Source organism: Loxodonta africana, chromosome 14 (assembly GCF_030014295.1).
Source record: "Loxodonta africana isolate mLoxAfr1 chromosome 14, mLoxAfr1.hap2, whole genome shotgun sequence".
NCBI classification, from domain to species: Eukaryota; Metazoa; Chordata; class Mammalia; order Proboscidea; family Elephantidae; genus Loxodonta; species Loxodonta africana.
The window spans coordinates 58,507,421-58,651,599 of NC_087355.1; the positions used below are offsets into that span (position 1 = coordinate 58,507,421).

Genomic DNA, 144,179 nt, shown 5'->3' on the forward strand with positions numbered 1-144,179 from the left:
TGCCTTGTAGATTTTCCCAATTTTGAAAAAAATATTTTAGATTTAGTCAGATTTCTGGAAAGAGCAAAATTAGAGGCATGAGAGTCTGTTTATTGCTATTTGTCTTCATTTGTTTCTCTTCTATTCATTCAGTTAATATTTATTGAAGTCCTATGTATTTATACCATTCTGGATGCTGAAGATACAACAGTGAACAAGGAAGGCAAGATCTTTGGCCTTATGGAGATTACATTCCAGTCAGGAAGGGATAAACAATAAAAAGTAAATAAACAAGAGATTATCTTTTGTTTCCCCCAAGTGTTTATTTTTTATACTCTTTATTTTGATATACTTTCAAAAAACTCTCAAATGCTTTTTTCCAATTACCACAAATTACTTAAATTTTACTGCATTTGCGTTACCATTCATTCTGTCTCTACTGCTATGCATACTTTCTTCTGAGTCATTGACTAGTAAGTTTTAGACATAATCTGTTACTCTTAAGTACTTCAGTGTATACTTCCTGAGAACAACAACATTCACTTACACAATTCCAATACGATCAATATTAAGAAATTTAACATTGATACAATATTATCTAATCTATAGTCCATATTCAGATGTTCTGTATTATCCGATATGTCCTTTGTAGATACTTGTTCCCAAGACCAGGATTAAAGCCTGAATCACATACTGCATTTAGTAGTCACATCTCTTTGTCCCCTCTTAACCTGGAACTGTTCTTCAGCCTTTCTTTGTCTTTCATGACCTGAACATGTTTGAAGAATACAGGCTATTTTGTTGAATTTCCTGCAGTTTGGATTTGTCAGATGTTTCCTCATAATTTGGAAGTTACTTTTTTTAGGAGAAATACTATAGAAGTGATGCTGTAGCCTTCTCAGGGCATCATATCAAGAGGAACATGATGTCGGTTTGTCCCATTACTTGGTTAATGTGTTGTCTGTCAGGTTTCCCTTTGAAATTAGTAATTAATTTGTGGGAAACCCTTTTAAACTATATAAATAGTCTTTTCCTCATCAAACATTTACCCGCTAGTTTTGGCATGCATTGATGATACTTGTCTAATCAATTTATACTCTGTTGGTTGCCAAATGGTGATTTTCTAACTCCATTATTTCTTCTACATTTACTGTCATTCAACTGTACAGATGAGATTTCTCTTCTTTATTTATTTATATGTGTATAATCCCATGGACTCTTATTTTGTTGAATGGATTGTATTCTATTACTGCATTTATTTTGAGGCTCAATGTGTTCCAGATCTGGCCAATGGGAGCTCTTACGCTGGCTTCTATGTCCTTTTGGCGTGTTCTCAGAATCCTTTGAGTATATTTTTACTTTATGCCACAACCTCCAGATTCATCTTGTATATCCCGTTTCTGCCCTAGAATCAGTTATTTCTCCAAGGAGCTTTGGATTCTTTTAGTGGAGAATCCTACCTAGAAACCAACATCTAATTGCTCCTTGCTATTAGATTGTCAGGAGCCCAGGTAGCGCAATGGTTAAGCACTAGGCTGCTAAACAAAACGTTGCTGTTTGAGCCCACCAGCCACTCCACATTAGAAAGATGCAGCAGTCTGCTCCTGTAAAGATTTTACATCTTCAGAAACCCTATAAGGAGGTTCTACTCTGTCCTATAGGGTTGCTATGAGTTGGAATCGACTCGGCGGCAGTAGTTTGGTTTTGGGTTGGTATGTAGTAGACAAGGAGCCCTGGTGGTGCAATGGTTAAGCACTCAGCTGCTAACCGAAAGGTCAGCTGTTTGAACCTGACAGCAGCTCTATGGAAGAAAAGGCCTGGGGATCTGCTCCAGTAAAGATTACAGTTTAGGAAACCCTGTGAGGCCAGTTTTACTCTGTCATATAGGGTCACTAGAAGTCAGAATCAACTCAACAGCACATAACAACAACATGTAGCAAATATCTGCTGTTTTTTTCATGTGCATTTTCTATGCCCCCTTCCTCTGAGACAGCACTCTTATTTTTGTTGTTTTCTTCCACTCTGTCCGTCTAGTTCTGGTAAGACTTACTTTCCTCCAGGGTCATGATCCTAGCCTGACCAACTGGTACATTCCATTTCCCTGGTCACTGAGATAGATTCAGGAGTAGGATTGTGTCCCAGGACAGGCCAATGAAAGTCTTTTGCTAGAACCAATGAAAGAAGGGAACTGCTAATGTTGCTAAACTGATAGGCTGTAGGTCTGGAGCTACTGGTAGCTCTCTTGTAACCGTGAGTAAAGATTCTGCCTGTGAATGAAGCCGCCACCCAGAAAAGCAAAGCCAAGAAGAGAAACAGATTCCTAATGACATCCTTTAACTACCTAGATTCTATACCTAAAGGCCTGAGACATTTCCATTTAATGAACCAGTGCATTCCTTTTTTCTGCTTAAGCCAGTTTGAGCTGGGTTTCTGTAACTTGCAGACAAAAGAGTGCTGATTTATAAAAACTATATTCAGAGCCTTGGGCTAGCTACAAAAATAAAAATATCTGAAAGAGAGAGAACGTGTCAGTCAACGAAGGAGAGGGGAAATTAAAAAAAAGGAAATGGCAAGAAGATTCAGATAATTAAGCTGGTTAATTGCCAACCCACTCTAAAATAATCTCCCACTACTGAATTTTTATAGCACTTTATTAATTACCCTTTCCTGGCACTTCAAACATTTTACCTTGTAGTGTGGCTAACTTTGTATATTTTTCTCACTTACAAACCAGCAAACCCTTGGGAGCAAATAATCATAGGATTTCAGAGCTATAAACAGCCTTGGACAGATTTAGAAGGATGTTCTCATTTCATAAATTGAGGTAGGAGCCATGTCTGATTAATCTTGATATCCTAGATTTACTTAGAAGATAATATTGAGTGAAAGAAAGAGTTAATGAAAAGAAAAAAGACTAGGAAAGAAGAGAAATAATGAAAAAGTGAGAGATATAATAATGAAAAATTTATGCATGGGGGAAGGAAAAGGAAGAGAGGATGGATGACACAGAAAGGAAGAGAAAAAGAATGAAAGTGGAAGAAATTAACGACACTAAACAGTTGGGCGATAGTGTGTGTCCAGTTGTGGGCTACATTATCATGTTCTTCTTTTAGAATACTGACCCTTCTAATTTTTCTCTGCTCAGGCAAATAATAACATTTGTTTTTAATGACTTAAGTACACACCAAAAAACAGGAGGAAGGAACTTTGGATGTGCTCTGCATGGCAGGGGGAGTCCTGTGTTAAATCATGGAGCTAGGATGGAGACTGAAAGCACCTTATATTGACTGGTGATGGTATTGAAGCTCCTGTTGATATCCTCCTAGATTGTACTATGCTTCCCAACTACTTGTCCCCCTTTGCCGTCAACCTGCAGTGGTTCCCTGCCTCATTAACATCAGGCTTGGCCACATGCCTTGCTTTGATCTGTTGACCCATGCCACATCCACACAGAAGTGTTAAGAGTCATGGTACGTTTCTGCCAACTTTCTTGCTCTTACTTTTTGATGCAAGAATGGCATGTCCCAAATAAGGGCTGCTCCTTTATTCTGGATCCTGGAATAAGAGGACATGTGCATCAGCGCCATGACTGACCGTCAGACACAAACACTGAAATGAGTCACTGAGATTTGGCGGGGGTGGCGAAGAGGTAGTTTGTTACCACAGCAAAGCTGACTTATACATCATTAAATTGCCTTTGAGATACAAACACCAACATATTTTTAAGTGAGCTCCTGAGTTACTTTGGTCCCTGGACTACATACTCTGAGATAGAACTGATTCAGGGGGAAAAAAAAAAAAATGCAATATTTAAAAGATGTTTAACAATGTTATAGTAGTAAAACATATATAATAAAACATCTGCCATTTTAGCCATTTTTAAGCATACAATTCAGTAGCATTAATTATACTCACCGTGTTATACAGCTAGCACCACACCCATTTCCAAAAGTTTTTCATCACCCTAAACAAAAAGTCAGTATCCCTTAAGCAGTAACTCTCAATTCTCCCGTCTCCCAGGCCCTGGTAACCACTCATCTACTTTCTGTGCATTTGCATGTTCTTATAAGTAGGATCATAGAATATTTGTCCTTTTGAATCTGACTTATTTCACTCAGCATAATGTTTTCAAGGTCCATCCATGTTGTAGCATGTGTCAGAACTTCATTTCACTTTATGACTGAATAGTACTCTGAAAGATAATTCTGCCTCTATTTATTCATCTTTTTATCTTAACAATGCCTATGTTGTACAAGAAATAGAACCACAAAAATCAATCCATAATCTTCATAATTCAGAGATACACAGTGTCTGAGAATGCAATCAAAGGAACCTCCATAACTTCTCCCAGCAGAGAGTGAGATTGCTTTGCCCTGATTGCAGGAAAAAGAGACTTACTTTCAAATGTTAAAAAAAAAAAAATCATAAGGCAGTCTGTGTGTATGGGGAAGACCACCCCTTTCTTCACCACTACCACCATAAAAATATTTACAGACCATAAATATCTTGGTTTCAGGACCCAACTGGTCATCTGATAGTTCAGTAATAGCCTTAGTGCAGAAAGAAAAATATGTTTCTTGGTTTTAGAGGGAGGAAAAGGAAAACAACTCTAGTAGTTGCATTTTTTAACTCCAAGCTGCAAAGGAAATGTTTTCTTTTATGAAAAACCAGTGAATCAAGACTCCCCTGAAATTTTCTATATATCTCCAAAAAATAAATGAATAAAAATCAATGGACTATAAGGTGGATTTTCACAAAAAGGTGATAATAATGAGCAAGAGTACCACCAGTAATACAGGATGTATGAGAGTGTGTCTATCATCAGTTGCCAAGGAGTCCATTCTGAATCACGGTGACTCCATGGGTTTCAGAGCAGAATTGCGCTCCATAGGGGTTTCAATGCCTGTGACCTTGAAGGAATAGATTGCCAGGCATTTCTTCCAAGGCATCTGTGGATGGATTTGAATCGCCAACCTTTTGGTTAGTAGCCCAGTGCTTGTTTATGCTACTCAGGGACTCCTGGATATGTGTATAGACATATCCAACCTGCTACACAACCCTGCTCCTGAAAAAAATCAAAATTATTTTTCTTCTAAGTCTAATAAACAGTAGCATTACATTTCTCTCCCCCTTCCCCCCTTTGTTCCAAATCACAGAAAAAAGAAAGGGAAAATTAGAGAAAGTATGAAGGGAGGGCTCTTATAAATCATTTGAAAGTTTTTCTATTTTTTCCCTCCCAAAGGCTAAATGCACATTTAAAAAACCATAAGAAAAATATGCTGCTCACTGCATCCTGAATCCTCATCTTTCAAACTGGACCTGTTCATGACTGTCAGTTCAAGCCTGCCAGCTGCAGAAGGTGTATTCCTGTTGGCAAGTCTGAGTGCATGAATCTCACATTTCTTCTGGAAAGGACCCATTGCAATTTTCTAATATTCCTGAGGCGAGGGGGCAAATGCCAGTTCGCCAGCTGTACCCAATAAGTCGGTTTTGGAAAATGATGACTCTTGGGTACTCAATTAGGATTTTTTAGATTCTGAATGTTTAATTTTTTTTTTTAAATTTGTTTATGTTTTTTAAAAAATCCTCATCCACAAAATGACTGGGTTAGATTTCCTTGCTTGGGAAAGAATTTTTTCTTCTCCCCTCTTTGGTAGCAATTCATTATTTATATAAGATTAATCACTGGCCATAAATCTCATGTGTCTAAGGTACTTGGCCTGCTCTTTGCTGCATCACAGTAAAATAATGGCAAATCTAATATAGCAGATTGTGTCATCCGATGTATGTGTTTCTGAAAGTAGAAGCCAAATGTAAGTAAATTGAATTGGCTGACTTCTAAGAACCAGAGAGCTGTATGAGGTAGTTAGTTTGGACTGAGTACAATCTCAGACCTCCTCCATTCTGCTCTTCCCCCTTCAGTAACCATGCTCTTTAATAGCAAGTCCCTGGCTATGGAAAGACTGGTATTCTTTGTTTACCACAAAGGACAGTTCTGGAGCCAATGGTATGGAATTTGGAATCCTCCCATGCCCACCCCCACTTCAGTGAAGAAACAGGAGCTTTGCCCCCAAATACAGTTGCTCTACAGGTATGTGTTCGCTCCAAGTCTAACCACAACAACTGCCCACTAGGTCCAATTAGGTTTCTCCCAGTATTTCTGAAAAAGGAGAAGGTATCCCTTTCTTTCTCACTTGCCCTTTTTTTTTTTTTTACCAGGATATCATCGGGTGCTGGGGTCACAAACTCAACCAGCTATTAGGGGCCACAGGTGCAATATAAATGAGTAAAGTGAGTAGGCAGGGACTATGGTAAATTGCAGATTGCATGCCATATCTAAAGAGGACAGCCACTACTTAGTTCCGACCAAATTTTTCACTTGAGAATTTCACCTACTGAAGCCATATCTTTCCAGTTTTTAATAGAAATGGTATCTCAGACAAGGTTGCCATCAAGAACACCATGCAAATCCAAAACTTTAGGATGGCTCCCAATTTTCACAGGAAGGCAATTGATTTAAAATTTTAAAACGTACATGCGTACACACATTGCTTACCAAATTAAGCCTGTGGGCCTCCAGGTTGTGATAGTGAGATTTCTTTAGACCTGTGAGTGATAGGGTTAGCCTCTTAAAATATTTTAGCGCAACCTGAAGTTACAATGGCCTTGTTTTACACAAAGTCTCACCCTTTTCAGAATTGCAAGACACATTCAGCTCCAAAAACTTAGACTACTTAACCTACGAATATTCATTTAATTGTTCGTTCATCCATTAAACTTTATGGAGTGCCTGTGCTGTTGTTGTTAGGTGCTGTCTAGTTGATTTTGACTCATAGCTCCCCAATGTGAGACAGCAGAACTTCCCTGTAGGGTTTCCTAGGCTGTAATCTTTACAGAAGCAGATCAGCAGAGCTGCTGGGTGGGTTTGAATCACCAACCTTTTGGTTTGCAGCCAAGTGCTTAGCCACCAGGTCTCCTTATGCCTATGTTAGGGACTGGGTATTCAAAGAAAAATAAGACATTGTACCTGCCTTCAGGAAGCTTACAAACTACAGAAGTAGTCTGACATATAAACTAAATGAAGTGCAATGGCATGTAATAGCTGTCTTTTTTCATAATACGAGTATGAACAGCCCTATCCTAGGAACTTGATGAATGCAGAGACAAACTGTTACTGAGTTGTTTTGAAAATCCCTCAGAACTTCACTGCTGCCCAACCTTTCCCCAGTCTACCATGCCTAGCTCCCCCTACCCCACCCACTATTTGTATCATATACAGTAATTAGTGCATATACTGAAGGAGTTGGATAAGTCCATTGGGCAAGAGTAGAGCCCCGCAGTCCTTTGCCAGTGTCTGAGCCAGTTCCCAACTCAAGCTTCTTTCCCAGATCCCAAACCTTTTTCATTCAGGGTTTACTTTGCTCCTGTCCTCTGAGATATATCCACTGACTTGCATTATTTCTAATAAATCCAGGTACATGAGGTTTCTTTGATAGTCTCCTTCCTGAAGGAACCCATGGTGATGGGAGAAGCTGCTTCCTACCTAGTGTGACTATGTTTGCCTTTGGGCATTGTCCGTTCAGACTTTGTTGATCTGTGGTGGTTAAAGAGATCCTACATGAGATATTCCTCTGATCCATTCCAGGGCCCCCCATCTTTTGCCTTCAGCCCTGGTCCCCCAAAATTAGGAGATATTGGTGGTATTTTTACAGGGTATTTTTCAGTTTGCTTCTATGAAACCATGCCACTTTCTTAAAAGGGAGAGTTGTGGACCCCTTGGTGTCTTCCTTTAATTTGGTCCCACCTGCAATAGATCTAGCAAAAATTTATTAGAGATTATAGGATATGGACGGTCCTCTTCCAAATTTTATGTATGGCTTTTCTGTTTTTTTATATTCCTTTATTCATTTTAGTTGAGGGTGGGAGGTTTTTAAGATATATGTGTTCATGCTGCCATTTCCCCTTGAAGTCCTTTACTTAGATTTCTTCCATGTTTCTGTTTTTAGAAAATCATACCCACCCATCCCCCTTTCTGGAATTTTGATCAAAATACCACTTTTATCAATGAGAGTTTTCTAAGGCTAAAGGAGGGCTTTTGTATCCAGAAAAAAACTATTTAGAATAACATGGGTTTTAAATATTCAGTATAAAAAGTCCCAATTTCAAATCCAAATTTTCCTTAAGGCTTTAAATCCATCTTAAAGATATCTAGTGAATTTTACATAAAATAAGAATAATGATTTTCAGGAGACTCTTTAATTATGTAATGTCTGGTCACCTAATGTAGAAGGAAATTCCACTTAAATGGTTCTCTTTAGGACTTGATTAATTTCCCTAAGCATTTTAAACTGCATTTGTAGATTAGTATATTTTATTTTTTTGAAGAACTTCAACTCATTTGTCTAATAAACTGTTGTGTGTGTGGGTGGGGGAGAGAGAGTTAATTTCAAATTCTCATATGTATTCCAATCATCTTTTAAAATGTTGGCAAAGTCTCTTACAACTTTCAGCTTAAAATCACAAACCTAGTATCAATTACTTTTTAAAAGCTGAGATCACAGGGTTAGTCTCTCAAGTTCTCTAAAATGTCGAAATTCTTTCCAACATTACAAACTATTTGTATAACAAACAATCACAGATTATTCTGAATTGAACAAAAATTATTTAAGCTATGGGTTTCATTTCTTCATCATCTGAATAATATAATTAACAAATTTAACTCAAGAGCTACATATCAAAGCCTGGGCCACCAAAACCAGGAATGGACATTCTTTTCAAACACTAGTGGAACACTGACAAAAATTTAATGTATCTTAGACCACAAAGAAAACTTTAATAAACTCAACAAAGCAGAATTAAATAGACCATGTTATATAGACAAAATATAATAATGAAATATCATCATTTTAAATGAATAAGAAAAAATAAATACAAGAAATCCATGTATTTGTAAAAAAAAAAAAAAACTTTTCTCAATAATTCCTGGGTGAGAAAAATCAAAACTGTAATAAAAAAATGTTTTAATAACAATACTGATGCCAACACAAAATCCTGTCAATACCTGTTACTGAATCTCTTTGGTGCAGTCATCTACCTCTTGATCAATCTTCCTTGTTCATCAATCATTTTGGCCTTTATCTCACTGCTTTCCTCTCTATCACTTATCCTCATCATTATTGGTGAATTTAATTTCATATAGATAATTCATCCAACATCTCGTACTTTCAATTCCTCAACTTCTTAATTGCAGGGATGGCTTCTTCCACAGCTAATGATAGAATATTCCTATCTAATTTGCATTAGAAATCAATTACTAGAGTATCCTCATAGTGTTATTCATTTCATCCCATAATAAATTCTATACTAAGATATAGTTTAAGTCCTATAAGGTTGCCTGATTCAATCATCTATCTAATTATTTTAACAATGACCTCTGAAATTATAAGTATTCTTTAATAGAAAAATTAAATTAAATACTGAAATGTAACTGAAAGAAGTCTCAACAACTATTTTAAAACACATGGAAAACCCATAGGCCAGAATCGGATTTGTAGTGCTACAAGAAAACTACTCTAAAACTCAAACTCCCCCAGCGAGTACTCTGTCTACTATACTGGACATATAATTTACATTGTTATATACTTATTGGCTGATTGACATGATCTACACTAACATTTATTTATTAGCCACCTAGAATGGCATCTAAGAAGATAAGTGATGAAATATTGATAAACACATATAAGAACACATCCATCCACAAAAAGATTACTACCTCGTTGGAGAGAGAAAATGAACAAAGTCAAAAGGGCAAGAGAACAAATAATTGATTTATGGTATGATATTGACTCTAAATGTATGCAGATATTAGATAGGAATTGTATAAAGCTGCATACATCATCTGCTTATATATTATGAATCACCTAAACAGGGGTTAATTTTTCTCATATAACAAAAAATGTCTGAATAGGCAGTGCAGGGCAGGTACAGTAGCTCCATGATGTTATCAATATTCCAAGTGCCTTCTCTTTCACTTTGCCATCCTTAGCATTTAGCTTTCATTCCTTTGGTCACTTGATACACACAAGATGGCTGTTCCACCTGCAGCTCTGGTCAAGGATCCAGGAAGAAGATGAAAAAATTACTCAGGAGGAAAAGGTGTTATCATGTCTGTATCAGGGAAGCAATTCCTATAAGTTATTTCCTTTTGATCAGAATATGATCACTCAAATACTTCAAAAGAGCTGCCCAGAACAAAACCGGTGTTCTACAAAGAAGGAAGAAGGAAAGAGTGGATATTTGGTAGATGACCATTTGTGTCTGCAATATTGAAAGTTGAAAGAAAAAAGTCTTGGCAAATGTTATTGGAAAAGGTTTCATGGAGGAAGAGGGACGAGAGCTAGATCTTGAAAGATATCAGGAGTTAGCTATTCAGAGAGAGCCAGGAACCAAAATGAAACCCATTGCCATGAGTCAATTCCAACTCATAGCAACCCTGCAAGGGTAAAGTAGAACTGCCCTGTAGAGTTTTCAAGGCTGTAAATCCTTATGGAAGCAGACTGCCATATCTTTCTCCCGCGGAGCAGCTGATGGGTTCAAAACGCTGACCTTTGGGTGAGCAGCCCAGCTCTTTAACCACTGTACCACGAGGGCTCCTGCCAGAGAGAACAGTGCAGTTTATTCCAGTGGCATGGATAGCATGAACAAAAGTGACAGATTCAAAAGATTAGCCTGACATATTCAGAAAACAGGTTAAAGTGGAGAATTGGTAGAGTACAAGTTGTGGTAACATTTGACAGAAGAGTTTGGACTTGACATGGAGCACATTAGGGATCTACTGGAAGTTTTGAAGCAAAAGGAAGAATGTATTTAACTAATAGCTTAAGAAAGCTTGCTGCGGTTGTAGGATGTGGTATAGATTAAAGTGGAAAGAGATTGAATCATTTTGCCTATGAAGTCACTGAATAACGTTCAAGTACTTTCACTACAATTATGATTGTTGCCCAAATGAAGATCTTAGAGTTACCCTAACACAGTGTTTCTGACTAATGGTTCACAAACTGGCAATTGTCCATGGCGTGCTCTCTGATCCTCCCCAAAAATGTGCTATCAGTTCTTGAGACTTCACTAACCGTCATCATTGAAACAATTGTGTCACTGTACTTTTCAACATATGAGATATTCTCTACCCTGGATTGTGGCAATTGAGCTTTTGAGAAGGCTATATAAGTGGTGATTTTTAAAAAGCAGGCCATTTTTATTTGGGTCAACATGTTGGAAGTGTTGACAGCATCCATGTGTGGAGAAATGTGTGAAGACAATTTTTTATGCCAGTGTTCTTTTCAAACTATGTGTATCCAAAACCTGGTGTAATAGCCTGTCTAACTCTCCACTCCTTCCCCCATTCCTCTACACCCCATCCCTGGGGCTACTCAGATTTCTGCTGCAAGCTGGAGCTCCGCCCCCAACTTAGAGACCAATCTTCCTCCCTCCTATTAGAGAAGAAATTCTGGAACCGTAATCGGGTAGCTCAGGGACTGAGCACCCCAGCATGAAGTCAGTCAACCTTGCCTCTGGATATGGTTAACCTTTGAATCCTTTCTGGTGATTAGGTCCTCATAGTCTTTTTCCTCATTGAAAATCCTAATTGTGATGCCTGATCCAAAGCTTCATCCCTCTAGAGCTGAAATCCTACCTGGAACTCATCGGTCCTCCTAGGGAACAATGTCGTTTCCTTGCATCCCAATCCTCTCTACCCTTTGTCAGGCCTTTCTGATGCCACCTTCTTTGTCGCTGGCATTTCTAGCTATTGCTTGCTGCCAAATTCCCAGGAGCTCACCTGCCAATATTTACTTCCTCCTATTATCTCCTATGGCTTTGGGTTGTTTGGTCTCTTGAGTCAAGCCCACTGAACAGCCTGACTACAACCCTGACTCAGACTTGCACTTTATTTTTATGCAAGTTCACATCTCAGGGACTGTCTGTCTGCTAGGCTCAGCCTTTTGTTCGTGGAGGCGTTTTTTTCCCCCTAATACCCAAAATGGGTAGAATAGAGAAACATGTGGTCTATGAAGAGTAAGAGGTGGAATTCAGGCCCTTCTCAGGAGAGTGCCCCTGAGAGTTGACAAGACTTCAGAGGGATTACGTTATGAGTTACCAAGAAACTCAGGCCCAGGAACCCCAAATGCCTAAGCTTCCTATACCCCACAAGTGGTACAGATGTCGCAGGCAGAGCTGCAGAAACTGAAACAGCCATTCCAGCTGGGTTGAAGATGTTGTAGCAGCGAGTGGTGTCAACTGATGATAGGAGAGGAGCAATAAGCAATGAAACTGATCTTCCCTCCAGCCCACTGAGATAGGGTTCAAAGAGGGATTCTAATACCTAGAGAAGTAACTATAAGTAAGACATGTTCCCTACTTTTAAGGCATTTCAAGATAAGTAAGGAGGTAAGATACAGATATAGATATTGATATACATGTAGATATCGATACCAATAGATATGTTGTTGGGTGCCATCGAGTTGGTTCTGACTTATAGCAACCCTATGTACAACAGAACGAAACACTGGTCCTTTGCCATCCTCACAACGGTTGCTGTGTTTGAGCCTACTTTTGCAGCCACTGTGTCAATCTGTCTCATTGAGGGTCTTCCTCTTTTTCCCTGACCCTCTACTTTACCAAGCATGATGTCCTTCTCCAGGGACTGGTCCCTCCTGATAACATGTACAAAGTATGTGAGATGTAGTCTCGCCATTCTTATTTAAGGAGCATTCTGGCTGTACTTCTTCCAAGATGGATTTGTTCATTCTTCTGGCAGTCCATGGTATATTCAGTATTCTTCACCAACACCATAATTCAAAGGCATCAATTCTTTTTCAGTCTTCTTTATTCATTCATTGTTCAGCTTTCATGTGCATATGAGGTGATCAAAAACATCATGGCTTCTGAGAGAGATCACAATAGAGGGTCCCGAACAGAGCTGGAGAAAAATGTAGAAAAAAATTCAAACTCACAAAAAAAGACCAGACTTATTGGCCTGACAGAGACTGGAGAAATCCTGAGGATACGGCCCCAAAACCATTTTAACTCAGTACCAAAGTCACTCCTGATGTTAACCTTTCAGCCAAAGATTAGACAGACCCATAAAACAAATAGTAATACACACAGCTCAACCACATATACAGGACTAAAGGGCATACCAGCCCAGGGGCAAGGATGAGAAGTCAGGAGGGGACAGGAAAGCTGAACGAATGGAAATGGGGAACCCAAGATGGAGAAGGAGAGAGTGTTGACACCTTGCAGGGTTGGCAACCACTGTTAATAAACAATATGTATATTATTTAATGAGAAACTAATTTGCTCTGTAAACTTTAAAGCACAATAAAATACATATATATTAAAAAAAAATTCCTAGAAAATACCATGGCTTGGATCAGGTGCACCTTAGTCTTCAAGGTGTCATCTTTGCTTTTGAACACTTTAAAGAGGTCTTTTGCAGAAGATTTGCCCAGTGTAATATATCATTTGATTTAACTGCTGCTTCCATGGATGTTGATTGTGAATCCAAGTAAAATGAAATCCTTGGCAATTTTAATATTCTCTCCATTCATCATAATGTTGCTTATTGGTCCCATTGTGAGGATTTTTGTTTTCCTTATGTTGAGGTATAATCCATACAGAAGGCTGTGGTCTCCGATCTTCATCAGTAGATGCTCCAAGTCCTCTTCACTTTCAGCAAGAAAGGTTGTATAATTGGCACATCACAGGTTGTTGAGTCTTCCTCCAATCATGATGCCACATTTTTCTTCATATAGTCCAGCTTCTCAGATTATTTGCTCAGCATACAGATTGAATAAGCATGGTGAAATGATACAGCCCTGACACACATCCTTCCTGATTTTAAACCATTCAATGTCCCTTTTGTTCTGTTCGAACAGTGCCTCTTGGTCCATGTACAGGTTCTGTGCGAGCACAACTAAGTGTTCTGGAATTCCCATTCTTCACAATGTTATCCATAATTTGTTACCATTCAGAGTCGAATGCCTTTGCATAGTCAATAAAACACAAGTAAACATCTTTCTGGTATTTTCTAATGTCAGCCAAGATCCATCTGACATCTGCAGTGATGTCTCTGGTTCCATGTCCTTTTCTGAATCCAGCTTGAATTTCTGGAAGTTCCCTGTTAATGTATTGCTGCAACCACTTTTGAATGATCCTCAGCAAAATTTTACTTGCATGTGATATGATATTGTTTGATAATTTCTGCATTCCATTGGATCACCTTTCTTTGAAATGGGCTCTAATATGGATCTCTTCCAGTCTATTGGCCAGCTAGCTAGCTTCCAAATTTCTTGGCATAGACAAGTGAGTGCTTCCAGCATTGCATCCGTTTGATGAAATCTCATTTGGTATCCCATCAATTCCTGCAGCCTTGTTTTTCACCAATGCCTTCAGTACAGTTTGGACTTCTCCCTTCTCCCTTATCCTATCAGTTCTCAATCATATGCAACCTCCTGAAATGATTGAAAGTCACCAGTTCTTTTTGGTACAGTGACTCTGTGTATTCCTTCCATCTTATTTTGATGCTTCCTGCGTCAATATTTTGTCCATAGAATTCTTCAATATTGCAACTTGAAGCTTGAATTTATATATATACATATACGCATGTACATACACTTACCTATATGTATATCCATGTATGTATGAATATATATGTGTATACATAGATATGTATATATATGCACATATATATATATCATAATACATAAAGCCCATTGCCATCGAGTTGATTCCAACTCATAGCAACTCTGTAGGACAGAGTAGAACTGTCCCACAGGTTTTCCAAGGCCGTAATCTTTATGGAAGTAAACTGGTACATTTTTCTCTTGTGGAATGGCTGGTGGGTTTGAACTACCAACCTTTCAGTTAGTGTTATGCTATGTATTATTATATATATCATATAATATATAATAATATACAGTATATATAAATTTTATATATCATCATCATACATTAATAATAATCTGTAGCATAACATATATCATAATATATAATGTATATCATAACATATAAATATATAATACACATAATATAACACACACATAACATAATATCATATCTGTGCCTTGAAAGATATCTTTAAAAATACCTCTGATTGGAAGAATCAAAAACATCTTCTCAGAGTAAAAAATCTCAAATTGGGAAAGAACAAAAAAGATGTTTAAGCAGCTTTCAGTGAGAAGTCCATTTTGCTGGAGCCTGCGATGCTTGAAGTATCATGGTAGGTGGTGATACAGTTGGAGATGAAACAGGACATGTCACTTTGTTCTGCCAACAGGGTGAACAGAGTATGCACAGTGATCAGAACCACGTTGCAATGTAGGAGATGAATTCCAGACAGTATAGCCATCCTTCACTGTCTCAAGAATTAGCTAGGACATAAATACAAACTCACAATCCTTTATCCCATTTATAACTAACAGTAGGCTCAATCAAAATAAAATAAGATTGACAACAGGTAAACTTATGAGATCTTCAAATTGACCTGGGAAAGTTAGACTTGGTGGAAATAGAGGCCAAAAGGGGTCAAAAAATTTAAATTGAAGAAGCCATAATGGTAATACTCTATATGGACAAAAAACTAATCAATGAATCACTAAATCAGATTTCATTGCAAATTTTATATGGGAAAAAGATCTCAATAAAAATAGTAAATGTAATTGATAAAACAAAAATGGAAATATTAGAAATGGTTTAACGGTGCTTTATAGAAAATTGATGAAGGAATTAAATTGATGTAGTGCAATTCCCTCAAGAAAAATATTTTCTTAACAAAGATTGCTCTGTGGAACAATTCTGATGGATTCTCCACATTAGCACTATAGTGTGAGGTGGGAACATCATCGGAGTAGGCACTAGGTTTTATTTTTTGCTGAATCCTCAGTGCTTAACCCAATACAGGTGCCTCAACTTACTTTTCCATTTTATTTCATTTGGCCTGCTCGTTTTTTACTGAGAACTTACTGGATAACAAGTCTTCATTAGGCCCTATGGTCTGTGGATAGAGCTCTGAACAAGAGAGATGTTGCCTTTGACCTCAGAGATCTTACAGTGTCTCACAATCTAACCAGGAATTCTTCCAAGCATGTTTTACTGTCTAAAGAAATCCACTAGGATTCTGAGTCTACTCCATGTTTTTCTAAGTCAAGTTGTGTTAAAGCTCAAGCATTAAGATAAGCAGTGTGACACAAGTCTTCATAATTGACTTGGTCTATTTCAGATTCTTTTTTTTTTTTTTTCAACCTGGCAGCATTTTCATCATTATTTTCTCCTTGTGAAGGAATTTAGGTAGAGCCGTGTGTCAAATTATTCTGATCTCTGACTTAGTAAAAGTTTGAAAAATGACCCTCTGCCACAGGGAACTTAGAATTCAGGAGTTAAGTCCAGCCCCACTAAGAATGTATATGACTACTCCACACATTTAGAAATTATTGGTCTGGCTGCTTATAATTTTGTACTTTGTCATTTAAGAGTAATTGAATTATTTGTGTAATTAAAATCAAAGTAATCCTTGTTTTATCTTCCCCATATACCTTTATCAGAAATACCCTTTCCTTTATGACCACGAAAATGTAGTTTCTAGACCTGAAAAATAATAAAAAGCCTTTCTCTCCAAACCCTTGGGGGCAGTTATAAAAAGAAACTTGTCCTGGTGTCATTGCTAACAAGTAGTGAACTATATGATTACGTCACAAAAGAGAAAATGGCATTGAGTTTGGTTTCCTGTCGGAACGCCAAAGTAAAAAACATTTAAATTCTACTAAAAATATTCCCCAATCATTTTAGCACAGAGAAAGGTCCTCCTCAATGAGGAAATATTGAGCATTTCTACTATACCTGGTTTCTCAGGCCAGGATTGCAAAGAATTTTGGTTGTAGAGAGAGCAGCGTAGGTTATGTTGCCAGCTTTGTCTTCCCAAGAATGGAGCGGGATTCTCTTCCTCACTCTGTCCCAGCCCTTTGCCTCTGTTTCCACCATCACCCAATGTTTCCTCAAATCCCAACTCATCTACTTAACACACATTCACCCAGCACCTACATCACCAAGAGTGTTTGTCACTGAAGGAAAAACACGTTGATTCCTCTTCTCTTCTACCTTGTCAAGGACCTCTTGCCATTATGCACCTATGTGTTTGTGGTGGGAGTAGAGGGGGGGCAGGAATGTAAGCATGATAACTATGTTCAGGGAAGGACCTGAGACAGCCTGGAAACTCTGAACTTGACCATCATCATGCACCGGGGTAGTATTTAAAAGTCCATAAGAATAGCAAAGCAATCCCTTCTCTGTTCTCCTTAAGAAGTTGCCACATCACAGTGCTTTGAGGGGCCAGAACATGCCTTTTATTAATCCCATTACCAAGACTCAGTCCCCTTAGAGCAAGACCAAAATCCCACCCCAGTTTTGACACAATAGAATTCCCAAAAGCAAAAAGTTCTCAGGGTAAGAGCAATAAATCAGGATGCAGCTCCTCCCTGAGTCTTCTCCAGCAAATGTCATGTTTTCCAGGCAAACAGGAGCAGGCAGCAAAAAACAAGGGAGCTCAGGTTTCCCTGTGATGTGATTACTACTTTGGGGAAGGGAGAAGGAGGTGGAAGGAGAGAAAACCTGACCCTACCTCGGATAAAATTTAAAAAAAAAACAAGCTAGCATTTTGGCAGTCAATCTACAAGTGCTTTCTGAATGCCAAGTCCACTGTAGAACACAGCCAGAAACAGACCTCCGGTGCCTTGTGATAAGCCACTGTTTCACTCGCTCCTTTTTTCAATAGTGTCAGGTGAACAGAGCCTTGGGCTGCAACCTTAGAACAGAGAGAACAGAGGCTACAAAGCAACTGAACACCCCCTTCCACCACAGTGCCCGTGCTGCATCGCCAAGCTGGGGGAGGAGGAGGTGGTCTTTCTTTTCTTTAAAGAAAGATGTTGCTATTTGGCCCTTTTTCTTAACCTTTCCTTTTCTGCAGTATACTCCAGCCAGGCCTATCAGTCAGGGGGCTAAGTTAGACAAGCTCACGCTGCACCTTTGCCTGGGCAATCGCACCCTCAAGGTTTTTCAAGGACAGAGAGCTTGACTTCTACATCATCCTCGCTCCCTTTATGCTTAGGGTACTAGGAGCACTGGCTTGGGAGTCCAACAAACCAGGCTTGAACTTTGGCCATGTGCCCATAGGCAACATACTTAACCTCTCTGAATCTCAGTTTCCTTATTTGTAAAATGAGGATAATTCTTGTTGCTGTTGTTAGCTATCTAGTTAAAACGCTGTCCAGTCCTGTGCCATCCCCATGATCAGTTTAGGTTTGGACAGTTATAATCCAGAGGTTTTTCATTGGCAGATTTTCAGAAGTAGATTGCCAGGCCCTTTTTCTCTCGTCTGTATTAGTCTGGAAACTGCACTGAAACCTGTTCAGCATCATAGCAACATGCAAGCTTCCACTGACAGACAGGTGATACCTGACAGATGCCAGGCGCTCCTTGGAAACTCTATGGGGCAGTTCTACTGTGGCCTATAGGGTCACTATGAGTAGGAATCGACTCGACAGCACTGGGTTTTTTTTTTTTTTTTTGGTTTACCCATCGTCAGAATTCAAACCAAACTTCTCTGTGTCTAGAAAAATCTTCCCAACTTCAAAGAGTTCAGTGCTTCTTGTTCTGTGTTCCCAAAGCCAGCTGTTTGAGCATCCACACTCAAGCAATTCCCAGACTGTTAAATATAGTCATTTTCTTGTTTGTCAGCCCCATCCTACCTTAACACTGGGAAGGCAAAGGAAAGATTGTTCAGTGTGGTGGTTACGAGCACAGGCTCTGGAGCCAGTCTTTGCCTGGGACCAAATCCCTTCTCCTTTTGACAGTTAACTCTGTGTCTCAGTACTCTCCCTGCAACTAGGAAGGTAATAATTGCACCTACCTCCCAAGGATAGCTTTAAAAAGTGCCTGGCACATACTAGGCACCATTGAAGGTTGTTGTTGTTGTTGTTAGGTGCCGTCAAATCAGTTTCGACTCATAGCGACCTTATGCACAACAGAATGAAACACTGCCCGGTCCTGAGCCATCCTTACAATTGTTATGCTTGAGCTCGTTGTTGCAGCCACTGTGTCAATCCATCTCGTTGAGGGTCTTCCTCTTTTCCGCTGACCCTGTACTCTGCCAAACATGATGTCCTTCTCCAGGGACTGATCCTTCCTGACAACATATCCAAAGTGTGTAAGACACAGTCTCGCCATCCTTGCTTCTAAGGAGCATTCTGGTTGTACTTCTTCTAAGACAGATTTGTTAGCTTTTATTATTATTCTTCTTTCCTTCCCCAGAGCCTGGGAGATAGCAGGTGCTTGACACATGGACGTTAGGAGAACAAGAAAAGCTCTGCAAAATCCAAGGAAAATGATCCATGTGTTTCACCAGGGGCACCACATAATACAGTTGTTCAAGAGTCACTAAACTGGTTAGCTAAATTAGTAAGGAATGTCTGCCTTGGGTATTGTCCTCTTTTAAAGAACTATCTATATTGGATCAAGTCAACAACAGCAACTTGAAAGGTTAGATAGGAAGCTTAAAAAAAAAAACCCGTTGCTGTCAAGTCAATTCCGACTCATAGTGACCCTATAGGACAGAGGAGAACTGCTCCATACAGTTTCCAAGGAGTGACTGATGGAATTGAAGTGCCAACCTTTTGGTTAGCAGCCATAGCTCTTAACCACTACGCCACCAGTGTTTCCAATAGGAAGCTTAGGGGGCAGTGAATTTATGATAATGGAGGAGGAACAATCTGGAAAAGAATGGTGAGAATGGTTGCACAAATTGAAGAAGGTAACCAATGTCACTGAATTGTACATGTGCAAATTGTTGAATTGTATGTTCTGCTGTGTATATTTTCAACAACAACAGTTTTTTTTTTTTTTGATCACTAAACTGGGTATGTCAAGCTCAACATGACAAGCTTGCTTCTACTCAGCCTTACCTCTGAGATGAGTGCTCGTCTGCATGGGGAACTCAGTCAAATTCAACACTAAATCACAGTTCCTTCTTTATGACATATGTATACATATGTATGTGTGTCTGCATGATAATGTTTATTTTTGATAAGCACCCACTAACACCATTTGAGAGTCCTGAGGCATTCAACTTGGGAAAAACTGTACAGAATGAATGATAGTGAGGTACCTAGGCTTTATTTTCTCTCTACCCAAGGAAAAGTTTACTTTCCACCAAGTCTTGTGCTAGATCACCTGTTTTATTTTTCATCATAACACTTGTCTCGTCTGGCACTATATAATGTATTCCTTGTTTTGTTGGCCTATTACCTACCGCTATTGTTGTTAGGTGCCATTGAGTTGGTTCCAACTCATAGTGACCCTATGTGCAACAGACTGAAACACTGCCTGGTCCTGGGTCTTCCTCACAGTCACTGCTATGTTTGAGCCTATTGTTACGCCCAGTATGTCAATTCATCTCATTGATGGTCTTCCTCTTTTTCACTGACCCTCTACTTTACCAAGCATGATGTCCTTCACCAGGGACTAGTCCCTCCTAACAGCATGTCCAAAGTACATGAGATGAAGTTTTGTCATCCTTGCTTCTGAGGAGTGTTCTGGCTGTACTCCTTCCAAGACAGATTTGTTTGTTCTTCTGGCAGTCCATGATATATTCGATATTCTTCACCAACACTATAATTCAAAGGTATCAGTTCTTCTTTGGCCTTTCTTTTTCAATGTCCAGCTTTCGCATGCATATGAGATGACTGAAAATACCATGGCTTGGTTCAGACACACCTCAGTCCTGAATATGACATCTTTGCTTTTTAACACTTTGAAGAGGTCTTATGAGGCAGATCTGCCCATTGTAATACGTTGTTTGATTTCTTGACTGCTGTTTCCGTAGGTGTTGATTGGGGATCCAAGTAAAATGACCTTGACAACTTCAGTATCTTGTCAATTTTATCATGATATTGCTTATTGGTCCTGTTGTGAGGATTTTTGTTTTCTTTATGTTGAGGTGTAATCCATACTGAAGGATGTGGCCTATGATCTTCATCAGTAAGTGCTTCAAGTCCTCTTCACTTTCAGCAAACAAGGTTGTATCATCTGCATATCGCAGGTTGTTAATGAGTCTTCCTGCAATCCTGATGCCATGCTGTTCTTCATATGGTCCAGCTTCTCAGATTATTTGCTCAGCATACAGATTGGATAAGTACAGTGAAAGGATACAACCTGGATAGACACCTTTCTTAACTTTGAACCACACAGTATCCCATTGTTCTGTTCAAACAACTGCCTCTTGGTCTAAGTACAGGTTCCTCATGAGCAGAATTAAGTGTTCTGGAATTCCTCTTCTTTGCAACGTTATTGATAATTTGTTATGATTCACACAGTCAAATGCCTTTGCATAGGCAATAAAACACAGGAAAACATCTTTCTGGTATTCTCTACATTTAGCCAAGATCCATCTAACATCAGCAATGATATCCCTCATTCCACGTCCTCTTCTGAATCCGGCTTGAATTTCTGGCAGTTTCGTGTCGATGAACTGCTGCAACTGTATTTGAATGATCTTCAGCAAAATTTTACTTATGTGTGATATTAATGATATTGTACCTGCTAGTAGAATATAATTTCATGAGAGCATGGACTTGTTTTGTTTACTACTGTATTCCCAGCACCTGGAAGAGTTTCTAGCACAAGGTAGGTTCTCAATAAGCATGTGTTGAATGAATGAATTAATCCCCTGTTGTGGGAAAGAAAGGAAAAAAAATAGATTGCTTAAGATGAAGAGGAATTGTCTTTGAAAGGATGGAACTCCATAATCTCTCTGCATGCTTTTATACCTTCAGATTAGATGACGCAGCTCTCAGCGCCACCCTTTTAAAACACAGCAAATATGGATTTAGTTATGATTCCTTAACTAGATGTCCAGAGCACACTGAACTTCATAGACTTTTTAACAGCCTGATAATTCCAGGAATTGAACTTAGTGACAAAAACTCATTTGATGTGGATGGGCGGAGAGCAAATCAATCAGGAAGGGCCAAGAAGACAAGCATAATTATATCCTGAGCCGTTTTAATACACTCTCAGATAACGTCACTTGAAACTATACCCAGAGCAAAAAAAGAGGGGTGTGTGAAACACACAGACTTGGGGTACCACTGCTGTGGTGGCTGATCACCCTGAGTTAACACCCTCCCTCTTTCTTTACTTCCTTTTAAAGCTAACCAGATTGTCCATCTAAAACGTCTGCTAGCTTTGTAAGGCTTAGAATCCTGGGATTGCAGAGTCACTCTTTATATTTATGTTGACGCTTCCTTATGTGCTTATTGAAAGGATGAACAAAATTCTCGTCATTCTGACCTGTGAAGTTCTTGTGTCTACAACCATCAAAAGGGTCCTGTTCATACCAAAGCTTCAGTTCCGTTGAGCCAGTATTTCAGTCTGTAGCATCTAATGTCACCTCCTGTTGGCCAACAGAGGATTATTTTTACATGCTTCATTTGGGCTTTCTTATGAAATACTGGGTCAGACAGGCCCCTTTCCGAAATGATACTTGGAACAGCTACCAAAACTTCAGAGGGAGAAGATACCAGTGACATTTTTCATCTTTACTTTTCTTTGAAACAATTCTGGGGAGGAGGTTTTGGGGAAACTGGGTTGGATTTCTGATCCCCCTGCATCAACAAACTGCAATGGAAACAGTGTCAGTAGCTGACATTACACGGCAGTTTCAAAACCAGAAACCAAAATAAACTGCCAATAAGAGCCTACTGACTGCAGGATTTCACTGTGTTTTTCTCTGTTGTGTAATCCAGCCTTCATTCCATGGGGAGGGATCATTTCCCTTTTCCCGCCCCTAGCAAGTGCCCCATGAATGCATCTGTAGTTTGTAAGATTCCTCGGCTAGATTGGATGTGGCAGAAAAGACTTTGGAGGGATCAGAGCAGGAGACAAAGATCTGAGACTGTGGGTTCTCTCCCTACCTCACTCCTGATCAAGGTGACCCAGGAAGAGCTCAGGGTCAAGGAAATATCACAAAGAATGAACACTTGAATACAATTAAAATCCAGATTACAAACAAAATCAGTTGCAGTATTCAAAGGGGAAATACAGTTAAGAAAGGCCAACAGGAAACTGCCAGATGTGAGTGAAAAAGGACTTAATCCTAGTGGTGGCAGCAGGCACACCCAATGGAGAGTGCTGTATATGACTTTAATGTTCGTGATAATAATGGTAGAATAACAGCCACATTATGTTGAGTTTTTTCCACACATTAACTCGTTCAGGAACAATGCAGTCTGTGCATTTGCCTTTAACTCTGTCTCTCCGATGATGGCCCCAAGGCTTAAAGAAGGTAACAGTGTGAGCATGGCCAGTCAGCTGCAAACGAGAAGAGCTGAGATCTCCACTTCAGGTCCTCCTGACTCCAGTTTAGCTGTCCTCGCTCCTGTGAAGGGCTGCTGTACTGGAAGCTTTGCAATGGCCTTTGGATGAAATATCCAAGTTCTGATTCGTGTCCTCCTTCTTCCCAGCCATCTGCCAACCAAGCTAATGCATAGGAGGAAGGGAGGGTAAACCAAGAGGCAATGTGTCCTTTATTCCTCCCCTAGGGGGTGGCTCTGGAGTCCCTGAGTAGTGCAAACAGTTACTGCACTTGGCTACTAATCCAAAGGTTAGAGGTTCAAGTCCACTCAGGGGTGTCTCAGAAGAAAGGCCTGGTGATCTACTTCCAAAAAATCAGCCGTTAAAAACTCTGTGGATCACGGTTCTACTCTGATACACATGGACTTGGCATGAGTTGGAGTCAGCTCCACAACAGCTGTTTTTGTTTTTTTCCCGAGGGGAGGCTCTGCGCCGTTCCTAGAGAAGGGGCAGACTGACCCCCGTGATGGGACAACAGGGAGGAGAGAGAAGCCCACAGAAGGGCTGTTTTGTCACATCCTCTGTACAATATATCTGCCTCAAGGCCCCTGGGCCTGCAAGATGCCCCTCTAGACTCCATCTAGATTGCTTCCTTATTTTCACCTCTGCAAGCTCAATTTGTCAGTGACTCTTCTGTTTCTAAAAACATTTTAGCCCAGCTCAGCTTTTGCTGACTCTTCAACATGGCTCCCCATGAACACCGTTTCCTTCCGCCATCAACATGCAGAGTAGTTGAATGGGGGCTGAAGGGAAGCCAGTCAGTCCCAGGGCACTCACTCGCTTGGCAGTGGCTTTTTGATTTGGAGGAGCCCTAGTGCCTCATATGCATGAGAAAGCTGGGCAATGAATAAAGAAGACTGAAGAAGAATCGATGCCTTTGAATTATGGCATTGGGAAATAATATTGAATACATGGACTGCCAGAAGAACAAACAAATCTGTCTTGGAAGAAGTACAGCCAGAATGTCCCTTAGAAGCAAGGATGGCAAGACATTGTCTCACATCCTTTGGACATGTTATTAGGAGGAACCAGTCCCTGGAGAAAAACATCATGCTTGGTAAAGTAGAGGGTCAGTGAAAAAGAGGAAGACCCTCGATTAGATGGAGTGACACAGTGGGTGCAACAAGGGCCTGAAGCATAACAATGATGATGATGGCTCATGACCAAGCAGTGTTTCGTTCTGTTGTGCATAGGGTCACTGTGAGTCAGTACCCACTTGACAGCACCTAACAACAACTAGTGGTGCAGAGCTTAAGCGCTTGCCTGCTAACCGAAAGGTTGGAGGTTCGAGCCCACCAGCAGATCCACAGGAGAAAGATGTGGCAGTCTGCTTCCATACAGATTTACAGCCTTGGAAACCCTATGAGGCAGCTCTACTCTGTCCTATAGGGTCACTACGAGTTGGAATTGATTCAACACCATTTGGGGTTGGGTTTTGATTTGGTAATGGGCATGCAAGGGCTCCAAGAAACATAAATACACCCCTTTTTATTTTTGGCAGAATTGATGGATAAGAGCTTTAACAAGTACAGGAAGGTGACAAAGAGAGGCAGGGAAGAAAAGGGAAAGAGAAAGGGCTTCTAACTAAATAAGAACTCCACATTGGAGCTCCCCTTCTATCTGCTAAGATGATTTGTACTGTATATTTTAAACTCACCAGACAAGAGTCTTGTCTTCGAGGTTCTCAGCAGTGGCTACCACGTTGTTGGAATTCCACTCATTTTCTTTTTCTGTGGTGATAACAAAAACACTTCTCCCCAAAGCTGAGTATAATAATGACAATGGTGATAATAGCTATGATGTATTAAGTACTTCTTTATATATGCTATCCTGTGCTAAATACTTTATATGATAATAATGACGATAGCTCACACTTTTGCAGTCCTACTACGTACCAAGAGATGTTCTAAGTGCTTCACATATATTACGTTGTTGTTTGTTGCTGGCCAGTTGATTCTAACTTAGGGCAACCCCATGTGTGCAGAGTAGAGCTGCTTAATAGGGTTTTCAAGGCTGTGGCCCTTTGGGAGCAGATCCCCAGAACTGTCTTCCAAGGCATGTCTAGGTGGGCTTGGACTGCCAACCTTTCTGCTAATAGTCGAGCACTTAACCATTTGCGCCACCCAGGGACTCTTCATATATACTAACTCATCTGAATATACGAGTGGATATATAATTTCTTACAGAAAAACTTTGAGATGGGTACCGTGTTTACTGTTCCATCTTACAGATGAGGAAACTGAAAAAGAGATTAAGTGACTTGCCCAAGGTCATGGCCCTGAAAGTGGTTATCTATTTATCCCCCAGGAAACTAAGGTTCAGAGGGGTTAAGTAACCTGCTCCAGGCCACACAGTTAGAAAGTGGTGAAGCTGAGTTTCAAATCCAATCTAATCTGCCTGAACTGAAGACACACTTGCTATTAACCATTATGCTAGTAGATTAACTAACTCTCTCTCTCTACACATGCAGATACACACACCACCACTAGCACCATCACCGCCAAAACCTATTGTCTTTGATTTGATTCCAACTCGTAGCAACCCTAATAGGACAGAGCAGAACTGCCCCATAGGGTTTCCAAGGCTGTAATCTTTACAGAAGCAGATTGCCACATATTTCTGCCCTAGAGTGGCTGGTGGGTGGGTTCAAACAACCATCCTTTCAGTTAGTGCAGAGCACTTAACCACTGTGCCACCAGGGCACCTTACACACAACACACATCCTATAAAACTAGAAGCTAGGTAAGTTCAAACAGCCATCTTGTTTCTGTCCAAGAATTTGAGACTCTTAGTTTCTAAGATAGCATTTCTTGGAGTAGGACCTCCAAAAATTTCATATCTTTGTATTCACAAAAAAGGATAATATTTTATGGAACTCTGGCTACATGGAAAACGCAGCTTAAGACCCCCCTTGACCCTGCTCGGGGCAAAAGGGATGAATATTTTGGCCCCCATGAAATCACACTGGCTGGGAAGTTCTGCCTTGTTTAGGCAGATATTCCAGGCAGGTAAGCGAGAAGTGGACTGAGAACTTGCACCTCTTCTCCCCTTTTCACCTCTTCCATTTCTTGGCTCCTTCACTCGCTCTGAATTTCAGTGTCCCGAAGAATAAAAAGAAACATGTTGAACAAAATCAGGTTCACCACTAAAAAACAAATATGCTGCCGCACCACCTGAAAGATCCCAGTTTCAACTTGCCTTTTTCTTTCTTCCTCCAGGAAAAGAAAACAATAGCAAGAAAAATGGAAACATTAGGAGGCCCAGAGTATAGAGTGAGCACCATTGCCCTAAAAGATGGCCAAGCTGCAGAGTCCACTTTTTCCTGCCCCAAATGAACAGCAACTACCATCTTGCAATGCCGTCATCAAAACCTGCCTCCCGGATTTGGAGCGGAAACGGTGGCTGCACTTGGTTTCCTCTAAGCTAAGCAGTGTGAATTGTACCCCCTGGGGCTTTTTTTTCCCCCAGAACAGAAAAAACATTGGCATACACATGATCAAGGCAGACATGCCCCGGCAGAAGGGCACACTGTGTGACTGGCAGCCAGGTCCTCTCTGGCTTTCAGTTTTGTATTTCTCAAATTCTAATTGACTTGCAACCACATCAGGAGTTCTGCTTCACTTGTGTCTTACAGAAGGCTGGCTGGCCCGCCCTAGGGGACACAGGCTGCCGGAGTTCTCTGTACCTCAGGCTTGGACTGAGTGGGCCCAAAGCTGCCATTACCAATGAGAAGGAGGGCAACTGTAGCTCTTCTTCTTGGCCTTTTCACTGCAGAGGTGGCGCAGTAATAGATGGTCTGCAGACCCTGTTGCCCCTAATGCCAGATGCAGCATGCATGTGTTGTCAAACTAGGATTAGTTTATTTCTCCTTTAAGTAGGTTAAGCTTTTTTAAGCAGGAGTAATTAAGATTATGACTAGACAATGAATGAAATCACAGGGTTTAATGAGGGTACCAGAATGATCCTCAAATTAAAAGGATAACAAGTTTGATTTTATTCCTATGAGAGAAGAAAAAACAGAGAAACCATGAAAGAAGCTGAAATACACAGCTCCATCTATCATTTCCTGGTGGAACTGAGAGCACACCTGGCCACTATTATGTAACTCGACCATCATTTTTCAACTGGTTTTTAAGAGGGTTTTCTCTCCACTTCTCCCCATTGCTTATTGGCTACCTAAACTCTCTGTGGTTACTAATTTCAACATACCAAAAATATACATTCTTACCCTCAGAGGTAAAGGTGGTCACGTGGGCGCATACACTTTGTCATCACAGGTCCTGCTGAAAAGAACTAAGTAGAAAACAGAAAGGCACACGAAGAGAAGCAAGAGCAGTCAGAAAGGTTATGCAAACCCTTTTACACTTGATTCTGTTCATAAACTGTTTCTCCAATCTGTCCTTTACCCACAGCACCCACTGCTTGCTCTCACCTGAAGAAATCCAAGAGACTCTTGACTGATCCCCTTGCTTCCAGTTGTTCCCCACACTATTCTGTCCTCCAGACATCTGCCAGAGTGATAACTCTAAAATGCTTCCTAGGGGCACAGAAATTCCACCTCTCGGAGTACCTCCTGGTGGTAATACTTGCACATGGGTTCAAAACAAGACTATTCAAATCAGCACTGTTTATTAACTGACAACACATGTAATGCTCATCATTAATGGACTGGTTAAATAAATCAAGATACCCAACCAAAACCCACTGCCACTGAGTCGATTCCGACTCATAGCGACCCTATAGGACGGAGTAGAACTGCCCCATAGAGTTTCCAAGGAGCGCCTGGTGGATTTGAACTGCTGACCCTTTGGTTAGCAGCCGTAGCACTTAACTGCTACGCCACCAGGGTTTCCAAATCAAGATACAGCTACCTAATTAGGAAACATGGAGCTGTGGACAAGAATGAGATCGATCTAAACATGCCAAATGTGCTGATGTGGAACAATTTCAAGATACAGGAAGCAAAAAAGCAAGGTTTGTATACTTCGCTCCCATGCATACAACAAAGGATGAAGAAAGACGGTATTTATACAAAGAAACATTTCTGCAAAGATACACAAGAAGTTAGTAGCCATGGTTGCCTCCCAGGAAGGAGACTGTGAAACTGGGAAGCAAGGAGGCTTTTTATTGTATGCTCTCTGTAGATTTTTAAATCATGTGTAGATAGCACTTCTTAAATAAGAAACACTAATTTTAAAAAATAAAACCCTCCATGGGATGAAAGCACTTCATCACCATGTAATGAAGGTACTTTATCACCTGCCCCCAACTTGTTTTGATGCCTCCCTGCTTGACTCAGGTCGCATGATGCCAATTGCTACCACCTGACCTGCTCCTGCTACCCAAGAGTATGCCACACAAATGGGTCTCCTCATCTATAGACTGGGGATAATAGCAGTACCCATCACAGAGTTTTTTGTGGGTTAAATGAGATAACCGATAACAAGTGCTAAGGATCAAAACTCACTGCTGTCAAGTCGATTCCAACTCATAGCAACCCCATAAGGTTCCTAAGGCTACAAACCTCTCTATGGAAACAGACAGCTACATCTTTCTCCTGAGGAGCTGCTGGTGGTTTAGAACCACCAACCTTTTGGTTAGCCATCAATCATTTTAACCACTGCACCACCAGGACTCCTTTGTGCTAAGGACAGTGCTTAGCAAATAATAAGTTCCAATAAATGTTAACTGTTACCATTAGGCCGTCCTTTCTAGAAAGTCTTTGCTCCTTTGCTCTGTTATCTGTCTGGTAAAAAGCTACTTACACTTTAAGTCCTAGTTCAAATGTCATCTTCTCTGTGCTCTTCACAACCTCTGAGCTCTGAATATTTTGTTCACATCTTTGTGTAGTGTTTTTTATATTCTTCATAATTAATAACATCAGGGTCTACTTCTATCCATAACGTATGGAGTATATTGAACAAGGACTATATTTTTTCCAGAGTCTAATATAATTTTGGGGTTTGTTTTTAGTTGTGGTAAAAACATATGTAACAACATCTGCCAGTTCAACAATTTTTTCATGTATAATTCACTGACATGGATTATGTTCATCATGTTGTACAATTACCGCTATCCTTTTCCAGATTATTCCACTAAATGAATAACTATTTAGAGAATTTGGAGCCCTGGTGCAAAGGGTGGTAACCAAAAGGTCAGCAGTTCAAGTCCACCAGTTGCTCCTTGGAAACCCTATGGGGCAGTTCTACTCTGTCCTATAGGGTCCCTATGAGTCAGAATTGACAGCAGTGGCTTTGAGTTTTCTTTCTATGTAGAGAATTTAATGGAATGAAAGTGATACAAAATCCTCAGAAGATGTAGCTTGCATGTATCACGGCAATCAAAATGCCCTCGCAGTGTTTCTGCTAATGGTTTTCCCTGCACTGTGACACTAGAGGAACTTTCTGGGAAATAGTGATTAGCATTAGTGCCTGGATTCCTCCCAAGGTGATCTAAGCACTTCACACCATTTTGGTTGTCAGGCCTTGCTGTTCACAGCTCATCCTTCTTGCCAAGATGCTAGGCCAGCTTTTAGTACTTAGCAATATAGATTGTGAGCTAACGCTTGGCCGATGTCTAATTTAAAAGATTGACTGTGCATTAAAAGCCCTAAAAGACAATAATAATAAAAAAAAAAGGCTTGAATAAACTATTTCAAGAGGAATCTCTTGGGTCATTATTGTTTTGGATTTCAGTCTCTAATATTAGCACAACAGCGTATCCGACCATCCTCCCTGCTTATGTGGGAAATAATATATTATTCAGAGGTATAAGGCACAATTTCAGAGTTAAAATATCGAAGGGGAAAAAGGTTATTGAGACTGATATTCCTCCAGGAATCATGTGTTATCAGATTCACCTGGAGGTACTTGTTTAAAACTCGGGCGCCCAAGCTCCACCCAAGGCCTTCAAAATTAGAATATCTGAGACTCTGCTTTTTCATACAGAATCTCTTGGTGATTCTTCAGCATATTAAACATGGAGAGCCACTGATTAATAATAACAAACAAACCAACCCAGTGCTGTCAAGTCGATTTTGACTCATAGCGACCCTATAGAACAGAGTAGAACCGCCCCACAGAGTTTCCAAGGAGTACATGGTGGATTCGAACTGCCAACCATTTGGTTAGCAGCCGTAGCACTTAACCACTATGCCACTGATTAATAATAGCATTTAAGAAATTCTAAAGTTGAATACGAAAGTACAGAAAATGTAGATCTCACAAAAAGCCAAGCTTCACCTAATCACCAAATATGTCCTGTATTATAGGGTGACTGTGCTGCTTCCCATATCAGGTGCCTTCTAGGCAGGGGTGTCATGTCTTTGGTTTAGGTAGGCAGCGTGCACAAAGCCATGCTTGCAAAGGTAGCACGGATATAAGGAGGTTTGGACAACCGCAAAGAATTGGAATGTGGTTTCCTAAGGATTGATTCTCTGTTACCTTAGGCCCTATATTGGGTTTCCCAGTTCTGATTAGAGGTACACTTTCCCGGGCCTCAGGCCTGCCTAGGGACCAGACCAAAGGAAGGAAAAGAGAAAGGAGCCTCATGTGGGTCTCAACTAATGTGGAACCCAAATCATGAGTATTGAATCAAAACTGTACTTTAACCTTCATGCCAGCTTTTTTTACGTTCTTAAAGGCCTATCATTTGAGTCTATCCATTTGCTTTTCCACTGCCTCTCTGCACAGCCCTGTAAGCACATGGTATAAAGGTAAAAAGCAGAAGCACACTCCACTCAGCCCTTTCCTCTTCCCCCATGGTAGTTGAGTCAGTCTGGTTTGGGGGTCACTGCACTTTATGAATGAATCTACTGATTAACAGACATTTACTGCAAAGCTATTGTCTCTACTGTAAAGAGCATTTGTCTTCAAGTCAGCATCTATGTTTAATTGAGAAACACTTCACCTTTTCTTAGCTGTATGACTTTAAATCACTTCTCCTTTCTGAATCACAGCTCTCTTATCTATAAAATGGGAATAAGAACTCCCACTCAGATTATTGTCATAAGGATAAAATAAATAATATCAAAGAATCACTCAGAAAGTTGTATAGTACGTAGTAGGTACTTAGTAATACGTGTCATTAATTCAATTATGAGTCAAATAGCAAAGCGTTTATTGATTTCCAACTATGTGGTATCAATGAACTCTTGCTGTGGGAAATACTAAGTAGCGCAGATCATAACTCAGCTACTAAGGTGTTTGTTAAACAAGATAAAATAAAACACAGAAACTGTAACAATGTTGGGTAAGAGTTAAGTAATACAAAATATATCACAAGGCAGTATGAGATTAACTGCTGGATTAAAGGTATAACTAAAAACTATGATAAATAAGGGAGGGAAAAAATCATTCAGATACCAAGAAGCAGTTTGCTAAGATCTCCCTGAATATTGTGAAAGTATTTTTTATTCAGTCAAAAAATATTTCCTGAGTATTCTGGGGGTGTAGTGGTTAAGAGATCGGCTGCTAACCTGAAAGGGCGGCAGTTTGGACCTACCCGGTGCTTCTTGGAAACTCTATAGAGCAGTTCTACTCTGTTCTGTAGGGTCACTATGAGTCAGAATTGACTCGATGGCAATGGGTTTGGTTTTTGGTTTTTCAGTATACAGTACTCATGAAGACCCTAAAGGACAGAGGAGAACTGCCCCACAAGGTTTCCAAGGTCCAGCTGGTGGATTTGAGCCTTTTGGTTAGCAGCCTGTTGGAACTGACTCAACAACAATAGGTTTGGTTTGATTTGGTTTGGTATATAGCACAGTACAGGTGCTGTTTTAGGTTGTGGGGATGCAGCAATAAACAAGGCAGAAAACGTCCCAGTTATCACAAAGCCCATATTTTACGGCAAAAGAGAGACAAAAAAGAGAAGAAATAAATACATGCTCAAGTCTAACAATTTTATGTAGTGAGTGACAAGTGCTATGAAGAAATGTAAAGTGGAGTTAAGGATTAGAGCAGGATTATTGTTGTTAGTTGCTGCCAAATAAGCTCCTACTAATTGTGACCCCATGTGCAACATAACAACACATTGCCTAGTCCTGTACCATCTTCATAATTGTCGATATGCTCAAGTCCATTGTTGCAGCCTCTGTGCATTCTGAGTTCCTTCCAACCTAAGGAATATATCTGCCAGCACCATATAAGGCAATGTTCTATTGTAATCCATGGGTTTTCATTGGCTAGTTTTCAGAAGTTGACCAGACCTTTCTTTCTAGTCTGTCTTTATCTGGAAGCTGTGCTGAAACCTGTTCGCCATGAGTGACCCTGCTGGTCTTTGAAATACCAGTGACATAGCTTCCAGCATCATAGCAACACATTAGCCACCAAAGTAGAACAAACCGACAAATGGGTGGTGGGACCAGCTGGTGGTTATGTTAGAAATTGAGAGTTGGTAAAGAGGGGATATTTGATCAGAGACTTGAATGAAGTAAGAGACTGAATAAAGAAAAGATCAGAGGACAGGCAAAGGAGCAGCAAGTGCAAAAGCAGGAATGAGCTTGCCATGCAAAATTTTGCAAGAAGACCAGTATGGCTGAAATGAAGTAAGCCTGGGAGCACTGCAGGAAACAAGAAGGTGGCCATCAAAAAGGGCCTAATTGAGCAGGAGAGCAGTGGAATGCAGACCTCAAATTCTCCTAAAAAGACCAGTCTTAATGATCTGACTGAGACTAGAAGGACCCCAGACCTTCTGTTAGCCAAGACAGGAACCATTCCCAAAGCCAACTCTTCAGACAGGGATTGGACTGGATTATGGGGTAGAAAATGATACTGGTGAGGAGTGAGCTTCTTGGATCAAGTAGACACATGAGACTATGTAGGCAGCTCTTGTCTGAAGGGGAGATGAGAGGGCAGAGGGGGTCAGAGGCTGGCCGAATGGACACGAAAATAGAGAGTGGAGAGAAGGAGTGTGCTATCTCATTAGGGGGAGAGCAACTAGGAGTGTATAGCAAGGTATATATAAATTTTTGTGTGAAAGGCTGACGTGATTTGTAAACTTTCACTTACAGCACAATTAAAAAAAAAAAAAAAAAGGCCTAATTTCACCCTAAATTTTGATGTGAGTCCATTGAAGGATTTTGAGCAAGAGAATGGCATAATTTCATTTTTTCCTTTACAATGATCCGTTTGGATGTAGGGTGGAGAATTGACTATGAGGGGAAAGAGCATAAATATGAGACCAGTTAGGAGACTAATACATTGTTCTAGGAAAGATGATGGTGGCTTAGGCTTTTGGAGACCAGAAAGGATAAAAACAGAGTCATTGAAATCAGAAGAAATTAAAGAGTATCTCAAAAAGAAAAATGGTAGTGATTTAAGATGAAGAAATGTAAGATAGCACATAAAAATAGGCAAAATAAAGAGGATAAAAGAAAAATGAATTAGAGCTGGGGTGAGAAATAAAAGTATTCATTAAAAAGTCTGTGTAAGAAAGTATAAAGACCTGAGTCTGGAGCACACTTGAACTTGAATCCCAAGTCTACCACTCACTATCCATTGTGCATTTGGGCTTGTTACTTAACCTTTCTGTGTCAGTTACCTCATTTGTAAAATACCCATTACTGTCGAGTTGATTACAACTTCATAGTGACTCTATAGGACAGAGTAGAACTGTCCCATAGGATTTAAGGCTGTGGTTAAAAGCTCGCTTGCTCACCAAAAGGTTGGTAGTTTGTCAGTTCAAATTCACCAGCTGCTCCTTGGAAACCCTAAGGGGCAGTTCTACTCTGTCCTATAGGATTGCTATGAGTCAGAATCAACTTGATGGCAACCTGTTTGGTTTTGGTTTGGAATCTTTATGGAAGCAGGCTGCCATATCTTTCTCCCACAGAGTGGCTGGTGAATTTGAACCACTGACTTTTCAATTAACAGCCAAGTGCTTAACCACCACAGCACCAGAGCACCCCTATGTAAAATAAGAATAATGATATCTACACCATAGTTGTGAGAGTCAAATGAGAAAACATATTAATTCCCTGATACATGGTCGTTTCTCCAAATATTAGTTCTTCCCTTTGCACCTCAATTGAATTTGAACTTTATCACTTTTTAATAGCAAGAAACCTGTAAATACCTTAAATGAAATGCCATTAGAAACACTTGTGACTTCCTCAGGGAGACTTTGTTTCAGTGGATTGACAATTAGAGTTTATTTTTGTTAATTACTATATTCTTAAATAGTGTAAGGGGAGTTCTACAAACCCGCCCAGAATTACGGCAAGAAGGGAGGAGATTTCCAGAGCAGACCCTGCCAGGCCAAACCATGTTGTGAGGTCGGATCAAGCCCTATTTACCAGACAGCTCAGTTCTGGGTCCACCACGGTGGAGAACTGTTAACAGACACATTGTGGGGCGATTTTGATTGTCTGTGACACTACATAGAGGGAGGCAGGATTTAAGGTAATCAAAGCATAAACTCTATTGGGCATTATGGATTAAGGTCACAGCTCCTCCATGAATACATAATACCCTAAAGATGATTCCCATTTGCTCATCCAAAAGGGCAAATGGAACAACAGAAGGGAGGTGGCTCTTATTTCCATTCTGTTGTACTAAGTCACTCCAGAACTCGCTGCAATTTCCCATTAGGACCTCCCTTTTAATATGGCCTCCTACTCATCACTTGGTATACTAGACACTTGAACAATTGTCTAAAAATTAGAATGAACTCCATTAAGCAGTTGAAGATGAAATGTGGAGTCAGGGTTTCCAGGTGTGAGACACAGCTCAAGACTTGGTCTTTAATACTGTTAGAAGCACTTCATTCAGTACTGGATGTAGGGGTGCAGATGTGTGATACTTAGTCCTAAGGAATAATGCCTCAAAGCAAGAGTAGGACACTTTCAGAAAAGCCTCTTGGTAGGGAGGAAGGTGAATTCCTTTGTTCACTTGTGTTAGCAAACATGTATCAAGGCCCTAGTCTCAAGAGTCCCATGATAGGTGTCAAGACCACGAAGCAATACGTCTTATTATACACCCTCACCGGTCAACAGTCTAATGAGCAGGTTTGAACCCTGGAGGATTTCACCATTGGCTTGAAACTGATTGTATTATGTGGCAAGAATGTAAGCGCCCTTCCTTGTCCTATTCTTTGCATGCATCTCATCTCCTGCATGCCTGTATCTTATCACTGTCCAGATGACCCTATATACCTTACTGTCTTTCCTTCTTCCCCCAAATCATAAAATTTACCTATCCAGCATTCCACTTTGTTATGTGCCCTGCTCTTCCAGAATTCATCTGGACTCTGTTATCTATTAAACATTTTTCTTCCTATAGGTAACAAGTTGTCTTAACTGACTTAAGATGTACATGAGTACATGTAGTTAGTATCTGATTATCTGTATCCCTGAGACCAAACTGTCTATTGGTCTATGGAGCCCTAGTTTTCAGTGAAATTCTCAATATGTTATTCTGGCACTTCGGGAAGTATCAAAGGTAGAATGAAATTAAGGTTTTCAGTTAAGAAAAAAAGTAATAAAAATTCTCTCCTCTTCTGTACTAACACTTCAAGTAACTTTGTGTTGTCTTGCCATCCCTAGGAAGGCATTTATAGACTGCTCAAACTTTACTGAGCAAATAAACACTCATGGAAGCAGCAGTCAAGAAATAAATGATGTATTGCATCAGGAAAATCTGCTGCAAAAGATCTCTTTAAAGTGGTGAAAAGCAAAAATATCACTTTGAGGACTAAGGTGCGCCTGATCCAAGCCATAGTATTTTCAGTCACCTCATATGCGTGCAAAAGCTGGGCAATGAATAAGACTGAAGAAAAATTGATCCATTTGAGTGATGGTGTGAGAGAAGAATACTGAATGTATCATGGACTGCCAGAAGAACAAAAAAATCTGTCTCGGAAGAAGTATAGCCAGAATACTCCTTAGAAGCGAGGATGAGACTTCATCTCATATACTTTGGGTATGTTATCAGGAGGGACCAGTCTCTGGAGAAGGACATCATGCTTGGTAAAGTAAAGGGTGAGAGAAAAAGAGGAAGACCCTCCATGAGATGGACTGACACAGTGGCTGCAAGAATGGGCTTAAACGTAGTGATTGTGAGGATGATGCAGGACCAAGCAGCATTTTGTTCTGTTGCATAGTCACTATGAGTTGGAACCAACTTGACAGCACCTAACAACATTCTGTTTCTAGGTTTTGTGAGTGCAAAGACAAAAAGATACCATCCCTATCCTCAAGGACCGTAACATCTAATAACAGATTGAATCAGTTTAGGAAGAAAAAAAAAAAAAATAGGAAGAGAAACTGTCAAATGCAGATTCATAAAGTCAGGGAACATAGAGTCAACTAGCAGAAGATTTTTTTTTAATCTCTGAAGAATTATTTGAGTACAATTTAGTTATAAAAATGTAGGTCCAGGAATAAGCCAAGGAGCCCTGGTGGTGCAATGATCAAGCTCTCGGCTGCTAACTGAAAGGTTGGCAGTTCAAACCCACCCAGCTGCTCTGTGGGAGAAAGACTTGGTGATCTGCTTCCTTAAAGATTACAACCAAGACAATCCTATGGGGGCAGTTCTACTCTGTCGCATGGGGTTGTTTTGAGCTGGAATCAACTCCATAGCACCCAACAGGAAGAAACCATTTCCTTGAGGGAAGGGGTATAATGAAAATGTCTCTGGTCTCTGAGGGAATGGTTCTTGGCATTGTCCCTTGGGATTTAGAGCTCCTTTCTAACCAATGCTCGCAAGAAGCCCAGAGCCTTCTGGTAGGGAAGGGACGAACATTCCAGCTCTATTGCCAAAGATACAAAAACAGAAAAATAGGAAGGGGTGGTTCTGGGAGGCTCTGACAAGGGTCCCAAATGGGGAACCTCCTGAAGGGGATTGGGAAACCGTTTCAGCGCAAAGGCCTAAGGCTTCGTTGCAAGCAGTAAAACCTGGAGAACTGACTTACCAAAGTCCCCTAGAATATGTCCGCAACAAAGAAATTGTTTGGGGGACAGTACGAAACCCAACAGGAGCTAAAAACAACACTGCTTTTACTGTCAAATGGATACAGTGTATTCACCTCCTGTACTTGATGTCACAGTTTTTTCTCCTGACCACTGATGTTGGCATCCATGATTTGTGGTTCACAACAATGGACAATTACAGTTGTATTGCTCCATGACTCAAGTGTGGAACTTGAGTTGTAATCGTGAATGGTAACAGACTGTCTTTGACTTTGTGCATTAACTGTTGTGCTTTGCACTAAGATGGTACTTGTTTAATTTTTAACATTGTGAATACTGTGACTGTATTTCCTAAGAGTTCAAATAATGAAAATGAGAATATCATCTCAAGAATGACCCAGACATCACTGAAAATGAAGTCTAAAAGACTGTGTTATTTAAATGGCAGATGGAAGGGCACATACGACTGGTTTGGGGAGGCAAATAACCCAAGCAAAGCATGCTGTTGGTACAATAAGCAGGAAAGAATTTGAAATTGGGCATTGTGGAGAAGGGAAGGTGAAAGGACACATGAAGACTAAATCTCACAAATCCAGGATAAAATATAAACTGATTAATTTTAAATCAATTAAAAGTGTTTTTTTTGTGTGTGTGTCTTCTAAAAAGACAATATTCAGTCAAAAATAGTAGCTATTGAATTAGTTTGGGCTTACCACATAAGCAGCATTATCATTGTTGTGGTAGTGGTAGTGCACCATTAAGCTGATTCTGGCTCATAGTCAGTTTATAGTTCAGAGTAGAACTGCCTCATAGAGTTTCCTAGAACTTCCCCATTGGGTTTCCTTGAACTGCCGCATACAGTTTCCTTGAACTGCCCTATAGAGTTTCGTAGGCTATAATCTTTACGGTACCAGATTGCTAGGTCTTTTCTTCCATGGAGCTGCTGGTAGGCTCAAACCACCAACCTGTGTGTTAGCAGCTGAGCACTTAACCATTGTGGCACCGGACCTCCACTGTATGAGGCTGAGTAAAGTTACATTTCCAAATTCATAGGTTCCAACTAAAATGCGCTGTGGACAAACTACAGGAGAATTTTGGTGCCAAATGTGTTGGCCCTCGTAGAGCTGATTCTGTCAGTTCTCACCAATGATCATGCTTTAGTCTATAGCATAAGGGATAGGTTGAATCATGGCAACAAAAACTGTTCCCCCTGGCTCTAGGAACTTTGATTTTTAAAATGGAGCTTTAAACAACCATCTTGATTTTTATGAAGATATTAATGAAACTGCAGAAAATATGAAACATATTGATAACCTTGTTCAAATAGAAACTAGACTTTGCTCATCTATCTGCATATTTAGCAATGAAAATCTAAATGTGAAGAATTTCATTCAGTATAAGTTTCTTATAAAAGAAAATGAAAATGCTAAGGTGTCCTGCACACCTGTACACAACATTGCTAAAAAGGGGTGTGATGTACTTACCTGTGATATTGACACTTTCATAATGAAAGTTTTGGTCATTTTTCAATCTCCTCAAAGCCTACAGAAGCCCTAAATGAGATTTTTGACTATATAGAAATGGAAGTAGATAGTTGCCTTAGACACTTGCTTACAAGATGGCTATCATTGTTGCCAGCCATAGAAAGATGTTAAAATGTTAGCTCACCATAAAATCATATTTTCAAAGTGTGGGACAAGAATGTCCTTTTCTTAGGAGGGGACATGAAAGCTGGTAATAGGGAATCCCAGGTTGAGAAGTGAGAGTAGCGACATGTCATGGAGTTGTTAACCAATGTCATAAAACAATATATGTAATAACTGTTTAATGAGAAGCTAGTTTGTTCTGTAAATCTTCATCTGAAGTACCATAAAAAAAAAAAAAAAAAAGAATGTCCGCCTCTAATTTGGAAGTACACTGAAGGTAACAGTGGAGAAAAAGATTACCATAAAACACAAATTTAAATACTATTTCTCTGAAGCTGATGATCTTTGTATGAAAAGGCCACAAGACGCCTAGAAAAGGATACATTCGTTATTCCTGAATTCTTTGATGTTATGTATAAGTTGCAACAAAAACTCATACAGGGGGAAAAAAAACTCACTTTTTAGAAATAAGACTGCTTTAAAACTCAGAAAAAGGGCAGCCAAATTAAGCAGGACTTTCTCATTTCTTTACTAACACTTCATCTTATTTGGAATTCGACTTCAATTACACAAGTTCAAATTATCTATATGCTGTAAAGCTATTTTCGCTGAGAGGGATTTAACTTATGATTACATCCAATGTGGTCCAGAATATTTAAAAAAGTATGGACAATGTGGACACTGATAACCTATATGATTATGGATGTAAAGGACCTGATTGACAATCAGCCACTCTACCAAAACAAAGCCGTAGATACAAAATGAACAGGCATTTTCAGAGAGTTGGAAACTAATTCTTATAAGTCTGAACACCTGCTGTTACTAGTCAGTAAAACCCTAAGTATTCCTGCTCAAATTCTTTCGTTGAGAAGGTCATTTAGATTGATGCCGTCACATTGGATTGACACTAGGAATCAGTGTACTGTGGACTTGATAAGAGCCTGGCTGCAAGTCAAAGAAAATTTCACATTTGATTGTATTCTGGTTTGCCACTACATAAAAGAAAAAAGGGTGTACTTTTTCTAAAGGCTGCAGGCAGTTCAGAGAAGTATTATTGGGAAAGGAAACTGAGAGTAAAAATATTCTACTGTATCATGGGACAGAAACATCTCATTGTTAATTTTGTACTAGATATTGATAATATTCATTTAATTAGTACTGTTGTATTTATGGAGCCCTGGTGGCACCATGGTTAAGAGCTCAGTTGCTAACCAAAAGGTCTGTAGTTCGAATCCACCAGCCTCCTTGGAAACCCTATGGGGCATGCCTTAGGCTAGGTTCTCTAGAGAAGCAAAACCAGTAAAGCGTAGAAACATATATACAGAGAGAAATTTTTATCAAGGGAACAGCTCACAAGATTGTAGAGGCTGGCAAGTCCCAAGTCCGCAGACCAGGATAGAGGTTTCTCCTGATTCACACAGCTGCAGGGGCTGGTGAACCCAAGATATGCAGCTCAGAGAGCAGGGCTTTTGCTAACAGGATGTGAAGATCGACAAATCCCAAGCTGGGCAGATAAGCTGCTAGCTCAAGCTCCAAGAACCAGAGGTCAGTTGAACAAGAGGCAGCTGCAGGATCCAGAAGCAGCCAAAAGCCTTGGCAAGGTGAGCAGGAAGGAAGTAGGTGGTGGAGGGTGAAGAGATGAAGGCTGAGGGGGTGGTGAACTGCCACAGGCCCCGCCTCCACCGGTACCACTCAGCAGATTCCATCATGGGGTGATCACATATCAAATTTCAATAGGGACGTGATCACAAGATTATACAACTACCACAACACTGAGAATCATGGCCCAGCCAAGGTGACACACAAGTTTAACCACCACAGGACAGTTCTAACCTGTCCTATAGGGTCACTATGAGTTGAAACAGACTCAAGAGCAACCGGTTTTTTGGCTTGTTGCATTTATGTTCTTTTGAAAAACTTACATTTAGATATCTTAAAAACACATACTAATATAGCCTACAAAATTTCAATATCTGGTAAAAAGATAACAAAACAGTTAAGTCAATGTATGGCAGAAGAGAAATATCAAAATAGTGTTATATTTTTCTCACACATTTGTTTAATTAGCCCTACTATTAATTGCTACTAATTACCTCAGAAAAGTAAATAATACAAAATTTAATGTAATTCAAGGACCCTGGTAGCTCAATAGTTAAGTGCTTTGCTGCTAGCCAAAAAGTTGGTGGTTCAAGCCCACCCAGCCGCTTTGCAGGAGAAAGACCTGGAGATCTGCTTCCATAAAGATTACAGCCAAGAAAACTCTGTGGGACAGTTCTACTCTGTCACTTGGAGTCGCTATGAGTTGGAATTGACTTGATGGCACCTAAAAAAATATAATTCATATAATTTCGAGTAAACGCTCACTCTTCAAGTTTCATGTTAAAGTAATAACACGTATGAATTATTTATAATGTATCTAGCTGTGTCCCAGGTTGGATCTCTACAAAGTTGTTTACCCTACTTCTCTTCCAACACAATCGTGCTCCATCTCCCTTCTTGTGCTCCCAAGAGCATTCCACAGAAACGTTCTTCATGCAACTCCATGCCAGCCAGAATCTGACTCCAGGGAACTCGATGACAATGACCTGCACAGAAATGGTCCCTCTTTCATGACCTTACAGTCTAGCAGGAAAGAAAGATCAAACATGTAATTACAAAAAAAGTGTATGGAAAGGGAGGATAGGGGGATGTACTGAGAAAGACAGAAAATACAACTAGGAAAGCTATCTGGCCAGGCAAGAGGCAGCTAGTCAATTTCCTGAAGGATAAGATGAAAACCTTTTGCAAGTCCAGGTTTCCTGCATTGAATAAATTAGGGGTTGCAAATTGATTGCCTATTGCACAGATTCAGTCTATTGGCTTGCTTCGTTTGACCCATATTGTCGTTGTGTGCCGTGGAGTCAATGTTCAACTCACAGTGATCCCATATGATAGAGTAGAACCGCCTGAGTTTTCTTGGCTGTAATCTTTACGGAAGCAGATCGCCAGGTCTCTCTCCTGAGGGGCCACTGAGTGAGTTCAAACCTCCAACCTTTCCATTAGCCATCAATTGCTAAATCGTTACACTACCAGGGCTCCTTTTGAGCCATATATTGTTTTACAAAAACTTAAATCCAATATGTCTTTCTTTTTAATCTGGAGATTTTTACTTAAAGACTGGATTTCTGGCTTCTTTTGGAAAATAAGAAATTTAGCAACAGCAGGCCACGTCCCACATTACGGTGATCAGCTGAGTCTGAGTAGCCATGCCCTCTTTAGATAATGTATGCCTTTCCCAGTTCACATCGTCCCCATCATTCCCAGCCACTGCCCTACCCTGAAAGTTACATGCCATCTGTCACCCTGCCAGCATGCTATTTCTTATAGTAGAAACGTGTTTCATATCAAAATGAGAAAATAAAAGGACTGAGTGTCCATTCACACCCAGCCCATTTCACTTACTTAGGTCACTTTAAGCATTTGTGTTTGTGTTGCCCATTATAAGCTACCCTCAGATAAAACAAAGGCCTGTTTATATTTTAAAATTAGGGGGCACTTTGTAAGAGAGGAGCCTTGGTGGCACAGTGGTTAAGAGCTATGGCTGCTAACCAAAAGACCGGCAGTTGGAATCTATAAGCCACTCCTTAGAAACCCTACAGGGCAGTTTTACTCTGTCCTATAGGGTCCTATGAGTTGGAATCGACTTGATGGCAACATTTTTTTTTTTTTTTTTGGATTTTGTAGGAAAACTGTAGTTCAGAACCCATGTGCACTCTCCTTCTCCCAAACAACAACCTCCCCCCCTCAAAACCAGTGTTTCTGAAACTAACTTCCTTTCTTAATTTACTTAACCTGGCTGAACTTTTGCTGGGGCGGAGGTCTCCAGCTGGAGCTGCCATTCTTTTAGCCTTCTCCTAGGTTCCCTTCAGTCCATGTCCCTCGGACAAGATTTGGAATCATTTTCCTATCTTCTGTCAACCTTTGCTTAGGTCATGGGTCTACAAAGTGCCTTGGGTGCATGCCAATGGGGTGCAGGAAGATGTTAGCTTTTCTATTTTTATCTTATAAAAAGAAAGAAATTAAGGCTAACAGGCACATAACATACAGCTTGACACATGTATCCTCATGCTATCCACGTGCCAGGCTGTTCTGAGTCTAGGGACCCTCACTCATTGTCTATTTCAGTACATTGTAATGTATTGCAGTTCACATTAGTCAAGTTGATGAAGTGGTTGCCCAAGGCTTAGGGGCAGAAATGGGACCAGAGTCCACATCTTAGATGAGTAAGTCCTAATATACTATGTTGAGTCTTTCCACTTTGGGGGGTAACTATCATTTTCTCGCAGTTTTTTCAAAGGCTGTATTTTTCCCTTTCCCCTAGGAAGCTGCTGCTTTGTGCTTTCCAGTAAACAGCCTCATCTTCTAGTTTTTATTAGTTTAGAAAGATTTCTAGATATACAAATCCTTCTAGGAACCGCCCGTCTCTTCTGACCAGATCTGATAAGATTCCTTTTAAGGTTTCCTCCTCCTTCTTCTTAAGAAACTATTGTTTTGCTTTGTGTTCAGACAGAAACCCTAGCTTCACTAAATGTTCTTGGTCAAGTCATTTAACCTCATAAAGCTTGGGGTTTCTTTTCTAGAAAAAAAATACTAATTTTGTAAGGTAATTGAGGGATTTCGTGAAGTATCTAGCACAATCACAACAATAACAACAACAACAATAAAATGGTTATTATAACCAGGCAAGATTTATCTGCTATGGTATTCTAGTATTCCTTTTATTTAGCCTTGGACATTTACCTTGTTCCCAGAATAAGAGAGAGAGAGAGAGAGAGAGAAACAGAGAGAGAAATTGGTTGATTGATTTAGACTGAGTCTAAAGAATACAGAAATACTTCTAAATATCCAGCTCTTACCTGATCAGTCATTAAAAGATTATAAAGGGTTCAGAATGGCTCTTTTCCCTGGTGGTTAAATTCTAGAGGCATTCAAATAGAATGTTAAACTTAGATTCTAGCTCCCACCTCCTGGACTTGCATCTTATTTCCTCGACAGTGCACTTAAAAGAAAGAAAGCAATGAGCAACGGAATGGCTGGGGCTGATTTTGGACACAGGAGATAAACTCCAAGTGTCTAAACTTGCACATGTATCTCCCTATATCTCTTTCTAATCTTCATAGTACAAGTACATTCCTTGGGTTTATCCTCACTCGATCTCTTCCATTTCCCCACTGAGCACGGACCAGACTCTACATCAGCCATACCATCAATAATGGGATGAATTCCATCGTGCATTTCGGTGGGGTGTCATTTGTCAACTGGAATAAGGGCTTCAATTGTGAGGGTGAAGCCCTTAATATAGATAGGCAACTCCTGGCTCTCAATGCCTCACTCTTGCCTTGTGCCTGATACCCCAGCCCAGCTAGCTAGGTGTCAGAGGTAACATTCCTCTTGGAGGGTTCAATACCCTCAGTTGTGACACTTGACTAGACCTGATGACTTCCGTTATTTATCTCTGTCTATTGAGGAAGGTGAGATTTTAAGCTTACGGGAGCGGGGTGGAGGTGGGGAGGAGGAGCAATCAATTGAATGTCATTTAGCACTCACAAAGAAATAGATTGAATGTCACCTTATTTGTTTTAATTCCTGCTACTCCACAATGAACAGCACCCTCTGGCTGGGCTTCTTGCCTTCCTGGACCTCATTTGCACTTACTTGTAAGTGATTTTACTTTTTATTGTGAAATATATCATCCACAGAAAGAGTGTATAAAGCATACATGCGCATGTTAAAGAAACAGTTGTAGAGCAAATATGGAAGCTCTCGCCTCTCGTTATGAAATAATAGAATACCGTGACTACCACAATGCTCACTCTGTGACTGCCCCCCCCCCCAGATATAACCACTCTCCTGACTGTTGTGATAATCATTACCAACAGTTCTATCATAGGCTATCCCTTCACAATGTAATTTAGTTTTGCCTGTCTTAGAATTTTACATAAATGGGCTAATACTGACTTTTTTGTGAGACTTGTTTTTTTCACTCCATATTGATATCTAGCTATAATTTGTTAATCTTCTCTGCTGTATAGAAAACAATTGTATTACTTTATTATAACAATTTCCTACATCTATTCTACTGCCGGGGGCAGTGGTTTCTCCATATGTGCTTTGCTCAACTTCATTCTCCAAACATTGCCCAAGCCTACGAGACTCTCCTTTTTCTCCTATGTATTCATTTCCCCCAATATACTGAATATTGTTCTTTCTGTTTCTTCTTGAGACCCAAATTTGTGGCATACAATCACCATCAGTAAACCAAACCACCAAACCTGTTGCCATCGAGTTGATTTCGACTCATAGCAACCCTGTGGGACAGAGTAAAACTGCCCCATAGACTTTCCAAGAAGCACCTGGTGGATTTGAGCTGCCAGCGTTCTGGTTAGCAGCTGTAGCTCTTAACCACTACTCCACTCGTTTCCTCACCATCAGTAACCCAAAAACCCATCAGTAGGAGGTAGCAAATCCAAAATAAGATTTATGTATTAATAAGAAAAATATGATTTGCCTAACCCTAATCTGTCTCAGCACTTATGTTATCATTTTACAATGTCCACTTATCATTTTGATTATTAGAACAAATTTTGGGTGGGAAAACTCAACAGCTACTTCAAATAGGTAAATAGTGGGGTTTTCATCCTCCCCAAACTCTTCTTTCCAAATCCCTGTTTATATTTTAAATACTTATGGGTCATGTCCCTATTTCAAATTCATATTTGAAATTTTAATTTTTCTTAATCAAAATAAGTTCCTATAGTTCATGTGATCCTGAACTAAAAATAAAGTTATGGAATTTTTAGGAGATGATACCAAAAGTTTTCTAGATGTTCTTTAAAATTGATGACTGATTCATATATATATGCTGACTTGGGAAAAATAAAATAGAGCTCAAGAAATGATTCAAGCATCTAAGCTATTAAAATTCAGATGACAATTGACCCCAGTCTGCCAAATGCCAAAAGAAATAAATTGGAAAATGCTCGATGCCCATCTTCTTTCTGGAGGTTCCAAAATTTATGACTAAGTTATTTCTGTAAGTGTAGGCCCAGTTTCTGCTCTTCCCATAATGCTTAAAGCAATGCTGTCACTGTACTGGATTCAAAAGGATTCATCTGTATTTTAAGCTATGGCTGCAATGATCTAAATTGGACTTAATAAAGTAAATATGGTGGAATAAATGAGATCCTAAGGATAAGACCTTAGAAACAGATACCTTCCTATGGCCACTTGAAATATGACAGAGGACCTATACCTCACATCATATGCAAAACTCTGTCCCAGGTGGATTCCACAGCCACGTGTGAAAGACAAAACTATAAAATTTCTAGGAGAATATTTTCATGACTTTGTGGTAGGAAAGGATTTCTTAAACAAAATGCAAAAAGCACAAATCAAAGGAACAGATTAATAAATATGACTGCTAAATTTAAGAACTTATTATCTTAAAACCGAACAATAGTTTATCTTACCTGGTTAAAAAAAAAAAAAAAAGGTCTGCCTTGAGCATTATGCTCTTTTAAGAACTACCTATATGGGATCGAATCGACAACAGCAACTCAAAAGATTGGATAGGAACCTTAGGTGGCAGTGAGTTTATGTTAATGAGGGAGGAATAATTCAGAAAAGGAGGGTGAGAATGATTGTACAACTCAAAGAATATAATCAATGTCACTAAATTGTACATGTAAAAACTGTTGAATTGGTGTATGTTTTGCTGTGTATATTTTCAACAACAACAAAATAAATAATACTTAGAAAAAAATTTAAGAATGTATGTTCATCAAAAGACCAAGGGAAAGACAAATAGCTCAAAATACAACCTACATGAAGAGAATGTTCTGCATCCTACTTTGGTGAGTAGCATCTGGGGTCTTAAAAGCTTGTAAGCAGCCATCTAAAATACTCCAATGGTCCCACCCCACCTGGAGCAAGGGAGAATGAAGAAAACCAAAGACAGAAGGGAAAGATTAGTCCAAAAGACTAATGAACCACAATTACACAGCCTATACCAGACTGAGTCTAGTTTACAACTAGATGGTGCCCAGCTACCACCACTAACTGCTCTGACAGGGATCACAATGGAGGGTCCCAGACAGAGCTGGAGAAAAATGTAGAACCAAGTTCTAACTCACAAAAAAAGACCAGAGTTACTGGTCTGACAGACACTGGAGAAACCCCTAGAGTATGGCCCTGGACACCCTTTTAATTCAGTACTGACGTCACTCCTGACGTTCACCCTTCATCCAAAGATTAGATAGGCCCATAAAACAAAATGAGACTAAATGGGCACACCAGCCCACAAGCAAGGACAAGAAGGCAAGAGGAGACAGGAAAGCTGGTAATGGGAAACCCAAGGTCAAGAAGGGGAGAGTGTTGACATGTCATGGGGTTGGCAACCAATATCACAAAACAATATGTGTATTAATTATTTATTGAGAAGCTAATTTGCTCTGTAAACCTTTATCTAAAGTACAATTGAAAAAAAAAAAAAAAACCTACAAAGGACCAGGTATCCACAATATATAAAGAACATTATGATTCACTTAAAAAAAGACAACCTAATAGAAAAATGGGCAAAAAAATGAATTTCACAGGAGCCAAAACAAAAGAACACAGACAAGAAAATATACTCAATCTAATTGATAAACCAGGGAAGTGAAGATTAAAATCACAGTGAAATAACATTTATATCCACTAGACCGATCAAAATTTAAATGTCTGACAATACCAAGTGCTGATAAGAATGTAGAACTAAAGGAATTCTCATCCACTGCTGTTAGAATTAAAACTTGGTACAGTTACTTCATAAAACATTTTGGATTTCCTAGTAAATGTGAACAAACATAAAGACTATAACCTAGCAGTTGCTCTATTAGACATACACTAAGGTGTCTCTTGCACATGTATACACGGAGACATGTTTAAAAATATTTATAATGGTATCATGCTTAATAGTAAAAACCTGGGAATAATTTAACTGTCCATCATTGGTGAAATGGATAAATAATTGTGGGATATTGACACAACAGACCAGTATACAGAGTAAACCATAGCTATGTGCATTCATTTGGTCAAATCTCAAAAATCCAGTGTTGAGTAAAAAGAAATCAGTCATGAAAAAATACATATAATCTGACTTGATTTATATAAATTTCACAAACAGGCATGACCTAACAATGTATTGTTTAGTGATACATATGTTGATGGTAAAAACTGTAAAGGAACAGTTGATACAAATGTCAAAAGAGAGAGAGGTATAAATGGCAGGATCATAGAAAGCATCTGGGCTAAAACGGTGGTCTATTTCTTGACTTAGGTGATAAGTATGTAAAAATCTGTTTTATTATTGTTTTAAAACAACTCACATGCATTTTCATATACCTTTTCTTTTTCTCATATGCAATCACACATCCAGAAATTCTTTAAAAAAAAAAAATAGAAGCAAAAAACCTGAATATAGCCATGTGTCCAGTAGAACTCTTGGTTGCAAGCAAAAGAATCTACTGCAAACAGTTCAAGCAAAAAACATGAGTTTTGTGAAGGATATTATGTGCTCACTGAATTTCTGGTAGAACCTGCCCAAATTATTCTGCTAGATGGTCCCGGTGGAGCTGCCACTTTAGCAACCACATGGTGGATATGCGGTTGGCTACACTGGCCAATGGGCATTGTTACTAGAGTCTTTGTCTCTGGAATTGCATGGCCATGCTCCCACCAGCATTGGAATGGATTTCTAGAGTGCCACCTTCTTTGTGACAGTAGTTTCAAAGTGATGGAACCTAAGTCACAGGCTGGGCAAGTTGAATACGGTAAAACAGTGGGGCGGGAATATAAAAATTATGAAAGAGTTTCTCAAGTCAGAACAGTGATTACTTTAGAGGAGGTTTGACTGGGATGTTGGAATTGCTGTGCATCTTGATCTGGATTGTGGCTACAAAGGTGTGTGTGTGTGTGTGTCTGTATATGTATAAAATTTCATTGAGTGGTACACTTTAGGCTTGCACACTTTACCATATGTATGTTATACCTCAAATAAAAAGTAAATTAAAGAAAACAACCTCAAAAATGCCTGGCACTGGTTTTACTGGCAAGCTTTTTTTAATTTTCAAAGAGTAGATATTTCTCAGGCTATATAACCTGTCACAGAGTTAGAAAAAGATGGAAAGTGACTGAATTAATTTTATGAAATTAGCATAATTCTGAAACTGAAACAACTGTTGACCAATTTCATTCAGGGATAAAGATTTTAAAATAATAAATAAATTATTAGCAGTACATTTCAATGGTGTACTGAAAATAAATCTTTCACAAGGACAATTCCAGGAAGGCAGAGATAGTTCACTTTTGAGAAATGTATAAAAAAAAAATTTTTTTTTTTTTTTTTTTTACCATACATGTCAGTAGATGTCAAACGGCATTCTACAGATTGCTGATTTTTGAAACGAATAAACAAACAATAAAGGTAGCTTTTCAAGATGAAAAAATATATGTAGTATCTTAGCCTGGGTTCTCTAGAGAAGCAAAACCAGCAAAGCACACAAATACATACAGACATTTATATCAAGGAAACAGCTCACGCTATTGTAGAGGCTAGAATGTCCCAAGTCAGAGAATCAGGATAAAGGTTTCTCCCAGTTCATGTAGCCGCAGGTGCTGGCGGACCCAAGACCGGCAGGTCAGGGGACCAGGCTCTGGCTCACAGGCTGTAAAGATCCACTAATCCCAAGATCTGGCAGGCAAGCCCTCAAGGCTTCACCTGATTCACATAGCTGCAGGGGCTGGCAAACCCAAGACTGGCAGGTCGGAGAGCAGGGCTCTTGCTCATGGGCTGTGAAGATCGAAGAATCCCAAGATTGGCAGGTAAACTGCTAGCTCAAGTCCCAAGAACTGGAGGTCAGACTAACAGGAGGCAGCTGCAGGACCCAGAGACGGCAAAAGCCAGAACGTCCACTTACATTCGGATGCAGGCCACAAACCCAAGGAAACTCCCTTTCAACTGACTGGCTACTCACAGCAGATCCCACTATGTGGGTGATCACATATAAGTACCGAGAATCATGGCCCAGCCAGGTTGACACACAATTTTAACCATGACGTGTAGTAAAATCAGGCAACTGAAAGGATGCCCACTATCATCACTATTGGTTGACGTTGCATCGATTAGAGATCCCAGAACAATGAGAGATAAAACAAAAATAAAAGTTGGAAAAGGGCCTATACACTATTGTAAATAATATAATTATATATGCTTAGAAAGCTAATGAGAATTAACTTCAAAGGGTCCTAAAATTCATTTTTTAGGTTTTCAGCAAAGAGAATAGAAGTTCAATGTGCTAAATAGCTGTTCTTTCAATCAGCTAAAAAAAAAAAAAAGGAACGATTTCATTGCCCTACAAGCAGAAACATAAAATAATTTTAATAGAAATTATGTAGGGCTCATGTGACAAAATTATATCACTTTACTTATATAAAATCAGATTTGAGTAGAGAAACTCACCATGTTCCTGAATGGGCAAGCTAATTTTGCAAAGGTGTCTTTTCTTCCCTAGTTACCGTAATAAAACTAGAAGAAAGACAGGTGTGTGTAGCTTTGTAATGTGTCAACTTTACGTTTCTTGTTAAGAGTGGATAAGAGAGATTCTTAAGGGAGATTTGAAGGGTGGAAGTAAAGCAGCAGCCATTTGTAGCTCACATGCATTGTGAGTTATCTGCTGGATCATCTCAGGATGTAAGGTAGAACTCCAGCCTGCAACAGTTCATTCTACCTTCCCCTGAATCCTCTTTCAGCTGCTTTGACTCCTGGGCCATGTGTGTGTGTTTAGCCTCTTGACTAAAGGCTCTGGGGTATAGACATCCACATCGCCAAGGTCAGAGGCAACAAGAACTAGCACAGGTTTCACTATGTCCTTGTGGAGCTGTGGTTCCATCTTGTCCTTGCTCTTCCCTACTTTACCTTTCCTTCCCAACTGCCTGTCCCGTGATCCTTAAGTTCCAGCATCAGAGGCTGCTTAACCAGATCCTAAAATTGTATAAATCAAATCCCTGTAATAAATACTTTGTCTGTGTGAGTGTGTGTGTGTCTGTCTTCTAGTGGTTCTGCTTCTGTGATTGAATCTTTGCTGATACAAGGTGAACATACCCGTGATCAAGAAGATAGCACAAGACCAGGCAACATTTTGTTCTGTTATACATAAGGTTGTCATGACTTGGAGCCAATTCAACAGCTACTAACAACCACAGCTGAGGAAGGATTGGTGTAAAGGACTTTTTAAAAGAATAATGGCAATGGAAGGAATCACGAAGTCTGAGAATTATGACTACATACAAATTAAAACTTCTGAATGTCACAAATAAATAAGTCAATGTAAAAAGCCCATTGCCATTGAGTCGATTCCGGATCACAGCAACCCTAAAGGACTGCCCCATAGAGTTTCCAAGAAGCAGCTGGTGGATTCTAACTGCTAACCTCTTGGTTAGCAGCTGAGCTCTTAACCGCTGTGTCGCAATGAAAAAAACAGTAAAGAAGTTCTTGTGATGTATGATAGATTAAAGCTTCAACATACTAAATAGAGAATTTCTATGAGAAATGTAATTAGCCATTCGACATATGAAATCAATATGGAATTACTTTATTTAAAGAAATACAAATTAAAATTTAAAAGTGGCTGCTAACCAAAAAGTCAGTGGTTCAAATCTACCACTCACTCCTTGAAAAGTCTATGCGGCAGTTCTGCTCTGTCTTATAGGGTCGCTATGATTGGAATCAACTCGACGGCAATAAGTTATATTGTGTTTTACATAATATACCAGTGATAACTTACCAAATTATTAAAAACCAAGGTCCAACCTCACATAATGATAGCGAGAAAGTAAATTGATACATGGTTTTCAGATGTCAGTTTGGTCAGACATTTCAAGAGCCTTGGGGGAATTACTAATTCTGCTTCTAGAAACCTAACCTAAGAAAGTGCAAATATTTGAACAATTAATAATATACAGAAATGTTCATTGCAGTGTCACCTAAACTAACAAAGCATTGCACAACATAATTAAACCATGAATTAAAAAAAGAAAAAACCAAAAACCCACTGCTGTCAAGTTGATTCTGACTCATAGCGACCACATAGGTCAGAGAAGAACTTCCATAGGGTTTCCAAGGCTGAAAATCTTTATGGAGGGAAACTGCCACATCTTTCTCTCGCAGAGCCTCTGTGGTTTCCAACTGTTGACCTTTTGGTTGGCAGTCAAGCACTTTCACCACTGTGCCACCAGGGATCCTTATTCATAGATAGGAGATTGATTAAATAAATTATAGTACATTTATAAGATGAAGTAATTAGTCTCTATTAAAAATTACATATTTGTTTTTTTAAAGGTTAAAAATTTTAATTAAAAAATTACGTATTTAAAATATTAAAATGAAGTAACGTCCATCCATAATATAATGCTATGTGAAAGGAAAGGCCTATATAACTTGGTAAAGTATGGGCCTTAGTTTGATTACAAATTATAAATCCACAGGAAAATATAAGACTGGAAGAAAAAATACATCAAAATATAAACGGTGATAATACAGAGGATTATGAATTTTTTTTTACTTTTGTCTTTTACTTATGTTTGATTTTCTCTTTTTTATATTTAAATGTTCTATTAGTTTTATAATATAAAAATAGATGCTATTAGTATACTAAGTTGTTAAAAATGGTAGTCACTGGGTAATATAATTAGGGCCATGTTTCTGGTTTTAATTGCAGTTTTTAATGTATTAGCTTTATGCGTTTTTATAAAAATTGGCCTTTTCACATTATAGCCTCATCTCAAGGGTCAAGTGAACACTCTTGAAGATTCCCAACATTCTTGGGAAAAAAATGAGCTACCTGTCCTTTCCCTGAAGGTGTGAGATCTCTAAACTGGAAGATGATTAGAAATAGTTTAAACCTCATTAATAAAAACTGGTTGTAATTTCTCAGAATGACCTTTCCATGGTGAAATAGCTTTAATTGTTAGAAGTTCTCATCTAATTGCTTCCAACAAATGGTTCTAATTCTAGCCTCTTGGGCCACACAGAGTATATCTAATCCTTCCTTTATGTGCAAACCCTTCAAATATTTGAAAAGTTTTTATTTCCCCTGTGTCTTCTCGAGAGTAAATATCTCCATATTCTTCAACCATTTCTCATAGGTCATGATTTTGAGACTCCTCAACACAGAATGCTCCTTCGAAGTGAGGATGGTGAGACTATGTCTCACACATTTTGGATGTGTTATCAGGAGGGACCAGTCCCTGGAGGACATCATGCTTGGTAAAGTAAAGAGTCGGTGAAAAAGAGGAAGACCCTCAATGAGATGGGTTGACACAGTGGCTGCAATAATGGGCTCAAACATACAATGATTGTGAGGATGGCACATGACTGGGTAGTGTTTTGTTCTGTTGTACATAAGGTTGCTATGAGTTAGAACCAATTCAATGACACCTAACAACAACAACCCAAATGCGATCCTTCAGACACATTCCCTTTTATCAGACAATCAACAAATGTGAAAACATTATTGACCATCCATGAAAACAGAAGAAAAGTCGATGGTAAGATTTCTTTTCAGATTCAGTACTATGTACCAAGGAAGAGTTTTTTTCTCTTTTAAAGGGTATATTTCCAGGAACTATTCTTCATTTTAAGTCAAGTACCCAGAATATTCTAGGTTAAGGACATACTTCACTGAATTATTTAGGTTATTCCTAGAAGCAGAGACTAGGCTCTGCAATCAGACTGTCCATGTTCAAATCCTTGCTCTACTTACTAGCTGTATGACCTTGAGCATGGTGTTTAAACTCTATGTCTCTGTTTTCCTTCTCTGTAAAATGGATGGTATTAATAGTAAACATCTCATATGTTATCCTTAAAAAGAATAATATATGTAAAGAACATAAGTCACAGTGCCAGGCACATGGTAAAATCTTGATAATTTTTAAAGTAAAACAGTTTATAAATGTTCTCAAAATCATTTATAAGTGTACTTCAAAGTAGATCTAAATGTGATCAGAAATCAAAAGCATAATAGCCATTAACAGCAGTATTTGCAATATTTCACTTCCTAATCCTAAATGTATGAAGGAAATTCTGGTGGTGTAGCGGGTAAATGCTACCGCTGTTAACCAAACGGTCAGCAGTTCGAATCCACCAGTTGCTCTTTGGAACTGTATTTTTACAAATTCAAGTCAATGGATACATAAATTTAGGATGAAGGACACAGATAAATAGGGCATGGAGAACAATTAGCTAGATATGGTATTCCAGGGGAGAAATGGTGATGGCTTAATTAAGGACAGTGGGGAGGAGGAGACAGTTTTATAACAATGAAAACTACCATTTCATTGAGTGCCTATCTTGAACCAAACACTATCTTGAAGAAGATAAGGAGGAGGAGGACTGAAAGGAAAGGGAAGGGAAAGGGAGGCGGGGAGGAGAGGGAAGAGAAAAGAGTGGGAAGAGAAGGGATGGGAAAGAGTGAGCGGTGGCTAACGTATATTGAGAGCAAAGCACTGTATTAAATGCTTTACATGGATTGTTTCATTTAATGCCATAACCCTACGAAGTAGTTACTGGAAACAGAGAAGTTCAGTAGCTTGCCCAAGGCCATACAATTCATAATTGGCAAACAAGATTCAAACCCACTTCTTAACCGCTAAGTCATTGTTGAAAACAAAACAAAACAGTGTATGTGACTGTTTAGATAAGGGGAGTAAAAGGGCAGGGAAGGAAAGACCAACTTTCAATGTCTAAGTGACAGAATCAATGGTGGTAAGAAATATAGATTAGAATGGGATTGGGAGGTGGAATAAAAAGAGTAGAAAAATGATGTTTTGGGTGTTTAAACATCTTAAAGCAATAGCCATGATACTCTAAAGTAAAGAAAATTGAGACATTTAGGTTACAAGAATTCAATTTCCCATCACAAAAGAATGGAATGCTAAAGGCCAATAACATTTAAAAGACTGGGTAACATTTTCAGTTCTCCCTTTTACTTAATTTTGATTTCCGGGAAAATTTAAATGAAACGTGGAAGATAACGAAAACACTTTTTTTTCCAAGGTAATTTTTTAATTTGATAAATTTAGGAAGGGTCATGTTTGTCTCCATCTGGTAAAATAAAGTTTAGAAATGGCAAATAACTTCAACCATTATTTCCTTAAATTCATATACCATGGGAGACCTGGCAGGACCCAGCAGCACATTTTAGTCATGCCATGTTCACTCTCAGGAGATTGAGAGTCTGGCTGATGAGATTGCAATCCCCACCCTTTCTCCTCGTTGATACACACCTGATTAAAAGCTACAGGATCAAAGAGCAAACCACTTACAGCAAAGTGCTGCAGACCCAAAAGCTCATCTGTGAATGGAATCACTTAAAACTATTTTAAAGGGTCATCACAAAGAGGGTGCTTATTTTTAGAAAAGAGTTTTCTTTTGATACAAAGAAAAATGTTGGCCATTTCCCTTATGTTTATAACAACATTCCAATTTAATCTTCAGTTTAAAAATTCTTTAATTATTGCACAACAGTACTTTGTTGGTTGCACAACACCCACATCTCTGTTTGACACTAAAATCTAGACTTTTCTATGAGGGTGTGTGTGTGTGTGAGGGTGTGTGTGTGTGTGTACGCGCATGTGTTCTTTTTCTTTTGGGGAAGGATATATGTTAAAGCTATGGTTTAAAGTTTTAACTCTGTACTCAGGGGAAAGCTATAAACATGAATGATAGAAACAAAGTCTTAAAAAAAATTATATTGGTCCTTTTACTTTTTTTTTTTTTTTACCAATTTCATTATTATACATCCAAATTTTTTTTTCTGGTAGCAGCAATGGAGCTGGAAAGGAGCGTGGTGTTATGTAGGTATCATTTGACTTGTGTTATAAAAGTTTATTCTTCTCAGTGTCCTAGTTCTCTACCACTAAAAATCACCAACATGTACATACACATAAGGTCTTCAAAACAAAGTAACTACGAGGCGTTGGAATTTTCCTTAGGGTGATAATCAGAATCTTCACACCGAAAAAAGCTTTCCAACCTAAATTTCCTCTGTTGGTTATCATCAGTATCACTGAAAATCTGGAAGATTTTTGCCAAAACACACAACCGCATGTTTTTTGTCCAGGCATACATAAGAACCCAGCATAATTATTCTTGAATTAAAATCAAAAGCAAGTTTATAAAGAGATCTATGTTATTTTAAATGCTGAGGCCTGATTTGCTATTCTGTTGACAATCTTTGTTTACTTCACTTTTGTTTAGAGTCAAATTAAAAGTTAAGACAAAAAAAATCCACCAATTTAAATAAATTATAAAAAAAAAACCACTGCATACTACTTCATACCTTTATATGCCTTTGGCTTTTCTATTTTGAGCAAATACATTGGTCTAATACAGTATAACTTTAAAAATTTTTTTTCCTTGTCTTATGTTGTTTTATAAAATGTAAGGGTAAACTTTTAAAACAAACAAGCAAATAAACAAAAAACAAAAGGAGTTTGTTCACTCCGAGAAGACAGAAAAAAAACACTGGGTGAATTTAAAACACACACACACACACATTACTTTTTCTTCTCTACAATTTAGTCATTATAACAGAATATAACTTTCAAACACACAAAACCTCGAGTCTCCTGGTGCATCTTGTATTACCATCTCTTGTTCCATTGGCATTCCTACATTGGAGCAGAGTGTTCTTAGGATAATTTAGCCAAAAAAAAAAAAAGCTACAGATCTTCTTTATTGTCTATTCAAATATCCAGAGATGCTGAAAGAAGTTTTTACTTTTTTTTCTCTTAAAGCTCTAGAAGGAAGCAAAATGTTTTGTTTCATTTTTTTCCTGTGATGAATGGTGCTTCACCTAAACTCTTATTCTGTTATTTCGGTGAGAGAATGTATTAGCTAATAAAAGAAATAATTTTGTTAGCATGTGACTATGTATCTTCTTTATTTTACAATCAACTGTTCTTCTCAAAGTTCCTTAAGCCATTAATGGTTAGACAAATCAAGGCTGCCAAATGATCAACTGAGTAAAACCAAAGAACAATGTCCAACTTATATTACAGGGTTATTTTGAGACTCACTTAAAATAATGTAAATGAAGGGGTTACAGGTGAATGTTGAGTAAAAGTGAAAATATAAAGCAAATAAGAGACATTATAATTGAGTGTTGATGAAATCTCGTTTGAGTCTACAAATCCTCAAAGATCTAGGCCTCAAATCCCAGGGCAAGGTAGTTACTGCCAGACAGCTAAGAACATTGTCTAACTTTGCTATCCAGTAAAACATGTGGTGTACTGGTTTTGGAGAGTTCTAGATAATTTCTGAATCAATGAGATTACCCACATTTCACCCAGTATTCTCTAGGACTTATTATACAAACTTACTAACAGAAATTTATTTTTTAAGTAAAAATGATAACCAACGTTGCAATATTCAAGTTTGTCACGGCCTCTTAATTTTTGTTCCTATCAGATACTGTTGACACTGACAGCAGCACGTGGTGCCAATGTACTGACCTCTGACTATAGACAAAGATAAAGCTGATCTGCCATGAAGGGATTCATACTTTATGTTTTGTTTTGTTTTAGAACGTTGTGATGAGTTTCAGCTGATTTCTTTTCAGGTCTCCCTCACAGCCAATGACACGCATTTAGGAAATAGTTGACAAAGGTTCAAGATGCAAATCTGTACTAGGAATGAAGAAATCCTAACTGGCTTATGGAGAGATGGACCAAGAGCTCCGGCCTGATTAGGCAAACGAGCAAAGACACAGCTAACCATGTGCTTCCTTTCTGTGCAGACCATTTATCTTTAAAACGAAGTGAGAAGTTGCTTACTCCCTCACAGTAGAGGAAGTCAGAGGGACTCACAGCAAACTTCTGTCTGTCAGAATGCTGCTTTAATAGTCCCCAAACATCACCTGTCTACTTGAATGACTCAGTGACTAATGAACTAGTGAATATCTACTAAGTATCTACTACAATGCCTACTGGTTGGGGAGTACAAAGATGAACAAATCCTGGTTACCGTGCTTAAAGGGCAAAGTAGAAGGCAAGAAAAAAAAATCCCCAAATAATGCAAGCCAGTAGTGTTTTATTCCTCTAGGAGAGCTGCCAGATTTCAAGTCCTGATTAAATAAGAGTGTCTTTCCATGATGCAATTGTTTTGTCTTTTTTTTTTCAGGGCATTCTGCATACAAGCCATTCCTCTGGTCCTCAAAACAGCCACCGACAAATGTGGAATCTTAGACATGTACCTTTAAGCAATTTTACTTAAATATACACACAGAGGGGAGCCCTGGTGCGCAGTGGTTAAGCGTTCAGCTGCTAAGCAAAACGTCAGCAATTCAAATCCACCAGCTGCTCCCCGGAAATTCTATGGAGCAGTTCTACTCTGTCCTGTAAGGTCACTATGAATTGGAGTCAACTGGACCACAACGGTTTTTTTTATACACACATAAGCATACTTACCTTATTTACCTGGAATTGTGCCTAAGTGGCCAAGCTTTTCCCGGTTGAAAATGTTAACTTCTAACAACATTCTCCTCACCCCTAAATTGTCCTCAAAACACTTAAAAACAAAATTAATCAATCTGGCATTGTTCTCCCAGTCTCATCAGACTAAATGGAAGTCAGCACAAGAGTCACAGTTTTAGAACCAAAATAGGAGATGCCTTAGATTAATGTTATTTCTTGCAGATTCTAAAAGTCAAACAGTTTATTAAATACATGAGATGAAAAATTAACAAAACATAACAGTGTTTGTGCTACCTCTCCAGGAAGTTAGCACTTTCCCAGAGGATGGCTTGATCTCTGAAAGAATTAAAACTGCATGGGAGTAAATTATGCATGGGAAACACACAAAACGGTTTACCAGTGAGCTATTTTCTCTAACTGTCTAATTAAAGCCTCATTGGCAGCTTTAAACAGTTCACTCTAGCAGATAGTTTGGCCCTGAACTTGGCTACTTTTCTTACGCTAGTCTTTACTGCTCAGTGTTTTACTACTGGAGGCAGTAGTGGACTAGTGGTAGAATTCTTGCCTTCCCTACCAGAAACCCAGGTTCAATTCCCAGCCAATGCACCTCAAATGCAGCCACTACCCATTTGTCAGCGGAGGCATGTGTGTTGGTGTGATGCTGAACAAGTTCAACATAGCTTCCAGACTAAGACCAACTAGAAAGGCCTGTGATCTATGGAAATTGGACATCTTTTCATTTTGTTGTGCATCGGGTCCCTATGAGTTGAACACCAACTCAACTGCAGTTAATGGTTTTACTACTGGCCTTTATTGCTGAGGTGGGCCTGGCTTAGGCTTTTAGTTGCTCCTGTGTAAGCAGGGTCACTATAATAAAAATTTACTTGCCAAATGACCTCTTCAAGGTACCTGAAGATATTTGAGGCTACCTTTATCACTTTCCTTTGTCCACACATCCATCTGTTGGAAAGCAAAACAGCAGCCATACGCAGGGATCACAACAGATGTTGTCAAATCTGGAAGTCAACAGCTTTGTATGCTGTCCAGTTGTTTCCCTGGTCACTGGGAAGTTGAGAGCAAGGAAAACATCTGAAATCATTAGTGGATCTGGCACTCTCCATTTTTACTTCCAGCATTACCAAGACAGAGCCATGGCCAAGAAGATGAATTTAGAGACTTTTCATAAATTATATACCCTGATGATTTTAACAAATCTTTGAATTATGTAAAAATTTTTTTTAATGTATCTTGATAGCGGCACTTCATAAGTCTGTGTTTTCACATAAATTAGTACTTACTATATTGTATTATGTGGAAACCCTGGTGGCGTAGTGGTTAAGTGCAAATGGCTGCTTGGTCGTCAGTTTGAATCCGCCAGGAGCTCCTTGGAAACTCTATGGGGCAGTTCTACTCTATTCTATAGGGTCACTGTGAGTCAGAATCCACTCGACGGCAGTGGGTTTGGTTTTTTGGTTTATATTGTATTATGTTTGTGTGTCTGTGCCCCAGACTTAAATTGTGAACTCATGGAAAGAAGGGCTGTGGCAGTCTCTTGTTTTGTTTTGAATCTCAAGTAACCAGGCACACAAAGCAGTTAATATTGCCATTAGACATATTAGGAAATCAGAATAAGCAGCAAATAATTTTGCTCAAAATCACCTGACAATAGCAGAATGAGAGTTAAGGCTTTTTGACAGGTATGTTTATTTTTCAGCCTATATTTCCCCTTCAAAACCACATTTCCCCCCATATATACCATTCTGAACAACAATCATTCGCTCATTCCATCATTCACTGATGGCCTAATGTGAACCAGGCATTAGAGTCTGTAGTGAACAAGACAAATATCATCCCTAAACAAATGAAAATGACAGTCAAGAACAGATAGTAACAAATTAACTATAAAATTAATAATGTAACTACAAGTGGGGTTAATGAGACTAAGACCATAACTGAAGAACCCAGTCTGGGGTTAAGGGAAGTATTGTTTGAGAGAAGAAATACCAAGTTTTCCTTGACATCTGAATTGAGTTTGTAGGATAAATAAAAAACGAAGCACATGTGTGCATAACTTTTGCATCAGCTAAATATGTATATTTAGGAGGATTGGTCATGATGTATAATGTCTTTCTTACTCTGCAGCAGTCAGAAGAGCTTGAAGCCACTGTTGCGGAACACTGAGAGCAAGACAGCATGACTTGATACTGTCATAAAGTGAGCCTGGTGCAGCAAGCAGATGCCAAATAATGAGAGCCACGTTAAGGATTAAGTCATTCGGCTAAGAACAATGGGGAGCCACTGCCGGATTTTAACCAGAGGAAAAAAACAATCAGATTTAAATTTGAAAAGATCACTCTAATTCTATAATACAGAGAATGGGGTGGGGAGTAGGCCAAGAATAGTTACAGTGAGACTAGTTCAGAAGCTATTGTACTCATTTAAATGACAGATGATAGCTTGGCAAGAATGGTGGCAGAGAAGTCAAAACACAAAATATATTTTAAAAACACAAGTGGGTATTGAAAGTATGATAAGAACAAAATAAGACTGTGAAAGATGAAAATATAATTGAAAGGCGAAATTTCAATGGATAGTTAAGAGCAAATTGGACACAGCTGAAGAGATCATTAGTGAGTGCAAGACAGAGTTGAAGAAATTACCCAAAATGCTGTGCAGCACAGATGAGAGATGAAAAATATGAAAGGAGTGAAGTTCTTCTGGAGTGAGGAAAACAAAACCTGAAGAACCAGGGAGAAGAAATATCCAAAGACAGAATTTTCCAGAATTACTGAAAGATAAAATTCATCTTCAGAATAAAGGCCCAGTCAATCCCAATCAGTATAAATAAAAATTTAATTTAGATATGACATAGTGAAAGTCCAGAATATCAATGAATAAAGGAGATCCTAAAAGCAACCGAAGAAAAAAGTCAAATTACGAAAAGAATGAGCAAGAGAAGTGGTATTGTATAAAACAATGTCTTAATTTTTGAGTTTATAAACAAAAACGATAGAATATGGACAACAATAACATAAGCTGGGAGGGATATGATTGCAGTAATTGGCTTCCTCATATTGCTGTAGGAGGCAGAGATATTAATTTTAAGATTGTAAGTTAAAAATACATATTAAAATTTCTAGGGTAACCACTTTAAGAATAGATGGAGTGTTTAACTGTTCAACTAGGAGAAGGGAGGAAAATGGAATTGAGGGGATGATCAATCCGTAAGAAGTCAAGAAATTAGGAAAAGCAAACAAAATATGACAAATAGAAAGCTCATAAAATGGTAGCAATAAACCCACATATATCAGTAATCATAAGCGGAAACAGACTTTAACTCTCCAGTTAAAAGACAGATAGTTAGTTTGGTTCAGAAATTATAGACAAGAAGCTGGAAGCAATCCGTGTGCACCAACACTTGAATGAGCAAATTATGGTACATTCACACAATGGAATAATACAAAACAGCGAAAAAGAACGCATTGCTGAGTATGTCAATAAGGATAAATCAACATGGATGAGTCTGAGTTATTGAGAAAAGCCACAGGATACCAAGCATGATTTCAACTAAATGCAGGTTGAAAACATGTAAAGCTGAACATCTTTGTTAGGGAAATACATACACACACACATATATAGGAGATACAATAATAAGTAAAAGCAAAGGAACTTTTAACACAGGAGTCCCAGTAGTCGTTACTTTGCAGGAGCAAAGAGGAAACTACAACTAGCGAGGAGTCCACAGGCTCTTCAAAGTTGCTGGGACCATTCTATTTCTTAAACTGGATAGCAGGTAAGAGGTATTGTAACCAATGAGAATTGTTTTTTCTTTAAAATGTACATTTACATATATCTTAATATATGTACATATATACATACTTTTGTCTCTTCATATAAACAAACACACATCCTTGCGCATGCACAGAAATTATGAAAAGACACATAACCAACTATTAACGTAAGCTTTGATGTGTTCCCAGTGCCTATAAAAATGGATGATACATAGAAGGCTCTCCTCAATATTGACTAGGAAAAAAAAAAGCGCAATTAAGCTGTGCTTACTGGGACAGTTTACCTGGTATCTAAACTTAAGGTTAAATCCAGAACCATGTATTGTTTTTATGCAAACCTCAAGGATGCATTTCAACAACAGATGTTGGTGATGTCTAAAAACGGCCATGAGTTATATACAGCTTATTTTTTCCTATTGACCCTAACGATCAAGTGCATCATCCTTCAAGGTCAAAGGGCGGCAACACGTGAAAAGCAAAAAAGTAGGAAAAGCAACTACAGTCAACATTAATTATTCATATAATGGATAACCTTGAAGCAGAGCATAAATAGGAAGAAAATCAATGTCCATCAAAGTCTGTATGTTTTTAATAGGTTTTTCGGTGGGGCCACTACTATCCAATGATTATACTGGTAGAAAAAAGATAACCCTTTGTTCCCATTTGAATGCTTAGACTTGCATAATTTTTTTAAGAGCAAGACCCTTTCATTCACAATCTACTAAACATATATCCCTTAAACCTCTGCAATTTTAATTTGAAAGGATTATCAGGTAATGATGATGTAATGAGGGGCAGTGTGATATAACAGAAACACCTGCTCTCGGTTCTTTGTGTTAACATTTACTAAATGACCTAGAACAATCATGTTTCTCATCAATAATGTACAAATTATATACCACCTAAAGTTCAGTGTTTCCAGGCACTCAAATGCTAAGTATCTTTTCTTTTCCTTAGGGTTATTTAGAAAAATAGAGGTTGTGAAAATACCTGAAATGTAGTGAATGCTTAATAGCTTTCTTTTATCTCTAGGGATTTTAGTGATCCAGTAGGGCATGCTTAACTGTTGAACTTGGTGGTAACCGCTAGCTATGTAATCACCTAGAAATCTTTGCCTGCTGTTAATGTGATTTGCTTGAGCTGAATCAGAACTGACTCAGGCACACAACAGGCACTGGTAAGAAGGGAAAACATGGTCTCTTAACACCCTTCTTATTTTTCATATCCTGAGTATCTAATTTTACAGTTTTGGATAACTATTGCTGGTAACAGATCTGAACTTTTGATTCAAGGGATCGGCTCACACACGTGACCTAGGGTCTCTACGTTACTGGTATGTTACTTCTTGGTACTTTTTCTATAAACCTAGACCATTTTGTACTATAATCTATCCTCAATTTTCCAGTTTTCTTGTCCCATACTTGGCTTTTTTCACAACACTGGTCAGAAACTCTCACTAAACTCGCTGCCATTGAGTCGATTCCGACTCATAGTGACCCTATAGGACAGAGTAGAACTGCCCCATAGAGTTTCCAAGGACTGCCTGGTGGATTTGAACTGCCAACCTTTTGGTTAGCAGCCATAACACTTAACCACTACCCCACCAGGGTACACCAGTCATAGGCAAATAAAAAAGGTATTTGGCTTAAACTGATCAGTACTCCTAGCTTCAGCACCTTTGGACTACAGCTTAGAAGTACCAATAACCCCAAGTCAAGGGTTGCAAACTATGGCACATGGGCCAAATCTGGCCCTCTGCCTGTTTTTGTAAATAAATCGTACTGGAACATAGCCGTACCATTTGCTTACATATAAGGCTGTGTTTGTACTGTAAGGACAGTTGAGTAGAAGCAACAGACAGCATCCGGCTCACAAAGCCAATTTACTCTCTGGCCCAAAGTTTAACAGTAGGAGGAGCTTTGTATGCTGTTTAAGTGGCAGGTGTAATTTGACTACCCTAGTCTCCAAACCTAATTGCATATTGAGTGGCCTGGTCAAATGTCAGCTAATAAGAATAATATGTACCTGTCTTTTATTTTTTGTACTACCCCATGAAAGTAGAAATTAAAATTTTTTATCTGACCGGGTTTTAGTTTGGAAACCTTGTTGGTGTAGTGGTTAAGAGCTATGGCTGTTAACCAAAAGGTCGGCAGTTCAAATCCACCAGGCACTTCTTGGAAACCCTATGAGGGAGTTCTACTCTGTGCTACAGGACTGCTATGAGTCGGAATCGACTTGACGGCAACGGGTTTGGGTTCTAGTTCAAAAACCAAAGTGAAACTCAAAGCACTTCTATGTAAAAGAGACCCAGCAAGGGCTTTATATAACTTCTTGGAACTTCCTGTGAATTTGTAATTATTCCCAACATACACTTGCGTACACAAGAAAATTCACAGTAAGATAAAATGAAGCACAACCAATTTTATTCAAACTCTCCAAAATTTATACTCAAATTGTTGTTTCTAAAATGTACATCACATTTTACATAATGGTTTTATTGTCACATCTTTCTTTTTAGTTTTTTCATCTTTTTTTTAAAACCAGTTCATCAGTAGAAGCCAGAGTCCTGAGTTGCCCAGTTAGGAGCCTAAAATATACAAACAAGAGATCCACAAGGTGAAAAGAAAATTTCTAAAATAACTAACATGGAAAAACTGATACTATCATTTACTTTAGCAAGTAAAGCATTTTACATTTGACTAATCCTGACAAACCATTCTCTTAAGACTTTAGCAATCTCTACAAGTACTAAATGTCAGATGTCCCACTTAGAACAAAACAAACATATCAAAATGCAGTATTTTCACACAAATAACACGCACCTTCTACATTTGTTTGCCAATCGCACCCTCCTCCCACAAGGTGTTTTCGTAAGCACGCTATGCTAATTTTTTCTTATAGAAACATGCAAATAAAAATAGGCATAGTGGTGCTCATGAAAGTACTTCGTGGTGGCAGGGGGGTAGCCACAATTGGCAAACACGTAGAATGCACGCATTATTTGCATAAAAGTACGGTATCATTCAAGGTAACTTTTGGCTAATTATAAAGGATAACAATGACAATATCACGAACACTGTTTCAATACTCTTAACATAAATTAATCCTGAAGCACAAAGAAAAAAAGTTATTATATAAAAGTTGTTTTTAGGTTCAGTCATTCTAGACTTGGTTGTAACAGGCATGGGCAACAATTTTCTAATTCTTTCTTCACTTTTAAAACTAAATGACTATTCTAAGGCCATAAACCTGTTCCTAATACTTCAATCAAATGAGTCCTTGAATGTCCCACAACAGCTTCCTAATGACTTCCTACCCTCCCTAGGTAATCATAATAGTTAGAGAACCTTAAAGGCAGCTTGGGATTCCATTATAACAAAGCCATTCAAGTTCCTTCAAAAGATTTCCACCGAAAATTGAGATACATTTTTTGACAGTTAAATATGAACATCAGCTAAAGATAAAATGAAATCTGTATAAGAACAGCACTAACTGATGGAGTAAGAGCAACATTTTTACAGATATTTCTTTAGATTTAGAAAGAAAACACATTTCAAAGCAATTGAAACAGGGTTACACATGTAAGTTATCATCTGCTAGTATCAAAATTATGTGTTAAAGAAAACCCCGAGGAAATGAGTTAATGAAGTCACACAGGACGAGTAAAAGGAAAAGAAAAATAGTTATAATAAACTAGGAACACTTAATTTGTTTCAGTTTCCTTGACTAATTAACATGTTCTCAAATGAAGTCCATGTAACAACTGTGTTATACTGTTGCTAGATCTCAGACAGAGTAGAAAACCTGTGATTCTTACCTCTGACCTACTATTCTGATTAAGTTTCTTCTCAATATTCATGGCCAACATCTGGCTTCTAAATGAAAGGCTTTTGGTCTTTTCAATCACTTGCTGATAGGGTGACACTGCATTGTTACCCATAACCACGTGACCCTGAAATGAAACAGAGGGAAAGTGAATTTCACAGGTAAGTCATGAGGATGATATAATAATACTACATGATTGATAGTACATCTTTTTAAATACTGTATAGAGATAACAATATTCACCCAGCAAAAGAAAAAAAAAAAAGGATGTTGCTATTGCTTTCAAAGAACTATTATACACAACTCACACACACATATTCTACTAAGAACAGAACAAAATATCTTAAAAATTCTCAAAAAAGGGTAATATATTCAGCAACTAGTATCTATTTTTTTTTTGTATGTAGCATTAACTAAATAACACTCACTAATTTAGAATCAATCTTGGCATCCAGTCTTGCATTTCTAATCAAATTCACAATCCATCTTTCAGCTTCCTCTGGGGTCATGTTCAGTTTATCTGCCAACATGCTAATGAAAAAAATAAAACCGGCAATGTTAAATGAGTCTAAAAACTTACTGTTATGTATGTAATGTGTTTAACCTACACTCAGCATAAACTTTTAGGTAATTCTGGGGCACTCTCTGAAATACTAAGATAATTACTATGTGCATATTTTCTTGTACTATGCACCATCTATCTCATTTCAACAACCAGACTGTAAGAACCTTGAGAGAAAGGCACCATACTCTGCATTTACAGAAATACCTCCAGCTTCTCAGACAGCACCTTACACTCAGCAGGTGTTCAACAAATAATGACCTGTAGGGTGGGGGTAGAGAGGGAGTTGTATACGTTGTATAATAATTACACAGACTAAATTTACTACAAGGAACATCAATAGCCATAATAAAATACAAAACATAAACTCAGGACTGCTGTGTGTAACTATGCTACAAAACTCGGCGGGGGCACTCCCTGGAGTTGTGTGCTACATAACCTACATGTCCACTGAATTTAAGAGAGGACAGAGAGAGACAGAACAGAGAGAGTGTGAGTGAACTCATGAGCGTAAGAAAGAGGCCAAGCAAAAAAGAGACACACCCTGATCTTTTTGAAATCAACCAATCTTCATTTTACACTATTCCAATTTATGATCAGGCCAAAGAGGCCATGGTAGTGTTTCATTTATTAAAGCAAACAGCAACCTTCAAAGTAGGTAAGTCAATCCATCAGCTGATGGAAAAGTATCTATGTATGCATGTATATAATATTTCAAAGTATACAGTGTACAGTTCATCAACCATGCCACGCTCTCTACCACTTCAGGGCCTTTGCACATGCTACACCTTCTGCTTAAAGGCACACCCACCATTTTCTTCACTTAGCTATTTGCTACATGGGTCTCAGCTAAAACAGCACTCACATGAGCCTTCTAAGACATTCCCAATTGTGATATATCTGCTTGATGCTTTCATAACCCACTATATTTTTTCACTGCATTCCTAACAGCTGCAGTTGTTTTGTTAAACATCTGTTCATGTAAGATGCAAAACGGCTTACCAGTTTTAGTCTGGGGGTTTGAGGACAGCTTAACCTTAGGAAATATTTATTCTCGGATTTTAAGATAAAAGAAAGAAAATTCCATCATGTATAATAACTATACATAGAAGTTCTCTGTCCTTTCTCTAAGGCTCATATTCCGGCATGGCTGGGCAAATAGGCAACATGGCCCTGGACCTATGAATGTCTGTATGCTCTAACCTATAATCCTACTTTGGGTGTATTTATTGTTTGCCATTATGCTTGCTGATCCTTTAAATTAAGTCAGAGAAAAACTTGAAATAAGGTCCAGGAAGTATTAGTAAATTATTGATGGCATCTCAGGTCATCTATTGTCAAGTCAATTCCAACCCATGGTGACACCATGTGTGCCAGAGTAGAACTGCACTCCACAGGGTTTTCAATGGTTGTAATTTTGCATAAAGAACCCTACATGGCACAAATTTGCTCTCAACCACTAACCTACAAGGTTGGCAGTTCGAACCCATTCAGTGGCACCATGGAAAAAAGGCCCGGCAATCTGCTTCCATAAAGATTAAAGCCAGGAAAATGCTATAAAGCAGTTCTACTCTGTAACACGCAGGGTCGTCATGAGTTGGAATAGACTCAACAGCAATAGGTTTGGTTTTTTTTTTTTTTTTTGGTTTTAACCTTACAGAAGTAGATCATCAGGCCTTTCTTCCACAGTGCCAGTGGGTAGGTTCAACCTACTGAGCAGATTGCTGTTTGACCGCTGATCACCCTGAAAGTGAGCTGAGGAATGTGGCAATAGTTCAGTTTAACTAACAGGAAAATATATAAAGTAAAAGAGATTAAACAATTAATAGAACAAATCCTCAAAGTCTACAATTCTCTTCCACTCTAGTGATTTCATGTAAAAAGTAAATATTTAAAAATAAAAAGTAATATCAAATCAAACACACAAAGTTGGCTTAAGCTATCCTAGGCCATGTTATCTGAATGCTATTTGAAATAACTCAGTTCATCAATAAAGGAAAATACAAAAGACAAAATGCGTCAAATGTGTAATTTGAGAAAAATATCTAACTCAATCTAGATTTTAAAAACAAAAATAATTTCTGGGTTATTTAGGTTACATTAAAAATCTCAACCTTGTCTGTATGGGCAGCTTAGACATTTTACTATTTTGTGTAAATGCCGTATACACATCTTTAGGTTGACTAGCTTGCCTACTCAATTACACATAAACATAATATTGAATATGTTAAATAAAAATATACATGGAAGCCTTAAGTGCTATTTCCAAAGACACAGCAAAAATAAGTACTTTTTTGTCAGTTCGATTTCCTTCTTTAAACATGTTCATGCTTCCAGCATAAAACCAGGTACTTTTGTTTCTGGGCTGTAATTAATACCAATGGTCCTACTTAAAATCAAATATATAAATCTAACTCTAGGGAACCGATTAGGGTTTCGTAACACAAGGTTGATTTTCTAAATGGTGGTCAATGCTAATCTTTTTGATGGGCCCCCTTTCCTGAACCCTGCCAACCGCCCTCCTACCAAGACATATCTTGACAAATAAGGATTTAGGAAAATAAAGATTTTGGGGCTCAGCATTTCACTTCTTTAAAATTAATTTCCTCTTTTAAAAACCTGGGTTTCTAAATTTTACTTATAAGCATAATTTATTTCAAATGCAACTGACTTAAGCATTGAGATACAGGAACCTGTGGTCTGGATTTCACTGTGGCCAACTATTCAGCCTACTCAAAGAAATGTACTCCATTCTTTTATGAGGGTATGGTATTACAACTAATTAAAGAAAAAATGTTAAGTGTAAACTATGTTTAAATGTAAAATTAGGATGAAGTAGAGGAAATCAAAAAATGCTAAAATATACGCTGTGTGTAACAACTGAAAATTCTGAGTTTTTTAACATCCCGGTAATTACAGATAAGAGCATATTACTGTATATTTTATATTTAACATACACATGCAATAATATTGAACTTTGCACTACTTTCTCTCCATCTGGAAATGGATCTTTTCTCTCTAGTATCAATATAATCCTAAATATAAACTGACGTACAGTAATAACTTTAAGAAAATATTAAGACCTTAAATGTCACTTACTAAAACAGGCAAAGCAGAATGACTTCATAACTTAACGACATGCAAGACTAGCTGGCAAATATCACCGTCTTTTGTGAAAAGCCAAAACTAACCCCCTTTAGGGAAATTATATTAACGTATGCTCCAACATGTTTATCATACACATTCAAAATATTACTTCCATATTTTGTTTTTATCTACAGTTGAAAACACGTCCAAGAATTATTTAGAACAGCTTTTAAATTTCAGAGACACCATATCTGATAAACTATTCAGTTATACTAAATTAAATCCCACCACAGTAATTTTTCTTGACAGATGTTGCATACTTTATGGTAAACAGATTTGTAACTTATCCTAGGAATCTGTAGGGTTATATGTAAACTGATAAAAACATTTTTAATATGCATTTTTACAAAGATATGACTATCACATGTGCTCATAGCCATTTTGTTAAGAAACCTATTAACAGGGAATGCTCCAAATCCCCAATGGAAAAAGCTGTTTAATAAACAACCATGGTTTTACAGTACTATTCTATTCAGCATTTGAAATATGTCCATTGAGGAAGGAAAGGAGGCCAGAGACAACCCCTCCACCACCACCAAATCAAATAATAACTTTAGATTAAACAGATACCAAACCCAGTGCCGTCGAGTCGATTCCGACTCATAGCGACCCTATAGGACAGAGTAGAACTGCCCCACAGAGTTTCCACAGAGCGCCTGGCGGATCTGAACTGCCGACCTCTTGGTTAGCAGCCACAGCACTTAACCGCTACGCCACCAGGAGGCAAGAATAGGTCAGCATAAACCAGTGAATGGAATAATTTGTCATCATTAGTAAAAAAGTTTAGTTTGAGGCTTAACGACACTACATTTAAGGAGTTGTCAGGGTTCACTGAAACTTTAGTCTAAATTACTTCTCTGATTTTCCAATACATAAATTATGTCCATGTCATTCTCTCTTATCACTCTGTATTTTCTTCAAAACACCTACCATCATTTGTAATTTTATATTTATTTGTTCATTTATTTAATATCTTTTTTCCTCTGGATTTTAAGCTCTATGAGGGTGCGCTCCCTGCCTCCTATGAAGAAGAGGCAACCATTAACATTTGTAATGTTTTCTTTTTTGAACAGCAAATACTACTAGTTATGCTGCTATTAATTAACCACGATAAATAACATTTTTGTTCTCTTTTAAAAAAAAAAGCTAAAACACTACCTTTAAAAACAGTTTTGCAGATTCTGAAATGATGGAATTATAGAAATGGAGAACAGATTAATGGTTGCTAACAGTAAAGGAGTAGTAGGAGCGGGTGCGCTTGGCTATAAAAGGGCAACACCAGGGGTCTTTGTGGTGACAGAAATATTTTGTATCTTGAATACATCAATGTCAATATCCTGGCTGTGGTATTTTACTATAGTTTTGCAAGATGTTACCACTGGCAGAAACGACATCAAGAGCTGAGGGAATCCCTCTGCATTATATCTCACAACTACATGTGCATCTATGATCATCTCAAAATAAAAAGTTTAATTAAAAACAAAAAGGTTTCACATGAGAATCACTAGGACAGCCTTTTAAAAATACAGATGCCAGGGTTTCCCCTCAGAGATTGTTTTCACTTTTTTAGGGTTGGGCTCAGTCATCCATTATTTTTATTTCTTCTTAAAGATGCCCACTTGATTCTTATATACAATCAAGATTACAAATCACTTGGTTCAGAGTGATGGTTCACCAAGGCTGACTACAAAAGAAATAACTGGGATGCTTAAAACTCAGATTCTTAAGCTTTCATCCTAGGGATTTTTAATTCAGAAGGTCTGGGGAGGAGACTGGAGATCTTTTTCTTTTTTAAGCTCTCCAGATGATCTGTTGTACAACTCGGTTTAAAAACCTCTGAATTAGTGAACCATTAATTTTTTTTCCTATGTACTGCTTAAAGGTAAACTTTAGCTCTGCTGGTCATTTATCATGGATTCCAAATCCTCGGCATCAGAATTAAGACATTTGCTGTATTTACAAAGCCCAGCTTAAATGGTTAGCATTATTTCCAGCCCAATAAACTAGCTTTAAAAACATGAAGAAGTGTACCCCCTGGACGGAGTCCTACTGGATCACACCCTTTCCCCTTGAACTTTACAACTTTAGATCACATTGTTGCTCTAAGAAGGGTATTCCTTTCTCACCTAAAACTACTTTCACCCTACCTTCTTAATTCATTATATACTAAAAATATTACATCATTGGGTTTTCACGCCATTACTTTAACCTGTTTTGCCATTGAGTCCAGTTAATAAAGGGAAAGAGCTAGAACTACACAAACCTTCTTAACTCTCAAGGTACCTCAGAAGAAAACACTTAAGTAAAAAAGCATCATCATCGACAAAAATGCAAGTTCATTGATGCAAAAGACAGAAGACGTTCATTAATTTAACAAATATCTACTGAGCATATATTCTGTGTAAAGTTAGTACACTAGGTGATAAAAGATAAAGGAGAGTCTGTTTTCAAAAGTCTTACAACAGAGGCAGTTAACTAATTTCCTGACCAAAAAAAAAAAAAAAAAAAACCACCCAAGTGCACAGATTCTAATGAGAAATGGGGAAAGGAAACCCAAATACTAACCTCTGCCATTCACAAACCCTAATCATAAATGTTAAAAACAAAACAAAAAGTAAGGCAAGGATTTAGTTATGTCACCCACTAGAGCACCACATATGATGGACCTACTTCTTTATTTCATAAGCAACTACATTTATAAATTTACGGGTACTAAGAGTAACAGATTTTTAGAATTGTATGTCTGCTAGCTATAGCAAATCAATAAAACTGGAGTCAGACTCAATTCCCATAGGAAAGCCCCATGATCCCACTATACTTCTAACTCTGGAAAGCTCCTTCAATGACAACCCACTAAAACCAGGCAGCAAGTATGGATGCCTTAGCAAAAACAAATGGCATTAAAGAAAGAGAATCTGGCCTTCACACAATTCCTTACAGACAAACATTAAAGTAGTAAGTTTATAAACATTTACGAAGCATTTACTGTTTGACTTCATCTGCAGCCAAAGGGCACTAGTTATTTTTCAAACCCTAATATGTAAAATTAATTTCTAATAGGTTATATAAGTTTCACAATTTTTTTCCCAATAATTTTCTCACACAACAGAGAAAATTGTAACCAAAATTCACAATAATTTTTTCCATGTTTCAACATTTTAGTATGTCACAGGAGTTTACTATATGGGAATTCAAATATGTAATTAAATAAAACAAACTCAATTAGATGAAATTATTACCAAATGTGGTGGTCTCTCAACAGAATTGCTGATTTATTAAGGACTAACTCCTTATTTGAACTCCTATTAAAAACCACTTAAAACTAGTTAGTTCAATTTCTCCATAAATAATAGCATAATACTATTTATTCTTAAAAAAGGTAACCAACAGTCAAGGTTATTTTTAAAAATCATCATGCTATGCTACACATATAGAAGCTAAAAAGGAAAACTGAGTCTGCAGCATCCCATAATTCAACCAAGTTAGGATTTTTAATAAATCACTATTAGATTGCTTCCGTTTTCTTCTAAAAAGCAAAGGGAAATAAGATTTAATTAACTGGAATCCTATTAGTATAACTTTACAGTAGACGGAAACTTCTAGGAACTTAAAAGTAGAAAATATAAATCAAATCAGGGTGTTCTTACTTAATGCTGATACACTGATGGATGCGACAAAAAGTCTCAAATATGAAAAGACGGGCATTTTCAATGAAATCCTCAAGACAAGCCACCAAGAAAAAGTCATTCACAAGAACCTGTGTATACAAAATATAAAAGGCCAAAATTTAATGACACTGACATGCAATTTTCAAAAACGAAACTCAAATATTTTGTCTGCTTTACTCACTATTCCATTCATTTAGCACAATTCCCCAACCTAACATCATAGGAGTTCTATACCACAGCACTTTCTAAAACACTATGTTCAAGCCTCTAGAAATTTATACAAGCAGTAACAGAATGCTGCAGGAAAAAGGCCTAACAACTGGAATATTTGCTTGTTGCACTGGTGACTTTAAATTATCAGTGAAAACTTCTCACAAGGTAGTTTTGTCCTGTCCACTATGCTACATAAATGTTCTGAAGATAACATGTCTTTACCAGCTATTTAAAATAAACAGACAAGAATGGACTAAAGATGAGTATTTCTGTGACAGCAGATAGACTTGGAAACATACAAAGGAAAAAAAAATACAAGGAGTCAATTCTGACTCATGGTGACACCATGTGTGCCACAGCAGAACTGCATGCCGTAGGGTTTTCAACAGTTGTGATCTTGTGGAAAGAACCGTGGGTGGCACAAACAATTTGTGTTCAACTACTAACCTAAAGGTTGGCAGTTCAAACCCACCCAGTGGTGCCACGGAAGAAGGCCTGGCAATCTGCTCCCATAAAGATTACAGCCAAGAAAACCCTAAAGAGCAGTTCTACTCTGTAACACATGGGGTCACTATGAGTTGGAATCAACTGGACAGCAATGGGTTTGGTTTCTTTTTTTGTTTGTTTTAATCTTACAGAATTAGATCGTAAGGCCTTCTTTTCAGAGTGCCACTGGGTGGATTCAAACTGTCTTTGAGTTAGCAGTCAAGTGCAAACCTTTTATGTCACCCGGGGACTTTGGTCATAGCAAGGGTCTATATACTTCTTGTAACAAATGTACACCAATATTTACTTCAATATGGCTACACGAACAGAAATTATCAGACCGGGATTCTAATTTTATATCTTATCTAATGGCTGAAAACTACCTCTGAACTTGTATTTGCATGATAATTTTTTTCCTCTTAGAAAAATAAGATCTCACTGCTTCAACAAACTTTGCACATTTTGTGCCAGTATTTGGATTCAAAACATGAAGCTGACAGCTAGTAATGTGAATTTGGTAAATGCAACTATAACAGAGAAGTTCTTAGTTCAACTTTTCAAAACTTGCAAGCTAACTTACTTTTAAAAACCTATAAATCTAAGTCTAAAAGACTCTGAAGGTACTTCAGTTTTTGCTAAACAACAGAAGACCGTGTAGTTGTAAAATTCATGCTCTTGGTCTGACTGGTTTATATAGCAAGTAACAAAAGAGATACGTAATGTCAACAAAATTCAAAATGTCTTTCATTCAGCACGTTCCTAAACAATCTGCCATCTTAAAATTAACAAACATACTTCTGATATAATTACTTTGTTATTTTAATTAAATCACTGCAAGGTTAACTCTTAAAATATCCAAGAATTTGATATTATTATTAATTTATAAGTAAAAATTCATACTTACTGATTCACATTCCCTCAGCTTTTTCTGAGCCCCATCAAAGTCAAAGTTAACATATAAGCATTCAACAAACTCTGTAATTGGGTCTTTATATGTGTAAGATTCCTGTAAAATTAAGTCAAAGGTGAAGCTGGGTCTGATTTAACACTGTTTAACAAATTGCCTCTTGAGTAGCACAATATTCCTGTTTTCTCTTTCCTTACCATTCATTTCTAGCAAATTACCCACTATTACCTACTCAAAGCAATTAATTACTCCTACTGGATTCCAGACCACAGCTTAAGCTTATAATGTCTTCCAGACCAAGGTCTCTAAATTCTCATTACAGAGCCATTCTAAAAGCCTTTCAAATTCCCATACTTCCAAAAGTCTCCCTTAGTCAATAAAGAACAGTGATGAACCTCCCCATATATAAGGGTATTCAGACCCTACTGAATGACAGTTACTTCTTTGTATTTAATTTACTGCTACATCAAATATTTAGTTTTTTCTAATCCATAATTATTACTGAGAAGCTTGCTGAAGAGCAATCAGTAAGGCTGCAGCTTTTGCACAACTTGGGGACTGTTAATACTGTATTCTGTGAAAAGGTCATCTCTCGGGAATTATGCAGTTAGTTTTTTTTTTCAACCCATCAACAATAGGCTCCAGATCTCTTTCAGCCCTTGCAACAAGAGCAACACAAATATATAATGTAAAGTAAACGAATCATTTCTTTTATAAGGATCAGCACCTAGCAGAGAGCAATATGAATTCATACCTCATCTAACATAAGTAGATCTTGGACTTAAAGATAGTAAATGGCCATTTGAGACTCTCCTTTAAACTTCATGTATACTTGCTGCCTATTTTTTAAATGTTTTTATCTTAAGTACTAAGAGTCAGTTAAAACAGGAAAGTCAGACTTTAAATTTAGGCATTAAAAAAAATACACCAATAAAGATTTTAGTTTTTACCTGTTGAATAACCTTGACTAGGTCTTTTAGCACCTGCCGGCGTTTTCGAACATCTTTGTTTGTTATGACTGCTGTAGTCAAATAGCGGAGAATATGTGGACACATTGTCTGAATTGCGTTAAGATACCTAAGGAAAAAATATAAAAGTTATTTAATATTTAAAAATAGCTTTTCTAGATCTATAATCATATATAACTTAAAACACTTAAACAGACCATCAGATTGTACTGTTTCAGTAAACTAAGATTTCAAACACTTAAGCATGGATATTATAAGTGCGTCTCCTCCAAGTAAATGAAACAGAATCCAACCTTAAAAATCAAAACTGGTGAGAAAGCCAGTCAGCTGGTATTACTTAGTTATGAGTGCAAAGCATGATTCTTTTAAGAGTTTCATAATCCTATTCCCATGTTAACTAACACATCTTTTACTTGAACATTTAAGCCCAAACTATCTGTCCAGCTCCATCTCCCATAAGAACACGCCAATGACTGCGTCCTATTTCCTCATTTCTTAAAGCTCTCTCCAAATGGATTGTTCTCCCAAACACATACCCTTGAAGGCCTAAATCCTTGGCATCCTTCAATTTCCAGCTCAGATATCCTATCTTCCAAGTTCTCCATAGTGTTAATCAATGTTTATATTTTTTTACACTGTAGATTTCTCATAAAATGTTGCTTGAACCTTTTAGGGGACTCCAGAATCTGATAATCACCTAACACTCAAATACTATCTAGCCCCACTTAGCCTCCTTAAAAATCCTTTCTAAACTAGGCAATGTAGAAAAGGATTCAGTACTCACACAAAAAATTAAACAATTTCTATGAAAACATACTTAAAACACATCAGCTAGAAGCTGCATCATCTAAAAAAATTAAGCCTGAGTTTCAGATGGAAATTTTTAAGTTGCAATACTCTTTAGAAACAATGGTTTGTCCCAACATTCTCTGAGAGACCTCATGTATAAGCACAGAAGAGAATGACTATTTTCCTTAATATCATCTCTGAAGTAGGTAATTTCAGTAAGCATTTATGAGACTCATTCATAAATTTATGTAAAATTAGATAGGAATAAAAAATTCAAACCGACTACATCTGTGGAAAAAGACAATGGAGAAGCTCAGTATCATTGATCAGAACAAGGCCAGGGGCCAACTGCAAACAGACCATCAACTGTTCATATGCAAGTTCAAGGTGAAGCTGAAGAAAATTAAAACAAGTCCACCAGGGCCCAAGCATGACCTTGAGTATAGCCCACCTGAATTGAGAGACTATCTCAGGAGTAGATTTGACTCACTAAACACTAATGACTGAAGACCAGATGAGTTGTGGGACAATGTCAAGGACATCATACATGAAGAAAAAGGTCACTAAAAAAGAGAGGAAAGAAAGAAAAGACCAAAATAGATGTCCCTTTCTCTTGGACGTACAGTAGCTAAAGCAAATGGAAGAAATGATGAAGAAAAAGGGCTGAACAGATGATTTCAACGGGTGGCTGGAGAAGACAAAGTATTATGATGACATATGCAAAAACCTGGAGTTAGAAAACCAAGAGGTAAGAACATGCTCGGCATTTGTTAAGCTGCAAGAACTGAAGAAAAAAATTCAAGCCTCAAGTTGCAATACTGAAGGATTCTCCAGGCAAAAAACTGAACACAGTAAGCACCAAAAGAAGATAGAAGGCTTACACAAAGTCACTGTACCAAAAAAAAACTGGCCCCAACACCAATAGGCTCCAGATCTCCTTCAGCCCTTGCAACAAGAGCAACACAAATATATAATGTATAATAAGTACACGAATCGTTTCCTTTGTAAGGATCAGCACATAGCAGAAAGCAATATGCATTCATATCTCATCTAATGTAAGTATATATTGGACTTAAAGATAGTAAATGGCCATTTGAGTCTTTCCTCTAAACTGCATGTATATTTGCCGCCTATTTTTAAAAAGTGTTTACCTTAAGAACTAAGAGTTGGTTTAAACAGAAAAGTTAGGCCATTTCAGGAGGTAGCATATGATCAAGAACCAACGGTATTAAAGGAAGAAGTCCAAGTTCCATTGAAGGCATTGATGAAAAACAAGGTTCCAGGAATTGACAGAATACCAACTGAGATGTTTCAACAAACAGATGCAATACTGGAACTGCTCACTCTTCCATGCCAAGAAATTTGGAAGACAGCTGCCTGGCCAACTGACTGGAAGAGATTCTTATTTGTGCCCAATCCAAAGAAAGGTGATCCAATAGAATGCAGAAATTACTGTACAGTATCATTAATATCACACGCAAATAAAATTTCACTGACTATGCAAAGGCATTCGACTCTGTGAATTATAGCAATTTACAGATAACATTACGAAGAATGGGAATTCCTGAACATTTATTGTTCTCATGAGGAACTTGAGACTGAGAGGTAGTCATTCGAACAGAACAAGGCGTGGTTTACAAACAAGAGTGTGAGTCAAGGGCTATATACTTTCACCATACTTAATCTGTATGCTGAGCAAATAATCTGAGAAGCTGGACCATATGAAGAAGAACACTGCATCAGGATTGAAAGATTCATTAACATCTGCGATATGCAGATGACACAACTTTGCTTCCTGAAAGCTAAGAGGACTAGAAGCACTTACTGATGAAGACTAAAGACTACAGCCTGTAGCATGGATCACACCTTACCATCAAAAAAAAAAAAAAAAAAAAATCCTCACAACTGGACTAATGAGCAACATCATGATACTGAGAAGTCGTCAACAATTTCATTTTACTTGGATTCACAATCAACACCCATGGAAGCAGCAGCCAGGAAATCAAATGATGTATTGCACTGGGAAAATCCGCTGCCAAAGACCTCTTTAAAGTGTTAAAAAGCAAAGATGTCACCTTGAGGGGTGTGCCTGATCCAAGCTATGGTATTTTTTATTGCCTGATATGCACGTGAAAGCTGGACAATGAATATGGAAGACTGAATTATGATGTTGGTGAAGAATAATGAATACACCATAGACTGTCAGAAGAATGAACAAATCTGTCTTGGAAGAACTACGGCCAGAAAATGCTCCTCAGAAGCAAGGATGGCGAGACTTTGTCTCACATACTTTAGACATGTTATCATACTTGGTAAAGCAGAGGGTCAGTGAAAAAGTGGAAGACTCTCAATGAGATGGACTGACACAGTGGCTGCAACAATGTGCTCAAACACAGCAACCACTGTGAGGATGGCGCAGGACCAGGCAGTGTTTCATTCTGTTGTACACAGGGCTGCTATGAGTCGAACCAACTTCAAAGCACCTAACATGTTTATTGTATATGATGTTAAACTTGTTATTTCTTTTTACTTTTCCTAACTTTGTATCACTGCACTACGTATTTTCATTACTTTTATTGGGGGATGGCTTCCTTGGAAAATCACCTCCCTGTTTCTGGCAAACTATGGTAGGGGTTGGCGAAATTTTAGTAAAAGGCCAGATGGTATATATCTTAAGCTTTGCAGGCCAAGAGTCAAAACCAAGAATATTATAGAGGCAAAATTGAGAATATTATGTAGCTATATACACACACATAAAGAGAGAAAACCAATCTCCACAATATTTTTATTGACAAAATTAAAATACCAGTACAATATTTTTATAACACAGGTCTATTATTAAAAAGGATGGAATTCATTTACTGGGGATAACTTGGCTTAATTGGGTTCAGAGTTGGAGTCTCTGTAATTAAAACTGATTATAAATATTCATCTATTGATGTTTATGTGTAATAAGATTTTACACATTTCACCTTTGAAAATGTTTTCACAGATAGGTACTACCAAATACATCAATCGACAAGCATATGATTTTCATAGAGCATATTTATTGCTTGAAAGGCAGTTGTAGAATTCAACTAGATTTTTCTTTTATCTGGCAGCTGCTTTCCTTGGGAATATTGTGATTAGTGCTTATAGCTGGATAATGTTAATGTTAACATTTTTAGCACAGCAAATCCACCAGCCGCTCATTGGAAACCCTATGAGGCAGTTCTACTCTGTCCTACAGGGTTGCTATGAGTCAGAATTGCCTTGAAAGCAACGGGACACTGGAAGTACATAAATACAATGCTATACTTTCTAATTTGATACAAAATAATTGCCATTCCACCTTGCCTTAATGACACATTTGAAGTCCACCTTTTTTGTTTTGTTTTGACATGAGGGCTATGACATGGGACAATTGCATTTCCGCATGCAAATGAATGAAGTTGGACCTCCACCTCACACCAAATAAAAAATTAACTCAAAATGGTTCAATGATTTACTTATAACAGCTAATATCATAAAACTCTTAGAAGAAAAACACAGGGATGTAAATCTTCATGGCCCTGGATTTGGCAATGGATTGTTATATATTTTATCAAAAGCATGCACAACAAATGAAAAAAAAAAAACAGATAAATTGGACTTAATCAAAACTAAAAAGGGTATCATCAAGAAAAAGACAACCTATAGGAAAAAATCTTGCAAATCATGTATCTGATAAAGATTAATATCCAGAATACATCAAAGAACTCTTATAATTCAACTACAAATAGACAAATAACCCAACCAAAAAATGAGCAAAGAACTTGAACAGGCATTTCTCCAAAGAAGGTATACAAATGGTCAGTAAGTACATTAAGAATACTTAACATCACCAGTCATTATGAAAATGTGAATCAAAACCACAAAGAAATACCACTTCATCCCCACTAGGACAGGTAGTATAAAACGGAAAATAACAAGTTTTGGAGAGGATGTGGAGAAATTAGAACCCTCATCCATCACTGGTGAGTGCAGAATGGCGCAACTGTTGTGGAAAACAGTTTGGCAGTTCCTCAAAGAGTTAAACATAGAACTACCATATGGCCCAGCAATTCTACTTCCAAAAGACTTGGAAGCAGGAATGCAAGCAGATACTTACACACCAAAGTTCACTGTAGCATTATTCACAACAGTCAAAAGGTGGAAACAACCCAAGAGACCATCGATGGATAAACAAAATGTTGTATATACATACAATGGAATATTATTCAGCCATAAAGAGAGCTTAATTTCTGAGACATGCTACGACATGGCTGAGCCTGGAAAACATTATGCTAAGTGAAATAACCCAGGCAGAAGGACAAATACTGAATGACTCCATTTATATGAAATATCTACAATAAGAAAATGCATAGCCATAAAAATTTATTAGTTGTACCAGGGGCAAGGGGAATGGGAATTATTGCTTAAGGGATAATGAATTTCCACCTGGGGTGATGAAAAAGTTTTAGAAATAAATAGTGGTCACAGTTGTGCAACATGGTGAATGTATTAATATGAATGAATTGTACACTTAAAAATGGCAATCTTTATGTATTTTACCACAAATAAAAGAAGGGAAGTGTGAGGACGACGAACGGAGAGCCTAAAAAAAATGAATTCTGTGATCATACAGGAGATGACTGGAAACAAGCAGAAACTGGAGTCATAAAAACCATGTAATTCTCCACGCAAGAACTGTAGGCTTCAACAGAGGCAATTATGCAGGATAAAAAAAGAGACAAATAAGGGAAAGACTTCAAGGATCAATTTACAAAACATTCTAATTAGGTATTACGGAGAAGGGAGTCAAGAACCTGATACAATCTCATGTTTCAAGCTTGGATTTTGCCACAGAGAACAAAAACAGCAAGTTTTAGGGGAAGAGATTGTTTAAGTTCACTTTTTTATTAAGACGCTTTCAAGGTCTCTACAGGATATCCAAGTGGAGACATCAGGTCTTCAGCTCAGGACAAAGTTGGGTTCTGGAGATGGTCGTGTCCAATGTAAATGAATGTGAAGTGAAGCTAAGAGAATGATTTATCATTGTCTCTCTTCTTTGGCAATCTAAACAAAGGGTCAACTGAATTTTCATCTTCAATGGATTATTCTAACTTCTCCAAGTCTCACTGATGCACCTACAGTGTGTTCAGCATGAAAATGCAGATGTACATAAATACATTCTCAGGCTACTTGTGTAATCAGTTTGGACTGTAAACTATTAAGCATATCGCTTCTTTTTAGAAATCCAGCTTTATTCGTTTTTTAAAAAATTGAGAGCCTTAGTATTCATTGTGCTTTGAAGTGTAATTTCATGATGGAAAAAAAAGAACCATTGCCGCTGAGTCAATTTTGACTCGCAGTGACCCTACAGGACAGAACAGAACTGCCCCACAGGGTTTCCAAGGAGCGGCTGGTGGATTTGTACTGCTGACCTTTTGGTTAGCAGTCGAGTTCTTAACTACTGCGCGACCAGGGCTCCAATGTCATGGTAGGTAAGAAAAACATTTTAGAAAACTTTTTCAGTGTAGCACAACCCTATTTCAATGGTATAATTTTCTAGAATTTTTTTGTAGAGTATTTCATAATTATAAGTCAGAAAATTTAGTAATCAAAATATAAAATATGCCTCCAAATTAAAAATATTTAAGTATTTATTATGTAAAGGATGCTCCAAGAATATAAAACATGAAAACCCTGACCTCAAGTATGCTCATAATTTAGTTGGGGAGATGAGGCAATTTTAAGTTTTTTTTTTTTCATTTCAGTGGCATTAATTACAGGAATGACTTCATGAAGGAAGTAAACCTGAGCTTGACCTTGAAAAATGAAAGGCTTTCGAGAGGTAGAAAAGGAGAGCATTCCTGGAAGGGCAGGAAAGATCTGCCTGGACAAATTCTGGATACCATCTAGTTGACCTGTTAATGGTAAAACTTGAAATTTCTTAGGAAATTCACATTATTTTTATTTAGAAAACAAATTAAGCATACATTTGCTAGCTGAATTTTGAACCTTTCTTTTTATAACTGGAGGGTAACTACAGCATTGTATTACAAATGCATTCTTTCCCCCTAATAACCCCTAATAGCATCTACATTTAGTGGCAAAGCCTCATCTCTAATAACCGATGAACACTGCTCTATCTCACACCTGATACCTTATCTTGCATATTATGTTACATTTAAAAGTTCAACATTTTTCAAAGGTGTAAATCATCTCCATTTTAGATTCAGAATTAATTATGGCAGAAATGGTAATATATATGGTGTAAGAGACCTTAACCTGCATTAGCATCTAAATTTTCACTTCAAGGACAAATGCACAAATTATCTCCAAAGTACTTCTATATTATAAAAACAAAAAATTGAAATTCACAGCCTATATAAAGTATCAATTTAACATGTACTCAATCAACCTCATTTAACTGTATTCCTGTGCTATCAGAACTTAAAAACAGAAAGAATATGATACTTTCTCCATTAACCTCTTCTAACAGAAACAATTGAAAAAGACACACTGATTGTGGACATGCAAATTACATGTCTGAACAGACAGTAGCTATCCCACTTAAAGAATATCCTAGCAGTCACTGTATTTTTCACCAAAACATGCTTGAAGTAGGACAAAATGCCAGTTTCACTTAAAAATTTCCTTCATTAGGCAGTTAAAAGTATCAATTTTTAAATATCTCAACCCTTGAATGTACATCATTCTGTATGACTAAATGGGACGTATGCACAAAGCTTTTCTGCTATATACTTCAGCGTCATGGTTGTTTTAAGGAAAAACACTTGTGTGATTGAGCTGCCAACTCAATGAGCTGCTTTTTGCACAGAATACCATTTTTACTTGACAGACAGACAAAACACTGCTATTAAGACTTGGTTATCTGGCAGATATTTTTCTATAAAATGAATGTATGGAGTCTGTCATTTCAAGAAAAACAACTGCAGATGCTGCCAATGATAAAATTAGAGCTTTCAAGAAAAACTAGACTTTTGGAAAGCTTTTATCTGCCACTAGGAGCTTGACTGCCTTCTAATACTTAAAGCCTCTTCTAAGAAGTTTGGTAGTGATATTAATAAATGATTGCTAGTATTATACGACGTAATGTGTCAACACATTTGGATGATATGCCTAACTCACTGAACCAGTATTTTCTATACAACCAATGCATCCTGCTATAAAATCATGCATGGGTAAAAGGTCCACTCAAAGTACAAGACAGACTAATACAGTTTAATATATCAGAATACAAAAAGTTCACTGATAGGATTCAGATTCCAAATTACAAATAACCTTTAAAAAATTACTTGTTGCATTTTGGTGTATCATCAAAGAAAAATATCCACAATTATCTGAAAACACCTGTTTTCCATCTACAGGTATGTGAGGCTAGAGTTTCTTCATATAAGCCCACTTCTCCCTTACCAACTATCTCATTATCCAACATTTCACATCTACTGACAAGAGTAAAACATCTACTATTCCACTATTTTGCACATTAATGAGGCAATGTGCATGGAAGCAACAGTTGCATAGCATCCCCTCCCTCGAGGAGGGTCTCCAGGTAGCCTCCGGAGGTGCACATCCAGCTGCCACACAGAACTGGCCTCCTCCATGACCACTGCCACAGGGTGGGCAGGCAGGCAGCAAAGAGCCAGTGGGCACCTGTTCTGGGTTCCCAGCTCCTATGTGGCCTGAGGTCCTGCAGCTTAAAACTGCTGTGGCACAGTAAGGGAGGAAAGAAAGAGGCATCAAAGAGGTTATCTGCAAGAAATGCCTGCGAGTTTGAAAAACGAAAAACCAAACTGGCTTCCGTTAAATCAATTCCATCTCATAGCGACCCTGTAGGACAGAGAACTGCCCCATAGGGGTTTCCAAGGAGCGCCTGGTGGATTCAAACTGCCGACCTTTTGGTTAGCAGAAGTAGCTCTTAACCACTATGCCAGCAGGGTTTCCAATGACAGCTCAAAGTGAGCAGAACTAGGCCTGAAGCCTTGACCTCAGTAAGCCCCTAGGTACTTTCCAGGCCCAGAGGGCAGGGCAGGCTCTGGCATCAGGAATGCAGGGCTTGCAGGGGTGGGGGTAGAGACCTGGAGACGGCTCAGCAAAGGAAGCCTAATCCAGCACAGAAGGAAAAAAAAAAAAAGTTATGTAGCCTAGCTTTATCCAGCTTTGTCTCCTCCAAGCCTCCTTCTCTACAAAGGAATAAATTGTAACTGGACTCGCTACAATGATGAGCACAACAGTAAATCTTAGCTGACATTATTTCTATGATTGTATTTTGTAAATTAAAAAAAAAAAAAATCAGACAAATGGATAGTCTGAAAACAGGAAAAAAAAAAAAACTCATTTTTGCATAATGCCAATTTTCCCATACAGGCCTGGTCTTTGGAATCTAGCCAAAGTGAGGAGTGGGTGTACTTTGACCAAAATAAAACACCACAGAGACTGAATGAAATTCAGGTATAGATGCAGGTATTAATATTCAGCTGTCAATTAAGCCAGAAATTGATGAGGTCTCATCTAATTTTTCTCATTTTAAAACTACAGTTATTTTTCATAAAAAAAAAAATCACGTCAGATCTGATCATTTTACTAATACGTATTAAATCAATTAATAAATATTTTAAAGTTTGTTTTAATTTCTAATATAGTATATATCAATATACACAGCCAACATAAAATAACACTCAATAATTTTTAATAGTTGTAAAGGGATTCCAAGACAAAAAGTTTAAAAACCATTGCCATGTAACAATAATATTGTCAAAGGTATTTCTGATGTTATTTTTCTTCCAAAAAATTTAAATCAATAAAAATAAAGCCATTCTCATTTCTAATTTTGTTTTCATCTTTCTTCATTTATTATTGGCTACCTAAAACGACCAGTTTTAAAAATACTAATTTCAAAATTTTCTAATACATTGCTAATTTTATTTTCATTATCTCCGTTAATGCTTTTCTTTGATTTTAATAAAGGTTTTAGCCAAGCCCTCATAGGATTTGGTTCCTTGATTTGGAGGTTTAGGGTAATGGTTTCACAGGTCATCACAATTAATTGGCCTAGTAACATGTTTAGTGCTTCTGTTCTACCTCCTGGTTCATCGTGTACTGCCTGGGGTCTTAAAAGCCAACAAGAACCATCCAAGGCAGGTGCAACCACTGGTCTCCATTTGTCTGGGGCAAGAGGAAGGAGAGTCAGGAATAGGGCGAAAATATGGAATGCATGGCTAATTGCTTCCATGAACTGCTGCCTCCTTTGTCATGTGAGCAGAAGAACTGGATGGTGCCTGGCTACCGTTATTGAACATTTTGATCAAAGATTCTACAGATAAATCCTGATCAAAGGGAGGAAAATGCAGAACAGAATTTCAAATTCTCAAGGACTCCAGACTTTCCGGAGCCATGGGGGCTGGATGAACCCCTGAAACTATTGCTCTGAGATAATCTTTATAACTTTAACCAAAAATATCCCCTGAAGTCTTCTTAAAGCCAAACAAGAGTTTAGCTTAACTAGTAAAATATGTCTGCCTTGAGCATTTTGCTCTTTTAAGAACTATCTGTATGGGTTCTATAGGGTCGCTATGAGTCAGAATCGACTCAACAGCACTGGGTTCTGGGTATATGGGTTCAAAGTGACAACAGCAACTTGGCAGACAAGACAGGAACCTTAGGGGGCAGTGAGTTTACGTTAAGAGAGGAGGAACAGCTCAGAAAAGGATAATGAGCATGGAGGCACAACTTGAATATAATCAATACCACTGAATTGTACACGTAGAACTGGTTGGATTGGTGTATGTTTTGCAAAAATTTTCTAGGATCTCAGTTACGCTATTTAGTATTTCTAATACCCATAACAAATGATTCTACTAGAGAATTAAACATGTTCTGCTTAATTTCATATCAGCCATAAAATTGACAGGAATTAATCCACAGTTTTCCCTTTATTTGCATTATAGAATTTTCACAGTAGGGTTGAATACTGTTATTTCTCTTATTTTTCATACAACCTTTCATTACTGAAAATCTTCAAAGAGCCAGTTGAATTTAATGTTGTTTTTTGGATACATATATAACTAAAAAATTTGGAGAGCAGGACTACCAGTGAGTGGCAGCATGGAAAGCCATTCCCTAGTGATTCCTATGGCCGAGTGCAGCAAAAGCTTTCCTTATTCTTAATCCATTCAACAGGCCTCACGTTTGGAAGTAGTCACAGGCTTCAATATTAGCGTTAACGCTGCTCATCAAGGAGCCCTGGTGGTACAATGGTTAGTGCAAGGAGCCACTGGGTGGCTAATCGAAAGGTTAATGGTTCAAACCACAGGTGGCTCTTTGGGAGAAAAGACTTGGCAATCTGCTTGCATAAAGATTATAACCTAGGAAACCCTATTGGGTAATTCTACTTTATCTTACAGAGGCACTATAAGTCAGAATTGACTCAATGGCACACAACAACTGCTCATTCAGGGTAAGCTCATCTTCTCACTCCTGATTTTGGGGGTGTCAATCAGTACTTCTAACAATCTCACAGGTTTTATTTAGGAGAAAGGTGAAATAGTAAATGTTAGTTATTATTTTTCAATCTTTTCTCATTTGAAAGCATGTTTAATTAATCTCTATAAATATTGAGAAATATATCCTTAATTCTTAGCATGAGATTGAAATTTTCATAAAACATCTTTTTTTATAAGATACATGGATAGTTTAATATTAAAGACTATTATTTACCTATTTCACTCATCAAATCCCCAAATATCTTGCAATGATTTATCAGTCATCCTTCTGTATACTCCAGATTCATCCAAAGTTGGTATGTCTCAGCTACTGCATGAAACTGTAATCATAACTATCACAAAGTAATAAAACTATAATATCTTCATTTAGATTAACAAATGACAAAAGTATGGCTCGATGGTATTTATGTGAAATTTAGCTAATTATATAGTTAATATAAGCCATACTGTGACGTAACTGCTGAAATATATTATTGTAATCTTGAGCTGTATTAACAGCTAGTAGGAGCTAATAGTGCCACTGTAATCTTAGAAAGCTTAGATAATAACCTTAGAATAAGGTGTTCAATTTTGAAGATCCAAAATTTAAGGAGAAGGATAAACTGGAGAATATCTAAGGAAGGTAACCACAATACTAAAGAGTCTGAAAAAAATATGCTAAAACCAAGGATATTTAGTCTGGAGGAAGAAGAGAACGAAAAATCATCTTCAAATATCCGAAGTGTTTACATAAGGCCATCTTGTTTTGTGTTGTTCTAGCCAAATAAGAAAATAATGGGCAGAAGTTTCAGAGCACTTGATCTCAATTGGAAAATTAAAAAAAAAAAAAACAAAAAAAAAAACACATCTCTAGTCAACCGTAGAATGGTTTAATTTATAGCAATGAATGTCTTACGATTTTAAGATTAAACAGAGCTGGATGGTGGAGCAAAGATGATATTAAATAGGATTCTGATGCGGGATGTACATATTCCTTCCAAATAATATGGCCTAGAGCCATATTTCTAAAACTTTAATATGCACATGAACTACCTCCAATCTTATTAAAATTCAGATTCTGATTCAGTTCTTCCAGGATGAGGCCTGAGATTCTGCATGCCTACATTGCTGGCCCAGGGACTATACTCTAAATAGCATAGGCCTACATTTATCAAATAACTTACTTAAGAGTTACACTAAGCATCAATTAAAAAACAAATCTACCATACAAAAAGGAAAAAAAATGAGTGACAACAAATCCAAACGTTAAAGAATACAAATTAAGCTTTAAAAAATTCTATGTAATTTCACATAATTAAAGCCAAAATCATATCGTGAAATAACTTACTGTGGCTGGTAAAGGAAGAGATCAATAATGTTATCACGGCCTTTGGGGTGGTTGAAGAAAACAAACAGAGACCAATGAATGAGCCATGTTCGCTGCTGAAGAGACTGGAGTGGAGAACTCACAGACTAAAGGGTTTAAAAATGTACATAAGAGAAATATGAGTATATGAAAAAGCTGAAAAGGAATAAAAACAAACATTGCTGATTGCAAGATTTTAACTAAAAACTAGCACCTTCACTAAGGTCATTATTGTTGAAATGTGATTTTCTGTACTTCCTACTCTCTACATAATCTCCAATGTTCAAAACTATCATACTGTTCTCAAAGACAGATTCAGTAACATCTGCTAAACCATTCTTACAGAAGCTGTAAATTACACTCATTTCAGAAAACATTTTAAAATGGACTGAACTAAACATTCCCTAGGTAGTAATTTTACCGGACATTAACTGTGGATGAAAACTGTCCTCTTCTGCATAAACCAAACCAAACCAAACCCATTGTTACTGAGTCAATTCTGACTCATAACGATCCTATAGGACAGGGTAGAACTGCCCCATAGGGTTTCCAAGGCTGTAAATCCAAGGAAGCAGACTCCCACATCTTTTTCCTGCAGAGGGGCTGGTGGGTTCAAACTGCTGCAGTTCCGTTAGCAGCCAAGCACTTAACCACTGTGTCACCAAGGCTCCTATCTTCTGCATAGGACTGTCAATAATACCTGGCACTGACAGTATTGTGTCATTTTCACGGGCATTAAAAAAAGGAACACAGCCGTAACAGAAATGAAAATTGGCTTCTTTTCTCTAAGAACCAAAAGAAGTTTCACAGTTTCCTTCAAGGACCTTCAGTGAAACTAGTCAACCCGCTGATCCACTATAATTTTTATGTCAGGTCAACGAAAGCTAATCTGAACATATTGGCTTATTTAAGTACATAGTGTTTTCCTTATCAGAAACTATGAAAGACACAAAATTGGTAGAAGATGGTAAATCCACAAATGACTCCAGTGTAACTCACATTATTATCTATGGTCTCTTTTAACCGTGTAAGGTCTTCCATGGCTGCATCCCAATTCTGCATTAAGATTTCAGAGGCCAGTTTTCCCCAAAGTGAACTCAGCGCATTTCTATCTGTTGCTGGAACCTGTTTAAGTAATCATAATTATTTTCTGAATACTCTGGAGGAAAAAAGATAATGTAAAATTTATACCTTACACAGCCATACAGTCTACTACAGACCTATAGCTAACTGCCCAAAACTCTAGTTACCTAAGCCCTTACTGGATACACACTTTGGTTAAAATGATTCAAATATCTTCCATTCAACTAATTTTATTGAAAATACTCAGTCTTTAATATTCAACCTAGACCAAAAAATGAAGGTTAGCTTTTAAGACTCTCAGAACAGGAATGCTATTTAATTTTGGTGTAACCTATTTCAGATAATTTATACACAACTAGGTAAACTTTTTTAGATAAACTTTAGGCACCTAAAACTTTGAGAACTAAGTTAGATTCAGAGAGCATCTGTTGCTAAAATCAGCGGAAAAATGTGGGTAATTAAGACGTGTAGACTCTTTCAAAATGTAATGAGAAATTACTTCCACAACAATTTACAAATTATGACACTGATATAGGATTACTGGGAGGGGGGACTCAAGTCCATCATTTAATAACAACAATTAATAGTTATCGAGGAATTAAGTACCAAGCAATAAAGGTTTGTTTTCTCATATTATCTTACCAAAACAATATTTTTATCCTTATTTTACAGTGGGGAACTGATACATGGAGAGTAAATGACTTGTCCAAAATTACATTCCTAGTAAATAACTGCTGGATCCAGATTCAAACATGTTGTGCTTACTGCTGTTAGTTGCTGTTGATTCCAACTCATGGCAAACCCGTGTGTGCAGAGTATAACTGCTCCATAGGGTTTCAATAGCTTGACCTTTTAAAAGCAGATCGTCAGGCCTGTCTTCCGAGGTGACTCTGGGTGGGTCTGACAGCCAACCTTTCAGCTACCAGCGCAGTAATTAGTCATTTGCGCCACCCAGGGACTCCTGACTCAGAAACAGGCAACTTGATGTTAGAGCAATAGAAGCTACAAATTTTATAGCATAGTCTTAGTCTACAAAAAAGGAGAATTGAGGGCCATCCCCATCTCATTTCTCCACTGGTGGAAGAAGGTCAAAAAAATCAAAACACAAAGAACCAGGCTAATAACAAATATGAGTAAAGCACGACTCCCTTAGAACAAGGCAATGGAACTACGCAGAATGACACTGAATTTATCATATGTGCTAAAGCACCAGAAGCAAATGATGAGTGTTGGAGGGAGACAAATATATTTCTATACCCCAAGGTGAAATTTACAATTTTTTCAAAGCACTTACATGGTAGTATAATTGTAAGACGCTATTAGCATATATAATAATTACAAGTTAAATTGCATGGGCAGGATCTGAAATCTAGATACCAAGTATTCTCAGTCTACCACTTATTATACATATACAGGCTAACTGGGTGGTGCCAATGGTTAAGCACTATTAGCTGAAACGTTGGCAGTTGAAACCCATCCAGTGGTGCCTCAGAAGACAGGCCTGACGATCTACTTCTGGAAGGTCACTGCCTTGGAAACACTATACAGCAGTTCCACTCTGCACACATGGGGTTGCCATGAGTCAGAACTGACTCAACTGCAACTGTGCTTTAGCTTCCTCATCTATAAAATAGGAACAGTAATAGGCTCTACCTCAGTTGTTGTGAAATTAAATTTTTAAAGATAGCCACAAAATCAGTGGTTCCTATTATATCACAAAGCATGTCTATAAAATAAGCTGTACATGAATATTCATGACACCTTTATTTATAATAAATAAAAACTGGAAGTAGTCCAAATGTTCACCAACAGGCATAGTTAAACAAATTGTGATATGTTCACAGAATGGACTACTACTCAGCAATACAAAGAAACTAACTTCTGATACACATAATAACATGAGCGAATCTCAAAAACTTACTGTTCAATCTTGCAATGCTATAATATACTATCATAACCAGGATACTGACACTGGTACAATCAAGATACAGAACATTTCTATCACCACAAGGACTTCTCATGTTGCCCTTTTATAGCCAGACCCACTTCTTTCCCCACCAGTCCCTTCATTAGCTGCTGGTTACCTCTAATCTGTTCTCCATTTCTATAATTTTGTCATTCCAAGAATGCTAAATACAGCCATCTAAGATACCCCACTGGTCTCACCCTGTCTGGAGCAAGCGAGAATGAAGAAAACCAAAGATACAAAGGAAAGATCAGTATATGTGACTAATGGACCACAAGTACCACAGCCTCCACAAGACTTAGTCCAGCACAACTAGATGGTGCCCGGCTACCATTACCGAATATTCTGACAGGGATCACAATAGACAGTCATGGACAGAGCTGGAGAAAAATGTAGAACAAAATTCTAACACACACACAAAAAGACCAGGCTTACTGGTCTAACATACTGGAGAAATCCTGAGAGTATGGCCCCCAGACACTCTTTTAGCTCAGTAATGAAGTCACTCCTGAGGTTCGCCCTTCAGCCAAAGATTAGACATGGCCATAAAACAAAAGGAGACTAAACTGGCACACCAGCCCAGGGGCATGGATGAGAAGACAGGAGGGGTCAGGAAAGCTGGTACTAGGGAACCTAGGGTCAAGAAGGGGAGTGTTGACATGCCGTGAGGTTGGCAACCAATGTCACAAAACGATATGTGTACTAATTGTTTAATGAGAAGCTAACTTGTTCTGTAAAACCTTCATCGAAATTAAAAAGAATGCTAAATAAATGAAATCACGGAGCAAAAAAACGCTATTTTAAATAAGCCAGACATAAGCATACATACCATATCATTCCATTTACATCAAATTCCAGAATAAGCAAAACTAATCTACAGGAACAAAGAGGGACAGATTACCCAATAAACAAGGTATGCATGGGCTTACTTATTGTTAAGGATTGAACTGTGTCCCCCCAACATGTGTGTCAACTTGGCTAGGACATGATTCCCTGTACTGTATAACTGTCTATCATTTTGTCATCTGATGTGATTTTACTATGTGTTGTAAATCCTATCTCTTTGATGTTAATAAGGCAGGATTAGAGGCAGTTATGTTAATGAGGCAGGACTCAATCTTCAAGATCAGGTTGTATCTTGAGTCAATCTTTTTTGAGATATAAAAGAGAGAAGGAAGCAGAGAGACAGGGGACCCCATGTCACCAAGAATGAAGAACCAGGAGGGGAGCATGTCTTTTGGACCCAGGGTCTCTGCACTGAGAAGCTCCTAGACCAGGCAAAGACTGATGACAAGGGCCTTCCCCCAGGGCTAATACAGAAAGCCTTCCCCTGGAGCCAGCACCCTGAATTTTTAGCCCCCTAGACTGTGAGACAATTTTTCTTTCTTAAAGCCATCCACTAGCAGCACTAGATAACTAAGACACTAATCAACAGTGCACAATTTCACCTGTTTTTTTTACCACATCAAAAATGTGGTGAAACCCATGTGAAATTGTATGCTACAGATTAGTAGGTAAGCACAAGCAAGCCTGTGCATACCTTGCTTACTGGTTAACTCGCCCCCAGGAACAGAAAGAAAATCAACAGATGCCTAGGGCAGGAATAAGAAATGAACGGAGAGGAACACAAAGGGTCTTTTGAGGTGACAGATACATTCTGTCTCAATTTGGGTGGGTTACACAGGCATATATACATTTGTCAAAACTCACTGATATTAAAATGTTGACTTTTAAAAATCCATGAAATAACTGTTTTAATTATGAAGGATAAAATGTTTGATCCTTAAAAGAAAGGAAATCTGAGTACTAACATATTTTGTTGAAGCTACAATGCCATCAAATTTAAGATACACTATTATTTTGTTTCCAAAACCAAACACAATCCTATAATTAACATATCACCAGTTTTTAAAACACGCTCCAATTTCAGATGTTAAAATATGAGAACTTGTGTATCTGAGAATCAGGATGAAACAGACATTTTTATGCTGATATTATCAAACTAGATACATCAGACCCAAAACTCCAGCCAAGACCCTAAAGCTTCCAAAAGTCATCTTTGCTCAAGTTGGCTTGAGCCTCAAATATCTTTAAACCCAAAGTACACACTTCACAGTAAAGAAATTTTAAATGCTGAGTTGGGGGGAAGCTACCAATAAATAAATATATGTGCTCACCAACAGTGCTAGCACCTAAACATCACTATTTCAAAAAGCTGCTGGATCGGTGAAGGGGCTATACTTTGGAGCCAGACCAAAGGCCACAGTGAGGGCAGATTTTAACAAAATAATTAACTAACAGTATTAATAACTTCCGAAACAAAAATGTTCAAATATTCCTACCAAATCTGTTCCAACATTTCATTTGAAATTAACTCATTTCCCAGAGCATAAATCAAAGGAAGAAGTTTCACAATCAAACACAGTACACCTAAACACTCTTGATGGATACTAAAAGTCACCAAATCTTTTTAAAAATAGATTCTAGGGTCACACAGCTTTAAGTTATACAACACCGAGCTACAATAGGTCACTCAGAGAGTCAAATTCTAATCTCAGATCACAGTTACAATGGTCCTTTCATAGCTTATGTTTCCCTAACCATAGGGAATAACCAACCACCAGAAAAGAATGGAGAAATGAAAAAGGGTACTACAAAAAGATAAAACTAAATAAATCAGTAAGCAAAACACTGACATTTTCCACCTCAAAATCCAAAAACAGGATTTTTATCTTTGTTAACAAATGCATAGGTTTTATAATAATGACTATCTAAATGCAAAAGACGTAAAATAATCTATTGCTTTAAACTTAGATTTGTTAGCCTCTCCCAATATATCAATGGGAAGTAACAAACTCCCTCTTACTTAAAATGTTTTGAGGCACAACACGAGATAAACGTACAAAAATGAATTAAAACTAAATTGCACGTAACTTCTAAGCACTATCTAATCACTGCATAAATCACTACTCTTAACATAAAACAATTTTGTGTTCAGATCATGGTATTCAATCACTTAACCAAAATATCCTAACACCACAGTTTGAGTTCCAGCACAAGAGTATATTAGGGGCAATGCAAAAGCTCAAAACCAACCCAGAGATTTTTAAACACAGGAATCTAACTTGGATTTATTATATATACATAAAAGTAAACTCAAAAACTCCCCAAACCTTTAAGTATATACCTACCACTTGTAGAAATTTTTAGACTAATTATAAAACCATACAACATAATGTTGCTAGTAAAACTAGAATATGTTATATATGTCAGGATAAAAGGTTTTTGTAGCAGTGCAGCAGATTTTTCAATCCCCAAAAGGTTCATGTGTACTGGTGCTCTGGCTCAGCTCCATGTCATTACAGTTGGCTCTTCATACCAACCTGCTTTCAAGGGTGGATATGCTAGAAGAGTTTCAATATCTGGATTTTCCAGCAGTTACCTTAAGTTTCCATGTCTTAGCAAAATGTCACATTCACTCACTGACCAGCAACAATAAATTTACTGTGCTGAAACTCTAACACGACACTAAATCTTCATTCTCAAAATTCACTCCCAGCATTAACAAATGATATGAATAACCAACTCTTTTCATGTACCTGTAATCATATCAGGCTTCTGATTTTACAATCCTGGTTTAAGCTGTTTACAGTCCCAAAGTAATCAACTTTTGCTCTCCTAAATCCTTCATAATATTCGAAGTAAGACTGATGGAATTTTCTGATAAGCCACTACAAGTTTAGCATCACTGATTACCTTCAATGCTCTTGCAAGCTAACCACTGCTAATGCGTAAGAATTCACTTACAAATGGGAGTAGGAAAAAAATTAACATTTTCAAACCAAATTTCAAAATAGACCAAGAAGTCTTTACTTCTTTAAAGAAGGATAGTAGTCAGTCCTAAAAAAAGAGATTAATTTTTTAAGTGTCAGAATTACCTAAGTCAATGACAACAATCCCTGCCCTCCTCCCAAAAAAGGGAAAATTTCATTTCCTAAAAAACAACCAACGATAACAGTCACAAAACGCCTTTTCTTTGTGGCATGTAGTTGGAGAAGTTATGAAACATGCACCAGAAAACAAAGGTAAAAGAAACTAATCTTTCCAAGGTTGGAAGAGAAAAAGTCCCTGTCATAAGTGGTCTTTTCCCAACTTCTAGGATTACCTAGAGAAATCAGAGACTTAAGTACTTCCTTACTAACCCTAAATGAGCAACAAATTACAGTATTTCAAAAGAGAGGGTAGTTAAAACAAGCATTTCGAAAAATCTAGAAGGAATTTATTACTACAATTACCTAAACAGAAGATAGAAAGAAAAAGTAATCTGTCAATCTGAAGGCTTGATTTTTCCCTTTGATTTCATACAACTCTCCTTCCCTAACAAAAGCAATGAATCCAGGAACTTGTCAAAGAGACAAATGACAATACCAGGGTACTTAATGGTTAGCAATTATTCCTTTTGCTGTAATAGTGCCATTTAAATTCCTCTACCCACTACATATCAAACAAATCATTGACCTTTATAATATTTTAATCACTAAGGACGGGGGAAAAAAAAACCCGTCACTGTCGATTCGTACTCATATCAACCCTATAAGACAGAGCAGAACTGTACCACAGAGTTTCCAAGGAGCGCCTGGTGGATTCGAACTGCCGACCTTTTGGTTAGCAGCTGTAGCACTTAACCATTATGTCACCAGGGTTTCCAAAACCAAAAAAAAAAAAAACCAAACCCATCGCCATCTAGTCTATTTTGACTCATAGCAACCCTCTAAGACAGAGTAGAACAGCCCCATAGGGTTCCCAAGGAACACAGGGTGGACTCGAACTGCTGATCTTCTGGTTAGCAGCTTTATCTCTTAACCACTACACCACTAGGGTCTCCAAAGTAAATGGAAAGAAGTTAATATTGAGGCATAATATTTTTTAAATATCACGAGAACTTCACAATTGTTTAGAACAAACTCAAGGAATACACATAGCACAGAATATTGAATTAAAATTAGGAATAATGGATTTGTTCAATAAATATTTATTAAGCACCTACAACGTACCACTCACTGTGCTATATAGTAATATAATAATACCAAATCCATTACATGACAGAATTCTGCTAATGCTAAAATTATAGAATTATACGAAATAAGACACCAAATCAGTAGTTCCTAATTTTGGATTTCAAAGATGAGTTAAATCTCCCTACAAATTTTAAGGTCCTGTTTTCTGTTTGCTGGGGAGTATTTTTGTTTTTTCTCCATTTGCCAACAACTGTCGAAAACTTAACGGACAGACCCCAATCTACAGATGTTTTGGACAACCACAAGAATCCTACAAAAGAGGTGAAAAAAAAAAATTAAAATACTTACCAGCACTCTAAAAAAGTAAAGATATTCTGCTGCTCCTGAGTAATTTCCACATTCATACTGGAATTTTGCATACCTGTAGAGAGTGTCTAAATATTCCTGCCTGAACTAAACAGAAAAGATTATGCTTTACTTTCTATTCTGAGTTTTAAAATAGAATCCATTTACTTTTTTAAAACCTCCAGAAGTAATTCTTTCAAACTCTTTCAAAGGTTACCCCCCAAAATAAATATCACGGTCAGAGAATCAGTTGACCTTTAAAGTGTGCATCAGAGAACAGGTGCATCTAACATTTGCAGTTTTGACCTCAAAGTGTTATGAATCATAATGATACTGAATTTGTTGTGATAATCCAAAACCCAAAATTGATACAAACTTGAACTGCAGCTAAAGGTCTAGGGAGTGAGTCCTAGAGCTGGTAACTGAACTTAGCCAACTACCAAGCATATACGACCCTGCAAAGGTTTGTAGTTCTGGATGAATAATATGTAAACTTATGGTCTCTGTGAAAATGGTCCCAAAATAATAACTTTCACAGTTAATGATGCAAGCAAAGTACAAGTGAAGAAATCTAAAAGAAAGGCTTAGAATTAAAACATTAACAAATCCATTGAACAATCTATACAGAAACCAGAAGGGGCAATTTGCACAGTGGTCAGCAAGTCTCTCATTACAGCTTGTTAAGTGAGAGATTAAACTTCAATGCAAGTTAAAGAATTAAATAAAAGCAAAGCTTCAAATTTAGGGTTAACACAAGGGAAAAGAGATTGTGAGATGGTTAAAAAGGGGCCTATAAGAACATTTCTGTATTTGTGAATATGGAGGTTTACGAAGGCCTTGATAACGCCAAGGGCTACTGTATTCCACATGGTAGCCAGGTATTACTTAATTCTGCTGTTGAACACATTACTAATTCAAATGTAATTTTGTCCTTACTTGTTAACCCATAAGAAAATACCCAATATAAAATGCTATTATATGATTATTGTGAAAAAAAATTTTGAGAATTTCTGCGGAACTAGTGGCGAATTAAGTACATATATGGTCCTATCGGAAACAGCATCGATTTTTTAAAAAGTTTCAAAAACATACCATATATTATACTTAATAAGTTAACCTGGAAATTACATTACTGTTAAGTTGTGAACCTACCTGTATGGCACTAGTCTTTAATTAGCCTTATTACAACACAGTAGCTGTAAGGTATTTTAAAAACAACACTTACACCATGCTTGTCCGCCAGGTAGTCAAATAACATCCGACCATCCCTTAATAACAAACACAATTATTGTATTTTATAGGCCAGAGGAAATAAAATAAGCACATCCAACTTTGAAGTAACTGCACACATAAAATCACTTTAAATGTGTTAATATTTCAGCACTAGAAATAAGACTTCCAGAACAAAATAAATAAAATATTACATGTTTTGAACACAAGGAATAAGAATACAAAGAGAATTAAAAGCTTTAAAACACACTTTCACATTTTTCTAGTTCTAACTGAAAATCAAATGAACTGTTTTACCAGAACATGAAATGCGACAAGATTCTGACTATTTTTATACTGCGGTCAATAGCTTACATAGGTGGTAACCCACCGGGAAAGTTATTTGTTCTCTGAGGTTAGATTTCTGACAGATTATATATTTTTATTATATAATAGAAACTAAAATAAATACTATACAAAATAGTAGGGATTAATCTTACTAATAAATCTTGTCCCCTTCAAAATCTGTTAATATTTTTCACAATGACAGTGATTTAGAAAATTTATAAGATTAATAAATCCTTCCTAACTTACATACTACCTGTGCTACATGCCCAGTATAATTAATATTATCCACACCAAAGTATCAAACATAACAATTTAACTTATGCCCACCTTCCAGGCATTTTTTAAAAATGAAAACATTTTCTTATGCTTCTCCTAAGGACTATGCCAGGGAGTGTCTTTTGGGAGCATAATCTAACTTGAAGATTTGAGGAGGAGGAGATATCAGTAAAAATAACATTTTAATATTGAATATATAACATGCATGAAATTTTAACATAAATTTTTTTCAAAAAAATGTGACACCTGCTATGCATCACAGACTCACTTTGTATAATATTCCTTACATCCCCCAGGTATATAATCACTGTCCTTTGCTAATAGGACATTTCTTGGAAAGCCTTAGAAGTACAATACTATGTTCTGTAACATTTTAAAAAGGGAGAATTGGTGAGAGGAAGTCACTATTTTGTAGTTAAGTAGCTTATAAGTATACTTAGGTTACAAGTTTATAATCCATTAATTCCAGCTTTTTTTGCATCACCAATTTAATGCCTATTAAGCTAAAAGGAGTCCCCTTTCTAGTATTTGGTAAGCATATCTGTATTCATCTTATTCATAGCCTAGTCACATTATTTCCCAGTATTTAAGTGACTACACTAAGCCAACCTAAGCTTGCTGTTAGCCTCAAATACCTAAATCATTTCCACTGTCTCTTTGTGGGCAATTATATGTGGCTTGAAGGTCTGTAATTTCTAAGAAGAAACAAGTAGTATATACAGACACACACACACAACTGTGTGTGTGCGCACATATACATATATAGTATAGTATAATATGGTGTAGTAATCATGTAATATTTGCTCCTTTTCAAATATATGTGGTAATACTTCCCCAAATGAAAACTTAGAACCAATCTCTCTAAATATTTGGTTGATCACAGAGTAGAACCGCCCCAGAGTTTTCAAGGAGCACCTGGAGGATTTGAACTGCCAAACTTTTTGTTATCAGCCATAGTTCTTAACCACTACAGCACCAGGGTTTCCTGATCAAATATCCCACTGCCGTCGAGTCGATTCTGACTCAGCACTAAAAATGCAAGGACAAAATCTTCAGCAATTCTTCAAGAGGATATATTAGCAACAAAAAATTTATCACAATGGCAATATCCAATTTTAGTAGATTTTACTTTTACATTATTTCTAATAACTCAAAGGGCTTCAACTGGTGATATGTATTAAGTCAGGCTAAGGCAACATGCTTTCTTTGGAAACCAAACAATAAGTCTATTTCTAGCTAAGGGGAAGTTAGGAGTAAAATAACCTTATCAGCTCTCCACTACCCTCCTTGGGCTGGGCATCGAGGTTGGAAGGATATGAGAGAATGCAGCAAAGTGATAAAGTGAGCTCTAGTTTCACTTGCAGCAAGCAATCCATTTGCTCTAGGTGTTGGCCTAACGCAGGGATTCTAAACCTCTAGACTACTGACATTTTGGCTGCATAATTCTTTGTTTGAGGCTTGGGCGGGCAGTTGTCCTGTGCACTGTAAGATCTTTAGCAGCATTCCTGGGCGCCACTCACTAGGTGCCAACAGCACTCCTACAGCTGTCTCCAGATACTGCCAACCGTTCCTGGGGTGGGGGTGGGGGTGGGGATGGGGGGGTAAGGGCAGAGCTGCCCTAGCATAATCAGGTGTGCATGACCAGTAAAAAAATTTTTTAAAAATTAGTATTAACATGTATCACTAAGGACTGCTGCCCCAACTCAATAAGCATAAATGAAAATAACCAAATATATAAAGCTATAATTTAAATTATGAATTTTTACTATGAGATACTAAGTAAAAGTTTAAATTAACATTTGTATTAATACAGAAAAGATTTTAGGATTCAAATTAAAAAGAGATTACCTGGTTGACTGCATTTGCCTTGTAGTTTCTGGATCTTCAAACATCTTCACAATTGGTTCTGTTTCTGCCTGAAGTTGTTTCAGTTGTGCAACAACTGTGGTTCTTTTTTCTCTTAAAGCTAATTAGGGACACAAAGTAGCACTATAATGTGAAGGAATGTTAAGCTACAAGGTTCATCCTGAAGATGTCTCTAGAAATTATAAAAATTTATTTAAATCACACATATACCGTTATATATTTACCCCCCATACAGTCACATGTCAGGAACCACCAACTCAGTAATTTCTCCCTGATTCACAATTTCTTCTTTCTAGCACTGCAAAGGTACAGAAAGGAAGGAGGAATCCTCTTCCTACTCTTAAAGGTAACGGGAAATTGGAGAAGTGGCGGTGTGAAGAGGGTAGGAAATTATTTGATTCTGGGTTTCAAGGGCTTCATTCTAAGTGTGTTTATATTTGTTCTCATTTAATTCTCTCAAGTGAGTATCATTCCAGTGCTAAAGGTCAAAAACAGAAGGCCGGGGGGTTATATATTATTACTACAGGTATTCTGCCAGGTTATGAGGAATTTAAACTCAGTCCATAATTGCTTTTCACTACGAATCCAGTTCTGTAATCTCTCAAACCCAATTCTATATCTCTCTTTTTACTACATCATTAAGAGTCAGAGAAAGCTTGCACATAGCCTGCCCTGCTAATGTGCATTAGATTAAGGTTTCATTAAAAAATAAGTTTATTTTTTTGATCACAAACTAAAATTTAAAGATTTAAAAGAGAAGTTACAAGAGCTCCTGTTACTACAGGGAACTGCAATATAAATAAAATGATGATTATGTTAGTGCAGTAACTTATGCATTATACATTATAAAGTATATTATTAGAACAGTGTTTCTAAAACACAGAAAGGGATTTATGATCAAATTTCAAAAAATGTCAATTTAAACAAAATAAATCCCATTTCTCTACTGCCAGAGTTCTTAGAATCTTTAAAATGCCATGCACATGGAAGGGTATACGGTAATTTCCTAAATTTATGGGACTTTTTTTCTTTTAGGAACATCTACTACCACAAAGGAGACCCTGGAGGTCACAAACAATTAAGCGCTTGTCTATTAACTGAAAGGTTGGCAGTTCATACCTACCCAGAGGTGCCTCAGAAGAAAGGCCTGGTGATTTGCTTCCGAAAGGTTTGAAAACCCTATGGAACAGTTCTACTCTGCAACATGTGGGGTCACCATGAGTCAGAATCCACTCGACAGCACCGGTAACTGCCGCACAAAAGAAGGGTTTGGAATATACTATACCACAGTAGTATTCCAACTGGAGCGCTGGGCCTCACCAGACAGCTTCTGATTAAATAAGTACAGAGTATGAAGACTCTGCAATTCTAACGAGCTCTCACAGGGCAGCTAATGTTGGTCCTAAGGACTGTATTTTAAGAACCATAGCTATACCAGATGCTTCAACATGAAAAGAAAATCTCTAAGGCAAACAAAAAGCTAACTGGACAAGTTGGCAACCAAAAAGTTGCAGCACTCTCAGAAAATTACAATCTGAATCATAAATACAACTTCGATGATACATACTAATAAGAACTGAAGGTATCTGACAAAAATGTTTTAAAGTATTTTCATGTCTTTTACAGGGAGAAAATAACATACTTCTGTAACACCTGTAACCAGCACATTACCTTTCATCCAAAGAACTTTAAATCATTCAAATAATAATTAAGACTTTCGGCTAACTTCTTTTATAAATCACAAAACCTTAAAACACATATCCACAGTTTACAAGATGACAAACCTTACCGTGAGGAATATCATCAGAATAAAGGTTTTTGTATACATCCATAGCAAAGTCCACCATGTTGGTATCACTAAGAAGATCCAATTTCCCTTGTAGTAATTCTTTTTCATTATATATCTGCAAGAGAAAATTCCTTTTAATGAATATATTAAAGCTCCTCAAATAAACTAAGATTAGTTTACTTACTGAGACACTATTTTTTTCTATAAACTATTATAACCTATTATTTCACTTCTTTTAAGAATAAAGTGAAGCAATACAGGAGGGTTGGTGGTGCAGTGGTTAAGCGTTAGGCTACTAACCAAAAGGCAGCCATTTCGAATCCCAACAGTCACTCCTTGGAAACCCTACAGGGCAGTTCTACTCTGTTCTATAGTATTGCTACGAGTCAGAATTAACTTGGCAGTCGATTTGGTTTGTTTCTGGTCAAAGCAATATAGCAATCAATGTAGAGAGACATTAAGAACATTTTGCTTACCTGAAAATGTAAAAATGAAGGCAAATTACACACTGCGAAGTCATTTCCACCTTCAAATTTATATTACCTTACTTTATACTATCTTATTTACATTTTCTTGTGTCCCTACAAGCCACTTTTTATCCTTTCTGGAAGGCTACGCATAAATAAACAAAAAACCACAGTCTCCACTGCAAAGCATATAGAGTTGTCCCCTCTCCACATCCAAGTAATTAGGAAACAATTCTGAAAAATTTTACCTTCTTATATTCCTCATACTCACGTGATGTCTACCTGCCTCTTCTTGAGGTGTCCTCTCCTTTACCTCGTACATTTCCCTTCATTAATAGTTTTAATCTTTCATAACGTTTTCCCATCACTACACCCATAAAACTAGCAGCCATTTTATAAGCTAATCCTATCATATCAGGGTTTTTGCTTTGCTAACGGTTTAAGAAACATAATTTAACCTATAGTCCAGGATCGAAACAGATACATACGCAAATTTCATATAAAGCGTACTGACCAATATATACGGATTCTACCAAATTAACACTCAGGAATACAGATTATAGTTGAGAAAATATCAACTTTTATTTTAACCGAATCTTTTTTTTTTTAATCAAATGGATACTAAAAATAAAAGAAGTACCAAAAGAAAAGATTTCTATATTGAATTAAATTTTTCCAAAGAAAGAAAAATCCAAGAAGTTGTATCAACATTTCATTGCCTATAAAAAGGAAAGATAAAGGTATCAAATGACTTAAGACATAAAATTCAAATCGAACCTTGCAAAACATATAAAGAACTCCTACACAACAGTAAAAGACAAGCTGTTGAAAAATGGACTTTAATAGGCACTTTACAAAAGGCAATATCCAAATGGCCAATAAACACATGAAAAAGTTCTCAACCTCATTAATCCTCAAGGAAATGCAAATTAAAACCACACTACAAACTAGAACAAAAACAAAAACAAAAATCTCCTGACAATACCAAGTATTGGTGTGGATGTAGAATAACTGAAACACATAATACTCTGCTAGCTTACGTACAACCACTTTGATAAATTGCTTCTAGCTTCTAAAGCCAAACCTCCTTTTTGACCCAGCAGTTCCGCTTCTAGGTACCTGTTATGGATTGACCGTATCCCCCTGCAAAATGTGTTGTAAAGCCTAACCTCTATGCTTGTGGTTATAATCCCATTTGGGAATGGGTTTTCTGAGTTATGTTAATGAGACAGGGTTGGTGTTGGGTGTGTGTTAAATCAACCTCTTTTGAGATATAAAAGAGAACAGACAAGCAAGCAGAGATGGGGGAAGAGAGATGCCTAGCCACATGAAGACGGCCCAGGAACAGGAGCTCAAAAGAAACAAGGACCTTCCTTCAGAGCCAACAGTTTTCCCCTACAGCCTGTACCCTGAATTTGGACTTAAAAAAAAAAAAAAAAAAAAAAACCAAAACCCACTGCCATCAAGTTGATTTTGACTCACAGTGACCCTATGGGACAGAGGAGAACTAACCCATAGAGTTTCCAAGGAGTGCCTTCGGTTAGCAGCCGTAGCACCTAACCACTACGCCATCAGGGGAATTCAGACTTCTAGCCTCCTAAACTGTGAGAAAATAAATTTCTGTGTGTTAAAGCCAACCATTTGTGCTATTTCTGTTACAGCGGCACTATATAACAACAACAAAAAAATTTTTTTTACATAACTACGACAGAATTTGGTACTGAGAAGTACTAGCAGACATCTAAAACGTGGAAGCGGTTTTGGGATTGGGTAATGTGTACAAGCTGAAAGAGTTTTAAGTTGCCTAACAGTAAAAGCCTAGATTGCCTTGAAGAGACTGTTGGTAGAATTCTGGCCGTCACAGGTGATTCTGGCGAGGGCTCAGAAGGAAGCGAGGAGAGCTCCACACAGAGGAGTTTCTACTGTCTTAGAAAATATACACGGCACCGGCAACAGAATGTGGCCAGAAACATGGACAGTAACGGTGCTTCCAGTGACACTGTAAAGGAAAATGATGAGCATGGGATTGGACAACAGAGGAAGGGCAGTGCTTTTCATGCAGTGGCAGATAACTTGTCTGAATTATGTTCAAGTGTCTGGTGGAAGGCAGAACTTGTTTAAGTGATTAACTTGTAGCAAGATCTTAAAGAGGCTGCATGGTTTTACTTGCCATTTATAGTAAAACGCAAGTGGAAAAAGACGGACTTAAAAATGAACTGTGTGAAATGAAAACAGACCTTAAAAGATTTGGCAAATTCTGCTGTACAAACCTGTCCTAGAATGTTCACCAAGGACACGGCTATAGGATCTACTGTTGAAGAGATTAAGCCTGTGACTGACGGATCTAACCAACTACCACAGCAGAAAACCCAACAGCTTAAACCAAAGGGGACAGACAGCAAAAGGAAAGAATGCTGTCTGCCTCTTAGAATTCTACAGGCAGAAAACAGGCCAAAGGGGATACATCTATTGTCTTCCAAGAAAAGAACCACTCCTTGGAGCAGCTGGGAGATCAGCAGAACTACTGGAAGGAGTATGGGAAGCAGGGGCTTCTTGGCTTCAAAGGTGGGGCCAGGGTCTCCTGGATTTCAAAGGGTGGGGTCACACACTCCTAGGTTTCAAAGAGTCAGATCTTCACCAACTGAGTTCCAGTGTGTGGTGTTGCCATTGAGGTGTGCTGGGGGCATGGGGCCGCCACCCAAAGGTAAGGGAGTGGGGCTGCCATGCCCAAAGGACAGAAGAATGGGGCCTAACAAGGCCAAGGGGATGTGGCTGTCGCTCAAGAGGACTGGGAGAACGGGGCCACCTAAAGCTGAGGGACCAGAGTTGCAGCGCCAGTGGGCCCAGAATGGGGAGCTGGAGCTCACAGGCCAACAGGCTTCCACCCACAATCCAGACGGCATGGCCAACACCCAGATTCTGGAGGGCGGGGCCATTGCCCAGATGGTTTCAGAGAACAGAGGATTATTTTCAAGGGTTGAGAGCTAATGAAAACTGTTCTGTTGGGTTTTGTACTGCTTGGTGCCTATCATCCCTTCTTTCCCTCCAATTTCTCCCATTGGTAATGGAAATGTCTGCCTTGTGCCTGTTCCACCATTGTACTTCAGAAACAGATAATCTGTAGTCCAAATTTCAAAGATTCACGGATGAAGAGGAATTTTGCCCCAGAATGGAATACGCCTAAAGTCTTACCCATATTTGATTTAGATAATTCAGAAGATGAAATTTTGAACTTCAAGCTGATTTAAGACTTTTGAGACAATGTGATGGAATGAATGTCTTTTGCATGTGTCTTGAGCCAATCTCTTCTGAAATACAAACAAACCAGAGAGCAGAGATGGGGGAAGAGAGATGCCAAGAGAGGAAGTTCGCCCAGGAGCAGAAGCCCAGAACAAACAAGGACCTTGTTCTAGAGCCTACAGAGCCAACACCTTGAATTTGAACTTCTAGCCTCCTGAACTGTGAGAAAATAAATTTGTTTGTTAAAGCCACCCATTGGTGGTATTTCTATTGTAACAGCACTAGATAACTAAAACAGCACCCAAGAGAAATGGGTACACATATTCAAAAACCAAAACCAAACCAAACCCATTGCTGTCCAGTCAATTTTGACTCATAGGAACCCTACAGGACAGAGCAGAACTGCCCCATAGGGCTTCCAAGGAATAGCTGTTGGATTCGAACTGCCAACCTTGTGATTAGAAGCTGTAACTCAAAGACATCTCTAAATGTTCATACCAGCACCATTTGTAACAGCCAAAATTATCAATACTGGAATGGATAAATAAATTGTGGTTATTTATTTATTCATAAAATAAGTAACATTTGGCACTGAAAATCAAAACACTACTGCAGTCCTAACAGCTTGGATCATTCTCGCAAACTACGCTGTGTAAAAAATGTACGGTTTCCAATTTCATCTGGACTCTCTGCACTTACCAATCCTGAACGTGTCTTTGGTCAGTTTCCTAGGCTACCATTTCCAGTCTTTACCTCACTCCTCAAAATCACAGCTGGCTGCCCCATATCACTAATCACTCTCTCATACCAAATGGCCTAGCCTCTTAATAGCAAACTTTTTAGGAATACTTATTCTGTCCCAGGAGACTAGGTGCTTTATATGCACTGTTGTTTTCAGAAGCTTTCTTCGAGTCAGCCCCCAATTTATGGAGACCCCATGCACAACGGGATTGAATGGTTATGATCCACAGGGCTTTCACTGGCTGATTTTTTAGAAGTTCATCGCCAGGTCTCTGTTCCTAATCTGGAAGCTGTGCTGAAACCTGTTCAGCATCATAGTAACACACAAGCCTCCACAGACAGATGGTGGCCACAAATGAAGTACATTGGTTAGGAATCGAATCCAGCTCCCCCATATGGTTGGTAAACCAAAAACCAAATCCACTGCTGGTGAGCTGATACCAACTCATAGCAACCCTATATGACAGAGTAGAACTACTCCTTAGGGTTTCCAAGGAGTGGCTGATGGATTTGAACTGCCAACCTTTTGGTTAGCAGCCCAGCTCTTAACCACTGTGTCTCCAGGGCTCTACATGGTTGGTAGTATCATCATTTTATGCAGGCTTAATTAGAGAAGGAACTTGCTCTTAAGCACACAGTTCATTTATTTGAATCCAGAACCCAGGATCCTAAACACTGCACTATCTAGCCTTTCACTGTACAAGAGAATAGAGAGTAGTTAAGACATAAATAAGTATCCATTCACGCATTTACTAAATACTCATTAAAACTTATGTGCTGAGATCACAGTAGAGAACAAATCTCTCCTTTCCTGGAGCTTATATTCTCCAAGACACTACAAATATATAAAATTGTTTTTCTTTCATTGCTATGCCCTTATGTATCATGATCACTGTGACTATAACCTAACCATCCAGCCTTTAAGATTCAATGTAAAGCCTCACCTCCCAAAGTCCTTTTTGCCTAGTAAGATAACCAAAACCAAAAACCAAACCCACTGCCATCAAGTTGATTCCGACTCATAACGACCCTACAGGGCAGGGTAGAACTGCCCCAGAGAGTTTCCAAGGAGTGTGTGGATTCAAACTGCCAACCTTTTGGTTAGCAGCTACAGCACTTAACCATTATGCCACAAGCTTCCACTAAGATAACAGTATCTCCTAATTTTCATGGCAACTACTGGTATCTCTCTGACATTTAACTTTTTGCCTCATATTATAGACATTTATCTCCTCTAAAGAACAGACTGACTCCAGGTTTGTTTGTTAAAAAACAGGTAGACCTACTAACCCACTGCCGTCAAATTGATTCTGACTCATAGCGACCCTACAGGATAGAGTAGAACTGCCCCACAGGGTTTCCAAGACGCGCCTGGTGGAGTCAAACGCCAACTTTTTGGTTAGCAGCTGTAGCTCTTAACCACTACACCACTTGGAGATTTCTGGGTTTTATCTTGGATTTCTCACAATTCTATGGCCATCCGATACTTAGTAATCACTAAATATTCCAGGATCTGTCTTCCTCTTGGTGTATTACAGCCATTTCACCAGCATGCTCTACAAGTAGAAACCAAACGACGTACTGCACAGGGCAAACATGCTGCAAAAGATCTCTTTAAAGTATTAAAAAACAAAGAAAGATGTCACTTTGAGGACTATGATGCACCTGACCCAAGCCATGGTGTTTTCAATCACCTCATATTCATGCGGAAGCTGGACAATAAGGAAGATCGAAGCAGAATAGATGCTTTTGAGTTACAGTGTTGGTGAAGAATATTGAATATAATGGACTGTCAGAAGAACGAACAGATCTGTCTTGGAAGAAGTACAGCCAGAATGCTTCTTAGAAGCAAGGATGGTGAGACTTTGTCTCACTTACTTTGGACATGTTATCAGGAGGGACCACTTTCTAGAGAAAGACATCATGCCTGGTAAGGCAGAGGGTCAGCTAAAAATAGGAAGACCCTCAACAAGATGGACTGACACAACAGCTGCAACAATGGGCTCAAACACAGTAACGATTGTGAGGATGGGCAGTGCTTCATTCTGTTGTATGTAGGGTCGCTATGAGTTGGAATTGACTCAATTGCACCTAACAACAGTAGCCTTTTCTCACTGACTTTCAGCTGCAATACACAGTTTTGTCTTGCCCTATGAAAAACTAATCTACACTTATATTCCTCCTTTTCTTCTGTCTGCCTTGAAAAAGAAAGAGTAAAGAACATATCAGAAAAATGAAGTTTAACTAGTTTAGAAGCAAGCATTTCTACAAGTAGCTGGTAAAGGATTTCAAAATATGGCATTTTGTCTTCCTTGATCTGTGGTGAATCATCTTACCTAAGCCTTTGGTACAAATGTTAAACACTAGACTGCTCATCAAAAGGCCGGCTGTTTGAACTCACCTACAGACTCTGTGAGAGAAAGATCTGCTGCCCTAAAGATTAAAAAAAAACCTAAAGATTACAGCAAAGAAAACCCTATGGGGCAGTTCTACCCTGTCACATGTGGTCACTATGAATTGCAACTGACTCCGAGGCAGTAACAAGTTCTAAAAAACAGTACACCCTACATAAACATCAAGGCAAAAATACATTCTTTAAAGATAAAGCTTTATGTAGCAGGACATTTGTTGAAATTAACTTTGTTGTTCCCTAACGTCATCAACTTAAGTCCACATGTGTTTATAAAAAGTTAATGGTATGGATTTGAGGATGATAGCTCTCTAATAAACCATACCCACCTGGAAGCTCTGAAGAGTTTTCAGAACAAATTAATGTTTATTTTCACGACCTTTTTTTTTTTTTTTTTTATTGCTATTGGAACATCCACAAAAAGCCCCCAAATTCTGTCCCCTCAAAAGATCTATGCAGTAATCTGCTTCCAGAAATAACTTATTTTTCTGGTCAAAATTCGAATCCCCTCATCATAGTAATATTACTTTATGATTATTAAAATGCACCGATTTCCCAATAAACTGCAGCTATAACTAAGCCCAACATTTCAAAACTTTTAGGACAGAAGTATATTTTAAAATGAGATCCCGGAACTACAGCTACGTGAAAATTAACTACCAATTCAAATCACTTGACGAAATCTGTACATCTATCTAAAAAAAAAAAAAATCTATCTACACATTAGAAAATAAACAATAAGTTAAAAGTTTTTGTTATTATTTCTGGTGCTCTTGCCCATCCGATAAAATATGCTACGCTTCTAGAAAGTAACTACTTATCAAAAGACCAGGGAAACTGCACGCAAAAAGCTCACAACTTCTTGGAAAAAATGCTAGATATTTAAGTGTAAGAAAAACATTCTAAACGATCCGGCGAACAAAAGCACAAAGTCAAGCCCACTCTTCCCACGGTTCCGTAAAGAAAATCAAAACTTCGAACACTGCAATTTGCTTTTTAGAAGCCGTCCTGGGATAAAGCTCAAACGTTATAGTTTAGCCAGTTAAGCGTCAACTTCCGAGAGCAGACGCAGAGGTCCCCCGGGTGCCGGCACCTCAAGAAGCGATACACAGACCTCTTTGTCACCCAGTTTCATTCCTTCACCTCACTCCTTCCCACAGCCGAACTCTGCTGTGCTAACTAACCAGGTCAATGCTAAACTACCAGTACACCTCCTGCCCGGGCTGGGGCCAAACGCCCGTCTGCCTCACACGTGCGTCAGGCCTAAGACTAAACACACCGCCCTTCGGCACCCCCGGCACCTCACGCGCTCCGACGCGTTCCGCCGGCTCAAAGCCGCCCTTACCTCCTTTACCGACAGAAACTCAAGCAGCGGAAACACTAGATGCCGATCCAAAAAGTGTGCGATTCGAGTAGTCAAGTCGTACTCCGCCATCTTGCCAAGGAAAAGGGAGTCTGTACTCATCAAAACTTTATTGATAGCGGTGACAAGGGAACGGACAAAACCAGTATTGCGCATGTGCAATGCTTACACCCGAGAAGGAAAAGGGGAGGGGTTCAGCCAGGCGCGCGCCGAGAGGGAATGGCGCATGCGCACGAGTCCTCCCTTTACCTGGGCAGGACGTGAGCGGCGGGCCCGGTCTCTTCTATTGCCGATTGGTTAGTATCCGCCTCCTGTTGCAGGCCTACGATTTACAAATCAATGACCTGAAATCCGTTTGTTAATAAAATTATTGAAAACTCGGGATTGGTTGCTGAGACGCTGTTTCACTGGGATGCGGCAGAGGACAAGGAAGTTACATGCAAGAAGGAATATCTGAGCTAATATTTGACATATGGTAATCGTTTTGTAGGAACCTTGGTGGCGCAATGGTTAAGGGCTGGGCTGCTAACTGAAAGGTGGAGTTGGGGGAAGGGGGGTTCTGGCGATATGTTCCCGTAAAAATTATAGCCTAGGAAACTTTATGGAGCAGTTCTACCCTCATATAGGGTTGCTATGAGTCGGAACCAACTCAACACGCAAAACAACAATCATATTGTAAGCTTCATATAAAAACTGAAGTTTTCTGGGCAGAAAACAAGTGAAATTATTTCACACTGTAAAAAAAAAAAAAAGAAGGGCTAAAACTTTGTGATGGATGGTTGGGCTGGACCTATTAAGGTGGTTAGCAAAAACTGAGATGGGGTAACAATTTATCTGAGAGTTGGAGTAAGAGAAAGGGTTTTTTTAAAATGAGAGCCGGGGTAAAAATATTCCTGGTGGAAGGCACAGGAAAGACAAAGACCATGAGAGGAGAGGACTTGGTGTGTTTAAAAAACTGAGAAGCCTCTGTGACTGAAGAGTGAGTTAAAGAGGTTGAGAGAGACCAAGTCAGAATTACGGTAAGGCATTTGGATTTTATTCTCCTTTACTGATTACTTCTCATCGTTCAAACCCCTGGATGCCAAGTTCATGCCAACTCCTACCAACTCTATAGGACAGAGTAGAACTGCCTGCTAGGGTTCCCAAGGAGCAGCTGGTGGATTCAAACTGCCGACCTTTTGGTTAGCAGCAGAGCTCTTAACCACCGGGCCACCAGGGCTCCTCTCATTCAAGCATCATTCAAGCATCTTCATTTTGGAGTGCCCCAGGGGGTCTTGCACATCTTCTCCAACTACACCAGTGCCCTTAGTGATACCATCCACCAAAAAACCAAACCCATTGCCATTACATCATTTCCTACTCAGCAACTAGAGGACAGAGTAGAACTGCTTCATAGAGTTTGCAAGGAGCAGCTGGTGGATTAGAACTGCTGACCTTTTGGTTAGCAGCGGAGCTCTTAACCACTGTGCAACCAGGGCTCCAATATCATCCAATCTGGCTTTAAATTCCATCTACACATTGACAGTGTTCCGCTGCTATTCATAAGGTTTTTATTGGCCAATTTTTTTAGAAGTAGATCACCAGGTCCTTTTTCCTAGTCTGTTTTAGTCTGGAAGGTCTACTGAAACCTGTCCACCATGGGTGACCCTGCTGGTATTTGAAATACTGGTGGCATAGCTACCAGCATCACATAAGCCACCACAGTATGACAAACAGACCGATATTGTGAAGAATGGGGATTCCAGAACACACAATAGTGCTCATGCGGAACCTGTACATAGACCAAGAGGCAGGTATTCAAACATAACAAGGGGATACTGAGTGGTTTAAAATCAGAAAAGGTGTGTGTGTCAGGGTTGCATCCTTTCACCATATATATTCAATCTGTATGCTTAGTAAATAATCAGAGAAGCTGGACTATGTGAAGAAATGTGGCATCAGGATTGGAGGAAGACTCATTAACAGCCTGCTTGATATGCAGATAACACAACCTTGCTTGTTGAAAGAGGACTTGAAGCACTTATTGATGAAGATCAAAGACTCAAGCCTTCAGTATGAATTACACCTCAACATAACAAAAAACAATGACTCTCACAACTGGACCAATAAGCAACATCATGATAAATGGAGAAAATAGTGAAGTTGTCAAAGATTTCATTTTACTTGGATCCACAGTCAATGCCATGGAAGCAGCAGTCAGGAAATCAATTGACTTATCGCGTTGGGTAAATCTGCTGCAAAGGACCCCTTTAAAGTGTTAAAAAGCAAAGATGTCACTTTGAAGACTAAGGTGCACCTGGCCCAAGCCATGGTATTTTCACTTGTCTCATGCATTACAAAAACTGGGTAATGAATAAGGAAGACCGAAGAAGAGTTGATGCCTTTGAATTTTGGTGTTGATGAAGAATATTGAATATACTGTGGCCTGCCAGAGGAATTAACAAGTCTGTCTTGAAAGAAGTACAGCCAGAATGCACCTTAGAAGCAAGGATGGCGAGACTTTGTCTCACATACTTTGGATGTGTTATCAGGAGGGACTAGTCCATGTAGAAAGACATCATATTTGATAAAGGAGATGGTCAATGGAAAAGAAGAAGACCCTCCGTGAGATGGATTGACACAGTGGCTGAAACAATGGGCTCTAGGATAACAACAATTGTGAGAATGGTGCAGGACCAGACAGTCTTTCATTCTGTTGTGCATACAGTCACTATGAGTCAGAATCGGCTCGATGGCACCTAACAACAACAACAAGATACTCTACGGTCTCACCCCATCTGGAGCAAGGAGAATGAAGAAAACCAAAGATACAAGGAAAAGATTAGTCCGTGTGACTAATGGACCACAGGTACTACACCCTCCACCAGACTTAGTCCAGCACAACTAGATGGTGCCCAGCTACCACTACTGACTGCTCTGATAGGGATTACCATAGAGGGTCCTGGACAGAGCTGGAGAAAAATGTAGAACAAAATTCTAACTCACTCACACACACACACACAAAAGACCAAACCTAGTGGTCTGACAGAGACTGGAGAAACCCCGAGAGCATGCCCCCCAGGCACACTTTTAGCTCAATAATGTAGGCGCTCCTGAAGTGGCACCTAACAACAACACATTGACAACTCACAAATTATGACCCCAACACAAACCGCTGGTTAACTCCAAACTCGCATAGATCCAACTGCCTGCCCAATATCTCAACATTAACATGTCCGAAAACAAACTCCCCCATGTAGCTCACCGAAACTTGCTTCTGTTCTTTTCTGGACGTCATTGAATAGCAACTGCATCTTTCTAGTTGCTCAGGTCAAAACTTTAGAATCATCCTTGGCTTTTACGTTCTACATCAATTTTACCACCAAAGCCTTTCAGCTCTAACCTCTAAAACAAGAACAGTGTCAGTGAGTGGTGGATGAAAGGCTGTTTGGAGTGGGTTCAAAAGAGGGGAGGTGAGGAGGTGAGACAAAATATACAAACACATCTTTTGAAGAATTTTGCTAGAAAAGGAAGTAGAGAAATAAAATGGTAGATACTGGGTCTCAGGAGGGTGTCTTAAAAGGTGTGTGTATGCTGATAGACGTGATTCAGTATTTATGTAAGTATCTGTAATGGAAGGACAGAATGTTTTGAGAAGCTCTATGGAATATGAGAAGAGCATGGCGTCCAGTCAGGTTGGCCCCAAACAGAGATTGATTCTCAATGGGGAGGGAGAAGATGGAAAAATCTTAGTGGATTGTATGTTTTCTCTTGGGACGGCTAACTTTTAGAATAGATATGGAGGAAAGCATTTCAAGTGGTTCAGGAACAATTTGAACACTGCAGATACATAAAGACAGGGAAATGTAAGACATATTAGAGAAACATAACTTGGGAAACAACTGCTGAATAGAGACTAGAGCAGAGGATAAGCCAGGAAAAAAAGACCAATGTCAAATAGTAGAAAGCTTATGTGAGGAATTTTAAATTTATCTTAGGTCATGTGGAGCCTTAAAATATTTTTGAGTATGAGGGCAAATAATTATATTTGTGTTTCAGGAAGGTACTTCTGACAGCGTGGACAGTGGATTGAGTAGGTGAAATGTGGAAGGTTTTCAAAACTAGGTTGGAAAATTTTTTGATCAGGTAGGCAATGGAAGCCACTCATTAAGTTCTGAAATAGAAAACTAATGAAGAAAGTGATGTTTTGTACTTTAAAATTAAACTGGAAGTGATTTACAAGATGGATTAAAGTGGTGACAGATTGGAAACTCTGCTGATTTGCCTGGCTTTTCCCCTGGAATTTTCCTTGCTGGTTTGTGAAAATATCTTGTTTCTTTTTATAAGAGAGATTTAGCCCCAAATATGGGAAATGGGAAATCTTATTTTTGTGCTTTAGTCTCTTCTAAGTCTTTTAGTTTAGAAGAGACATCAGCTAGGAAAAGCAAGCAAGGCCTTACCCAGCAGTTTCTTGGTGGTATCAGATGTAGATTCTGATTCTCAAACATTCATCAGATACTTATTGAATGCTTTTTTGCTGGTCACAATGTCAAGCTCTGGGGAAACTTGGGAAATAACCAATGATTAGAGGCTATAGGGGAGGATAAGCCAGGAAAAAAAAAAGACCAGTGTCAAATAGTAGAAAACTTATGTGAGGAATTTTAAATTCATCTTAGGTTATGTGGAGCCTTAAAGTATTTTTGAGCATGAGGGAAAATAATTATATCTGTGTTTCAGGAAGGTAATTCTGACAGTAGTGTGTTCCATGGATTGAATAGGCGAATTCCAGCCTGCAAGGAGCTTATGGTTTGGTGGGAGTGGTACATATGAAAATGTAAAATAATCATAGCACAATGTAACAGGGTCTATGCATGAAGTGCTCCTGAGAGGCCACGGAAGACAGTACTTCTCTGCCAGATAAAATCACAACTTCATGAGGAAGGTAACATTTTAGTACCTGTTATTGGTAAGGTTGTGTGTCAACTTGGCTGGGCTATGATTCTAAGTGGTTTGGCTGTTATAATGTAGTTTGGCAGTCGTATAATGATGTGATTATCTCCATGATGAGATCTCATATAATGTGATGACCTCCATGATGGGATCTGCTGTGAGTAGCCAATCAGTTGAAAGGCAGTTTCCTTGGTGCTGTGGCCTGCATCAAATATAGGTGGACTTTCTGGCAAAATTTATGGGTTTTTGCTTGCTCTGGATCCTGCAGCAGGCTCCTGTTTATCTGACCTCCAGTTCTTGGGACCTGAGCTAGCAGCTTGCCTGCTGATCTTGGGATTCATCAACCTCTTCAGTCTGGATCGTGAGTTCACCAGTCCCTGCAGTTATGTGAGTTGGGAGAACCCTCCAGCTTGACCTACAAACTTGGGACTTTCCAGCCTCTACAACTGCATGAACTATTTCCATATATATATGAATGCTTCCCTGGTTTTACTTCTCTAGAGAACCCAACCTAAGACATTTGGTACCGAGAGTGGTTCTAGAGAAACAAAACTGCAGGGATGAGTTTTCTAAACTGGTTCTCGAGTCTGGTTAATCTTAAGGATGTTGATGACTCTGCCTCTAGTACTAAAGAGGGCACTGCTAATCCATGGGGTTAGGTGGTAATAGAAATACACAAAATATCACCACCAATAAATCAGGTTTAAGAGCATGACTGCTAACCAAAAGGTCAGCATTTCAAATCCACCAGTCACTTCTTGAAAACCCTACAGAGAAGTTCTACTCTGTCCTACAGGGTCACTATGAGTTGAAATTGTCTTGACAGCAACAGGTTTGGTTTTTTGGTTTTAACAGATCAGGTATTGGTGAGAGGCGAGGCTCTAGAGGATGACATATTTGACACCTTTCTAATGTTTTGTCAAAATGAGAGGTATACAACATAGCTGAAAAAAAATCAGATAAAAGAATTAAAAAAAATGAAGAAACCCTAAGAATCATGTGGGACTCTATCAAGAAGGATAATTTGCATCTGATTGGAGTCCCAGAACAGGGAGGGAGGACAGAAAACACAGAAAGAATAGTTGAAGATCTGCTGACAGAAAACTTCCCTGACATCATGAAAGATGAAAGGATATCTATCCAAGATGCTCATCGAACCCCATTTAAGATTGATCCAAAAAGAAAAACACCAAGACATATTATCATCAAACTTGCCAAAACCACAGATAAAGAGAAAATTTTAAAAGCAGCCAGGGATAAAAGAAAGGTCTCCTTCAAGGGAGAATCAATAAGAATAAGTTCAGACTACTCAGCAGAAACCATGCAGGCAAGAAGGCAATGGGATGACATATGCAGAGCACTGAAGGAGAAAAACTGCCAGCCAAGGATCATATATCCAGCAAAACTCTCTCTGAAATACGAAGGCGAAATTAAGATATTTACAGATAAACACAAGCTTAGAGAATTTGCAAAAACCAAACCAAAGCTACAAGAAATACTAAAGGAAATCAGTCAGAAAACCAATAATACCAGATACCAGCACAACACAAGGTCACAGAACAGAACATCCTGATATCAACTCAAACAGGGAAATCGAAAAAACAAATTAAGATTAATTAAAAAAAAATGCTCAAAACAGGGAATCATTGAAGTCAATATGTAAAAGATCACAATAATCAAAAAGAGGGACTAAATACAGGTGGCATAGGACTCCCATGTGGAGAGGGAAGCAAGGCGATATAGGACAACACAAGTTAGGTTTTTACTTAGAAAAATAGGGGTAAATATTAAGGTAACCACAAAAAGGTATAACAACTCCATAACTCAAAATAAAAACCAAGAAAAATGTAACGACTCAGCAAACATAAAGTCAAATACTATGAAAATGAGGATCTCACAATTTACAAAGAAAAATGTCTCAGCTCAAAACAGTAAGTGGAAAAATGAAATTGTCAACAACACACATGAAAAGGCATCAAAATGACAACACTAAACACTTATCTATAATTACGCTGAATGTAAATAGACTAAATGCACCAATAAAGAGACAGAGGGTCTCAGACTGGATAAAGAAACATGATCCATCTATATGCTGCCTACAAGAGACACACCTTAGACTTAAAGACACAAACAAACTAAAACTCAAAGGATGGAAAAAAATATATCAAGCAAACAATAAGCAAAAAAGAAGAGGAGTAGCAATATTAATTTCTGACAAAATAGACTTTAAACTTAAATCCTCCACAAAGGATAAAGAAGGACACTACATAATGATAAAAGGGACAATTGACCAGGAAGATATGACTATATTAAATATTTATGCACCCAATGACAGGGCTGCAAGATACATAAATCAAATTTTAACAGAACTGAAAAGTGAGATAAACACCTCCACAATTATAGTAAGAGACTTCAACACACCACCTTGGGAGAAGGACAGGACATCCAGTAAGAAGCTCAATAGAGACACGGAAGACTTAATTACTACAATCAACCAATTTGACCTCATTGACTTATACAGAACTCTCCACCCAACTGCTGCAAAGTATACTTTTTTTTCTAGCGCACATGGAACATTCTCTAGTATAGACCACATATTAGGTCATAAAACAAACCTTTGCAGAATCCAAAACATCGAAATATTACAAAGCATCTTCTCAGACCACAAGGCCATAAAAGTGGAAATCAATAACAGAAAAATTAGGGAAAAGAAATCAAATACTTGGAAAATGAACAATACCCTCCTGAAAAAAGACTGGGTTATAGAAGACATTAAGGAGGGAATAAGGAAATTCATAGAATGCAACAAGAATGAAAATACTTCCTATCAAAACCTCTGGGACACAGCAAAAGCAGTGCTCAGAGGCCAATTTATATCGATAAATGCACACATACAAAAAGAAGAAAGAGCCAAAATCAGAGAACTGTCCCTACAACTTGAACAAATAGAAAGTGAGCAACAAAAGAATCCATCAGGCACCAGAAGAAAACAAATAATAAAAATTAGAGCTGAACTAAATGAATTAGAGAACAGAAAAACAATTGAAAGAATTAACAAAGCCAAAAGCTGGTTCTTCGAAAAAATTAACAAAATTGATAAACCATTGGCTAGACTGACTAAACAAATACAGGAAAGGAAACAAATAACCCGAATAAGAAACGAGAAGGGCCACATCACAACAGACCCAACTGAAATTAAAAGAATCATATCAGATTATTACAAAAAATTGTATTCTAACAAATTTGCAAACCTAGAAGAAATGGATGACTTCCTGGAAAAACACTACCTACCTAAACTAACACAATCAGAAGTAGAACAACTAAATAGACCCATAACAAAAAAAAGAGATTAAAACGGTAATCAAAAAACTCCCAACAAAAAAAAAGCCCTGGCCCGGATGGCTATACTGCAGAGTTCTACCAAACTTTCAGAGAAGAGTTAACACCACTACTACTAAAGGTATTTCAAAGCATAGAAAATGACAGAATACTACCTAACTCATTCTATGAAGCCACCATCTCCCTGATACCAAAACCAGGTAAAGACATCACAAAAAAGAAAATTACAGACCTATATCCCTCATGAACATAGATGCAAAAATCCTTAACAAAATTCTAGCCAATAGAATTCAACAACATATCAAAAAAATAATTCACCACGACCAAGTGGGATTTATACCAGGTATGCAAGGCTGATTTAATATTAGAAAAACCATTAACGTAATCCACCATATAAATAAAACAAAAGACAAAACCACATGATCTTATCAATTGATGCAGAAAAGGCATTTGACAAAGTCCAACACCCATTTATGATAAAAACTCTCACCAAAATAGGAATTGAAGCAAAATTCCTCAACATAATAAAGGGCATCAGCCAACAGCCAGCATCACTCTAAATGGAGAGAACCTGAAAGCATTTCCCTTGAGAACGGGAACCAGACAAGGATGCCCTTTATCACCGCTCTTATTCAACATTGTGCTAGAAGTCCAAACAGAGCAATTAGGCTAGACAAAGAAATAAAGGGCATCCAGATTGGCAAAGAGGAAGTAAAATTATCTCTATTTGCAGATGACATGATCTTATACACAGAAAACCCTAAGGAATCCTCCAGAAAACTACTGAAACTAATAGAAGAGTTCGGCAGAGCCTCAAGTTATAAGATAAACATACAAAAATCACTTGGATTCCTCTACATCAACAAAAAGAACATCGAAGAGGAAATCACCAAATCAATACCATTCACAATAGCCCCCAGAAGATAAAATACTTAGGAATAAATCTTACCAAAGATGTAAAAGACCTATACAAACAAAACTACAAAGCACTACTACAAGAAATTCAAAAGGACATACTTAAGTGGAAAAACATACCCTGCTCATGGATAGGAAGACTTAACATAGTAAAAATGTCTATTCTACCAAAAGCCATCTATACATACAATGCACTTCCGATCCAAATTCCAATGTCATTTTTTAACGTGATAGAGAAACAAATCACCAACTTCTTATGGAAGGGAAAGAAGCCTCGGATAAGCAAAGCATTACTGAAAAAGAAGAAGAAAGTGGGAGGCCTCACTCTACCTGATTTCAGAAGCTATTATACAGCCACAGTAGTCAAAACAGCCTGGTACTGGTACAACAACAGACACATAGACCAATGGAACAGAATTGAGAACCCAGATATAAATCCATCCACATATGAGCAGCTGATATTTGACAAAGGCCCAGTGTCAGTTAATTGGGGAAAAGATAGTCTTTTTAACAAATGGTGCTGGCATAACTGGATATCCATTTGCAAAAAAATAAAACAGGACCCATACCTCACACCATGCACAAAGACTAACTCCAAGTGGATCAAAGACCTAAACATAAAGACTAAAACGATAAAGATCATGGAAGAAAAAATAGGGACAACCTTAGGAGCCCTAATACAAGGCATAAACAGAATACAAAACATTACCAAAAATGACGAAGAGAAACCAGATAACTGGATGCTCCTAAAAATCAAACACCTATGCTCATCTAAAGACTTCACCAAAAGAGTAAAAAGACCACCTACAGACTGGGAAAGAATTTTCAGCTATGACATCTCCGACCAGCGCCTGATCTCTAAAATCTACATGATTCTGTCAAAACTCAACCACAAAAAGACAAACAACACAATCAAGAAGTGGGCAAAGGATATGAACACACACTTCACGAAAGAAGATATTCAGGCAGCCAACAGATACATGAGAAAATGCTCTCGATCATTAGCCATTAGAGAAATGCAAATTAAAAGTACAAAGAGATTCCATCTCACTCCAACAAGGCTGGCATTAATCCAAAAAACACCAAATAATAAATGCTGGAGAGGCTGCGGAGAGATTAGAACTCTTATACACTGCTGGTGGGAATATAAAATGGTACAACCACTTTGGAAATCTATCTGGCATTATCTTAAACAGCTAGAAATAGAACTACCATACAACCCAGAAATCCCACTCCTCGGAATATACCCTAGAGAAATAAGAACTTCACACAAACAGATATATGCACATCCATGTTTATTGCAGCTCTGTTTACAATAGCAAAAAGCTGGAAGCAACCAAGGTGTTCATCAATGGATGAATGGGTAAATAAATTGTGGTATATTCACACAATGGAATACTATGCATCGATAAAGAACAGTGACGAATCTGTGAAACATTTCATAACATGGAGGAACCTGGAAGGCATTATGCTGAGCGAAATTAGTCAGAGGCAAAAGGACAAATATTGTATAAGACCACTATTATAAGATCTTGAGAAATAGTATAAACTGAGAAGAACACATACCTTTGTGGTTACGAGGGGGGGAGGGAGGGAGGGTGGGAGAGGGTTTTTTACTGATTAATTAGTAGATAAGAACTGCTTTAGGTGAAGGGAAGGACAATACTCAATACATGGAAGGTCAGCTCAACTGGACTGGACTGGACGAAAAGCAAAGAAGTTTCCAGGATAAACTGAATACTTCAAAGGTCAGCGGAGCAAGGGTGGGGGTTTGGGGACTATGGCTTAAGGGGACTTCTAAGTCAATTGGCAAAATAATTCTATTATGAAAACATTCTGCATCCAACTTTGAAATGTGGCATCTGGGGTCTTAAATGCTAACAAGCGGCCATCTAAGATGCATCAATTGGTCTCAACCCACCTGGATCAAAGGAGAATGAAGAACACCAAGGTCACACGATAACTAAGAGCCCAAGAGACAGAAAGGGCCACATGAACCAGAGACTTACATCATCCTGAGACCAGAAGTACTAGATGGTGCCTGGCCACAACCGATGACTGCCCTGGCAGGGAGCACAACAGAGAACCCCTGAGGGAGCAGGAGATCAGTGGGATGCAGACCCCAAATTCTCACAAAAAGACCATACTTAATGGTCTGACTGAGACTAGAGGAATCCCGGCGGTCATGGTCCCCAAACCTTCTGTTGGCCCGGGACAGGAACCATTCCCGAAGACAACTCATCAGACATGAAAGGGACTGGACAGTGGGTGGGAGAGAGATGCTGATGAAGAGTGAGCTAATTATATCAGGTGGACACTTGAGACTGTGTTGGCGTCTCCTGTCTGGAGGGGGGATGGGACGATAGAGAGAGTTGGAAGCTGGCAAAATTGTCACGAAAGGAGAGACTGGAAGGGTTGACTCATTAGGGGGAGAGCAAGTAGGAGAACGGAGTAAGGCGTATATAAACTTATACGTGACAGTCTGACTTGATTTGTAAACGTACACTTGAAGCTCAATAAAAGTTAATAAAAAAAAATTAAGAATATCAAAGGCACTTTCAGGTGACAAAAACAACTGGAAGGAAACTAGCAAAAAAAAAAAAAAACAAATGAGAGTATAAGGAAGCTGGTTTGTTGGTCCTACTTTCACTATACAAAGTGATGAAAACAAGAGATGAGCTCAGGTCTTCAGAGTCAAAGCTTAAATGCCGCATAATAAACAACTTCAAAGTTTCCACTTGTTCCTTGAAAGAAAGGCTTATTTCTTGTAGTAACAGAGCTGATATTGCCGCAAACCAAATACAGAGCCTTATCATAAGAGTGACTGAACTACAATGCCGACTCAATTCCCAAACTCTAGTGGTGTCTGAAGTTAAAGTGAGAGCATTGATTGGGGGGAAATGGGTTCCTGAAACTTAGGATGGGGACATATGGACAGATAATCAGGAAGCGAGGAACAATGAGCCCTAAATTCCCTTGAATCATTTCTACCAACAGAACTAGCCCTTTCACTCCCATCTGAAGTGATTACTCCATAATTACCTGCTAACCCACCCTCCCCAGTAAAACCCCATTAGCTCCTCCACCCCCATCTGATGAGATTAACCCAGATGTGTCTGAAGAGCCTTTGTCTGACTCATTGCCTGGGGCATCACCTGAGGCAGATCCCTTATAAGAAATGCTGAATGTTCTCAAAACACATCCTCACCACTCATTTCAGCTTCTACACCTATAGTTAGACTTAAGTCCCAGTGAGCCCGAAAAGGTGAAGTACAAAGTGTGACCCAGGAAGAAATATGCTGCACTCCAAAAGAACTGCTTGACTTTTCTTATATGTACAAACAGAAACCTGGGAAATACGTGTGGGAATGGCTGTTAAGGGCATGGCATAATGGTGCAAGGAATGTAAAGGTGAGTCAGTCCGAGTTTATTGATATGGGCCCACTAAGCACAGATTCTGCATTTAGTGGTTCAGCTTGAGCGGTTAGGAAAGGATCCAATAGTTTATTTGGTATGGTTGCTGAAGCGTGGATTACATGGTGGCCTACACTAATCAAGTTGAAATGCCAGACCTGCCTTGGCATACCATAGAAGAAGGTTTCCAAAAGCTTAGGGAAATTGGCAAGTTAAGGTAGATGTATCAGGTTATATGCACAGACCCACACATTGAGTGCCCAGAGGACACACCTTTTACCACAATGATGAGGAACAAATTTGTGAAGGAAGCTCCAGCATCCTTGAAGACTGCTGTGATTGCTGTTTTACATAAGTTAGGTTTGACAGTGGAAACTGCCCTAACTGAATTAAGACACCTAACTACGATGAGTCTGCTTGGGCCCTGTTATGGATTGAAATGTGTCCCCCCCAAAGTATCTGTCAACTTAGCTAGGTCATGATTCCCACTACTGTATGATTGTCTACCATTTTGTCATTTGATATGATTTCCCTATGTGTTGTAAATCGTATTACTATGATGTAATGATATAGATTACTTGGAAGTTATATTGGTAAGATTAGATAGTGTCTTAAGCCAATCTCTTTTGAGATATAAAAGAGAGAAGTGAGCAGGTCGACATGGGGACCACATACCACCAAGAAAGCAGCACCAGGAGCACAGTGTGTCCTTTGGACCTGAGGTTCCTGTGCTGAGATGCTCCCAGACCAAGGGAAGACTAATGACAAGGACCTTCCTCTGAAGCTGACAGAGAGAGAAGGCATTCCTCTGGAGCTGGTGCCTGAATTTAGACTTGTAGCCTACCAGACTGTGAAAGAATAAATTTCTCTTTGTTAAAGCCATCCACTTGTGGTATTTCTGTTACAGCAGCACTAGATGTCCAAGACAGACCCTGGAGTAGTAGGGGCCAAGTGGGAGCACTCAATCAACAAAGACAAGGTGAACGTGGTTACTGTAATGGACAGCCGTGTCAAGGCAGTAATCAGAAAAGTCTGACTTTTATGGCCTTATAACATTGACTACTTAGTCATGGTGTCCCTAGGAATGAGATAGACAGGAAATCTACTAAATATTTACTCGATCTGTACAAGTGGAAGAATTCAGGGTCAAGTAAACAGCAGTCTAACTTGAATTATCAGAATAGAGAGTCACGGCCCCTCAATCAATTCCCAGACTTGAGTGAGTTCACACACACACAACCTGAGGAAGGACTCCACTGCATTGCCAAAAATGTATTCTGTTAATCTTTCTTCCAGCCTTCCCCAAAAGGATCTACAGCCTTCTATGAGGGCGACTGTTAATTAAGGAAAAGAAAATAATGAGACTTTTCGGGGATTACTGGATACTGGCTCTAAACTGACACTAATTCCAGGAGACCCAAAACATCACAGTGGCCCATGAATCAGAGTGGGCGCATATGGAGGTCAGGTTTTCAGTGGAGTCTTAGCTCATGTCTGTCTCACAGTAGTTCCTGTGTGTCCCCAAACCCATCCTATAGTGATTTCCTCAGTTCCAGAATGCGTAATTGGAATATATATACTCAGGAACTGATAGACGCCCCCCATACTGAATCCCTGACAAGTGGATCAGGGCTATTATGGTCGGAAAAGCCAAGTAGACACCATTAGAAGTGCCTGTACCTAGGAAAATAGTAAATCAAAAGCAATACCACGTTCCTAGAGGGACTGCAGGGATTACTGCTACCATCAAGGACTTGGAGAAGGCAGGGGTGGTGATTCCAAGACATCATGCTTGGTAAAGTTAGAGGGTCAGTGAAAAGGAGGAAGACTCTCAACAAGATAGATTAGCACAGTGGCTGCAACAATGGACTCAAGCATTACAATGATTGTGAGGACAGCGAAGGACTGGGTGGTGTTTTGTTCTGTTGTACGTAGAGTTGCTATGAAACGGAACTGACTCCATGGCACCTAACAATAACAACATTTGGCCTGTGCAAAAAACAAATGAATCTTGGAGAATGACAGTGGATTATCGGAGACTTAACCAAGTGGTGACTCCAATTGCAGCTGCTGCTCCAGATGAAGTTCATTGCTTGAGCAAATTAATACATCTCCTGGTAAATAGTATGCAGCTATTCATCTGGCTAATGCTTTTTCCTCCATACCTGTTTCAAGTACCACCAGAAGTGCTTTATGTTCAGCTGGCAAGGCCAGCAATACATCTTCAGTGTCCTACCTCAAAGGACACTTTCCAGCCCTATGTCATAACTTAGTTCACAGGGACCTTGATTGCCTTTCCCTCCCACAAGATGTTACATTGGTCCATTACATTGATAACATTATGCTGATTGGATCTAGTAAGGAGGAAGTGTCAATGACACTAGAATTATTGGTAAAACATTTGTGTACGAGAAGGTGAGAAATTAATCTGACAAAAATATTGTTGCCTTCCCTGTCAGTGAAATTTCAAGGGGTCAAGTGGTGTTGGGCATATTGAGATATTCCTTCTAAAGCAAAGGATAAATTATTTCATCTGTTCCTTCCCACAGCTAAAAAGGAGGCCCACAAAGTCTATTGGGCCTCTTTGGATTTTGGAGGCAACATATCCCTCATTTGGGTGTGCTACTCCAGCCTATTTATCAAGCAACTTGAAAAGCTGCTAGTTTTGAGTGGGGCCTGGACCAAGAGAAGGCTCTGCAAAAGGTTCAGGCTGCCGTGCAAGCAGCCCTGCCACTTGGGCCATACAATCTGGCTGATCCAACGGTGCCTGAAGTTTCAGTGGCAGATAGACATACTGTTTGAAGTCTTTGACAGGCCTGTATTCACTAACCCACAGTGCAGACCCTTAGGATTTTGGAGCAAAGCCCTGCCATCCTCTGCATATAACTACTGTCCTTTTGAGAAACAGCTTCTGGCTTGTTACTTGGCTTAGTAGAGACTGAACACTTAACCATGGGCCACCAAGTCACCTTGCATCCTGAACTGCCCAGCATGAACTGAATGTTGTCTGACTCATGGAGCCATAAAGTTGGATGTGCACAGCAGCACTCCATCATTACATCGAAGTGGTATATATGAGATAGGGCCTGAATAGGACCTGAAGGCATAAGTTGCATGAGAAAGTAGCCAAAATACCCTGTTTCCATTCCTGACACATTACCTTCCATCTCCCGGTCTGCACCTATGGCCTCATGAAGAGTTCCTTATGATCGATTGTCTGAGGAAGAGAAAACTCGTACCTGGTTTATAGATGGTTTTGTGCAATATGCAGGCACCACTCAAACATGGACAGCAGCAGCACTACAGCCCCCCTTTCTAGGACTTCCCCAAAGGACAGTGGTGAAGAGAAATCCTCCTATATGGCGAGAACTTCGAGCAGTGCACCTGGTTGTTCGCTTTGTTTGGAAGGAGAAGTGACCAGATATGCGATTGTATACTGATTCATGGGCTGTGGCCGACGGTTTGATTAGATGGTCACGGACTTGGTAGGAACATGGAAAATCAGAGACAAGGAGGTATGGGGAATAGGTATGTGGATAGACCTCTCTGAATGTGCCAAAGAAGTGATGATAGTTGTGTCTTATGTAAATGCTCACCAAAGAGAGGCCTCAGCAAAACAGGATTTTAAAAGTCAAGTGGATAGGATGATGTGCTCTGTGGAAACCAGTCATCCTCTTTCCACAGCCACTCCCGTTACTGCCCAATGAGCTCATGCACAAAGTGTCCATGGTGGCAGGGATGGAGGTTAGGCATGTGCTCAGCAACATGGGCTTCCACTAACCAAGGTTGACTTGGCTACAGCCACTGCTGAGTGCCCAATCTTCCAGCAGGAGAGACCAACATTATGACACTATCCCTCGAGGTGATCATCCTGCAATCTGGTGGCAGGTTAGTTACATTGGACTGCTTCCATAATGGAAAAGGCAGCATTTTGTTCTTTTTGGAATAGACACTCTGGGTTTCGATTTGCCTTCCCTGCACCCAATGCTTCTGTCAAAACTACCATCTGTGGATTTACAGAATGTCTTATCCACCATCATGGTATCCCACACAGCATTTCATTGGATCATGGGACTCATTTCACAGCAAGTGAAATGCGGCAGTGGCCCCATGCTCATAGAATTCACTGGTCGTACCACGTTCCCCATCCTCCTGAAGCAGCTGGCTTGATAGAATGGTGAAAAGGCCTTTTAAAGACACATTTATGGCACCAGCTAGGTGGTAATACCTTGCAGGGCTAGGGCAGTGTTCTCCAGGAGGCTGTCTATGCTCTAAACCAGCATCCAATACTTGTTACTCTTTCTCCCATAGCCAGGATTCATGGGTCCAAGAATTAAGGGATAGAAATGGGAGTGGCACCACTCACTATAACCCCTAGTGATACACTTGCAAATTTTTTAAATTGTACTTTAGGCAAATTTTTAAAATTGTACTTAATCTCTCATATAAAATTTTATACATATATTGTCATGTGACATTAATTGCAAGCCCTGCAATGTGACAGCACACTCCCTCTCTCCACCCTGGGTTTCCTGTATCCATCCAACCAGCTCCTGTCCCTTCATGCCTCCTCATCCTGCCTCTGGACAGGAGCTGCCCATTTGGTCTCATATATCTGCTTGAACTAAGAAACACACTCTTCATGAGTATTATTTTATGTTTTATAGTCCAGTCTAGACTTTGTCTGAAGAGTAGGCTTCAGGAATGGTTTTAGTTATGGCTTAACAGAGAGTCCAGGGGCCATGGCTTCCGGGGTTCCTCCAGTCTTAGTCAGACCATTAAGTCTGGTCTCTTTATATGAATTTGAGTTCTATTCCACACTTTTCTCCTGTTCTATCAGGGATTCTCTCTTGTCTTCCCTGTCAGGGTGGTTATTGGTGGTAGCCAGGTACCATCTAGTTCTTCCAGTCTCAGGCTGATGGAGTCACTGGTTTATGTGGCCCTTCTGTCTCTTGGGCTAATATTTTCCTTGTGTATTTCGTGTTCTTCATCCTCCTTTGCTCTACCTGGGTTGGGACAAATTGATATATCATAGATGGTTGCTTGCAAGCTTTTAAGACCTCAGATACCACTCACCAAAATGGTAACCACTTGCAAAATTTTTGCTTCTTGTCTCCATGACCTTAAGCTCTGCAGATACAGAGGTCTTAGGAAGAATTCTCCCACCTGGAAACATGTCATTGATTCCATTGAACCAAAAGTTAAAAATGCCACTTGGCCAGTTTGGGCTCCTTGTGCTTCTGGATCAACAGGCAAAGAAAGGAGTTATCACATTGGTTGGTGTAATTGACGACTTCTTCATTGCAAATACCTTCTTTCACCAACTTAAACGGCGACTATACACATGGACCTCGCCAGATGGAACACACAGGAATCAAATTGACTACATCTGTGGAAAGAGACAATGGAAAAGCTCAATATCATCAGTCAGAACAAGGCCAGGGGCCGAGTGTGGAACAGACCATCGATTGTTCATATGCAAGTTCTAGCTGAAACTGAAGAAAATCAGAGCAAGTCCACAAGAGCCAAAATATGACCCTGAGTATATCCCACCTGAATTTAAAGACTATCTCAAGAATAGACTTGACACATTGAACACTAGTGACAGAAGACCAGATGAGTTGTAGAATGACATCAAGAACATCATACATGAGCAAAGCAAGTCATTGAAAAGACAGGAAAGAAAGAAAAGACCAAGATGGATGTCAGGGGAAACTCTGAAACTTGCTCATGAATGTCAAGCAGCTAAAGCAAAAGGAAGAAATGGTGAAGTAAAAGAGCTGAACAGAAGATTTCAAAGGGCTCTTGAGAAGACAAAGTATTATAATGACATGTTTAAAGAGCTGGAGCTAGAAAACCAAAAGGGAAGAACATGCTCAGCATTTCTCAAGCTGAAAGAGCTGAAGAAAAAATTCAAGCCTCGAGTTGCAATAATGAAGGGTTCTGTGGGGAAAATATTAAATGATGCAGGAAGCATCAAAAGAAGATAGAAGGAATACACAGAGTCATTATACCAAAAAGAATTAGTCAATGTTCAACCATTTCAAGAGCTGGCATATGATCAGGAACCCATGGTACTGAAGAAAGAAGTCCAAGCTGCTCTGAAGGCATTGGAGAAAAACAAGGCTCCAGGAATTGACAGAATATGAACTGAGATATTTCAACAAATGGATGCAGCGCTGGAAGTGCTCACTTGTCTATGCCAAGAAATACGGAAGACAGCTTCTTGGCCAACTGACTGGAAAAGATCCATATTTATCCCTATTCCCAAGAAAGGTGATCCAACCAAATGCGGAAATTATAGAACAATATCATTAATATCACATCCAAGCACAATTTTGATGAAGATCATTCAAAAATGGCTGCAGCAGTGTATTGATAGGGAACTGCCAGTAATTCAGGCTGGATTTAGAAGAGGACGTGGAACTAGGGATATCATTGCTGATGTCAGAGGGATCCTGGCTGAAAGCAGAGAATACCAGAAGGATGTTTACCTGTGTTTTATTGACTATGCAAAGGCATTCAGCTGTGTGGATCATAACAAATTATGGGTAATATTGTGAAGAATGAGAATTCCAGAACACTTAGTTGTGCTCATGAGGAACCTTTACATAGGTCAAGAGGCAGTTGTTTGGACAGAATAAGGGGATACTGATTGGTTTAAAGTCAGGAAGGGTGTTCGTCAGCGATGTGTCCTTCACCATACCTACTCAATCTGTTTGCTGAGCAAATAATCTGAGAAGCCGGACTGTATGAAGAAGAATGGGGCATCAGGATTGGAGCAAGACCCATTAACGACCTGCGTGATGCAGATGACACAACCTTGCTTGCTGAAAGTGAAAAGGATTTGAAACACTTACTAATGAAGATCAAAGACCACAGCATTCAGTATGGATTACACCTCAACACAAAGAAAACAAAAATCCTCACAACTGGACCAATGAGCAACATCATGATAAATGGAGAAAAGATTGAAGTTGTCAAGGATTTCATTTAACTTGGATCCACAATCAACAGCCATGGAAGCGGCAGTCAAGAAATCAAACGATGCATTGCATTGGGTAAATCTGCTGCAAAGGACCTCTTTCAAGTGTTGAAAAGCAAAGGTGTCACCTTGAAGACTAAGGTGTGCCTGACCCATGCCATGGTATTTTCAATCACATCATATGCCTGTGAAAGCTGGACAATGAATAAGGAAGACCTAAGAAGAGTTGACGCCTTTGAATTGTGGTGTTGGTGAAGAATATTGAATATACCATGGACTGCCAAAAGAATGAACAAGTCTGTCTTGGAAGAAGTAAAACCAGAATGCTCCTTGGAAGCAAGGATGGCGAGACTGCGTCTTACATACTTTGGACATGTTGTCAGGAGGGATCAATCCCCGGAGAAGGACGTAATACTTGGCAAAGTACAGGGTCAGCGGAAAAGAGGAAGACCCTCAATAAGGTGGATTGACACAGTGGCTGCAACAATGAGCTCAAGCATAACACTGATTGTAAGGATGGCGCAGGACCGGGCAGTGTTTCATCCTGTTGTGCATAGTGTTGCTATGAGTCAGAACTGACTCGATGGCACCTAACAACAACAACAACAATTGATCCTGATTACCAAGAGGAAATTAAATTGGTATTACATAATGGAGGCAAAGAAGAGTATGTCTGAAATGCAAGAGATCCCTTAGGGTGTGTCTTAGTACTACCATGCCCTGTGATTAAATCAATGGAAAACTACAGTGACCCAATTCCAACATGACTACTAATGACCCAGAACCTTCAGGAATGAGGGTTTGGGTCATCCCACCAAACAAAGAGCCATGACCAGATGCAGTGCTTGCTGAGGGCAAAGGGAACACTGAATGGGTGGTAGAAGGTAGTTCTAAATACCAATCACGACCATGTGACCAGTTGCGGAAACGAGGACTGTAATTGTTATTAGTATTTCTGCTTTGTATATGTGCATCAAATATTTTTGTTTTCTTCACTTATAAAACATAAGATATAAACAGGGCTTGTATATTTGCAGTTGTATGTGTGTTCATTGTTTCATATCAGGTGCAAGTGTAACTTTTTAATTGTGTTTATTCAGAGATTATGTATGGTTTGGGGAGATGTGTATAGGTGCCAAGCTGACTAGGGGTGGATTGTGATCATTAAGATTGTTTGTCAACTTGCCTGGGCCATGATTCTCAGTGGTTTTGCCCTTATGATGTAGTTTAACAGTCGTATAATGATATGATCATCTCCATGAGATCTGATGACCTCCATGATGGGATCTGCTGTGAATAGCCAAGCAGTTGAAAGTGAGTTTCATTTGGGGTGTGGCCTGTATCCAATATAGGTGGATTTTCTGGCAAGGCTCACAGGTTTCAATTGCTCTGGATTCTGCAGGTGGCTCCTGTTCACCTGACCTCTGGATTTTGGGACTTGAGCTATCAGCTTGCCTGCTGCTCTTGGGATTCGTTAGCCTCTGCAGTCTGGATCTTGGGTTCGCCAGCCTCTGCAACTACGTGAGTCAGGAGAAGTCTCCAGCTTGACCAACGGACTTGGGAATTTTCAGCCTCTACAATCATGTGAGCCAATTCCTTGATATAAATCTCTTTCTCTCTCTTTATGGACGATCCACTGGTTTGCGTCTCTAGAGAACTCAGCTTAAGACAGTACCTCTACCTGAATAGACGTTCAGTTGGCTGAGAAAAAGGGAAAGAAAGTTTCAGGCAGAAGAAATGCAAACACTGCTTGGCCTTAAGAAAAAGGATAGTGTGATCAGAGAATGAGAAGGTCTTTGTGCCTAGAGGGTAGCACACGTGATGGCATGACATGATTCTGTATTGAGGGGTCAGGGCCAAATTTTCAAGGGCCCTGTAGATTATGCGTAGGAGTTTGAATTCTATCTTGCAAACCAGTGATTCTTACCCTGTTTTCCTGTTGACTCTTTCAACACCTTCCTTTCCCCATGCCCTTGTCTGTCTCTTTTGTTTAGACACTGATCACCTCTTACCCACACTATGGCAATAGTCTTGTCCCTGGACCTTCACCTGTCTAGCCTGTCCTCCACCCTGCTGTCTGGGTAATCTAAATGAAGATCTAACCTTCTCATTTCCTATTTCATATAATAGAAAGTCAAAACTTCTTAGCACATTATGTAAGGTTCTTTAGAACCTTATCTCTGTAGAGCCGTGTACCACTTTTGTGCTAAGCTCTGCACAAAAAGCCAGTGTTTATTGTTTCCTCACTTGCTCCTCAGCAGCTCCTTCTCCCTAACCTCCTCCCACCCTGTTGACTACCTCTTCGTGTTTTTAAGATTCAGATGAATCATTATGTTTCCTACGCTGTGTTTCCCTTAACAGATCTTATCTAAAGTAATCACACCCTCCTTCTGCCCCTCTGTACTGGCAGGAAAACTTTTATCCTGTAATATTTTCATATGCTTTTTGTTTTTTCTTACTTTTGTTTCCTCCTACAAGGCTGTAAACATCCTGTGTATAAAGATCACGAATATCTGTCTTTATAGTTCTAAATCCTGTCTCAGTACCTGGTACATAACAAGCACCCATTAAGTATTCTAGAAATGAATGGATGTGCACAGAGCCTGGATATCCAGAACTTCCCAATCTTGAAAGAAATTCAACCATATTTTGGAATAGTCTAATGCACTGTGCCTATCACTGCTGTGGTGGACACACTTTTAGTGATCAGAATGCTCATGTCTGTTGATTCAATCTACTCTTAAAAAACCCAGTTGCTGTAGAGTCAATTCCAACTCACAGTGAAATCACGCAGTTTTTAGATTCAGTTCCCTTTTTCATACTGCATGCAGATGCCTATTGCAGATAATATGTCCACTTTCTTTAGTTATGTTTCTAGTTCATTTACTTAACAAGCATTTATTCAGTCCCTGCTCTGTGCCAAACACAGTGCTAGATTCTGAGGGAACAAAAATGACTAATACACTGTCTCTACAAAAAGGAGTTCACAGCTAGATGGAAGGAACAGACACATAAACCAACAATTATACTGCAGTGTGAAGTGTAATGATAAAGCTGTGCATGAGGTATTGATGGAGTGATTTAATTAGCTTGAAAGCATAAACACATCTTACATGTGCTCTCTAAGTCATTTTTACAAAACAATTATTGTTCTTGGAATGCGTTTCTTCAGAAGATGACTTTTTCCTGACCTTATTCTCTTATTCTGAAAGGATGTTATGGAGCGCCCTATGTACTGATTACACCTAATGTCTGTGTGACAATTTCCAGAAGCCTCAGTCTTGCTGTCATCTCATTAAAGAATGATACAGAGAGAAGGCGCCTTCGGAGGACTTTAATCCCCTTCTTTCTTTACTTACCACCTCATTTAAAGCTAGGATTGACAGCTAATTCTGCTCCAATTCTGTGACCTCGTAATACGTGCAGTGAAAGACACTGGGCAAAGGGAACCATCGCTGTTTCTCATCTGTCCCCAGTGCTAGGGCCTGGAATGTGGCTACCCCATTCTTCAGGGAAAAGTAGCAATTCCCAGTAGTTGGGAGTCCCTTAGAAACATCTTAAAGAATTGTGGCAAATCTAGGAGAATTGTCAAGCTAATATAAACCACTAACCACTTTAGAACATAATTAAAATATCTATGTATTTGTCCAAGCACTTCTAATTTTGTGTCTTTTATAGCATATTCTGTACTCGTGTCATCTGCCTTTAAAAATTCCTGAAATGCCAATAAACTCCAGCTGCCTGATTGCCAGACCAACTTGGTTGGTTATAGTACACACGGAAGGAGATGCAGCGATATTAAAATCTAATAATGACGATTACCAGTTGAACCCACTCTGTTCGGGTATAACAACCAGTTTAAGCTATCTGGCCAGAAATCTTATGTAACTGTTGTGTGAGATATTTGGGGTAAAAAATATGGGCTCTTTAGGAAAAATTTAAAATAAATTTTCCATGTTGCTTTAATGTAATGTGTCTCCAGCCAATGCTAGGATCAACTGGCTAAGGAGGAATTGAGCTAGTATTGCATGCAAGTCAAGTTACTTCTGACCTAGCCAAAAAATAAAAAAATACTGAGATAATATAGGAAGCCAGGCAGAATTTTCAGCCTGGAACCCAAACAGGAAAAGACCAAGGCTCTCCAGGGATTCCAGAGACTGAAAGAAACTCTCAAACTCAGGCCCAAGGCAGAAGAGTTAACTAGTAAGAACAGTAACCCTGTTCACACTTGTGGTAGAGCCCTTGCTATGTTGTATTTACTTATCTGTTTACACATCTGCCTCTTCCACTAAAACATTCCACAACATCAGGAATGAGGTATATTTATGTCCGTACCCTCTGTACCTTTGGCTAGAAATGAAGAAAGGTGAAGAAGGCCTGTAGGTGGCTCCAGAAGGGGAGTACCAATTGGGATTTACAGGCATGCATTTTTTTTTACTTGAAAGTTTTTGTATTGTCTCAAAGTAACCTGATAATGTGAAACTGCTTATGGTTAAACAAGCCTTCCCTGACTATCTTATTTAGAATGGCTTCCCCCAAATTCTCTCTCTCTCTCCTTCTCTCATTACCTTGTTTATTCCCAGTGCTTATCACAATCTAGAATGACCCTGTTTATTTTGTTTACTGGTTTACATCATTTTTCTGGCTTCAAGGTAATTTCAGGGAGGCAGGGACCTTAGCTGTCATCCTGTTCACTATTGACCAATAACTATTTGTTGCTTGATGGCTATTTTCTGAATGAATCTTTGAATTAATTAATATGTAATGAATCTTAGAATTAATTAATATGTGTGCTTTAGGCCAAATGAATATAAATTTTTGTCCTGAAAATGTCTCACATAATAGAGGGAAAAAAAAAAGCTTAATTATATACTAGAATATAGTGAGCGGAAGGGGAAGCAGAACTATTGAAAAACAAACAAATGTGGAAAAAAGGCCTTGAATCCTGTCGTTCGATATCTGGAGGGAAACCATCCCTTTTTAAATTCTTCTAAGTGACTGGAAAATTAACTCAATACTAGTAAGGAGCGGCAGGGGGTAGGGGAGAGCTGGGTTAGTGATATTCTTATCTTTGAAAGCTTCTTTTGGGATTAGAGATAGAGAATGAGGGAGTTGTATCAACCAGCCAAATCGTCATAAGAAGTTAGGTACTGTTTGAGTAGCAAAAGTCTTCTTCTGCACCTGCCATGTGATTAGAACTGGTGAGACCACACAGATACAAAGGTATCTAAGGGGAAGGTTGTAAGGCAGCAGCAGGTATAGAGCAGAGCTCCCAAACATACTTGTTGGAAAAAATCTGTGTACTAGCTTCACTCACTGTCTTTATCTCTTTGTTTCTTTTTGGTTTTCAAAATCATTTCTTTTGAATTTTAACAGTTTCCTGTTTTTCACTATCTATTTCTCTTAAGGCATTGTCTATTGCGTTCGTTTGACGTTAGAGTAGTTTTAGTTTTGTCTTCATTTCTGAAATGATTTTTTCTTTTGTTTCTGATTTATGATGTTCTTTCTTATCTTGAATCATTTTCTTAATGTCTTTTAGCTCTTGTTGAAACAGTAGATTGCAATTTTGAGCTGTTTTGTGGGTACAATTTCCTGGCTGCTTTCATTGTCTGTGGGGATATTGGTCTGCTCCTTATTCTTTTTCTTTCTCTCTCTGTGTCTCTCTCACAATAACTTTGATTGGGACTTACCCTCTCTTATGGATTGAATTATGTTACCCAAAAATGTGTCATAAATCCTAACCTCTATGCCCATGGTTATAATCCCATTTGGGAATGGGCTGTCTTTGTTATGTTAATGAGACAGGATTAGTGTAGGGTGTGTTTTAAATTAATCTCTTTTGAGTTACAAAAGAAATTAAACTCACAAGCCAGAGAAGCAGAAATGGGGCAAGAGAGATGCCAACACACATGAAGATTGCCCAGGAGCAGAAAAAATAAAAGAAGCTCAGAACAAAGACCTTCCTTCAGAGCTGACTGAGAGAAAAAGCCTTCCCATAGAGCCAGCACCCTGAATTAGGACTTCTAGCCTCCTAAACTGTTAGAAAATAATTTTTTATTTGTTAAAGCGACCCACGTGTGATATTTCCATTATAGTAGCACTAGATATCATTAATACCATATGCAAATAAAATTTTGCTGAAGATCATTAAAAAGCAGTTGCAGCAGTACATCGATAGGGTACTGCCAGAAATTCAAGCAGGATTCAGAAGAGGACGTGGAACGAGGGATATCATTACTGATGTCAGGTGGATATTGGCTGAAAGCAGAGAATACCAGAAAGATGTTTACATGTGTTTTATTGACTATGCAAAGGCATTTGACTGTGTGGATCGTAATAAATTACGGATAACATCGTGAAGAATGGGAATTCCAGAGCATTTAATCGTGCTTATGCGGAACCTGTATATAGACCAAGAAGCAGTCATTCAAAGAGAGCAAGGGGGTTACTGCATGGTTTAAAATCAAAAAAGGTGTGTATCAGGATTGCATCCTTTCACCGTATTTATTCAATCTGTATTCTGAGCAAATAATCGGAGGAACTGGACTATATGAAGAAGAATGTGGCATCAGGACTGGTGGAAGATTCATCAACAACCCGCAATATGCAGATAACACAACCTTGCTTCTTGAATGTGAAGGTGACTTGAAGCACTTATTGACGAAGATCAAAGACCACAGCCTTCAGTATGGATTACACCTCAACATAAGAATACAAAAATCCTCATGACTGGACCAATAAGGAACATCATGATAAATGGAGAAAAGATTGAAGTTGTCAAGGATTTCATTTTACTTGAATCCATAATCAATGTTCATGGAAGCAGCAGTCAGGAAATCAAATGACTTATTGGATTGGGCAAATCTGCTGCAAAAAATCTCTTTAAAGTGTTAAAAAGCAAAATGTCACTTTGAGGTTAAGGTGCACTTGACCAAGCAATGGTGTTTTCAATCACCTTTTATGCATGTGAAAACTGGACAATGAAAAAGGAACACTGAAAAACTGATGCCTTGGAATTATGGTGTTGGCAAAAAATATTGAATATGCTATGGACTGCCAGAAGAACTGTTCTGTCTTGGAAGAAATACAGCCAGAGTGCTCCTTGGAAGTGAGAATGATGAGGCTTTGTCTCACATACTCTGGACATGTTATCAGGAGGGACCAGTCCCTGGAGAAGGACATGATGCTTGATAAAGTAGAGGGTTCAGCAAAACAGGGGAAGACTCTTAACGAGATGGAGTGACACAGTGACAGCAACAATGGGCTTAAACATAACAATTGTCAGGATGGTGCAGGACCAGGCAGTGTTTCGTTCTGTAGTACACAGGGTCGCTATGATTTGGAACTGACTAGATGGCACCTAACAACAACAACAATAGCACTAGGTAACTAACACACCCTCTACGCTTGTTCATTTCTATGGGGCAGTAGTTTTTCCAGAAGTTTTACAATGAGGCGGGTGCAGGAAATCTTTTTTGACTTTAAAAAGAACCGTGTTGTTTTTGTGTAGTGGTCAAAAGCTTGGCAACTTGTTTTCTGGGCTTCCCTGGCCCTGTTAACTCTGTCCTGATTATTCTTTTCCTTGTCCCAATTGTCCTTGTGCTGCTGAAATTTGATTCCAATGGAGGCAACTTCCCTTCCTTAGAGAGCCCTGGTGGCACAGTGGTTAAGCTCTCCGGTGCTAAGAAGGGAAAGGTAGGTGGTTGGAAACCATCAGATGCTTAGCTGGAGAAAGACATGGTGGTCTCCATAAAGATTAACCAAACGAAACCAAACCTGTTGTCATCGCGTGGATGCCGACTCATAGCGACCCTATAGGACAAAGTAGAAGTATCTGACAGAGTTTCCAAGGAGTGAATTGTGGATTCGAACTGTCGACCTTTTGATTAGCAGCCTTAGCTCTTAACCACTAAGCCACCAAACCTTGGAAACCCTATGGGGCAGCTCTACTCTGTCCTACAGAGCCCCTACTAAGTTCGACTCTACGTTGTTGTTTTTTTTTTTTTTTTTCCCCTCTTCCTCAGTGTGGGACTTGTCCCAGAACACAGCACTAGCGCGGGTCACAGGTTTTGGAATCACAGACCAGGGGCCTTGACTGCCCTGGCCGCTGTAGTCCTGCCTGTGAGCAGAGCGCCGTGGAGCGGACAAAGCGTTCTCACCTGAGCTGTGCGCTGCCACCCACTCCGCCCAGGGCAGCTGCTTGTGGGCCACGAAGCCGCCCAGCGCACCAGCCGGCAACCATCAGGAGCTTGGGTTACTTCTCTTCTGCTGTCGTCAGGTTTCCTTCCTCCCGTACCCGTTGCCGTCCAGTGGAACCTGACTCTAAACGTTTCCAAGTAGCGACTGGTGGAGTTGAACTGCCCATCTTTTGGTTAGCAGCCCAGCTCTTTAAGAACTCTTTAACCACTGTGCCACCAAGGGCCCCCAAGACCCTGGGAATAGGTGGTGTTGGGGGCTTGCCCCACCCACTTTTATTTTGGGACTCCCTAGCTGTTGTAAATATTGACCAGGGGATTTTGGCCTTGTTATTCAGTTGCTTTGTTTTGTTTGTTTGGTAAGGATTCGAAGAAACTGAAAAACTGGGTCTTTGCCGCCATCTCTCACCTTTAAAGCCCTCAATCATCAGGTCTTGTTGATGTCACCTTGGAAGCCTATCTCAGATCCATCCATTTCTCTCCTTACCCACTGCCACCACACCACTTGAAGCCATGTCATCTCTCTCCTGAAACCATTTAAAATAGATGCCTAAGTGCATTCTCGTATACACTCTTTGATTTTCTCTTTTCTACACGTGACAAACATATGTGAAAGTGAAAACCTGGCCATGCAATCCTCTGCTTAAAACCAATCAATAGGTTTTCATTGCCCTTAGTATGAAATCCAAAAATCCTCATATTGGTCTCTATGTTCCGGCTGTTCCTTTAGCACACTGGCTTTGATTTGCTCTGGCAGAGAAAGTGCCCCTATACTTTAAGTCACACAGGCTGTGGCATTCTACTTCCCCTGGTGGTAATCAGTTCAAAGTTCAGGAGCAGACCTGAAGCTTGTTTACCTGGACTTTCGAAATGTGGAGAACATAGGGTTGCTAACTCTTTATTTTTCTAAGTTAAATATATATATATATATAACAACTATTTTACTGTTGGAATTATTTCATAAAAGAGAGGACATTTTGAAATCCCCAAAGTCGAAAGAAGATAAGCTCAAAATAAAGGACAATCCTTCAAATACATTTAGATTTTTAAAAACTTGCTAAGGTCTCTTAAATTTTCATTTTGCCATGAACTGGTAGAAAATTTATTTGGGTGACTCTGGCTCAAAGAAAGAAAAAACAACACTAAAACTTAAAATTACCCAGGAACAGCAAATGTCATAGATATTCTTTCTCAAAAGCAAAGTACCTAGGTTTCCCAATAAAACTGTCTTTAAAGTTGAGAGTAATGGAACTTCTAGAGTCACGAGTCAAGTTGGGCTTCTCTCAAGCAGAGCTTCTCCAAATTATTTATTTAATAATTTAATTGAGGCCTTGCCCCAGACCTACTGATATTGCATATCTGGGAGTGTGGTCTACAAATCTTCATTTTAAACGACATCCTCAAGGGAGTGATGGTAGAAACCACTGTCTTAAGGGCAAAATATACTTGCCCATCCTCTCAAAATAAATCCTCTAGAGAGCTTAAGACATTTCACATTTTTTAAATTGCATCTCTAGCTGTTTATGCTTTGATTCTCATCCATAACAGTCTTCCTTACTGCATTATTGCTTATTGTAACATTTTATATTAGAAAATATTTTGTGATTGTTTCTACTGGTGTGTCTTTACAAACTTTGTTATTATTATTACTTGTAAATATATAATTTTTTCTGTGTTGGAAATCGAGGCGCAGCAACCCACCGTGAGGGACAGAGCTCCTTGGAGAATTTGTGGCCTCTGATTTTGATCCCTGATTTATCACACACCTTCACTCTTTTACTGGTGTCAAAAGGAGGCCTGTTTTTTCTTGGAATGCTACATTCTTTGGGAATGAAGTGTTTCAGGTCTTTAACACTGTATTAGAGTGTCTCTTGAGTATTCAGCATCTGGATACAGCCGTCATCACAGTAATGAGAGATAGAGCAGGCCAAAACTGACTCTGTCCAGGGGAAAGGCAGGATCAACACCAAACGTATCATGGCTTTTTCCAGTTTTGCAAAAAGTATGGGTTAATAAGGCATCTATATGTAATAATTCTGCAGCCTTGCATCTAACTTATGTTATTGTCACCCATCCTATTAAGTGCAGTTAGGAAATGATTCTAGTAGTTAATGGCATTGCTGTCAAAATTTTAGGAAATCATAGGCCATGCTTTTCATTAACAACAGCTGTAGGCTGCTATCGTAAACTCTTTTGCCTATGCACAAATAATGGTATCTTTCTCTTTTTTCGATAATAAATAGTGCTAAAGAAATTAGAAAGATTTCTGAAATATAATAAAGAACCCATTTTTGCTCAGAAATGATTTTCTTAGGGTTACCAAGAGAGACAAACTTCTAAGCCAGATGGACCATCTGATTTATTTTGTTTTCATTTAAAAAGAAAAAACTTCAATTACTTTTGTTATAAATATACCCATACATAATAAAAAGGTTAGAAAATTTCAGATAAATGAAGAAGAAAACAATTAAAATCACTACTAGTACAACCATTTAGAAATAATCTCCATTAACATTCATATGCTGAGTGTCTTAGTCATCTAACGCTGCTATAACAGGAATACCACAAGTGGATGGCTTTAACAAAGAGAAGTTTATTCTCTAACAGTCTAATAAGCTACAAGTCTGAATTCAGGGTGTGGGCTCCAGAGGAAGGCTTTCTTTCTCTATTGGCTCTGGAGGAAGGTCCTCTTTATCAGTCTTTTGTTGGTCTGGGAGTATCTCAGTGCAGGAACCCCAGGTCCAAAGGACAAGCTCTGCTCCTGGCTCTGCTTTCTTGGCAGTATGAGGTCCCCATGTCTCTCTGCTAGCTTCTCTCTTTTATATCTCAAAAGAGGTTGGCTTAAGACACTGTATAATCTTTTAGACCTCATCAATATAACTGCCACTAATCCGTCTTATTACATCATAGTGATAGGATTTACAACACATAGGGAAATCCCATCAGAAGTTAAAATGATAGACAATCATACAAGGGAATCATGATCTAGCCACGTTGACAGATATTTTTGGGGGACGAAATTCAATCCATGACATAGAGCTAGACGAAAAATTAGGTTCATAGGACACTGCATTTATTTCACATGAACAGTGTACCACACACTGCTTTATGTGTATTGTTGTTAGATGCTATCAAGTTGGGCCATATGTAGAACAGAATGAATACATTGCCTGGTCATGCGTCATCCTCACAGTCCTTGCTGTGTTTGAGCCCATTGTTGCAGCCACTGTGTCCATCCTTCTTATTGAAGGTCTCCCTCTTTTTCACTGACTTTCTACTTTATGAAGCATAAAATACTTCTTCAGGGACTAGTCACCTCTAATAACATGTCCAAAGTATGTGAGGTGAAGTCTCGCCAGCCTTGCTTCTAAGTAGCGTTCTGGCTGTACTTCTTCCAAGACAGATTTGTTCGTTCTTTTGACAATCCAGTGTATATTTATTATTCTTCACCAACACCATAATTCAAAGACGATTCTTCTTTGGTCTTCATTTATTATCCAGCTTTTGCATGCATATGAGACAATAGAAAATACCATGGCTTGGGCCAGGTGCACCTTAGCCTCAAAGTGACATCTTTGCTGTTTAACGCTTTAATGAGGTCTTTTGCAGCAGATTTGCCCAATGCAATATATCATTTGATTTCTTGACCGCTGCTTCCATGGGTATTGATTTTGGATCCAAGTAAAATGAAATTCCTGACATTTTCAGTATTTTCTCTGTTTACCATGATGTTTCTTATTGGTCCAGTTGTGAGGATTTTTGTTTTCTTTATATTGAAGTGCAATCCATACTGAAGGCTGTGGTCTTCAATCTTCATCAGTAAGTGCTTCAAGTCCTCTTTGATTTTAGCAAGAAAGCTTGCATCATCTGCATATCGCAGGTTGTTAATGAGTCTTGCACCCATCCTGATGCTGCATTCTTCATATAGTCCAGCCTCTCGAATTATTTACTCAGCATACAGATTGAATAAATATGATGAAAATATACAACACTGACACATACCTTTCCTGAGTTTAAACCACTCAGTCAGTATCCCCTTGTTCTGTTTGAATGACTACCTCTTGGTCTATGTACAGGTTCCTCATGAGCACAACTAAGTGTTCTGGAATTCCCATTCTTCACAATGTTATCCATAATTTGTTATGATCCATAGAGTTGAATGCTTTTGCATAGTCAATAAGACACAGGTAAACAGCTTTCTGGTATTCTCTGCTTTCAGCCAAGATCCGTCCTGGTAACACTCATTCCACATCTTCTGAATCTGGCTTGAATTTCTGGTAGTTCCCTGTCGAGGCACTTCTGCAACTGTTTTTCAATTATCTTCAGCAAAATTTTACTTGTGTGTGATATTAATGATATAGTTCAATAATTTCTACATTCCATTGGATCACCTTTCTTTGGAATGGGTACACAGGACACCCAGTTAAATTTGCATTTCAGATACATAATGCATAATTTTTTAGTATAAGTATGTGCTAAATATTGCAAGGGACATAACCAAAAAACAAAACAAAACCTGAGTCAAATTCCAACTCATAGAAATCTCATAGGATTTCCAAGGCTGTAATCTTTATGAAACTAGACTGCCACATCTTTCTTTTGTGGAACAGCTAGAAGGTTTGAACTGCCAACCTCTTGGTTAGCAGGCAAGTACTTAACAGCTTAATAACTAAGCCACCAGGGCTCCTGTATGGGACATACTCATGCTGAAAATATTCATTGCTTATATGAGAAAGAAGAACAGTTCCTTCTTTCTCGTAAAATTTAGTATTCTATGACCATATTTATCCTATGTCCTATTTTATCTGACAGGAAACCCTGGTGGTGTAGTGGTTAAGTGCTACGGCTGCTAACCAAAGGGTCGGCAGTTCAAATCCACCAGGCACTCCTTGCTATGGGGCAGTTCTACTCTGTCCTATAGGGTCGCTATGAGTTGGAATCGACTCAACAGCACTGGGTTTGGTTTGGTTTTATTTTATCTGACAATCCTAGCTTTGGAACATATGAAGCATACATACCACCATTTTGAGTCCAACCTACGAGCCAGGCGTGGCAGAAATATTACTATATATTCATTAAAAATCCATATGTCCCTCTACATTTTTAGCTTTTTTGAGGTAAGGCAGAATTGACTACACCTGGCCAGGTGATGTGGTTAAAAGTGATGTGGGTCAATTGAAACACTTAAAAGACAAAAACAAACAAAAAACACTCCTTAGTCACTCTTTCCCTTCTGCAGCGAACTAGAAACCATGTGTTCAAGATAGCATAGATGCAGGATACAAGTAGCCTTAAAGGGAAGGTTGGAATGAAGGTATCCAGGAGAACCACTGTATCTACAACCTACTTTGTATGTGTAAAAAGTAAAGCTTCATCTGTTAATCCATTGAAATCTCAGGATTAGTTTGTTATTGCAGCTTTGCATTGACTTTCCTGACTAACACAGTGTGTGTCATTAGGTAAATAAATTCTGTGCATCTAAATTTGTTTTCTTTATTTTAGCATTTAGGAAGTT

At 38.6% G+C, this 144,179-nt stretch overlaps 1 protein-coding gene across 3 annotated transcripts; it reads right to left on the reverse strand.

Moving 5' to 3' along the window:
- Nucleotides 1–64,728: 64,728 nt before the first annotated feature.
- On the reverse strand, nt 64,729–111,002 carry EIF3E (eukaryotic translation initiation factor 3 subunit E). Of its 3 annotated transcripts, XM_064267999.1 has the most exons (14): nt 110,870–111,002; nt 102,667–102,781; nt 102,001–102,126; nt 100,860–100,977; nt 98,404–98,446; nt 97,182–97,286; nt 89,766–89,891; nt 88,749–88,873; nt 76,086–76,212; nt 75,133–75,234; nt 73,509–73,618; nt 66,581–66,683; nt 66,145–66,279; nt 64,729–64,914 (listed from the first exon to the last, which is right to left on the reverse strand). In XM_064267999.1, exons 1-14 carry the CDS (start codon nt 110,987–110,989, stop codon nt 64,876–64,878), a joined length of 1,494 nt encoding a protein of 497 aa, XP_064124069.1. In that variant the 5' UTR covers nt 110,990–111,002; the 3' UTR covers nt 64,729–64,875. The 3 variants fall into 3 exon arrangements, with proteins under 3 accessions (XP_064124069.1, XP_003408482.3, XP_064124070.1); XM_003408434.4 differs by lacking the exon at nt 102,001–102,126; XM_064268000.1 differs by lacking the exon at nt 97,182–97,286.
- Between the last annotated feature and the right edge of the window lie 33,177 nt (nt 111,003–144,179).

Excerpts from the sequence above, each read along its gene's own strand:
- EIF3E (XM_064267999.1), bottom strand. The coding sequence starts at position 110,989 with ATGAGTACAGACTCCCTTTTCCTTGGCAAGATGGCGGAGTACGACTTG. Across the intron at positions 97,287-98,403 it reads ACCTGGCGGACAAGCATGGT|TTCAGGCAGGAATATTTAGA; the intron begins GTAAGTGTTGTT and ends TTTTCTGTTTAG. Across the intron at positions 75,235-76,085 it reads TAGTCAAGGTTATTCAACAG|GAATCTTACACATATAAAGA; the intron begins GTAAAAACTAAA and ends TTAATTTTACAG.